Below are 117392 nucleotides of genomic sequence, written 5' to 3'. Positions count from 1 at the left end.
TTTAGATCTCATCCTTTAAAAGTATTGTGATGAGTTCCTTTTCTGGAGGGGGTAAAGCAGGACACAGGATGTCTGGAAAGCAACAAGTGAGGGATGAGGAGAGGGAGGCTGCTTAAAACCCAGGAGCAGGAAGATGAAGGCTTTTCCAATAGAGGGGCATGCAGCCAAAGGATGGGACTTCTGGTCTGCAGAGGAACAGCTTTGGGTGCCTGGGAGAAGGTGCCTCCTGCAGGACACAGACCAAGAGAGGCATCAGAGGCTGCAGCCTGAGCACTGCTCCTGATCAGCAGATGCAGGCTGCTGCCAGCTGCTCTGGGGTGGAGGCAGAAGGGGGGAAACAAGCTGGCTGGACCCTGGCCAAGGAGCAACAAAAGGCTTGTGTGCCATCCCCGCATCGTCCTGCCCCACCAGCCACCCAGCCCGCAGAGCACCATAGCAACCAGAGTCAAAATTGGGTCAGGACTGCCAGGGCAAAACCTGTTCTTTGGAATATAGGGCTGGCACTGAAAATGTTCATTCATGGGCTGTTTTGACAGAAAACATGCTATTTTGTGAAGCTGAAGAGGGGAGAGGAAACTATGCTTATGAGGAAATCAGCGCCCAAAGTGCTGTGAGTGCATGACTTGTTCTTTTTTTACTGGCACTGTACCTGGACAAGACACACTAGGACTAACTGAAGTGCCATTACACATCCTGAATTTCACTGAGGTTCCAGGCAATACCCACAGCGCCCTGAGTGCATCAGCCAGGCTGCTCCTGACCACCTGCCAGCACGGCCCAGAGGTGAGCAGAAGGGGAAGCAAGTCACTGGACAAATATATGTGATCTAGCTCTGGGACATACTTATGCCTTGGCCTTTCCTTGGAAAGCACAGCTCTTTCAGCTAAATGCATGACTCACAGCCAGCACCTGCCACTCCAGGTATTATGTGATGGTTTGCAGATGTTAATTAAAATTAGTCTGTCCATATTAGAAGAATTTCACAAATACTATGCATGCATAAGTGCAGGGGAGGGGGTGTGGAAGTGTGACAGTGAAAACAGTTTCTTTCAATTACTTGATCCCCACTGTACAGAAAAAAACCATTCATACTTTATCTGCAGAAATATTTCTGTAGTTTAAGAAAGATAATGAATTAACATACCAGAATCAAAGCATTCAAGCTGAAAAGCTAAATCTAGACCTAGTACAATCCTCACTGGGCCTGATTTTTCTAAAGTGCTGAGCACATTGTTTTACTAAAACAGGACCTGTTTGATTAGTACAAGATATTCATAGTCCTGACACATCTGAGCATCTCAGTGTGCCTGATTCATTTACCCTTACAACACGGACCCACTTCCAAATCCTCTTCTCCTTCATGAAGTAAAAACACAACTAGCAAAGTTTTATTAGTGAGCAATGGAGGCATGAAGGCTTCACCAGTGGTCCCAGGTCTACAGAGGAGCAGGACTGCATCCCAGCCTCCTTTTGCCACAGATGCCATCCAAAGCTTTGGAGCCATGAACTAAAACTTCCCAGATATCCTGTTTCAAAAAAGAAGCATCTCCCTTAAGAAACCTGAGAGACATTACTCAAGATTCTTTTGTCTGCAATGAACTAAATCCTGTCTTTTAACCCAACATCAAATTCACAAGCTGATATGATCAGCTTCACTGTTCTGCTTACTAATAATTTTAAGGTGTTGACCAACTACAATCAAATTTGATGAAGGCTCAGCCAAATTATGTTTCTTTAAGATGCAAGAAAATCCGAAGCCAGGAAATCAAAAAATACAAAACTTGTGCCCACAGAAAGAAACAGATAGGAACAATTTAATATTTCCAAAGGCAAGTAAGACATCCCTATGTGAGGGAGCATCCAGTTATACACCATCAGTATGAGAAAAGCTCAGATCAAAGCCAGTCCTGCCTTTTGCCTTGTCTAACATGTAGGGAACATGGGAGGAAGCAAACACCTTGAGAAGGAGCAATCCACAAAAGCCAGCAGGGCAGCGGGATTTTTGCAGTGACAGACTATCCGTGATACAGGACACCAATCCGAAATAACTTATTTCTCTAGCACAATTTATCTGGGACATTAATAGAATTACTCCAAGATGAAAGCAAGATCAGTAAATGATTCCTTATCATGAATTTCCATCAGTTGTTCAAAGCTTCCAAGGGTACTATAATGTCACATATAAAAGCCACGTCTTCATATAAAGCTACATATCATATAAAAGTCTTACAGCACTGCAACTGAAAAAAAAATATTAATTTTTTGTGTATTTTGAAAGTAGTTTCTATAACTAAAATGAGCTGGCTTATTTAAAACACACTGTAGCACTCAAAATCAGGTTTGCATTTTGCAGATACAGTGGCTCAGGTTGTGTGCACAGATTTGTAGTTCAAGAAGTCAGTGACTCCTGAGTGAGGGACTTCTTGTACTGTGAGCAGAATTTAACCCAACAGCAAATCTTAATGAAAGTATTTTTCTGATTTTATAAAGCAAGCTAAAATCCTAGAAAAATGTAGATAATCAGGACTTGATAAAAAGCTCACCCCCAGGTCTCCCTTCAGACCTGTGCTGTGCAGGAAAAAAACCCAGCAAACCCAGTTTTGGGATTGCTAACTTCTCAGGGTGGGCTCACATCAGGTCACCAGGCAGCCTCCTCACTACCTAGCAGGCATCTTCTGAACAAAAGAGTCACTTGAACTTAGCTGTGGTAAGAGACCAAAATGCCTCTTTGCTCACAGCTGTCCACAGATGTGCCAAAGGCCATCAGCAATTCCAGCTGCAAACTCACACCTCAAAACTGCTCATTCTGCTCTTCTGCCTTGTCCTTGGTTTCTGTGAAGTGGCCATGCAGGATTTTCTGCCTTTAAAGCCTCTTGGCTCAATGCACTGGGCTTTGAAGTGATCTCTGGCTCTTACTTCAAATGCTGCTGCCACTGCTAGATCAAACTCAGAAAAAGCACAGCGAAGTAATTTGTGTTACGGTCAAGTAAAAACATGAAGTGCCACATCACGTTCTTGGTATGCACAGCACGGTTTGGAACCCAGATCAGATGGCACAAGATCACCCCATTCTAGCCCTGCATTTGCCTTCTGCAGCTTACAGCTGAGACTTTCACACAGCCTGGCAGTTTGCCTTGCCTCAGCTCCCTCTTAAATTAGGCAGACATATTCCAGTGATGGATATCTGAAGGTCTCTTACAACCACATTGTGGTAAAAATAGATAAGGAAAAGAGAATTTCCTGTTCCAAGTAGAATTTACGTAAACCATTAATAATTTATTATTCAGTATTCACAAAAATTCTTTCAACTTAGAATGACCACTATTAAAATATGTTGTAACTTTGTTACTGAGGACACAGAAATGGAAAACAAAACAAAACAAAAAAGCAACAGACATGCCTAAACTTTTTAAAACCTATTCTTTTGGAAAGGTCAATCCATACTTCCTTTGGCTGTACAGGATGGAAAATGCTGCTGGCCGTGTTTTCCCTGTGGTATTCTTTTCCCTGGTAGTTCTAGTTCAATGCCATACAAGGAAGAAGGACAGCAAGAGGCCAAGAATGTCACCAGTTCAGTGCTGTCAAGATGAGTTCCACTTCCCCAAACACAGTAAAGTGAAGGCTTGGCAGTTAGGGGAGTGAGAATCATTCCTAGAGCTTCTATATTTCCAGTCCAAAATGGATCAAAATCTGGTCATGTATGTCAGTCACTCACTGGGCTTCTGGTGGGGCTGTGTCACAGTCTAACCCCAATAAGCAGGTAAACAGCACCTAGCCACAGTTCTTTTAACACCAAGTATTTAATTTCTGCTAGGTCTTCCCTAGCTTTTGCCAAGATTGATATTTGTTATCTCAGATGTGTTAGAACACAGCCTTAATACACATCACCTTAAACCTGAATGAAATCTTCAATAGTATCTTACTACAGACAAATGACGGGACTAGAAAACAAGTTGGAAATTCTTAAATGGGAAAACTGATGTGTAATTGAATCACCACAAGCTTTTTAAGAAAGAAAATAGTCGCTATCCCACATGCACTTCACCCTAGACTCCAATTACAGAAAGCCTTTTAAAGACAGGAAACACTTAAGAGTTTATATTCTCCTGCAGTGCTCTGTGCTGGGAAGGGAATTACAATCCAGAATAGTGTGATGAAAACCAGGTGGGCCTAAAAAGGTAGAATTTTTGTTCAAAATGCACGTGTTATCATCTGTTACTGGTTGACTCTAGCCTCAAGTATGGACTAAAAAAATTTAAAGGCACAAATTTCTGATTATTTTGTATCTAGGGTTCCAACACCAGTTAGTCTCTGAAATATTATAGACCAGTGGTTTACACCACAAATACTTCCCAGGAAAAAAAAAAAGTCCACACCACAAAAAAACCCTTACACATAAAAGGTCAAATAAATGAGTCATTTAAGAAAAAGGAGCCAGACACTGCAATTGACCCCAACTAAGCACATGCATCTAAAAAAAAATCAGTGAGAAGGAGATTCTCAAAGGAAATCCCAAAACAGCAACAAAAGAAATGCCAAATCAAGGCAGAGAAACAAATTAAATTCTCCCATCACATTGTCAGGCAATAAATATATAATTAAGGACACTGGTGTTTACAAAGACTGCAGCAAGGTCTTTTTTAGACATTCATTTTTCTTCCTAATGTTTCCCTTTCACTGCTAAATAATTTCATTCAGAGGACACTTGTTCAAATGTAGCTTTCACATCATAAATCTTTAAAAGTCTACAGTCTATTATATTTACTTTCTCTTCTCTACACAAAAAAAGGATTGATCAAAACATACCCTACAACACTATTTACACTTTAGTTGATTATTATATCTGATTTCTTTCTGAGCAACTAATGTTAAATTTCATTTGAACAGCTCATCCTTAAAAATGTATTTCCTAATTATAATTAGAAAGAATTTTCCCATGCAGGAATCCATGTGTATCCATATGCAACTTAGAAAGCCATGAAGGCAAGACATTCTTCTTTTCAGTATTTCTATTCTTTTATCATACTAGCACAAATCACAAACACCAAGAAAAAATATGACCTGAACATAGGAGTAAACAGTTCATTCCTGTTTCAGGGGAAAAAAAAAGGCAGCTAAAATATAACTCATTGAAATAGCAGTAGTGTTTTTAAATCACACAGCTGTGGTGGTAATGATGGGACTGCTTTCTGAAATGGAAACACAGACAACTGAATTGACCTGTTGTTCTCTGACTTACACTTATTTTAGAGGGTATTTGCAGAGTGCCACATTTCTCTTTTAGGGTTTTGGTTGGTTTTGGTTCTGTTAGCAAAAAAAGAAATGGATTTATATCTGAAAAAAGGCAGCAGATTCTAAAAGAAGATGTATGCCTATAGGACAGAAGTAGGTTTCCTTACTGCAAAGGAACAATAAATAAATAAATAAATAAATAAATAAATAAATAAATAAATAACATTTAATCATCTTCCCATTTTCTGAAAGCTGAAGGTTATCCCAGCTCAGCAGTGTTCCTACCCATTTGCTCTTGTCTGCTGTACATACAATATCATAAAACTTCTCTGTGATCCATATGATCATTTTATTTACACATCTGTAGCAGGATGCTCTGTCTGGGATGCAGTAAAGACTTGAGCAATGCATATTTTTCAAAGCTATCACTGGTGAACTGAGAGCAGGTGTCATGCTGCTTTTGGTGCTGAATTACACAAAACCAAATCTGACTCAACAACTCCAAAGTTAAACATCCTGATAGCGAGGGAAAGGTGTGGCAGATATTGTAAAGTATCTTTATCTAAAGATGCTGAGCTGACACAGCTGACTTCTCCATAACCATATGGAAACATAGGACTGACAGTGAACCCCTTTATACTATAAGAGTACCACTTATATATATATATTATAAAAGTGCCAAATGGCAGGGATTTCTAGCATACTCCTTCTTGGAGCATGTGTGAAGATTCCTACCTTGGGTGGGGACACCTCCTAAGGTGAGCTAAAGACGTTTGCCCACAATCATTGGTATGGGTGAGTAACATTGATCTCTACTCAATAATTGTTTCTTTTTTGATAACTTTAATATCATTGCTTTAATATAGTACATTATCATATACTATATTAGTAGTGTTAGCTTCTATAGCGTGTAGTAATTCTAGTTAAGATCTTTTTGTCTAAATATTTATCACCATAAATCATTCATTTTTATACATCTGGCTTGCCATCCTTAATTCTGCATGACAAAATTGTACAAAGGTTCAATCACATGTGTATAATTCCTTAGACTTAAACCGTTGACCAAGTCTGGGGCTAAGATTGGATCCAACCACACCCAGACTCTGAGGAGTTTAGAAAGACAGAGGTCATTCTGCACCTTGTAACTCAATGGGAAAGCTTCTTTAATAAGCTTTGAAGCTCCCACTCCACCCCCAACAACAACATATACTCCATTAGCAGTTTCTGAAAATTCAGAGCTATGGTTGCTGTCAACACTTTATTTTTCTACTTTTTTTTTTTTTTTAATTTAAAAGTGAAAAAAAAAAAAAAAAAACCAAGAAAGTCCCATACAACCCAGAAAGAGGTTTAAAAAATATCCAGGATTATTTTCAAGTCTCTTTTTCATATTGTTTCCTCATCTTTTCCCCAAAGAACAGAATATTTGGCAACATTTTAATTACACTGCCGATAAAAGTAGAAGTAGTAATCAGTAAAAAACAGCCCAGCAAAGTAACGGTCTGTTGAGCAGCTAGCAAAACCCTGCAAAAGAAAAATAAAGGAGGTTGATGGAGGAACTTCTTCCAGTTCAAATGCTATTTGTCTTTTGCCATGTTGCCATTTGAAAAGCTTACCGGCACGGCCACGCGGAAAGAGTACGCGCTGTCATACAGCGTAGCTACAGGGAGAGCCCAAACGTGCTGGCGTCCCTGGGGGGCAAATGAGAGACAGATTAGATAACCTCGTTCCATGGGAAACTGGAGAGAAGGACAGACTCTGGAAATATTTCATTGACAAATGCAGTGCAAGGTAATTATGATACCAAGACTTGATAACTACAGGCAAATGTATTTAAAGATCAAGTGCTGACTTTAAACCCTGCAAATGGGGTTTACTCTGATCAGCTCCACATGGAGGAGAACTGGCAAGCATCTGACTCCCAGTGACACTCAGCTGGCTCTGAATAATTGATTTCTTCACTCATTTTCTACACAAATTCCCCCAAAAATAGGGAGTGTTCCTGATATGCCAGGTGGCCGCAGAGCTTTAATTTGTAATACTAGCAAATGGCAGTTCTGCTGATTTTGGACAGCAGCTTTAGCAGTGCTCAGAAGACAGAAAATTTCCTCCATATATTCTAAAGATATGGGTAGTGTGTTCATGCAGTATTTCAGAAACAGACACCTGCAAGGTTTTATGGTATTTTTTATTAGAGTGTTCTGCCATGCAAAAGTGAAACACATTTTGTACCTGAAATGTTTATGCTACAATGAGTAAAACAAAATTCAGTCCTCACCTCTCCTTCACCTAATGATCCATGGTAACTTATATTTCTAGTGTCTCAACTCCTTCATCCTTCTCTCCTCACTTCACTTTCTGACACATCCTCTCTGCTGGATACAATATATTCAAATGACAAAACTTAAATGGGACTGGTGAGTCCAAGTGATTGCTGTTCTGCCTTTTGGTAGGGAAGAAGCCTTCCCATCCCTAGAAAAATCCTCTTAAAAGAAACCTCTTCAACTAGGCAGCATTTCTATTCTGAGTCACATCAAATCTGAAAGCTCACTGCTGCTGGAGGCTAGTTAGCTTTAGTCTTTTGATGTGGATTTCAGGTTGACACAGGAAATCTCTTTGACCAGTTTTGTCAGTAAGCTTCAAGGACATTTCTGCATTGTGAAACTCTCTATGTCTGACTTAATTTCCATTCTGTTGAAATTACAGCAGACAGGTCAAAACTTGGAAAATTTGGGCTTTCGGTTGCCTATGCCACTGTTACAGAGAAGCCTTAAACTTTTGGCAAAGACATTTTAAAAGTTGAGCAAAAAGTCAGCTGGAGGTATCTTAAGTGCTGCAATCTGACTAAGCACAAAAAACCAAAAAACAAGCAAACAAACAAAATCAATTAAAAACATGTTATATATGGGATCATATAGATCAGAATTCTGAAGACTCTTCTCCAGAAGAAATTGGAAATTACTTCCAAATTCAGAGATGTTTCTCCTACAATGTGTTCAGTAATGCTATTATCACTGCTTCTGCCTTTCCTACTGTTTCAGCCAGAATAAACATTTCTGAACAAACATTGACAAAAGGGGGCCTTGAAGGAGGCCTGTATGCCCAGGAAACCTGAAAAAAGTTTAAAGCCTTCATCAATTTACTGGAGGTGCTTCAAGATTTGCAAGACCTGGTCACTAAATATTTTTTATTAGGAAAAGCTAACTGTTTCACCAGCTTTTATCCCCATTGAGGCACTCCAGAGAATGACACGTAAACAATTTTGCTTTTAAAATGAAGAGTTTTCCCTAGAGGGATTTACTGGTAAACTCCTATTCATACAGAAATAAAGCAGAATACTGCCATTGTTACCAGCAAATTCTGGACTTTAAAACTGGAATTAATTACCCATAAGATAATAATGGAAGCCATAAAGTAGATGAGAGTTTGGAGGACTCTCCTAAAGCTCTGAGTGATAAGTTATTCCCATTTATCTCTGGAGTTATAATGAGTTGTAGTGGTGGCTTAGGCTGAAGCAGAATCAAAACTGCCCTTTCAGAGAATGATTGGATAGATTTTTATAAAAGTCAGCAGAAAACTAACTCCAACAAAAAGACTGCATCTCATTATGGCCATGCCAAAGCCAGCCATGACTGACAGACTCAAAGTACCAGCATTTGGATTTCTAGTACTTCAACAAAGCTCAGATTTTTGCAGCCATTTATTTAATAAAAATTATTCCCAAACCCCAGAGTATTGCTATTAAAGTCTTACCTGTGTGGTTTCTTGGAAATTCTTCCTACTATTTTGGCTGGAAGAATAATGGGAGCAATAATTTCCAAATGTGACTTTGCAGAGAAATATAATTAATGGTTCTGTCGTGCTTCAGGAAACAGAGAAAAATAAGGATAATGACTTTATTAAAAATAAAATCAGTTGCCCCCAAACCACAAACCAGTATTCAAAATACAGTCATACTTGGTGAAACTCTGAATATGATGTATTAATCCCTACATGGCAGGGCTATACTATTGGACTGTAATGGCTTACATTTAAAAGACAAATTTTCAGTGGCTGTAGAAAACAAGCAGACACTTCAGGGGTACTGCTATATTTAATCTTATCTGAAAAATGCAGATGTTCACAGGGATAACATTGAAGATCAAAAGACTGGACAAGTCCTTTGTTGCAGAGACAGAAGTCATGAACTGTTGTCAAGCAGATTGTTTGGCAGCTGTTCTGGCTATTGCTGGGCTTTCTCAGAATAAAACTCCAAAATAAATTACTTGCTCCCTCTGGGAGAACAAGGTGGAGGTAGGCTTTTGAGGAGAAAACACCTGCTGAAAGGAAAAAGTCTGCTGCTTTTCCCAGCTGTAAGTCACAATTTTATGCAGCACCAGAAGTTGCTGCACAAGAATCCCCTTTTTACAGGGCTTGGCACAACAGGCCCAAAGAAGGCACTCCCTGGAGTTACTCACGTTATGCTCCTAATAATGTTTCTCTACAACAAAAGAAAAATCCGATCCCTAGGCCAGAGACCACAATCCTGCCAATACACACACACACACGTCTGCCCAAATGCTTATTAGGTTTGAAGCTCAAGACTTCTGGATTTCAATACCTGCAACTTTGGGTGAAATTTTCCTTGAGCTGAGAATGGTATTGGGCTTATGTAACAGCAAGGAATCTACCCAAAAGGTCTACATAAACAATTAAGTTGTGCATAGATTTTTCCCACTCCTCTGAATAGGACAGATTTGTGTAACCATAGACATCAGGCAAGAATTTCTATCAAATGAAGAACAACTGTTGTCTTTTGCATGTATTCCCATACTTACTTTATTTCCAGTGAGATTTCTACATCCATGGGCGTGTATTTGTTAATAGGAATAACATAGCTGTAGTTTCCAGAGCTGAAAAAGGTTGTATTAATACACATGGGATTTTGAGATAGACAGTATCTTCACCAAAACATGGAAATTGCATTTAAATTTAAACAGAAAAAAACATTAAAAGGTATCAAAGACTACTGCATGCGAAAGGAAACAACTGTGAGCAGAAGCCAGCCAGGCAGCCAGGCCAAATAATGGTGTTTTATTCTACTATAGCAAAATAAAATAATTATTTTTATTATTTTATTAAATAATAAAATAATAACTATTAAAAAATCACCTACCTGCACTGCAGATTTTTACTACAATAACGGTTGTCAATGCTTTGCTGAGTTTGCAAAATCTGTATGGAACTGATTGTTGTATCAATCCCTAAAAATATTAAGAATAATAGTTTTTTCTTGATTATTTCAGAAATAATGGATAAGAGCATAGTAAAACTGCAGTTAGTCTACTGCCTTGATTGCCACTACAGGACCTGCTGCAGATCCAATTTAGCACTCAGTTAAAAGCCTCTGGTTGATTACCATCCTTCTGCCATTGGAGATAAGAACCTTGTTCAGTTTGCAAGGAAAAATATCCTGGGAATCTAACATTGCACCATTTTCTTTTGCACAGATGTTGAAGGCTACTTTGATGGCAGCCCAAGTAAAACTCAAATGTGTCAATATTCATTTTCATGTACTAAAAGCCATACCCATTTAAGTAACTACCAAATTGAAAAACCTCATCTTTGTTGAGAGGAATAATATGGAATGCAGCAAAACTTGTTTCTAATTCCCTGTGGGGAAAAACTACCCAACTTAAACGAAAATTATAGTTTCTTCATATAATGTTGCCTTGAACTTGCAAGAACTTTTGTTTTTGCATGAGTTTTGTAGTGTACTACAGATAGATGATGAGTACAGTCATGATAACGTTGTTTTTCCTTTAGGTAGACACCACGTGTCTGAGAGTGCTGTCCAAATCCTTCCTGAACTCTGGCAGCCTTGGTGTCATGACCACTTCTCTGGGGAGCTTGTTTCAGTGCCTGACCAACCTCAAGGCGAAGAATCTTTTCCTAATACCCAGCCTAAACCTCCCCTGACACAACTTCATGCTGCTCCCTCGAGTCCTATCACTCATCACCTGAGCAAAGAGATCAGCGTCTGCCCCTTCTCTTCCCCTCAAGATAAAACTGTGGGCCACCAGGAGGTGTCCCCTCAGCATCCTCTTCTCTAGGCTGAAGAAACCAGGGGATCTCAGCTGCCCCTCATCCAGCTTCCTCTGCAGACCCTTCACCGGTTCTTACACTGTGGTGCAGAAATCACGAGGAGGACTTGGTTCAGCAGGACCAAGCCCTCTACATCAGGCTGTGCACACTGGGTTTGTGTTTCTGTTCCTCTGTTCCACAGCAACCATTCCCTACTTTGCAGAGAAACTTGATGAGTATAGGATGATCTGTTCTCTGATCATTAAATCTCTGCATGGTAACAGATACTTAATTTTCAGCATGCAAAGATCTACAAGTGACAGAGGGAAACTGAGCAGGTTCATCTCAGAGAAGTAGCACAGGAGAACATTTGCCTATGGCACAGCAACTCATTACAACATGTAATATAGTGATGCCCCAGAGGATCTTATCTGAGGTGTGCACCCATGCAAAAAAACCAGAAGGGGAATGATTTTTTCCCAGATCATCCCCCTGGGGCACATCTAGACAACAAGCAGAACCTGAAGTCTATTCCTCACCTGCTTTAAGTGCATGGTCTAAATGTCTAAGTCTGGATGTTTTATCATCCAAATATTGCCTTTTCTTTAATCAAATATCTATTTTAAAAAACAAAAAAAAAACCAACAACCAAGCCTTAAAACAGAGGATCCACATAAACCAAAAAGACACAAGGCATAATCCTGCTCATACTGAATGAATGCCAGAGCATGCTGTTATAACATATGTAGTCAGCAGATACTCCTCTTTACATAAAAGAATCAATATTTTCAGGCCAGGCTGGCTCTGACAGCAGTGCACAGTCACTAAAAGGGGAACCTGAAATCAAGCCAAGCTTCCTGTGTCAAGGAACTTAATTTCATCTCCTCTGAAGGCAGTGTCAGGATCTGAAGGTAGGGATGGCCCCTTTGAGCAGCTGACATTTTAATCCCTTAGGTGAGATGAGGCAAACCCCAAACACTTCCTTCACACTGTATCATGAGTTTCCTGCACATGAATATCACATGATATTAAGCACAAGATTTTAGCTCCTGTCAAGGAAAATGCCACTTGTCATTTTATTGTATCTGAAGCCAAGCCTAAGAACTCTCTAGAGAGGGCAGTCAGAATGTGTATAAAAATCTAATGAAGATGTAAGAATAAACTGAAAATTACAGTGAATCACAGGTTTCCTGTTGTTCACAGAAACTAGACTCACAAGTGGTAATTCTCGATAATGATGAATTATAACTGAAACTTCCCTAAATTCCAGAAGCACAATTCAAAGCCTAAAAGTAGATCTTGAAAGTTATACAAGTAAATTTTTTTTTTTTCATTTATATGTAGGACTTACAGTCATTTCCAAGATCAGGTCTTCCACCAAGTTTTTTGATGGGATCTTTTTTGAGTAACAAGTCACCTTTGTTTCCTGTGAAAGGATGAATGTACAAACATCGCTCAAATTAACCTTGCACAATTGTAACCACAAAGTATGTTCATACCATACAAAACCAGAAGACATTTTGTTAATTATCTCTTGAATAAAAACATGCATAACCATGAGAGAGATCTTTAAAATATAAAGCACCTCCATTCAGAAGAAGATATACACAGTCAAAATAAGTTTGCAGATAACAAGAAACAAGTTCTTGAAATCTACAGAATATCAAAAGTATTTCCAAAACATAGCCTAATAGAAAAGACTTCATCACACACAGAGAACATCACCAATTTCTATAACAGAGAGTCGAGCTGAAAGTCAATATGCAGCCAGGCACTTCAGCACAAATCTGAACATAAAGCCACATCTTTCTTATTAGTGAGAAAATCATGTTAGGAATTATAGATATCTGATATGCAAATACAGGCTGGGGGAACAACTTAGAATTTTAAATGCGTGTTGTAAAAATATTGAGGACTGAGCCAGTACTTCAGAGAGAGGATGCATAGCCAAAATAAAAAAGCTAATACACGTCTCTAACAACATGATCCCCACGTTTACTGATGTCACCTCTGTAACTTCAAACATGGAACTATGCTGTGTAATATAAGCTGATGACTTCTTTTTTTAATTGTTATTCTATTAATTTGCTCAACACTTGCCTAGAAAAGTGAACTTTAAAGATCTTTTGAATTACCATCACATAGTACAACCTGGGGAAGGCAAATGGCCCTTCAAGCCCTTAGGAAATGGTCTAATGCTATTCCTGTGCTTCTACTCAAATTGCCAGCTAAGAATCCATTCAGAGACATTACCAGGAAACTGGCACTGAGGAAATCTGGATCTTGCCTAAACTAACGTGCTCCATTGAATGCCATTTCTAGATTAACACGTTTTCCAAAGGAAACTTTCTGATTTCAGAATGACTGTTTCATGAAAGGAAGCAGGGATCACAATGCATTATTACTGAGATTGAGGCAAGACTGCTGGATTGACTTTATTGTTTTCTTATTCATTCCAGATTTGGATTTCATTTCAGTATTGGGAAATAAGAAAATCCAGACTTTTCTCAAGCTAGTAGGTGACCAAGAGCGTGGAGCAGCATTAACAAATGGAATCCAAGGGCCCAGAAGCAATGTAATACAAAATCATCTTTGGATTTTAATCTGTCTTGTGTTTTTTATAAAACTCTCATACTGCTGCCAGCTATTCCTTGAATTCATTTGCTATTTACTAACTCATCATACAGATCTACAGTTTCTGCCAGATTTGGGGGTAACTGCTGCATTTAGTAGTCATCTGCTGTCCCATTTCATTATACAGTTCCACACAGCTAGTAAAATGGCTACTGAACACATGCAATCACTTACAGACATACACTCCTCTTGGGGCAGATCTAATAAGCCTGTTCATTCTCTCATTCCTCCCTTTAATTCACAAACTAATTGTCACATATTCATTTTCTCCTGATTTCTCTTAATAGTCCAGATATGCTAGCAAGGCATTAAACACTGTAATTTTGTATTTTCATTAGCAGAGAGCTATTCTGTAGAAAACCTATATCCCCTAGTGGAGGTAAAAGATTGCTCTATGTAGATAAAATAGTTCAGCTCATGCAAGTGTTGGTAGGAATATTTATAAAAACTTGGAATTAGTAAACACTTAAAACTGTGATTCTTTTGCAGGTGGTGGAAATTAAGCAATATCAGAATTTTGTACAAAAATCAAGACAAAGACAGATTTACTTCACTAAGATTTCAAGTATTTAAACCGAGTTGGTAACCAGCATAGAACCTTATTTTCACTTGGGTTTTTACTCATCATAGAATTACCATTTCATTGTTCTTTCAGATATTGCAATCTAAATTTTGAATAAAGGTGCCAGCTGGGAACACCAAGAGCTACCACAAAGCACCACAAAAACCTTCAATAAATTGTTAATAAAATTCCACTCTTTCACATATAGTAACACTGAGGGCTTTCTCAAAGGCCCATGTGGGCTGTGAAGATCAAATTCAATAACAAATATAGAACTACAAGCATGGCAGGAATGTAATGAGGAAAACCATCATTTTCAGATAAGATTAAGAAAAACTCATCCAATAAGTGTAGTATCTCTTTTTTCCCCTCTCACATACTCTATGGTTTTAATTCAAGTGAGTGGCAATATTCTGTAAGCAGCATGGGAAAAATCTGCTGATGGTTTCTCATCATGGTGGTACTTTACTATGAATCTGTTAACTGCCCTCTGAAAGCAATAAATGTGGATGCCTGAGGCTGACCAAAATCCAGCAGGAGCTCTCACCAACCTTTTATTGTGAGGGGAGAGACACTGGGGTGAAACAACAAGCAAGGACAGCCCTTGGTTATTGGTGACACTTAACATTAAGGGGAGAGCAGTGAGCACTAATGGCATGGAAGCAGAGAGCAGAAAAGGACCAAATGCTGAAGGGTATTCACATTCCTCAACTCCACTGAAATCAATGGAAGTTCAAAAGTCTAAATCCTCCACAGAAATCAATTAAAAGAAAATATGAGGGAAAAAGCTAGGTGACATAAAGATGCGCTGAGTTTTTGTTTAATCATTTTTCTCTTGTTTATGAATGCTTTTGCTTCTACTTGAACTTTCCAAACAGCCTTTTCATCAACAGCTCCTGGATGCAAAGGATTAGGAGCTACGATGTATGCAGTAATCTGCACCCACAGAATTCAAGTATTGCATGTAGAGCAGCAAAAGGTCTGTAATAACTCCTAAATTAGTATTTAATTTAATTGCAATTTCAAACAGCTCTACCTTTCCATGAATAGAACTAATCAGCTGATTCTAAAGCATCCACTTTTTATCATTATTATTCCCCATATTTAATGCTTAGCTTTTTTTCTGAAAACATTTTCCTTTTCATTTATCTTGGCTACAGCCACATTAAACAGCTTGTTGGTTTTCCTTCTGTTTGGATTTCATATTGACATTGTTACCTTCCATCTGGGGATATATTCAGGTTCATTAAACTTGTGCAGAACTGAAATCTTTCAGTAGCTTGTGTACTGTGCTGATTTTTCACTCTTGGATCCACTCTTAATGCTATTTGGAGCATAAAACCTTGAGAAGGTAATGTTTTGTGTTTATTCTTATCTTCTCTTTCCACCTAATATCAGAAGCAGCCAGCTGAGGATAGAAGGTTTTCATATTTCATTTTCATCTATTAACAGTTCCCTCATTTATAAATTAGATTAAGGTCTTCTTAATTAATCAACACTCTCAGGCTTCAGAGCAATCAGGTATGACCTCTTGTAAGCTGTATTGAGCCCTATCTGCCACAGGGCTTACTGCAGCATTGATCACAAGAATCACAAGGACCACTCACACACAGCTTGTCTGCAGAGTACAGAATGGCCAGGGGGTGAGTGCCACTGAAACAGCTCATGCTGAGACTGCCACAGCAATTGGCAATGCCTGCCCTGGCAGACATTTGTACTTCAGAGACTGAACTGCACCCATCCCCAGTTTCACTTCACTTTGTCGACTGCGCTGCAAGGATTGTTCCCAAGGCCAAGACAGGAAGGGTATGAATGCTGGTTTAGTGATATTAACACTTGCTTCCAGACACTGGATATGTTAAGGGCTGGGAGAGAGGAATACAGATTCCTACAAGTTATGCATATCTTTATGCATTAGCCCTTCCTTTTAAATATTATTAAAGTTGTAAACAACGCATCTTCTCAGACGCTACACACACAACATCTGGCAGACAGTATCAGTAAAATAATTAATTCCAGTAAAAGTATTTTATTTTATAGAGCTCTACCTTCAAATACTACTGTTCACAACCCCTGCCTTAACAATCAGAGTTTTAAGTGTAAGTTTTATGTTTTCAGGCAGTTGGCGTTCTGTCTCTGTCCATGGAAAAGATGTAGTACCACCACACTGTGACACAATTCAGTTTTTTGCATCTGTTAATTCTCTACTATCCCTAATCAACTCATATCCAACTGTAACCAAAGGTCAATTAAAGGAATTAGTGACTTCCCAGTTCATATCAAATAATTTACCAAGAACGGCCAGGAAAAACAGTGACAGCGGACAAGACATCTTAGGGCCCCAAATTCTTAAGGGTAACCAGACTTGATTTTTCAAACACATATTGACTGCAGTGATGATTAGTTCTATCAAGATTTTTTAAATCCTCTGGAATAAACTCTTTTGCAGAAAGCTGACTACTTTTAAAGATTCTTGCCCCTTTCCCCACATTTTCCATACAGTCTCTGCTCAAATTATAAGAATTACATTTTCAACTTACGTTTTTCCCTTGCATTATTTTTTTCATAACTTAGTGGTTTGACTTTTTGTTGATGAATTGGACAACAATAGACCTTGTCACAAGGTAAAATGTCACAGAAATTCACTTCAGGGATCCTGCTGATGGGCTGTGTGGTCTGAGAAACTGTGCTTTCACTCTGCAATGCTAAAAAAAAGCAAACAACAACAACAAAACCAAAATATAGTTTTCACAAATGCTGTGTACTGGCATTTTATAATAGCCAATTATGTGCATGCAGACCAGCAGAGACACAGTACCTGCTGTGGTAGTAGAGGGAGAGACTGGAACAGAACTTGAGGTACTGCTGATGAAGAAAAACAATTCATTAAGAAATGGACGTTAGAGTTGAGGACCAAAACAAATTGATCCACAGTCTTTTACTGATTCTACTAATTTGAATTCACTAATGATAATTTAACTACTTGCCTGTAAACTGGATGTTTTTCAAAACGGCTGTCATGAATGCTAAGTAAATATAGGCTCCATATTGCCAAAGCACTGTAGAAAGAGAATTGCTCTGTAGATTTACATCCATCTTTCATGCAGCACAATAGGAATAATACCTTGACAGCATTGTGTTGAAATGCAGTCATGCAAGTGTTAACTATCTGATCACTTTCCCTTTAGTGAGAAAAATTTCAGCTGAATTTAATGGGGTTTAGATCAGATATTTGTATACAGTATTGTATTCATATACTTGTATTCAACACAAAATACCACCACTTTCCAACCTAAACAGAATCACACCACCAGTTCAAAGTACTCAGGTCACAAAGAGATTGATTGTAAGCCACAAGTTTTTGGACTGGAGACAGAAAATGGCAATCTCAGAAGTCCAGAGCATACTTTCCTTTCCACAAGTCCAATGTCACAAGTTAAACTTCCAGTCACATAATTGCCCGCCACAGTGAGAACGAGTTCAGCTTCATTTCACACAACAGAATCACTCTGTACATCAGAAATTGTACTTAGGCACAGAATGATTGGATAAAACATGCAGAATTCAGTTTGCCATGTGTAGTACAAGCCACTGAGATAGACTCAGGGTGCACCATACATTATGACATGGAGAGAGATCAGGTGTGTGTCCATCTCATGAGTACCTTACTTTTATACAATGGATTCGACTTTACAATATTACCAAAGATATTAATTGTTAATTTCAATACACTGTGTTCTTCAAGGAGGACAGGAAAAGAAGAAGAAAATGTGCTATATTCTTTCAGATAAGTAGAAAGGGGAAGGGAGAAACAAGTCAAATTGTTGTTAATTAATTGTTACCATAGTGCCATAATAGCAATCAAAGCTATTATAGTCACCCGGAAAATCTTCACGGAGCAAGATTCTTTGGTCTTTGACAAACAAACCTAGGGTGAAAAAAGAGTTTGGTTAATTCAAGTGGCAACTACTAGTAGATTAAGAAATACTACACTAGGTTGACTTTACATCACCCTTGCTTCTTTCCTGATCACCTTTATCTACAGAGGAAAACTTCAGTAGTTAAAAAGGTCTGTAAGACTTTCAGTGCACTATGCATTGTTGATAGTTTGGGGGCACAAACATTGTAGAAGAAGAAAGGATAGATAAAAATAACAGCTCCCTGTCTTTTCTTCCTGCCATTTTTCATACTTTTGAAGTATTTCAAAATCAAATAAAGAACTCAGTAAGTGTCCAGAACTAAAAGCTCAGCGGCTTTCAGTATGTGCTCAGAACATGTTAAAGCTGGACTGGTACAAATACAGAAGAAAGGCACTTTCCATACAAGTAGGATAATCTTAGGTGATGGAGCATTTGACTGTCATTTTGGTACAAAGCATATTTGACCTATTATTTTCTCTTGCTCTTTGGCACTGGCAAAAGCAAAGTAGGCAAATGAGCATTGGTTCATATTAAAGAAGAGGGCTTGGCAGCCTAGGAAGACTGTCTTGAGAAAGGTCAATATATGTATTTCCTCACTCATATGATCCCTTTGAAAAGGGATATCCACTTCCTATACCCTGATACAGGCAAGAGACAGTGAAAGCAAATCACAGTGAATGATTCGGACAAGGATTTCATTTCACTCACCTTCCTGGATTTTAGTGGGACTGATTTTACTGATGGCAAGAGACTATTAGCTCGACTATACCTGCTATAAGAGACAAGATCTCTTTAACATTCAAATGCTTCAGCAAGTAATTAATGAAGAAAAGACATTTTTAGTGTGTTAATGTCACTTGCTTTTGCAATTTTAACATTTACAAAGGGAAAGGCAGAAGTGTCAGCAGATTCATTTTCAAGGATAAAGGTCTCCAGTTAACTCGTTCAGGTGAATGCTCTTAAATGCCTCACTTGATTTCGAAGAAAATTTGGGAAATGGCTTAGAAACAGGAAACTTTCATCACTTCCACTGAAGCACCAGAGAAGATTCTTTCTTGCAGAAGAAGCTCTGCAGATTTGCTTTAGAAACAATTTCCGAGTCCCAGAGCTGTAACTGGACATAATCTACTCTTTACTTTACGCAACAACAGCAATTACAAAAATTACTGCAATTTAACAGCCATTTCAAGCTGTTAATTTTGCCAGTGACTAAAAAATATTTGAGAAATTTGGGGTCTTTTGCACAGTTTAAATACTGGAAAATAGCTGAACTCTACTGTCAAGCAAAATCAGTTTTCACTTTTATCACTTTAACAACTTGTGTGACAACTGTTCGAGAACATCCCAGCCAGAGGTACCTGACTTTGCTCTCTTCACTGACTGTTGACTTTAAACTGTTGAGCCGTTTCAGCCTGGCCAGTTTCCTATTCCACTGTTCCAATTCTTCTATTCTGACTTCAAGATTGTTTGTTAGTTTACAAAGCTGCTTTACAGCACCAACATTCTCCATGAAGATCTGATCCTGAGAAGAAAACAATGACAAAAGTAGGTACATAGTATATTCATCGATCAGGTGTAACAAGCAGAAATGAGTGCAGAATTCACCTATATGAACAAAAGTTATCTCACCGCAGATGGGATGCACATATGACCATAAAACCCTTTTGCTAGACATTTAATTTGCAGTAAATTGAAAATGAGGACTTGCAGAAAAATTTGAAGCTAAAGGGCTTTTTACACCAAGAATTTAAACTGTATTTTACCTTCATACCGTGTTGAAAACTTAACACAGTTCCAACAGGTATCTACTACTTGATTCTCAGTGCTATAGCTGAACATAGATTTTAGAATCCCTTAGCAAAATGTACATCCAGCATCTCCCTACAGGCATTAGGTAGACTCAGACAAATCAGAGTTTCTATCTATGTTGTACACATAATATTAATCACACAGAGATAAGTGAGACAGATTAAAAACCAAACGAGATGTCAAGCTGTGAATGTATAATATTTTGCTCTCCCCTTCAGCCTCTCCAGTCTCTTACAGTAGTCTTGTAGGTTCTAATAACATGATCATCTCTGCAACTAAAACAGTTTAGATACCCTCCATTTACTCCTTCTGGATATTTTATCCAGGAAAAGCCTCCTATTCTCCTACCTCTGCTTATCATCTAGGTATCATTCTGCTGCTGGAGATGCCCTCAGTATAATCTTCCAGGTAGTATTTTATCCATTTCTGAGTCAAAATTGTTACTGATCCACTGCAGGAACGTGGTAGAAGAGTACTTTGTTACTGTGTGTAAAAGAATGGCTTTCTCATTCTAAAGTCCAACCAGTCTGGTGCCATTGGATGACGTTATTACTGTAGTTAATGTTGCTGTGTTCCAGTTTAGTCAAGTTATGCAGGAGACAAAAGCATTTTTGCTTTCACATTGTAAAAGCCATGCACACCTTTTTTTTTAAAGGTGACTGCATTCCACAAAACAAGACAGCATTTCATGCAACCAGAATCAGAGTAGACTATCAGTGGCAAGTCATAAGCTTCCCTATTGCCAGAATACCAAGAGCATTTAAACAAAAAGAGCCCATTTAAATAAAAAGTGACTTCAAAATAATCTCCTGTACCTAGAACTGTGAAATCACTTATATGGACACTTGTCCTTGTATCAATGATACATAGTAGCTGCCCTTTCCATTGTCTTCAAATCAACCATGAATTGCTTCAACTAGCTGAGAAAATTGCTCTTCTCACAAAATGAAGGAACAGTCTATTTGAGGGGGAAAAAACTGATCAGAGTTTTACTGTCCCTCTAGTGACAAAATACTGAGCACAGTGTGACTAAGAAGAAAAGATTCTGTCTCAAAAAACCAAATTGCATATAGTTGAGACATTTCTCTAGAAAGCAGCAGACGCTGGTTCAAATGCAATGTAATGAATTAGTTTTGCAGAGTTCAACAGCTCCAAACTGAAAAAGATGCAACACCAGCCAACATCCTACTTATCTGGATGTAAACATGGAATATCACATAACCAAGTTCAAAGTTCTGGAGCTGGGAGCTCCAGAAATTTAAATCAGATGTCCCTCCTGAACAAGGCATGTTCCAAATCTCTGAATTCAATATGCATCTTAAACTGTTAGATACAGATCCCTCCTGATCCTGTCACCCCAAAGGTCATGGAATTGACCTTCATATGCTCTGCCACAACTGTTAGGAGAAGGAGGAGAACACACAGATTTATCTGACCATATTAAAACACCAAAGTGCCTGTGAAGTAATCTCAGATCCAGATCTAGACAGGTAGCCAAGAAAATGATAAGGAGCAAACAAGCCGTCACTGTAACAATCCTGCTTGGACCACATACACAGCAGAATCACACCCTACAGGCATGAATAGGAAGTAGGCATTCTCTATTTGTAGGTCATATCCCTGGAAGACATCCTGGCAAGCAGAGACCCAAGGTACAGAGAAGAAAGGGAATATGATGGGCCCAAATGGCAGTGCTGTGAGGCACTCGAGATGGTATTTTCTGTGATATTTCAGCAAGGAAGAGATATGAATCAAAAGCTCAATTCTCCAACCTAAACTTCTGCCTGATGAAAAACCAGACTACCCCAAAGAAATTTTGGAGGCATTCAAAAATGTAAATGATGCTACAAGTGTCATACTGTATAATTGGAAAGCCTAAAGGGTAAAATTAACTTGGAGTCACCTACCACCACTGCTCTTCTACTAGTATAGAAATTAGCTACAGGCTGAAACCCTGACCAAATAGAGCAGATTTTCTAAAAGTCTCCTTTTCAACAGTATCTCCAGAAGTGCTCTTTCCACAGCTTTATTCAAGGTATCTAGTTCATACTTCTTTTATATGGAATACAACCCAGAAGATTAAATTTAAATTATTTCTAGCCTATCAAATGATGGCAGCTGACATGCAATATTTTTGTAGCTATTTTCTCCAAGTTTGGTGGTGTTTTCTATAGAATAATGAAAGAATGCATTATGGTAATGAATGCAGGATTATGTTCATTATATCATCCAGACAAGATAAAGTCACCTTTCTCTAAAACCTCCCTCTTCTCATTATCAGTTGCAAGTGGGAAAAACCTGGGAAGCGCGTGCACTTTGGCAAGCAGTGAACCAGCCCTCAGCAGAGGGGCTGCCTTGAGACAAGTGCTGTCTGCAGCCTTGTGTGACTGCACTCTGTGACTGACAGTCCCTTGCAGTTGCATTTCCACAGGAAAAGGAGGAGAAGAGAGCACAGGACAATACCTCAGCAGTGTTTCCAGCCTATGAGCATGGTAACTATTTTGTGTGGCATTTCATAGCATATGATTTTGAACCTAAGAAAAGCATTTCAGATTGCCAAAAAAAATCCCCATACACAGAGCTAGCACTTGGATTTGGTATGTAGAGGTTATACCAGGATTAGACTAAGGAAGTTTTTTATTTAACAAACTGAATGCTATCATTGCTAATTCTCTTGTGGAACACTTAATTAACTGAAACACTTAAGCACAAAATAATGTTTTGGAGTACTACTTGTTGAACCAATGCTATGAAACCATTATCCACTTCTATTCAGAAAAGTTAGGGCTTTTACTTTTTAACTGTATATGTAAATAGTATTCTAATCAGTTTTTAATATAGATACTTGTTGTTATTAAAAGATTCAGGCCTTTACTAAGAGCTGGTGGTTCAGTTTTTCTCAATGATTCATCACACACCATTTCTGTAATATATGTGGGGGGCTACAGTTTTTATGGGACATAGCATGTGTTCACAGCTCCCCAGATGAAAGAACAGTCTAAATACACATCCCCACTTTCTCCCTCAAGACCATACCTTGTCAACCATGAGGAAGTTTTCTATTTTTTCTCCATCATTACAAGCAACATCTCCAACTTCTCTAACAGCTTCAGGCAAAAGACTCTTCACTTCCTGGGCTATTATTCCTGTTCAGGAGGTCACAAAAACTAATGTCAGGAAACACACTGGCATACCTGCTGACCATTCTAAAAACTACAGGCAAAGCAAAAAAATTATCTAGAATTCCTCTGTGGTAAGAAAATCCACAATTTCAGGGATTTTCTCCATTCCACAAAAAAAAACCCAGAAGCCTTTAGAATTCTCATTTTTCTGCAGAAAGAACAAAAGTCTGCAAGCACATACTTCATTCTCATTAAACTTCTGGATAATAAACTTCCCATCTTTAAGAATTGAAACAGAAGTTATAAAATTACAAGCAATACCTAATTTTGGCATTTTTATGCCCCAAGAGATAAACAACAGTGTGAAATTGTGATAACTTAAAAAATGAGGATGAAATAGCAGGATATTAAAAGACTCTATGGCACAATAAATATCAGTAGATGTTAATGAAAAATGGGAACAGAGCTGAATTTATACCTGTTTCATGGGTATCTTTTATTCCCATAACAGATGCAAATTCAGGCTTGTAGTCATATTCCACCAGCCTCATTTGTGTTATTCTTCTCAGCTGCTCATTTGTGTCGACCTAGTTGGAAAAATACCAAGATATACATGTTGAAACATTAAGCATGGCATCTAGGACACCACTGAGAGAGCAACTAGCCTGACACAGTCATTTGGCCAATCATCACATAGAAGAATACTGACAATCTTCCCATTCCACTCTACCAGAGCACTAATTGTATTTGTGCTGCCAGTCACCCCTCTGTTTGACAACTCCCACAGAGAGCCTTCTCCAAAGCTGCAGGCGACGGTTCTCAGAGCACAATGGCACATCTGCCTTCTTTGGGCCAGCCTTTTAGCACAGCCAGGATACAGGAGCTGCTTCACGTGTGGGAACAGCGATCCCCACATGGCCTGAAGGCTGCCCTCACCTCCCGGATGTTCTGCTTGGCTCTGCTGTCAGAGGGGTGCATGACTCTGCCCATCACCGTGGCGTTCCCGCACACAACCAGCGCCTCGTCCGGCGCGTCTGTGTTGATTCCTACGCGGCCGTGGTAGGCGATCGTCTCTGGAGCAGGTCCTCGCTGCCACAGCACATCGCTGTCCGTCTCAAACTGCCCCGGGTTAGATGCCTGCAAGGACGTTTTTTGCTTAAAGATACAGCATAGCATAGATGCACCGTTGTTTATTCTATTAGAAATACAGGGGAAATGAAAAGCCAAATCTTAAATATTGAAATTGTATTCAAGAACTTTTTAACACACTAACAGGAAAAAACAGAGTGGAGTTATTTCTAAGGGTTTCTGCTCACGCTGCACTGGCCTCATGCTTTTTTCTCTTGAATTCTACTTTATTAGCACCTTAAGCTAAATTGACAATGTCCAAAGCTTTCCAAATTTTAACTTTGACATTATGCCATATTGTGATGGTGTTCGCAGGGGTCCCGAGATGAGGGAAGAGACAAGAATGTTGACTTCATGTTTCAGAAGGCTGATTTATTATTTTATGATATATATTATACTAAAACTATACTAAAAGAATAGAAGAAAAGATTTCATCAGAAGGCTGGCTAAGAATAGAAAAGGAATGAATAACAAAGGCTTGGCCTGACCAAGACACTCTGGACAGCTGGACAGTGATTGGCCATTCATTAGAAACAACTACATGAGAGCAATCCCAGATCCACCTGTTGCATTCCACAGCAGCAGATAATCATTGTTTACATTTTGTTCCTGAGGCCTCTCAGCTTCTCAGGAGGAAAAATCCTAAGGAAAGGATTTTTCATAAAACATGTCTGTGACACCATATAGTCATTCTTTATCGACCACTAGATTTTAGCTGAGACTGGAAATCAGAAAAGAGGAAGCAAGACAGAGATTAAACACATGTGATTCATAAAATCCTCTGTAATGTTTTGAAATTAACTCATATTGAAAATTTCATGTCAAGGAAACAGGGTCTTTCAAAGGCCATCAATAAAACAACAGAATGTGTACAACAAGAAAAGGCATTTTATTCCAATAGTTCATTTTGGGTTGTTTGTTGTTTTGGGGTTTTTCTTTTTAAATTTGAATTCAGGCCAAAACACAATCATGATAAAAAGAAGCCAGGCTTTCACAAGCCTTTGCCAGCTACAAGGCCTGGCACTGTGTATTCACCACTGTTTGTCACAATTAGAGCATGATCTGATAAGCCTGACAAGCACCACTCAGCTGGTGGCTTTGTTGTGTTGGAGTGTATAAAGGGACAGAAGATGAGCTGCTTTTCCTCACAGTGCACTTGCATGGCTTTGCCACTTTAAGGTAGCCAGTGGCTGATTTGCTTTACCCTGCCATTGAAGCCCTGTTAGACAGCTAAAAAATGTCTTTTTTTTTCCTTCTATCTTTCCTGTCGATATTTTCATCATTTCAGACCAGAGCATTTTGATAATTCTGACTTACTGCCTTCTTTTTCCTTTGTCTGAAATAGTGGCCAGGTTTGCAAAATCTCATTCCATTAATTCCTGTTCAAGAACTGTCTCACATGCGTTGAAGGAGCCCTCTTGATCAAAATTTCAAAAGAATCTAATATTTAAAATAGTGGGAAAATGTAAATTTCTAAATCTTACATTAAAATATATATCTTGTAAAGTAACAAGAATGAGACATTTGTGAGAATTCAACAGCTTCCCTAAATTATTAATGATATGATATCTGTAACACTGTCGGATCCAGAAAAAGAAATTCAGATGAAAACAGGACTGTGGAAATTAATGGAAAAATAAAGGAAAATAACTATCTATGCAGGAATGATGCAAACACACTGCTTCAGCATCCAGCTGAAGCACAAAAACCACAGCAGCAGCCAGGAGGATAAAACTTCTCAGCCGTGCAGAAAACTGCTGAACTCCACACATTGTTTCCAAGGTCTCTTCACAGTTCCACCCAGAAAGGAGCTGCAGGCCATAATGCCCCCTCAAAACTTAACTGTAACTACAGAAAGAGGGGTTATGGCACAAGAGGATGCTCAGATGAAAAAGGAGCTAGGACTGAAACCATCTGAAAGCCCCCATCTTCCTTTGGAAACCCCTGAGCAACACCCCACATGCTGGAGGTTTGCCCTTTTGCTCTCCCCAAACCCAAAGGCTAAACCAGACCATAGTCATAAGCCTGGGCAGATGATGGGCTGCCAGAAAGGATGCAAGCAATGGCCTGCACAAAACAATGCCAGCACTAAGAGCTTCTGACAGACTTTCTTTAGAAGCCTCTTCCTAACTCCACTTAATACATAGGTTTTGGTTTTGCTTGACTCCAAGCCAAAATGCCAAGCCTGCTCCTCTCCATAAGCCAAGGGCGGGGAAGAGTCCATGCAAACGAGAAGCAGCTCTCCAACTGACCCACATGAAAAAGTTCAGTGGACTGCAATCTTCCAGAGGCCCTCTCCATCTTTTGCAGGCCCACTACACAGCACCTTACATATTTCCCATCTTTCTAAGCCCAAAACTTAATATTCACCCTAGAAATAACTAGAACTTCAGACTATGCCCAGTTCAAACATTAGCCACCACCTACTGATGGCAAGAAAAAGGGGCCAGGACTGAAAGCTTTCAGCAGCCCCCACCTTCCCTTGGCAGCCTCTTTGCAATCCCATTCATTCTGGGACTCTGTGTTTTCTCTCTCCTAACCCAAATTCTCCATAGTTCTCGTTACCTAACAGATCTGGGGTTTTTCTCTTTTCTGAGTCTAACTGTAAGCTAAAGCTGAGTGCTAAAATAAACAAGTTCTGTGAAGCAGGCAACTGAAAAATAACAGTTAAGAGGAAAAGAGATTATTCTTCCTTTTGTTGATATGAAACCTGTATTACTACCATCAAATGGAGAGATGGAACACTCTGGAAACATACTGGAAAATCAAAGTTATAGGTCTTAAACTTCCTAGAGCTGCTTGACCTTCTTTCCTTAATTTTTTTTCCTTCTCATCTTCCTCAGAAACTGAAGACTAGCTAATGAAAGGTTTTACAAAATTCCTGGCAAGTGAAGTAAATTGTTTCACTAGAAATACAAAAAAAAGTCTGAAAAAATCAATATATTTTATATTGGAACTCATAACAAACTTTCTTTTAAAATCCTTCTATAGCTTTACTTATAACCTTTTTAATTTCTGATAATTAAAAGATAACATACTCATACAATATGCAACTGTAGATTTTTTCCTCAATCTTTTTTACTCAGTGGCAACTTTTATCCCCAAGAATCATGACCCCTCAATCTCCTGTGAATATCAAAACAGTAAATGCTTTTACATGAAAGCAATATAAATTTATACCTACCCTCACAATGATCTTTTCAGAGACATGTGCAGATAGTAAGTAGAACTGGTCCTGAGAGACAGCGTACAGTCCAACCACCAGCATGAAGTATCTAATTTAAAATTGATTTAATCAAGACAATAATTGAAGTAATTCTTTCTCACAGAAAAAAAAAAGTTTTAAGTACAGCTGTTATTATTGACAGGTAAAAAGACAGACAATGTTTTTTAAAAGTATTTCTTACAACATGAAAGAAAAAGCATTTCCTTCACTCTTAAGAAATATGTTCTTACAAACCCCACAACCACTACAAATTAGCAAAGAATACAATAATTTTAATTTACAAGTTTAAGTAATGAAGCTTCAAAGATGAAAGCCTTTCCTGCCTGAAGAAAATAGTCATTATTTGGGTTTTTTTGCTTCCTGATTTTGTCAGTCATTATTCTAGCTATGATTTCCTGAAACTATCTCTAACCATGAGGATGAAGTTTGGGGTGTTTTATTCTCATATCATCCTGTGACTGCAGAGAAAGAGGCTTTTAAGAACATACCAAGTATTACAGAAGTATTACAGAATTTGAAAAAAACCTTGAGATTTGATAGCAGAGATTTTTCACAAATACTGGCTCCTTTCTAAAGTAGACCTTCTCTTTTCTACTTCTAACACACAGGTCAACTAGCTATAGCAATACCTCTGATCAGGATTAGGTTTCCCCTTTTTTCTCATATTATTTGCTGTTGTTTCACTGAAATGCAGCCGTCCCAGTGTTACTTTAGTTATCTGGTCCCCTGGCAGATCAACTCTAAAACAGAAAAGAAAACAAGATCAAGGAAGTTAACATTTGGAGATCAGAAGAACAAACAGTGATTCTGCCAGTGAGTTAAAAGCTCAAGAATGGCAGAGCTCCAGAGAGATGCTGCATGAGTGTTTCTAGCAGAGGCACTCCCCCTTAAACAGCACTGTAAATGTATCTCATGCTCATATAGGACAGGAACATTCTGATATTTTTTAAGTTTGGAAATGCATCTGCTATACAGCTCTAAGCAGTGTAAAAGTGTTTCTAGCTTAACATAAATATTTTGGATAGCCATATTTAACACGCCTGTAAAGCTGTTGAAAATTTCCCTTAATGAAGTGTGACCAGGTATGTATCACTACTGTGATTCTAGGTGCGCAACCACAATGAAATCTGGATAAAAATCAGAAAACTGCCTTAGAGCTACTGTAAGATTTCAAGAAACAACTACTTCATATTTCAAACCAATCATACATATTGAAACAAAATGGAATAATTTTCTTGAAAATCTTACTTAACAGGATGAAAAGTTTTTTTGCTTCGATCTGATTGAGACTGTTCAATAGCAATTGTTTCATTTGGAGCTTCCATCTATAAAAGAAAAATAATTTTCAATATAAATATAAATATAAATATAAATATATGAAATAATATAAAATATTATAAAATAATAATATAAATAATTTACATAAATTATAAATTAAATACTATCATTAAATAAATAATTTAATAAATAATATAAAATAATATAAAAATAAAAGAATATAAAAATTTTTAACACATAAAAATTGAAATAGACATTAATAGGCAAATTGTGCCTAAAACACTGAAAATGCACTCATTTCTAATGGAATGACATAGAAATCAATAGAGGAACTGACTGCTGATCAACTGATAATTTACATCTAATCTGAAGGCCAAAGTCTTTCTGCAGATGTAATTCGAAAGAGAAAAAAAATGAAAGTAAGTGCATTACTTTACAAAAGAAAAAATGCTTTCTGAATCCAGACTGCTACTAGCTCATTCCATGCCCAAGCATAAGTGCAGATATTCAACGTGAGAACAGAACCTACATAAGGTTGTTACATGTTCTTGGACAAAAAATTACTAAGAAAAGCGTTTACTTCAATTATTTACCTCATTACATGGATAACTAATAATCTCAAAGAGGAGATACACTTGCCTTAATTCCATAAGCTTTCAAGTAAAACTTTTCTATTGGTTTCCTCCCCTGCTGAGTTTTGACATATTTTGGATGTCCAGTGACTCTAATATGAACTGTGACTTGGAAATGATTCTTCTTTTGGCACACAAAGGCATCATCTGCTGTTGAAAAATTAAATCCTTTATCTGTGACAATGTGATATCCTACAGCAGGTCTACAAAAACAAGGAGAAGGAATGGCAACTTTAAGTACTGACATACTTAAGTGATGTCTTGAGCTCCTTTTATACAAATGTGCGGCAAAAATCCATCTGATTTTTAGTGACAAACCTGGACTAAAAATACAGCGTTACAATCCCCAGTTCTGCAGTATTTTCTTAGACTGTCAAAGGCATAGTAATGAAAATACACATAAAATGTCTTCTAATTCTAGTCTGAAAACAAAATGTTTGGAAACCAGAGGTTGAGAGGATTGCATAATCCTCACTTTCAAATCTGATAAAAAGGAACTCTGAGCACCTAAGAGCACAAACCAGCCTTTTAGCGTATTCAATAATTCTTTATAACAGTGCTACAAACCACAGTCTGCAGCTAGTGCTCCAGACAACAGTGAGCTAATGAGCCAGCAAGACTCCCCACTTTGCTCACAAATTCCCACAGCAAGTGCTTCTGCAGAAGCTACTGGGATTCCAATGAGTCTTTCCTTAAGCTAACAGAAAAACTATCAGTACCAAACCTCCAGCCTGACTTTAAGTGGTCCATCCTGCTCTGGCTAAAGCAACTCTATTTTATTTCTTCAAAGGGCAATTTGTCATCCAAAGAAAAAGAGTATTGTGTGTCTGGGATTCACAGTAAACAAGGAAAGGTATCAAAAGCTCTATTAGAGACAGTGAACTCACCATCCCAACAATGTTTCCAGTCCTCTGACTTAAGTGATGGATAATTCTGAAATAACTACATGGCAAGGTTCTCTTATATAGACATTGGCTTTTCTTGTTAATGAAAGTTTGATAATGATAATCTTGTATGATGCTACTAAGAACCCCTCATTAACACAATTACTGAAGATGGATTTTCATCACTCTTCCATTATTATTTGGAAAAATAAAAATGTTCAGACTTCATAGGATATATACAGGCCTTATTATTGTTTTATAAATTATGAACAGAAGTTCCCTTTCAAACAACTATTGATTTCCTGGGACAGGGAATAAAGAGAAAACTACTTTGGAACTACTTTTCAACTACCTCAGAACTAATAAGTCATGAGTTACTTCATATTTAAAATTATAATGAAGATTCAACCATCTCCTCAAATCATCATTATTAAAGAAGTAAAACTTACTGAGTTTTTCCTACAATAGTTTTTTTTTTTTAATTTATGTATCTAGGAAATTAGTATATTTCATAGTAGGGAAAAGAGTAGGTTTTCATATTTAGGTGTCAGCAAGGTCATTAGCTGATTTATAATGCATTTTCTGACTATTTTCCTACACACAGGAAAGCAGCTTGAGAAGGAGACTACAAATGCCCACGTCTCCAAGTTGCAGTGTTTGGAACAATGGCTCCCAAAGAGCAATTTCATATTATAACTTTCTGAGTATGTCATTTATAGTAAATAAGAGCAAACATATATTTTGTTCTTAGTCCACAAAGAATGATGAGTCATACCAAGCAGTACAGCAAAATTTGGAATAACTTTCAGGTCAGATTGTAATAGATATCCCTGTCACACAAGCATCCCTACTAGAAATATGTTTCAAATTCCTTTTTCTATTCAGAATTTGTCTTCAGACATCTTTGGGACAGAGCACCACCAATATCAGATGAGGGCCAAGAATGTGTCAAGCAGACACAAGGAAGGGCAGAATTAACAGTAGAGTAACCTTTTCTAATGAATCTACCTCAGCTAACAGCATTTTTGTTGTGAAAATAAAATAACTAAAATGTTCAAGTACTCTATGAATAAAATGGAAAATAATAATTGACCTGAGAAATACCCCTCAAACGGGTGCAGCAATTTGAAGGCATGGGATCAATCCATCTATGCTAAGCAATGAGAGTGTTTTGAGGCCAACAGAATACAGGATCCCTACTCAGAAAATCTGTGCAACGTGCTGTATTTACAGTGCATCATGGAACAACAGCACTGCCATTGACCTCACTTAAAAGTAATACTGACTTCCTCTGCAAATACCACCTCAGTCCCCTCCCACAGTCATGGCAACAGAGCATGTATTGGGGTATTTTATTGCTCAGCATCACATAATCTTGGTTCACAAAGAAATGTGCCTGGAACCTTAATTTTTGTTGTATGGGAAGCAACAGCTAACTGGGTAGTGGCAGGAGAGCAATCTCCCACCATCAGTACACAGCTCTCATGTAGCCATTGACTGACAGGGCAACCAGGAGTTGGAAGCCTTCATTTAGAGTGAATGCTCATATCACAAATTCACAGCTGGAGGTTTCTGGGTCCAAAGAGTGTAAAGGTCTACTCTCTTGTCACGTCAATCACTACCTGATTGGGTTGTGTGGGGCATAGTAAGATGTACAATGCCCTATCCCCTCTGCAAACAGGGAACATCAGTGTCCAGCAGTGACACTGATATGCACCCAGATCCCATGAGACGTTTTGGCAGGTTGGGTGAGAGGAGCATTAAAATTTACTGTGCTATGCAAGTCCCGTGTAGACAGTGACAAACTTTTTGCACCAATCACGAAGAATTAGCCAGATGCTGTAGAAAAGGGTTAATTTGTTAAAAGGGTTCATATGCTAAGTATTAGAATGGAAAAATCAGGGATGTAAAGGGAATTTGGAATGACCTTTTCCACATCATGTGCCAAAAAAAAAAATTATTTACAGTTTGATTAACACAGCAAAAATCAAAATCTTTGACTGAACAGCTGCATATCACCCACATATCTATAATTATTAAGACTTAAGTTATATGAGCCCAGAAGCAATACTGGTAACTTCTAATGTTTTCCTTTAATATTTTAGACCACTAGAGGGAAAGGTGCCATATGCTTTGTAATTATTTGCCCCGATGCATTTGACAAAATAAACAAAAGTTACCAGGTATCTTAACTCACTTTTCTTTTGCCTCTAAATCCCTGAAGGGAAATCAGGAAAACTGGCAATTATTTCAACCAGTGTTTTTGAGTTCAATTTATCTGATACACCTGCAAGTTCATATTTCATCATACCTGTTGTACTTCCTTCTCTGTTCTTATTTCTGGTAAGAACAAGGGATGCCGATTGTATCATTTTTTCCTACAAAAACTACAACAGATAAAAAAGGGAAAAAAAAACCAGAAGAAACCAATTTTGTTTTCAAGTGCAAACATCAGTGCTTACAGTTTTTCAAAATTAGAGTCAAATAAGCTGTTCCACTGAGAAGTTTGATACGGTTGCCATGTAAGAGCTTGACAGCATTTTTCCAAAGCTGCATTCTGTCCATCACTGTCATATTCTTGCACTTCAGCAGCACAGTCCTTTACAGTTGCTGTAGAGAGATAGTGATAATTCTGTTATTTCTTTTGGGACTAGCAAAAAATCCTGCATAGACATTTTTACAAATATATTTACATCAATGCACATACATATAAATCACAAATGCATTGCATATCTATATAGATGTGATTTATATATAAATCACATGACCTTTATAACATTTGCAGTTATTCCATAAGATTGTGTTATATTCTCTTGCTCTAATAAATTTTTCAGCTTTCCTGATTTGCAAAACAAATGTTTGATTGACATGGCAAGTAGTACTTTCTATTTTTTATTCTCTCCAAAAGGATGAATAGTTTCCTTCGGGGGAAGGGGGAACGGGAAGAGAAGGAAAGCTAAGAATTCTAGTGCACATCTGCAACACTGCAAGAAGCAATTAAGCAAAATAATTGCATTTGTTTCCCATTCTCTCTACTACAAGTTTGAATTGAAGAATATACTACAGGAGGCACAGTTTTCCAATAGCAAGCACATTCACCACTGCATCTGGTCGATCTCCTTACTGCTTTCTGCCTCTACATTAGAGAATTCTTTGACAGACAGGGTCAGCCCCAATTCTCTGAGATATTATACATTTTATGAAGACAGAGGAGAATGTGATAAGAGAGACAGATAAATAGAGTACAGTAAGGACAGGAGAAAATCTGTAATTGAGCATATAACTAAAATCCATCCACAGCCAGCGACAGCACAGTAAAACAGCCTTCAGAATCACTTCAGGCCCAAGCTTCATTTGCAAATCCTCACTTCTGACATACAGCAGAGACAAGATAGATGGATGGATATAGATAGAGATAGATAGATAGATAGATAGATAGATAGATAGATAGATAGATAGATATAGAGACAGAGATAGATAGACAGATAGATAGATAGAGACAGAGATAGATAGATAGATAGATAGATAGATAGATAGATAGATAGATAGATAGAAGAACACCACAGTAAAGAAATTCACACCTCACTTCTAAATTACCCCCATGCCATTTTCACCCATATCTGTTCTTTTTCCAATGTATCTGTCAGTGAGATTTTATTAAGAATGACACCCAAAGAAAGCTTGTTTCAAAGCTAAATCTTTCAGTATTAAAAACAGCAAGAGCAATTTCAGATATAGAAGAGTCTGCTTGTCTTCTCTTTTCAGCAGTGGTTGAATTAAAGGACTAGTCACAATCAAGAAACACTGATTAAACAAAAGATATGAAAGAAAAAGCAACTTACTAGATCCAGTTGATACTCATTAAATGTGTTCTAAAAGATTGATTTAATCCTGACAAATAACTTACTCTGAAGAAATAACAAGCCACTCAGATTTTTCACTAACAGACATGGGTAAAATTCCTCAGGTAAACAGGTCATTACAAACTGTTCATTCAGAGAGAGCCTCACACTTCACAGAAGCTGATTCATTTCTGTACATGCCTGATAAGGTTTTTTGTATCAATTGGTATGAGCTTATTTTTTTTATCTTGATAAAACAATGAACCAAAGCAATATGGGGAAGGTGGTAAAGAGCATACAGCTTTTGCCAAGCTTGCTCATGCATATACTTTGTAGAAAACAAAACATGGAGTGGAGGAGACAATGGGAAATGGCAATCTCTTTGCTCATCCACCCCACTAATTCCCTGTTCAGACCCAAAATTGTTTCTTGGCCCAGTCAAGTTAGTTCCAAGCAAAGTAAACAAGAAATATTATAATTTCTGTGGTGGAGGTCCACATATGGAAAAGGGCAGAATATTCTACCCAGAAAAGCCTCCGGAAACATGAACCTCTAATGCTTTTCTCTCTTTGCAAAATAGAAATAAATCCTGGTTTTCCATAAAGGTAACTAGAAACTAAAGTTCCCTACAAACTGAGTAGTGGAGTACAGACCACCAATATCATTACCTTTTCTGAGCCAGCAGGAGCTGGGCTCCTCAAGTATTCACTTGTCTGTGGCATAAAACATTAAATTTCCTCTTCACACACTTGCTCACCTTGTCTGGAATCCTGAGACTGCACTGGAGAATCAATCCCATCTCCTAGTAATTGGGAGAGCTTCCTTTTTTTGCTTGATGCTGCAGAAATACTTTTGTAAAAACACATGTGTTGTGTTACTCCTTTATAAGTTTAAATATAGATATTACAGAATCATAACAAAAGAACACCTAGGTACCTCTTATCTCATTTTAGCTGCACTGCCATCCAAATTCTGATTTGCTGAGGGAGGAGACTGTTGGTGGGATTTTAAAGCTGAATTATCCAATTTTTTCCTTCCAAAATTTATTTTTTTTATTCCACATGAATAAAGAACTTAATTCCATTTAAAAATTCATACAGTGCATAAGTGGCAGGGGTTTAGTTTCCTGACATTTTCACTAGAATCACAGTTTTTGTCTTGAATAATTTTACTTTTTACCAGTTAATGCTAAAATACCAGAACATTTTAAATAATTGAGTATGCAGAACACATTGGTGGGTTAATATAGCAGATAGTATACAGTTACTGCTTCACTTGTTTGCATAGATATGACAATTCTTTTTCCCTTATGTTATTTGCTAGAACACTTAGAAGATCCTCATGCACAAATCTTTACAACAGGTATTGCAAAACACCTCAATATTTTTATAATCCATTTATGAAAACCCTGTTGGTTTCTCATTAGCTTTCTATTGTTTTAAAAATTGAAATGCAGTACTACTTCCAATCTAAACTTCAATCAAGGTATTTTAAAGAACCCTCAACCACAGGTGTCTCAAAAATGTCTAAACACTGCCATCCTGTGGAAAATCCTACACCCACAGGGATTTACAACCAGTCTTAAACTAGTTCTAGTGGTTTTTGCAGGTCTCACCCTTTGCATAAAAGCTTTGTCATTTACCCAGAAATCTGAGATGCATTAGGCTGGAAGTATGAATAATTAAAACCCAAACAGCTGGAGGATGTAGAATGATTCCATGGAGTCACAGCATTTTCTGTCTTCAGGCAGCAGCCTTGGGAGATGGTACAAGGATACCCCATGGCACTGGGGTCAGGGTAAGTCTCCATGAACCCACAGGGAAGCTTGCTGGGTGCCCCCACAGGCGGGCACGGCAGCGGAGGCTGCAGCCCACTGGGCCACACAGCATCACACCATGGGGCTGAGAGAAATAAACAGAGAAGAGCATAAGAACAAGGAAGAGGAGCTGGAGATCTTCCTACAGGCTTGGGAAAGGCCAAATTCATGGCACCTACTTTGTAGCTGTGGTGGGGAACACGGTTCTGAGCCAGAGTCGGGTGGGGAGTCTGGCAACTGGCTTTGCCTGGGGATAAAAAAGAGATTTTAATTTCTTCTGGAACAAGACACAGAGGACAACAACAACAAATGCCGAAAGCAAGTGGAGGGGGACCACCAGGCCACTGACAAGGGTCTTCAGGAAGCATTGTTCACCATGTTTGCTGCCCTTTCTCACAGGAGCAACGTCACCTACACTTCATCGGACCACCTCCTTTGGCCCTCTGCCCCTCTGCTGTGAAGGAAGACCCAATCCCCATCCCTTCTCAGCCAACACCCCCTTCACAACCTGCTCATTTCAATCCTCCTTCCCTTGGATGGTTCTTCAGTTACCCCCAGGTCAGTGACTCTCAACATACGGCCCTCACAAGGGATTTAAGCCCCATTCTCTCTAAACTAATGGTTAAGGATCTGTGGCATCTTCATCTCTCTCAAGGAAGGGAAAATCCTTTGCCATCTTGCTGCCTTGCAAAGGAGCTACAGAGGCTTCCTCTATTACATTAGGAATAGATGGAGGTTCAAGAAATGGATTCTCAATCCTTTCCTTTGAGTTGTCAGCTCAAACACTGCTCTGAAGCCTGACCTGAAACACAAGTCTTAAGGTGCATGTTAGGCTAAAAATGCTGCAGCAGAGGAAGGATGACAAAAATCTAATGAGAAACACCTCCTGTACCAAAGCTGAGTGTTCTCTCAGAAGATGAATAAAATAAAAATCCTTAAAGAGACATCCTCATCCTCAAAAGGCACACACACAGAGCAAATATTTTCAAGCATCAATGGAAAATTTTCACTCTATTGTTTCCACTGCAGATTTTATATTTCTGAGTTTGGATAGCATTAAAGAGAGCAGTTTCATTTTTGGTTACTGCCTATTACTTTTGACATGTGCTTGTGTGTTTTTCTTAATGGTATTGCTACTGGTCTTCTACCATGTTATGTCCACAACCCTGCATTTTGGGTTAGCTTCAACCACATGGCTCCCCTTTAAGAATCAATTTTAAAATTCCACATTAGTATATTCTTTAATTTCCTTCAAAATCGATTCTCTGGTGCTTTAAATACCGTGACTACAACACTCTAAACCTTGTTTTCAACTTTGAATAGTTAGTAAATATTTCATTTTAATTTTTTTTCCTGTGGGATATTTGATCCATATATACTAAACTCCAATTGTGCTTTGTAAAATTTTAAAAGATATGTACGTAAAAGTCTAAAACTTCCCCTCTGCACATTCAGTTCATATTCTGACTTCAAGTGTTGTCTTTGTACTTGATTTCTGATTTAATGTAGATTATATCAGTAAAATAGAGAGACAGACACTTTCTAGGAGAAAATATTTAGGAAGCAGAGAGGTAGTAGGGATATATCTCCAAGTTAGAATTTTACTGAAACTGATACTGGGCTTTTTGAAGGAAGAGAAAATAATCTGTAGTTTAAATGATTCTACATTACAAACATAGTATATCAATGAAATGCCTACTCAGCAAAGGACATGGCAACTCTTTTTCTCCTTTCACTGATAATGTGGAAGGTATTACTGTGGAAAAAGATGAAGAAATCACATCGTGCTTCACATGTAATGTGAGAGAGGAATAAATGTAATGCCGATGGCCTTTCTGATGCAAGATGATCTTTAATGGAAATTTCAAGGTACACCCAAGACCTTGGTGGTAACTGCACCTTTTTCATTGCACATGACATTATGGAGTTTTGCATTTTGTATGTATATATGGAGGCTTTTAATATTTTTCTCCTTTGAAGTATTTTGACATGTTCCTTTATGATATTCTGTTCTGTTTATGCACAAATTTTCTGCACTACAGACAAATGCTTAATAATTTGACCTGCACAGATCTAATGATTCAGTAAATGTTTTTAATCCCATGAATAACATAATAGAACTCTAGTGTAAGTGTAAAATCCTGTTCGGCTTCAAAAACATAATAGTTTTACAGATGGTTTTCTTGTATGTAAGTACTTTGTAGCAGTGTAACTATAATACCTAACTTACTTAAGCTACATAATAGCCATTTACATTTTGGATATACTTTATGTATAAAAGCAAAATAATAACATTTTTAAACTACAGGAGTTCCATAATGTTAATCTAAAACACATTTGTTCACTCTAAAAATAAAAGTTATGGATATTTACATACAATCTTCTCCTCATTCTTCTTTATTTTACAGTGTGGGCAAAGAGAATCAATTCATTATCCATGACTTAGAGCAGATAGGAGCCTATTTGGCCCACTTTAGGTAAACATGTGCTGCTGAGTCTGTCTAGAATGAAAACTTCCATGTTTAATTATTTTTAAAACATCCCTTCTTGCTCTGCTTCTTGGCAAGTTCAAGTGTCACCCTATTAATAGTATTTTGCCTTGAACAACAATCATTAGACAGTTGCCTAGATGAAAGATTTGGTGTTTAAGTCTTTGATAAATCTATACTACATAATTTTCCACCCCTGACCATAAGCCTTTGTACTATGTATCCTTTGATAGTTTTAAAGTTAGTCTCAAAAGAGACTGATGGACAGTTTCTGTTCTAAGTATTCTGCTTCCTTCAGACTGGGGGACTTCTGTCATTCTCTCAATTTATTATACAGTAGTCTCACTTTTATCACTTATTCTCTACATAAACAGTAAATTAGCACTTACAGGAACGTTAAAGTAACAGTTCTGCATTTAATTTCACAATTAGCTTGACGGTTGTGAATCAACTCAGATTTTATTATCCTTCATTCCATTGAACAAGAAGACTACCATATTTCCATTACTGGCTGTAGTTCATTTTTTCTACGTCCTTCTATGCAGCTTCAAGAAACAATGCCAACAGAGGCAAAATCCTCTTGAAACTCAGATTGCATCATGGCATAGATAAATTGTTTTTATCTACAAATAAAACAATTCAAGAGCTGTGGCTAAGGAGAGGAAGTACATTTTGCTATAATACTTACAAAGTTCCAAACTCTATGTCACTACTAATGAATTCTTCCAACAGGCTTGTATCCACCATGGGATTTTCCAAGGCTCCATGGACATCTTGCCCTAAGGTTAAAAGTAAAAAAGACAGAAATTCAGAGAGAATTGTCAGTGTTTTAGAATTAGTGATGCTGCCAACGGTCCTGCAAAAAGGAAAACCAAATTGGTCCTGTCTCATGTGTAACAAAAGGGTTAAGCTTCTGGTTTAGTCACTCTGGGAAAAAGGATGATGATAAATGCAGAGTAATTAACAATGTGCAGGGGCACTGCAGATGACAGTGCAGCACCAGGCCAACACCACTGAATGCATGGCATTAAGGCTTCAGGGAATTACTGAAGCAGGAGGATGAAGGATCCCAGTCCGCAACTGAGAAAAAGGGTTTTGAAGATAGTTTCCAACTCCTTCACGTTGAGGTCTAAACAGTTTTTTGGGTTGAAGCTCAGATATTTTCTTACACAGATCCACTTGGTGCCTTAGTACTCATAAGTACTGCAATGAATTTCTGATCTAAAACTCCATTTAAAAATCCACCATCTGAGTTCAAATAAAGCTCTTAAAATGTTTGATTGGTGGCTTCCTTTTATTGCAAATAACCCAGCCCACCAACATGTTAAATGTATTAGCGAATAGAAAACTTCAGTACTTTGTCCTGTGTTGCTTAGTAACTGAAGGCTATAAACAGATTTTATGATTATAAAGTTTCCGGAATTCATGACAACTTTTGTAGAAAGTCAACAGGCACTCATTAAAAAACCCAGCCAAGCAGTCCTACTCTGCAGGCTCCCCACCTCTTCAGCAAGCCTTCCATAAATACAGGTGTGGCCAGTCAGAATGCAAACAAGATAAGGGCCTTGACATTCCTGCTTGAGCTGCAAGTGCCTCTGTCCCCCTTCACACATGATACAATGGACCAGTCCACACAGCCAGAGATGAGGCTCAGCCCTAGAGTCTGACATCAACCATGTCCCCTCAGCAGGGGCAGCAGCAGGTGAGAGCACAAAAGGTTAATCTCTGCCTCTGAGCTAAGGAGTAGACACTGCCTTTGATGCATTTGCTGTCTTCTCACTGTAGTACCTTGCATAGGACACTTACCTTAATATATCTTCAGTTCCTTCTCTGATGTCTTTGTCTGATACTGTTCCTTCTTGATCCAGCGTTTAGAAAGGATATTCATGCAAGCAGAATCAAAAAATCCACCACCTTGCACAGGATTCCCTCAATACATAAATCCCCATTGCTAATAAACATTTCCCAAATTGCTTTGTGATCATAGATTAATCTAGGTATTGTTTACTTGTTGGTGCTGTAGCCTTAATTTTGACTGCCTTTCCCTGGGGCATAGCAATTTGGAGGTGTGCTACTGATAGACTCTCCCATCTCAATTTATTGATGATGTAAACAAAACTGTCCCATGCACACCAAGAAACAGATTCAACAGGTGCAGCCCACTAGCTTATCTCAGCAAAACTGGAACTCACAAATTCTGGAAGAAGCAGCAGATCACTTTGCAAAACTAGCTAGGGAGTGCAAAAGAGCTTGGGTTTCCTTAGCAGTCCTCCTCAAACCTGTTGGATTCTCATCCTTTCATTCTTCATGCCTGAATGTAGGGCCCCTCTACCTTGAATTACAAACCTTTCTCCTTTTACTAATGTAGCCCACAGGAAAATTCCTCTTCTCTCCCTCTCCTCCTTCTTTTAGCCCACCGTTCTTCCTGTTCAAACCACCAAACCCTCATGTAGAATGATATACTTTCATTACTAACTTGAGGCCAGAAGTCAAATACAAAATGTTTTTCCTGTACCATACAACCAAGAATCCTTTATTTTGACCAAGATCAGAGAAAGGCTCTTTTGGATCAAAGAATACAACTCTAAATCAAACATGGACAAGGCCTTTCAAGTGGACATCCCACAGTTCAGAGATTAGCTCTGTTGCTAAGTGATGATAACAGAAATATCTATCATTTCTGCTTAATGTCTCCACTTTGCATGAACAGCTAAATGGTGAGGAGGAGAATGAAAGAATAGGCAGTGCTGGGAGAGGAAGGAAGTACACCAGGAAGACAGGCCACCACTAATGAATGTTTGTGACGCAGGTACACGGAACAGTGGGCGCATTTTGCTGCCCTGTAGAACTCTGCTAATGTACTTTCCAGGTCAGTGGCATCATGTGCTTGGACTAGCATCTGTTTCAGCAGAGGAGGACCTCTTGGATCATATGCAAATTTATTTTAAATGGCGGCATCCATTTCACAGGCATTTGATCACAGTAAATACTTAACAGATATGGGCACCAAGAAAGACAGTCACTCACCTGGATGTTACATGCTTCTGAGAGCAGGGAGCTAACTATGTGTATGTGGCAGGACAAGCCCTGCAGTGAGGCCTCTGTGAAGCACAGAACCATGTGCCTGGCTAACAGCTGCTGGAGGATATGTGGAGTCAGCAGCCTCAATCATCAGCTTGGCTCTGCTTGCAGTTCAGTTTATGCTGCAATGTGCCCAGACGTCTCTGGAAGAGTCTGCACTGACTGACACATTCAACTTTGGTGTCACTGTGCAGAGGACTACCAGCTACCCAACAAACAGATGAAGATAAAAGGACAAGGCAGTGCCACGGCAGGGGGTTCACACACAGATGTTTGCAGAACACACAACTGCAGTCACAGTCTGCATATGATTATATATTTTTCTCATTTCTTCTTAACCTTGACAGTTCTGTTGTTTTGTCCCCAAGTCTAAAACCTGTCAGTACTACCACTGTCTTCTGTTTCCTGTCCATTCTCACCTAGCCTGTCCCTAATACCTGGCCACAGGCCCCCAAGGAGAAGAATGAACTTCTCCTATTAATTTCTCCTAACTTCTGCCTATTAATTTGGCAGTTACTCTTTGGCAGACATCCCCTTCTTCCCTCCACACGAGGCTCTCATCACCTGGCTCCTCAGCTTTACTCTATGGTCCTGTGACCAAGTCTCAATCCCTGAAAAACCTACCTTGATCAATTCTCTGAATGCTTTCATGTAGCCTTATGTATAGCTGCATTTAAATGGACTGCCTTCTTTTTAGTGGTATCTAAATGGAATGTGAGGGATGGGGGACAGAGAAATAATATTGACTAAAAATCAATACTAAACTAATAATTTCCTGACATTAGAAGAGGATGCCAGGAAGCTCCTAGCCAAGTCCAGCTATCCATAGTAAGATCAGTGTTAAAATATCGGCTACGTTACACATGAAACAACCCTTATATACAGCTCAAGGGGTAAAAACAGCACAGAGAACGTGGTCAGTGCTCAGTAATACTTGCTGAACAGACAAATTCAAGTTTGCTACAAAGCCTTGCAACTTGAGGGATATGTTTCTGCTTGAGAAGTAATAACTGATTTCTACCTTAAGACACTTTACCATGAAAATAAGTATTTTTTTACAAAAACAGGTTTTAGCACTTTATGAGCTCCACTATACAGGCTCAATGGTCCAGCTGAACCTCACTGACTTACACTAAGGGAAGTATTACTTATGGGGCTTATAGGCCCTTCTTTTATGGCAATGGACTCCAAGACTGGTTGCCATTTAAATTGTGTACAAAAGTCCAGCTCAATATGACCTGCTGTCATTGACACAAGCTGCAGAGCTACAGGGTTATAAGTATAAACCAGCTGCAGCCAGCCAGGAGGTATCACAGCCGAGGTTATTCAACAGAAAGACCTGTTACTCCAAATTGTAAGGAGACAGTTGGTGTTAAGATAGACTTTTTTCCCCCAAAGTAACATTTTCTATAGAAACAAATCTTACTATCAATATTTTATATTTTTCATTTCATCTTTTATTCCTGTTTCAAACTCTCATCCTTAAAATGGTATGTGGCACCCCTGAGGTTTTAGTGTTTTGTATTTTAAGGGCATGTTTCTTCAGTGGCTTCATTATTTACCACATAACTCTAATCTATGTTCCATGTTACCCATGCAGAAGTATGAGTATACGGAGAGGTGATGATTCCACTAAGGAAGAGATTTCTTTGGATCACAGACAAAACACATGCATTTCAGACACCTCAAAGTACCTTACAACAGAAAAGACCAAGTTCAACAGTAACTAGGCTGACCTTCTACCAGATCTCTCATTGATAACATGAGCAAGAACAGATTGTTCCGCCACACACAGGTAGAAGACCTAATCAGGAGCTCTGACATTCCCTTGACAAATAGGAACTTACTGACTGTAAAATGCAGAATGTTTTAATTATAAATATTCATTTCAACAAGAATAATAGGAAAAAAGCCTGCATCAAAGATGAGATCTCTAATGTGCAAGTGAATGAAACAGAAAAAAATTACACGTTCCCAGCAACACTAGACAAAAGCCATTTACTTGAATGAGAAAAAGCCACGGTCAAATCCCAGAGTCATATCTCATCTAAAAGGTCTGTCAACTATTCAAAGAAGCGATTGCCAGAAAAACAAACATTATCTCACTTTCCTTGAGAAAAAATCCTGTTTCAGACTGTCCCCTCACAATACTGCAGATGCAATTTAATCTTAGTAGTGAGTGTCAAAACAAATACAGACTGTAAGGAGCTAAAGCACAAGGCAGAGGGGACTCTTTTTGTTCATGAATTTCAAATAATTTTACCAAGCAGATCTATAGATTCATTAACTGCCAGCTGATGCATTTGTAAGCCAAAACTGAACCACTGAGGAACCACTTAGTAGCACCATTCTCCACTTGATATCACAAGATCCAGTTTTCCTTAGCCTTGAAAAATCATGTTCCAACACTGCTATGACTAATCACAGAGAGCACCAAATCAACACTAGTAATTTATGACTCTTGCTTCATGAGGTTTTGCATTGAGGTGTTACAAAGCTAGCCCACAAGCTGTAGTGCTAAGCTGCAGATGCCACTACTTAAAACTGGCTTTGTGCTCAGTAAACACAACCTCTGCTTGAAAAGAGGGCTAACCACCTCTTTACTTCAGCTTGCTCCCTTTTCGGACTTACCTATGGTTTATAAAAGCAAGAGAGCCTACTCCATGCTGAATTAATGATTGGCTCTTGCAGCCTTGACACATATCCATGTCCAGATAATGAAATTCAGCCATCTAACAGCATCACTGCATGCTGTATGGCCTTAGCAGACCTTTGTCACATTCTAATAGAACACAGCACAACCACATATTATGGAAGGGACATGACATCCCAAGATGTTTGTTTTTCACCAGGCTTCTCACCCTGGCACACACTACCAAAAGACCTTCTAAAAAGAGTTGAACTAATAATTATATAATTAAAAATAGTAATTCTCATTAAAGAGCTTATATAGCTAAAATCCCTGCCACACCTTCTACCATCAAAGTATCATTGTCACAAAAGTCAATAGAATCTAACCTATACTTCCCTAGAAAGTCCTGTTTTCCAAGAGGATTCCTAAAAAAATGTGCTTTTTTGTAATATAATTTGTATTCAACACAATTTTGATATTTAACTGGCATGCAATGGAGCAGTTGAAAAAATAAAAAAGGAAAAAAAAAGCCTGATAAAAACAAGCATTATGCTGCTAAAAGCAAAGCAAAAAAGAGTTTGTTAGCCTTTCAACTCTGTGACGTAAACTGACTTTAAGGAACGTGGTATGAATTTCCTACCATCTATAAACAACAAATTTGCTTGCTAGCAGCCCTAGGATTTTAATTTCTTGGCTAAAATATATTTCTTTGATCAATTTTTTCATGTCTTAGCTTGCAATTAAAATTTAAAAGTTACAGTTGCCACCTCTCACCCAGGCCAACAGAGGGGCAGGAAAAAGAATAACACAGAAAGCAAATCACAAGGGTAATTTTCCCAAGTAGGTAATTTGGTAGTTTCCCAAGTTACTTTGATATCAGTGAATACCTGCATTTGAAAACAAATACAACAAAAGCAGCTTAGAATAGAACAGTTTACGTATTAAAAACAAAAAGCAAGGTGCAAACTGGAGAAAGGGAGAGAAAAAATACTAAAAAAAGACAAAAGTAAAAAGCCTTTGAACACATTATCAGTGAGTCTGAAAATGCAGTTTTATTATGTAATCTATTAGGAAGTGAATTGTGTAGTAAGAGAAAATGATGAAACTAATTGGACCAGCTTGAATAGAAAATGTCTTGGAGAAAAAGGCAGGACAGATGACCCCAGCCAAAAGACAAAAATATCCAAGCTTAACTCCTCAGAAGGGTCCTGAGTATACTGACACAATTAACATTTTACCAGTTAGGTAAAATGTTATCAGGCCACTTTAGTTAGTGGAAAGAAAAGCCTCTTTACCTGACATGCTAAAACTGAGAAGGAAGTGAGATCTCTAACCACATGAAAATCACTAAGATTTCAGAGGTGTTACACTGCAATGAGTCCTCAGTCACTTCCCAGTTTTTCAAGACAATTACCTTGCCCGTACTGCAGGCTTTGCTAGGTGTGCCTTCCCTTTGGTATTCTGGCCAGAGCACAAAGAAAAAGGCACTGCAGCATATCTGTGCTATTTGTAATCATTCTGGTACTGCCTTCCACAATAACTTAGTGTAAACACAGCTTTGGGTTTCAGAGCATTTTTTCTTCCTCCTGTCTTCCTCAGTTACCCCCAAAACAATTACTGGTTTTGCTGACACAAAAATTGATAAGGCTTCTCTTGAAACTAGTCTTACCTTCAAAAAACTGCTGCAAGGCCTCATTTTCTCCCACCACATCCATGAAAAGCCAGTAGAAGTGTTTTGCTTTCCTACTACTTGAAGAGCTCCCACTGGGACAAATGTAGTCTCCTCCAGATGGTTATGAACATGCCAAGGAATACATCATGATTTTGTCAGAGATTTCAATGACTTTGCCTTGGCTGATTTCATTCCTCTGTAACTAGATTCAGGGTTATACTTAGGCTTTATGTAAAGGACCTAAACTACAAAAAAGAAGACTCTAACAAGGCTTTTGAGGCAAGATGATATGGGTTCTAGCCAGTCAGTAAGTCTAATGTTCTTGTTTTAAGGACCTTTGGTCCCAGTACTAATTACACATGCGCAAAAAATGCAGCAATAAAAATTACTTATCTTGTCTTTGTACTTTCGCACAGGTCATGCAATTAGTACTACCAATAAAAGCAATAGTAATCAAAAATGCAAGAGCAAAGCCATCACTGGTAGGGAAGTAGAACTTCTATGTTGTTACTATTATTAAAAAAACTAAACCACACATTAGCCAGTTTGTCTAAGGTAACACTGGAAAACACATGGGAAAGTAGAACATGGAACAAAACTCTTTTAAGGCTAGCAGCAAACTCTACTACACTTTCTCTTTAAACACTGATAACTGCCCATTCTGTCGCTACTAAGCAAACAGGAGAGAAATACTCAAGTGTTTTGAGTAGATATCAAAAAAGGCATTTGATTATGAACAGGAGTTCCAATGAAGTCTGACATTAAGACATTTTTGGAAGTAATTATATTCACTAGACAAGCAGTTGTCCAATTTTTAAAAGCCCCAGGCACTCACAGTGACACAGGTTTCTCATGATAAACAGCTCATATGAAAAATACAGAAAAGAATTTTGGATAAGGGACACGAAGACAGAAGTCAGTCAGCATTTACAAGATGTTGCGTCAGTCATTACTACTGAGATGCACTACATGGGGTACGGTACACCTTTGTACAAGAAAATCAGCTCAGCATAGTACATTTTAGATACTACCATGTATAGAAAGGACTCTTTTCTCTCTGCTTAAATGAACAACAGGATTTTGTTTTAAAGGATATTAAATCAGAATAGCATCAGCTACTGGCTACCATTCACCTACTGTTAGCTAATTATGGAAACCATTCTTTCATTATCTAAACTAAGGATTAACAAGCATTTAGGAAGCATTTATGAGCCTAACATAAAACATTAATACCAATAAACACAGCTTTTTTTCCAAGACTGAGTAAAGCCAGACTTCCTTAGCATTATTGATGGATAAACAATCCTTTAACAACTGCTAGTAGAATTATTCCAGGTTTCTACAACAGCAAGTAGTACCCAGTGATGGGAGTATTCCCTCAGTATTAAAATTGCCCAGGTTGGACCTACATACTCCATTATTAATAATATCTAGGTTCAGTTGTTTGTTTTTACCTTAGTGTTGAAGTGTCCGGTCAAAGCCAACACCTGGAAAGTGTTTTCACGTATATACAAGCAACACAAGCATGGTATTAAATTTCACTGCCCATTCTATTGACTCTTAGGAAGACGGAGAACATTGCAGCAAGACAATGACAAATAGTGTTGGTTTTGTTCAGCACCAAAGAGATCCACTGAGATGCTTCTTGTTAGGAAAAAAAAAAATGTATAAACTCCCCTTCTAGTCAGTTTACCTGTCAAAGTTTTAATCTTGTGTGCAACTGATAAATAGTTGTAAGGACTGAGATCCAATGCTTTTCCAAAAAGGCAAGTCTAGTTCATACCCACAACCATGCTCCTTGTAACATCATCAACCCTCTGCTTTCAGCTGAGACAATGCCCAGGAAAAAAATGACCACTTCAACTTCAAGTGCCAAAGAAACACTTCCAACAGAAAAAGCATCTCTTAAGAGGCCAGGATCCTTTTTGCGGGTTCTCTGACACCACTTTTTTCATATGCACAAATTGTAACATCATATGGAAAGGATCATAAGCATGTTAAAGAAATCACATAATGGAAATTTCTGAGCTTCAAGAACAACTATAGGGGAAATTATGTATAGGACATTGAAAACTGGAAATCCCAGAAGACAGGGGGGAAAAAAACTAATTTAAAGGAATGAAAAAATTCTAGTGAAAGAAAATTAGAGGGAAAGAGAAAGTTTTTAGCAGTCATATATGGGTCAAAATAGATTTCTAACCAAAAAGCAAAGAAGATAATTTTATTGTTCCTTCATATTTGAGAAGCACCCTTCCTTAAAGAGAAGATACTCGGGTTTATTGTGCTGTGACTCTTCACTATATGCATTTCTCTTCCTATATATATATTTTTTAAAATTACAAGTATAAGAAAGCAGCACTTCAAACAATTTCAAGTTCTCTCAGCTGTCTGTTAACTGTACATGTTAACATGGCATATATGCATAGAGAGCTACATAAGTGAACCTAAACACTATAATGAAGAAAACACCAGGCATTTATTTGCTCTTCATAAAATCAGTTTTATATTCTGGAGTGTCCTACAGGGGAGGTTCACATTCTGCATCACAAAGGACAGAAGACAGCAACTGTTTCAGATTAACACTTTAATCAGAAGGTTTGTTTTTAAATGTAAATTACAATCACTAATACACCTGCAAGTGCTTACCACATTTGTTCAACTAAGTATTATATGTACGCATATACAGCATAGGTCAGTTTAAAACAATCACAGTACTTCTTAGTGCCATCTGCAAATCGAGAAAGATCTTGGACCCACTTTGTGGAAATAAATATCAAGTGACAAAAAGAGGTTCAGCAATTTTAGTTATGTATATTCAATGAAGTTCATGCATGCTCAAGAGTAAAAAGTTTTAGAGCTCCTCCTTGTAATAGCCAAGTTTTGCTAGCGACATCTCTCGTCTCAGCTGCATAACTTCCCAGAACATCTGATCCACTAGAAAAGACAGAAATATCATTAAATATACCAAATTCACATTTTATTTCAACTGATGTATTCAGGCTGCCTTACTCTACATGAGTTTAGGGGAACTTCATAACAAACATCTGGTAAAACCAGCATTAGTATGTGTAAGGGCTAATTGTACTCAGTTATGACAAAATTTGTTCAAGCACAAATTCTAAACATTTTAAATGAGAGTCCTATAAAAATTCCTCAGATTTTAGATAGTTTTAAAATGGAGAACAGAACTATATCAATATTCTTGTCAGCTTTAATTAATTGCAGTTTCTTATTTAAGCTTCCCTGCCCCTTGACTCATTTTCTGTGAAACTAAATGACTACAAAAAGAAAAAAGTAAAGCTTGTTGAATAAGAATTGTTCCATCAAAGAATCTGCAATTTTGCCTTTTATAATCCTTATTGCTTCCTTTTTTCCTACAGTAATCTACTAGCAACAATAAATTGGGTAGGAAAGACCCTTTTTTCTTATTTCAGCTGTATCTTTCTAAATGTGATAAGCCTAATGCATAGCTTAAGCTTCTAGACACCACAGCAATACAAATCAAAATCAGGGGGTATATAATTATTCAAGACAAAATTTCCATGCAGTCAAGAGCCTGATGTAGAATGTCTACAAATATCATTAACCTGAACAACAAGCACAAGTTATATCCTACCATAGTTCAAGAACACTTTCGTATAAGTGACCTCTGTCTTAAAAATTATATGGTGCATTAGTAGAAATGCATGCAGTACATTATACAGACAATTATGATGAGTGCCTATATTCTTGTGAATGTATTGTTGAAATCCTCACATAAAGCTAGAAACACAAACTCTATATTCTAGTGGTAAAGATGACAACTGAGCTGAAACACCAAATTTATTTTTTTTTTAAGAACTTCTTGGGAAGAATAAATCAATCTGATAATGTTGAAAATATTTCATTATATGATGTAAAAAAACATTAATTAAGGGTTTTTTATCTTGGTAGTAAAGTAAATAATTTTTAGTTGAAACTTCACAAGTCCTTTTGGTCAAAGTAAAAGCCTTTTGACTACAAATCATATTAAAACTTAACACATTTTCAAGATCTTCAGTGATGCTAGTAAATCAGTAAAAATTAACACCATCTGAAAGTTTTATTATACATAATTAAGTATAGGAAAAAGCTGAATTTCTGGTGAATTCCATGACCCTTTAACACTGAAAATTAACAGCATTATTTTTCGTAATTAAGTCTATCTATCACCTCAGGAGTACTTCAGGATAGAAATATTTGGGTGTAGCTAAAATCCTGAGCTCTTGAAATTTGGAAACATCAGGAAGAGATGACTATAGGTGAGGTAGCAAAGGAGGGCTAATTCTAGCCAAATTCTTGATGAAGCAAATCCACAGAGACTTGAAAACTGGAATAATGAAATGCACAGACATCCATAAATATTACAATGTTAACTGGTTTACTTTACTTTCTACTTTACTTTCAAAAATGCAACTGAACTAAAAAAAAATTACATTTTCACAGTGAAAGCAAGTATTGTCATTTACTTTTGACATGGGGCTAATGACACTTTTTCCACTATCTGTGCTCAGTGTTTCTGGAAGCCTGAGTGATATGACCTGTTTCAAAAAAATTTGGACTGAAAGCTGTTTGGCAATATTCTTTGACCTGGACAGGAAATACAATTAAATCAACTGTGTGCAGTTTAAACACAGTCAAATAATCTTTTCCTTTTATAGTGATAAACAGGTAAAATGGTCTTGAAAATGAAGACAAAGCTATGCCTCCAATATGCAATATATTTTTACATTCCAGAATCAAGTAATTAGGGGTACTGCAAATATGTTTTCACAAACATCTTCTTTTATATGGACATATTAGAACCACATAGCCCAGCTAAGCAAATTTCTGAATTACTGTGCAGAAATAGTTTAAATAGGCAGTTTTTGGATATGATATTCTGACATGACCAAAGCAACCGACTGACAAAGGTAGGGAACACCCCCCAAACCACAGTCTGAAGCAATGGCAGCAAAAAACACATTTCTCTTTTGGAGTGGAGGGTGATCAAGCCTTACATCTATAACCAGAGCCCTAATCAAGATTTGACCACGCCACTGCAATAATCTCATTTCTCAGCTGCACTCTGATGAATGATTACAGGTTTTCAGTATATATAAAAGGTTATCTGTTTTCATTTTGCAATTTCACCCAAAATACTGCCTTTCTTGCCAGCTCCCCCTGAAAAAACAGTCTGACAAGAACAGCTGTCTCAACTGCCACTGCAAAAACCAGAAGACATACCAAAACACCAAGCTAAAGAAAAAATGGTCCAGATCAAACCAAACTGAAGTTTTTTGCATCCAAAATACCTCCCCATTCTGTGAGAGATTTGATTTTTGACTACTGTGTGGAAAAACTGTGACTAACTCCCCTAGTTAGATTTTGTTTTAATATTTCTTACTGTATAAGGGGTTTTTAAATTAATTGAAAATCAATGCATTATAATGCATTGTTTTAAAAAATAACTTTATTGGAGAGTGAAATATCAACATATTCTCAAAATTACAACAATGACTAACTGATAATCTGTAATGTCAGGTCACAGATAGCAACTTTGTTGCACAGAGAGCAACTTTTAGGAACAAGCATTTTGTAAATATCTCTTTATGTAGGTCAAATACATTTTTTTTATACTCACCATCTTGCTGCTTCAACAGTCCTTGCTGGATGTATCGAATATATGTAAAGAAGTTACACACAGAAGTGATCTAAACTCATAAAAATAATGGCGGTTAATGTAATTTTATATAGAGGCACAGAAAAAATAAATAACTACTACACAAAATTAAATAATAGCAAATCTACTTACCCTGTAACGACAGAAAGGAGAAATGTAGTAATAACTGCTTGAATCTCCTAATTTGATTCTATGCTTGCATGACTTACTTTGTCCACTGAGAGCACATTTCCTACAAATATAAAGGTCACATGATTCAATAAACCAATCTGACATGAATGTCTAAACACGCGCATGTGTTTATAGCGTTAACATAACTGCTTCATATTGGCACAGATAGATGAATGTCTACTTCATTTTGGAAGCTGCAATTATTACATTATGTTGTCAATTATTTTAGTTCCACAAGGCCTAATTTAATTTCAATACTGGTGCGTTATGAGGCTTTTTTTGAATTCTAAAACTTTCTTCAGCCCTGGGAATGCACTTCCATATTCACTAATTTAAATTGGCTTGACAACTCTGGCACAGTGGGATTTCTTTAATTAACTCTTGATATGTCAAAGATTTTTAAAAGTATCAGTGGATGCCAACATTTTAACAGATGTTTTTAAAGTTACGCTTGATATTGTATTTCATCCTAAAAAAAAAATCAGCCTCACAGAAGAGCAGTCAATTCTCTGAGATGCATTTCAAATCCAGTTTTGCATTTATGCCCAAACTGAAATCATATTTTACATTCAGAGTACAAAATCTTCTGGGACAAAGGAAAATGGGTTGTCTGGCAGTAATTCTATCTGTTACCATTACAAAAAGTGAGAGTAAAATAATCAAATTTACTTCTGGTGTATTGCAACTATGCAGTATTCAGGAAAGGTCATTAGTCACCACAAACTGTTCCCAAAAAAAAAACAAGTTAGGAAACCAATGAATTTTTAAACATGAGAAGAATTTGATTTATTCAGAATGTCTGTATTACAGCATCTCAGATGAATTGGGTTGTCATGGCAACCACAGTTTCATTAATTTTAAAAGCCGCTGGCTCTTCTTTCTCCCATTTCTACCTCATGAAACTGGGGAGTCTAAGAACAAGCTGCCTTTCAAAAACGAAACAAAAATTACTAAGCTTTTGTGCTTCTGAACAGTGGCTCATAGGCCCTTTCAAATAGCCTGCAGCTGGTCCACAAAACTATGTAAAACAGGAGAAAATTGAAGTGTGTATATGATTTTCCATAGCAATTTATGAGGACTGACAGCAGTTCATTGATACAAGAAATCCTAAAGTAGCTGAAGCAAGCTGGATCACAATTTCAGTTTAGCTTTTGTCAAAAGACAAACTTTCAATGCTAGGAAAATAAAATTCCTTTTTTCTTCTGGTTACATAATTGCCTTCTCTATGTGGTCTTCCATCACACCAGTTAAAGCTGAGGGCTCCTGCTGGTGACTCAGTTCTGTGCTGTACAGCACAACAGCTCAGCACTTTGTTCCCCTTGGGGACAATTATGTGAATCCTCTGGGGAAACCCAGCTGCCTTTTGTTAAGGCAGCACTCCCTACACACCATCACAGCTACCATTCAGTAACTTCTATACATTCAGAACCTTTCTGTACTACTATCACAGCTTTCTGTCCTCCACCCCTCACTATGCTATTTGGGCTGTTACCCACTATTTTACGCATCTTTTTACCCCCACACGGATGAACAACAAAATGCAAATGTACAATAAAATTACTTTTAAAACATTATTCTAGCTTTTGTTACTGTTTCTTTTCCGTTTGTCTATATTAAGTCACGCATTTAAGACAATAGTTTCAATTAAAAAAAACATTTTGCACCATATAAAAATAAAAACATGAAACTGCTGTGCTGATTCAGTGAAAACTACAACACCTGTTTTCCATTCAGTGCCAGTAATAACATATAAAGCAAAGCACAACTGCTGTCAAATTACACTTAAATACTGCAGATTCCTTACCTATTACTTATCTACAAGAGACAGCACAAAAGTTTTTGTTGGTAGAGAAGAGCTGGAAAAGTGAGAGAAGAATTTGCCTGACCTTTTGGTATATCTAAAAAAAACTAAATTACAACTTGTGCATTGTCATCCCAAAACATGAATCTCTATCTTGCCAAATATTTAAGGATTTTCTAAGTTCTGATTCAAAAGTTATCCTACACTGGAGAAAACAGATTAAAAATCTCCAGAAGTTTCTGAATGATGCAGTTGAGTCTCCTGTCTGGGTTAAGTATTTCATCACATCAAGATGTAGCAAAGTTGCTTGAACCACAATGACTTCAAATCCATTCGTCAGTTGTGTTTTGATGACACATGATTTGTTTCAGTGGTTTCTGACTGTCCAGATTCTCTACTGCTTTCATGGAACACAGATTACAGTGGCAGATCCTGGATAGGAATTCCCTACTCCCTGAGTAGCTCCACTACTGGTGTGGGCCCTTATGATAAGAGGCTGCTACAGCTCAAAGTGTGTGTTCTAGTGACAGAAGGAAGCTGTAAAAAATTTGAATGCTTGAACTTTGCAGACTAGAAGGGATCAAAGACTAAGTCATAAAACACACAAAACCAATTTTCATTTTATACAGCTTCTTTAAAGAGAAAATAAAGAACTCTGAGATGTGTCACTCGTAGTTTCTCTTCCACTCAAAAGAGAAAAAACTATTAAAAGGCAGTGGCAATAAGAAAGAAAAAATCTTAGAGTCAGATGAAAACATTTTTATGAAAGTTTTCTATTGTAAAATTGAGCTCTCTTAAATCAAATATTACAGAGTAAATTGTCAACTTGTCCAAAATACTTCCAACAGAAAGGTCAAGTTTTTCTCAAGATTTAGAAGGCTTCAGATTAATATCCAGACTGATCTTGCTTTCTTACTCCAACATCCACTAAGGTATCCTACAGTCCCTTTCCTTCTCCACATAATCAAAGCCTCAGTCCCTCCTACCCAACTTCAATGTTTGTATCAGTACTTGACAACAAGTCTTGCTTCACATTTCTCTAGGACCATTCCAGAATTTCTAAAATAATCTTCCTTCCTGTCATTCAAACATAGTTCCTACTTTAGGTTTCAGCTCTCATCTTCATTCCCACTTACATTCCTCCTGCTCAAATTCAGAAGATTAACTCTCTCTATATTTCTCAAATATTTCAGCTACCTTTGTCAGTGTCCTACCTATGTCCTGAATTTTTTAGGCCACAAATACTCCAGATGTCATAAACCTAGTCTGTACTATTGCAATACCTATTTCTTTCATGATGCTTTCCAGCTGAGAGCCCCCAGCTCAAAACCATCTGGTTTAAGTATCAGAATGCCCTTCTCCAAAGAGGTGAATGTTACTTTCAGGGTCAATGCATCAAAACAAGCAAAGTCAAGCACTCCCCCAAATGATGAGGTTTGTTCTATATTAGGGGTTGTTTTTAAATGTTTCATTTATTAGTTGCTTACTTTCCCACAAAATTTGTAACAACAATTTTGAAGTCCTAGATTTTACGGAAATTAAATTTAAGATACACAAATTTGACTGAGGTAATCAGTTGATAACAGTTTTCTCAAGTCAAGAGAACTCAAATGAGTCAAGAGTATGCCCCTATGTCAGCTCAACATACTTTGGTCCCCCACATTCAACTGCAGAAGCTTTCACAAATCGAACAGGTTGCAAGCCAACAGGTTCAATGCTCAGAGTGTTGTTTTCAACAGCTTCCAGAACAGCTGAGGCCAACTGCAAGAGAAATTTAGAAAGCAGTTAAAAACAGCTCTGCTTCATCCACTGCCTCAAAGCAGGGACATATTTCTTCTTCTGGAAAGTTAAGAACACAGCGAGGGGAGGAAAAAAAAAATCAACCCAGCAAACAAAAATTCTATTACAAATAAGATTTCACTTTTATCACAAGCAAGGGGTCCCATTTCCAGGCTCCTGTTTAAATTCTGCCCTACAAATAACCCTGCCTTCCCTGAGGCAACCTAACTTCCTTTACAGCCAGGAATGTAGTGAAGCATGTTTAAAACACTAACTGTATTTTCAGCCTTTCCTCACACAGCCAAATAGCACATGTATTTATATATGCTATGCTCTTGTCAGAGACTGAATATCACACAAACTTTATTTTAAAAAATTGGTCTGATTTTATTGTGCTCTATGAAAAATACAAAATTATGCTCCATACATTTTTATCTTAAATTAAACAAGCAAATGTTATGTCACTGTTTTCAGCTAAAGATAGCTCTAGCAAGGTGTTCAAACAAGACTAAACAATATATAGAAAAGCCAGTTGCAACTTTCAAACACTAAAAGTGCAACTTTGCTCAGGTTCTTTATGTTCACTCCTTATTAACAATTATAAGACTTGAAATGTGACCATTTTGCTTGATTGGACTGAACTTGGTTGGTCCAAGACCACTTTTTCAAGTAATAGCCATTACTTGATTTAAAGAAAGGTGCAATTTACATTACTAATGAAATAATTTTGTGCCAAGGTTCTTTCCTACTAAGTAATAAAGCTATTTTTTCTATTGTACTTTAATTATTTTAAGACCAAAATGTTACTATTAAAGTAGTTCATATGAAATACTCTGTCTGCTAAAAAGAGAACACTACACACACACACAAGGCTACTGAGAGTTAATCTAATACTTCAACCAGTCACATAACTGCACTTTCAATTATTCAAAAACACAATACATGTGTAATTAATTGTTTGGTTTAACTGCACACTAGCATCAATAGCCAAGTAAAACAGAAGTTGGTCACTACACACAGCATTTGGAAACAATACATGGTGTAACTGACAAGTGCTAGAAGCCTCATTCTTCCCTTAAAAGGCAATATAAATCTACAGTACTTATATTACCAATGAAGAACAAAATCCAAAATTAAGTTGCTGCAAAAGACAACAAGATGGCCTACTTACATATACTGCAGAAGCAATTTAATTCCCATAGTAACCAAGTAAATTTTTAGTGGGAGAGGTTCATATGAAGCTGCACACCAACTATAACAAACTGGTATACAATTGACTAAAGACTGCTTATGGCCAGCAAGTAACAGTAGATGAAAAGCATGAGAAAAGAACATAACACCTCCTGAAAACAACACATGAACATTATGAAGAAAATGTAGGGTTTTCTATGTGACATGTTTAATTTTATTGGAAAAGAATATCAATACTTAGGACTTTAAAATTTCTTGTTCTGATCTTAATAAAGATCTAAGAATATGCTCCCTTTTCCCTACTGATGGATACTACAAGTACAGCCTATAAATGGTGCTTCAAAACAAAAACTAAGTAAAGCAGTTGGATATGTAATCAGTTCCATGTTATTCCCAGGACAGGTGAAACTCCAGTCTTTCCTCTGTATGGGAGAGTGTGTGGGAATAACACAAGGAAAAAAGTCTCCTAATTTGATTTCTTAAAACCATATTTACCAATTGCCCCTGTTGAATCTTAAATCCCAAAGCCTAATTCTTGTAACTCAAACCACTCTTCAAGAAAAGGCCCAGATTACACTTGCAGTCTGCTTTGACTGATATGAGAGAAATCAGTCCACAAAATTAAATATATTGGTCTCTACTGCCTCCTGTATAAACAAGACACAGAATATGATTTTTACACTCTATTTGAAGTATCAGGAAGAAAACTTCCATCCATTCCAACAAAGATCAGATTCTAACAGACAGGAGTAACATTTGAAGAAGTAGACATAAAAAGTCCATATCTGGAATAGCATAAATGGAATAGAATGGAAGAAAAAAATGTCATTTCAATACTCCAGACCAAACTTTAGGATACACTGTAAATTGCCACACACTAATGAAACAAAAATGGTTAAACTTCATATTGAAAACAAGACAGTAGTCTTTTGGCTCCATGTAACATATTTAAGGGGAAGGTATCAGTGAGCACATTTAGACCATTTCCATTACCTCACTTTTGGAGAAAGTTAAACATGGAAAAATATCTTCCCGATAAATTTTGTCCAAGAAAGGACATGTTCTGTCCATAGTAGGCTCATCCTTCCAAGACCTGAAGTCATTGTACAGAGACAGGTCAGCCTAAAACACACAAAAATTCACATATTTTTGTAACATAATTATCACACTAGCATCTATCATTTGCAAACATCTACAGGTAAATAATAAGCATTAAAATGCTTTCTATTGTAATGTAAAAATGGAAAGAATGTAATGTGTAAATTGAAAGAATGCTAACATGGTTCAGCTATGAATAACTTCTTAAATCCACTTTCCTAAGCCTGTAAATTCAAACAAATCAAAACACACTATTTTCAATACACAGAGATAATGCATCTACTGGTTACCACTGCACACTACCACTACAAGCTAATGACCTTTCCGCCATTTCCTAAGCTTACAGATAGCTTTGAAATACTTAGGAAAAGCCAGAAAACAGTCTCCATCTTCATGCATCCTACTTAAAGTATTTTAGTTCACTCCATTTATGTAAGTTAAGAAAAAGCAGAGAAATTCAAAGAAAACAACTGCAATTCTAGACATCTTACATGTTCATGCTGCATCTGACTCCAATTTGCTGCTATCTAAACACTAGAAGAAAAAAGACTAACACACTGAATATCCTAAGAAAAGAAAACAGGAAGTCAATGTACAACTCAGTTAAAAGTACACCGTTATTCTTCACTTTTCCTCTTTATGCTAAAACTCTCTCCCTACACCTCCCTACAACAGAAAGGCAATGATGGTCACTGGGAATGATTTATGAGACTGTGCCCCTAACAGCTCCTCTGGGCAAAGAGGAAATGCTAAAATTATCTAATAAATCATGCTCAGAAGAACTATATTCTGTGTTAGGAAAAGTTAATTGTACCTGCTTTGAAAACACCTTGTTTTATCATCTCCAGGCTGAGATCGGTTAGCAGGATGGCACCTACCCAGTGTGGTGGTCCAGAGATGGGTACTAGGATGTTATTAAAAATCTGTTTGCATTATGGGGCAGTCTGTCCCACAGGCTTGCTACCCACTAACAGCTAGAGCACATCATCTGCTGTAGGGTTACTTGAGAAAAGACCTTTCATGGACTCTAAGCAGAGTGGGGGTGAGTGCTTCTGACATGTGCTCCTAACCCAATATATAAAACTCACTCCAGTCCCAAAGGGACATGCAGCACCATCCCCAGACTGGTTTTGACATGGTACTTCAGCACCTTCAGTCTGCTAAACTACAGCAGGCCTCTACTCCTAAAACTAAAACTATTGAAAGGATGTACAATGCAGGAGAAAGATAAGCCAGGATGTGAATTTAAAATTCTGTACAATTAAAGAAAAGACAAATAAGATAATGAAATGGGAAAATAGCATATACTAAAAGTTGATTTTTAATCCTATTTAAAAGAACAGTATGCTGCTTTGAACCAACCTCAGTCTCTTTTTCATTCCCCACGCATCAACCCTTCTGAGTTCTCAGCACTTTGCTATTCTTTTACAAATATGCTTTGGGGAGTTCTTTTCATCATTTTCAAGGGTTTTTGGTTAAGCTTTTTTCTTTTTCTTTTCCTTTTTTTTTCCTTGAAAAATAACTTACAAAAATTAGACTGGAAATTTTGTTTTCCATTAGAGCAACTTGAATTATGCTCAGGTACAATCAGAAACAACTATCTTAATTAAGCTAATCCATAAGTGTTCTGGTTGCTAAGCCACCAACTTCATTGTACAAGTGCAATTCAATAGGTGTAACTTGCTCACTAAAGGAACATTTCCCATAACTTAAACCCATCTCAGGTCCGGCTTTAAAATTAATACAATCAAGAAATACCAGCAGAAAAACATCCATTTTTTACTTGTACTCTAGAATTCTAAAAATTAAGATGCATTTATTATCAACTTGGTTATTTTCTATATTTACTCAATTTTACCTAAACCGACAGTTTATAAAGAAGCTGCCTTGAGAAAAATTGCTCAATGACCATAGCTTGATGATCTTCATTTTCAATCTACAATGTGTGGTACATGTGTATCTCCTCTCTGCCTTTACATATGCTTTCACTAGATCCCAGTTTTGATTACCTGAAATTAAATATTCAGTCAAATGTAATAACAATTCCAGTTAAAATTTTTATGCTTTCATTACAGCAACCACATACTAGGAAATATTTCTGGGATGCTGGTAGCTTTCTAGCTCCACTGTAATTTAGGGTGGACAGCCAAACACTCGTGACTCTGTCTACATTCCACAAAGAAATCTGAGGGCTGACCATATTTACACCCAGCACCATCCCACAACACAAAGCTCTAGGTGGTAGACTCTGCAAAAGGGTCCAAATCTATTGGCTCAGGGCCAATACACAGCCCTGAGCAGGGGTACTCTTGACCCCTCTTAGAAGTCAAGTCACTCAAAATCTGAAGAATAAGATGCAAAAAGTAACAACTCAGTGGCATGAACTAGGGTTTCAGACCCAAGCTCCGAGAAATGCAAAAAAATTTACCTTAGAGCAGCTACAAATAAAGCCAGTAAATAAAATGCCAAAGCACTAGATAATAGGAACAGCTAGGAAAGCATGTATCCCCTGCTTAAAACAATGTCCTAGCTAACATGCCAAAGGTATTCTTGCTTTTTTCACCCCATTCTGCATTCCATTAAATACTCAGAAGAGAAATAAAAATACTCTCAAGTCCAGTGGGTGGAAAACCAATGTACTTCTTAGTGATTCCCTGAGCCGTCACTGGAAGAAAAAGTCACCGGTTTGGGCAGCCTTGAAGTGTCTCCTTATGCAGCCAACAAAAACGTGAATTAACTAAAGAAAAGTTGGCTCTTTTGCAGCATGTCCTCCACAATCATCACCTTCTCTCTATGAGAAACTGAGGCAAAACAGATTTCTCTGGTCTCTCACTCTTGCCACCACTTTAAAATTCCATTGAGTCATGACGTTGGTGTGATGCTTAAAAAGTAATTAGATTCCATTCCAGTTCTCCCCTTTTCTGAAGGGCAACAAGCATTCAGTTTTAGTAAGGAAAAATCCTGGATACCACTGAAAGTGGGCAAGGCTGTAAATACTCTGATTTTTTTTGTAGTATGAAACATCAACGGGAAGATGCCTTAATTTTCTAGGTTTATAGTAAAATGGTGTCCAGTACAAATGCAATTAATGATGACTGGTAAAATTAAGTATAAAGATCCAGTCAGTATATTGCCCCTCTGACAACAGCCAGCAGCCACCGAGCTGGCTGAAGAGACATCTGAGAGGAAGGATAGTGATGCATATTCTTTTCCAGCCTCAAAATTTCTAGCAGTCTGTAGCTAAAGAAGCTTTCTAAGCCAAATGTCATATCTATCTTCTACATATCTTGAGAGGCTTCTTTTTAGTCACTTTCCATGACTTTATTTTGAATGTATTTTTTATCTTGCTTCCTCATGACAATGTTTCATTATGTACTGATTATCAATTATTTTCCTTTTAGCTTCGAGTTTTCATTAATTAATTGATAATTGTTCATCATTCATCTTCTCCATGTCACCTGAGATTGCAGAGATTTTTCTTCTACCTTAAGTATCTCTACACAGAAATCTTTCCATTAGGTTTGTCCACCTATGTTACACTTTGAGCTACTTTCAGTGTCCTTTCTGGGATGAATATATCATACCTGCATGTACAGAAACACATGTTTATAGAGCAGTACAATACTTCTTTTGTTATTTATTCCTTTCCTAAGAACTCCTAAGTCCCTGTAGGTCTTTGATTATCACTGAACACTGAGATGGGGTTTTCAGACAATGATCAACAAGGACACTAGGTTTTTTTCCAGCACAATGTAGCTCTCTCCAAGTTCATAACTACAAGCTTGCTATTTGCAGTTTTTTCCTAAATGCCTCCTTTCCCATTTATCGATTTTTGGATTTCATCTGCTGTTTTACTAACCACCCAGTAAAATAAGCTCCTTCTCAACACTTTGGTCAATTTTTGCTACCATTCCAAGAGCTCAAGTACCAGTCCCTTGCCACATTATTTCCCTAATTTCAGTGATATGAGTAGATTTAAAAAACAAGCTAACAAACCAAAGAAAAAAAAACAACCAAACAAAAAAATCCCAACCCACACACACAAAAAAAAACCCATAGGCCTCAGGATTCCAGTGACTCAGCACCTGTTCTCTAATAAATTGCTGATTTCTTCTTTTCTCTGGCCTCTTTCACCCACTACGGATCTATAAAATGACTCTTCTTCTTTTCTATGACAGTTTATATAATGCTTATAAAAGTTTATGAACTTTCAGTGATGGATTTCATGAAAAGGCCACCAGGAACCTATCATTTAGTTATATTCTTTGGTTTATTGTTTAGGGTTTTTTAATCACCACATGCAATTTCAATAATTGAAATCTTACCTCATCTTCCCTTAATGATTTAAAGGCAAATAAGACTTGGAAAAATCACCACCTATTGGTATGCAAGGAAAGTTCTTTCATTAATGAAAAATATCTCTAAGATAGTTAGCATTAAATGAAGATTTAAGATATATTCTATTTATTGTGAGTAAAACAAAACAATAAAGCCAGTTTATCAGCAAAAAGAGAATGATTCTTGTACCTTACCTCTTTACAGTCTTTTACAATTGGCTGCATCATGGTAAGGTCCTGATGACTGCCACCCATAGCACTGCTTGTACTCTTGTTTCTTGCATGGCCTTTCTTAAAAGGAGTTCTTCCACCAGACTGGAATTCCCTAGTTGGAGATGTTGGTGAAGTAGACAGTACTAGTGTTTTCAATGCTGCTACTTCAGCCTGGAGGACATCAATCTTCACAGGGCAGGGGGGAATAAAGTCATTAACAAACAAAAAATATATTAGTGTATAAATACTTTAAATCAATTAAAAACATCTCCAGCTATCTTGTTGCAAATCAAAACTAAATCTTCCAACAGTACTAACACGAGATGCCCAGGCAATTGCATATTGCAGCAGCATTGGCTTCCTAAGCACCTTGCTGGCTGACATGACACTGAAACACCTTGTTCATGGGTGTTCGCTAAGAATATGTCAAGCAACACAAAACAACTGAGTATATATTCTAAAAATGTATACAGGTAATCCTCTACCTATATCTTTATGATTCACACTTCAGATTTAAAACCATGTGAAAATAAAAAGCAGACAAGTTGGGAAAAAACTCACCTTTCCTTGTGCTTCTTTTAACTGTTTTTCTGCTGCAGCTTGTTTGACATTTGCTTCTTTAACCATTTTGTGTGCTTCCTATAAAAGACGTTTAGCTAGTGTAAATGCTTCACACAAATTTATGAAAAATCCAACAACTAATGACATAATTTTGCTTCATGAAGACTACTTGTGACTATTAAGACGTGCAATAGTCTGAAATGAAATAGCTACGTTAAAAAAAAACCCTACAAATCTATGATTTTGATTCATCATTGTCCATCTAAGGTTCTCCTTGGTCCTGAGCCCAAATTCAGAAATTCAGCAACTCCACCTACCCCACTCCAGCAGGAACAATACCTGTCATGAACACCAGGCTCCAGTCACGCTTCGGTGGCTGACAAGTTCCTTGACCCCCAAGAGAAAGACTCAACCGGTAGCAACAAAAGCAACATAGGCACAGTAGCACATTCAAAAGAACTTCTCCCTTGTTGTAGCCAGAATAATCAGTTTCAGACAACCGTAAATTTCAGCATGAAGGAACCAGTCAAACAACTATGAAGTCTAAATTCTTGCCATCAATAAAACAGACAAAACAACAGCATAAAAACACTTCATTATTTAATAAATATTTTTAAGTAGAATGGAAAAAGCACTAATAAAACAATCCAAGTAAAACAAGGCTAAGCCAATAAAGAAGGAAGCAAAAAAGGACTGAGGGTTTTTCCAACATCCTTTTACCTCATAACTCTAAGCCTTTTGTCTATATAATGTATTTGTTTAGGCTCTGATCCAGCAGTTTGTGCCTATGATCCAATTATGGTTCTCACATGGTACTTACTGAAGGCAACAAAAATGGAAATATCAGAGCCAGCAACCAAATTACTTGGGATAGGATCCTTTTCATATCTGTAAAGCGCCTAGCACATCTGGACACTATATAAATAAAACAAAAAAGTTCATACATTGTCATACCAAAAGATCTGGCTCCCACTAGCATACAACACAGCTGTATAGTATGGGTTTGTAAAATTCTCATAAATAACAAGACACATGCAAGAATGGGAACATACACATTTATACAATGTGTACAAATACATTTAACATTGACCATGCAGTTTCTGCTTAGTGATGCATCTTTGAAAGCAAAGCATGTTACTGTGCTATTACAGAGTAATAATGTAATATATGCACCCAGCTGTGCAAAACAAGTCTCAATCCTCCACTGGGATGCAACAATATAAACCCTAGCATATACATTTATATGGCTGCTGAAATTAGTGAGATTCAAAATTAAACATGAATTCAAGGGCTTCAGATCCCAGCGCAAAAAAACCAATAAACCTCACCACTGTGTCTTGTTAGAGCCTCTAAGTGAAATCAAATCACAAAAGAAACTTAGGGTAACATGCCTGTAACAGTCTGGACAATTCAAACTCAAACTATTATTACTAATAAACTGTATTTCAAACATATTTTTAACAAACTGACACACTGTTCTAAGCAATGCAATGTCATAAATAAAAAATGTCACCGATAATTTTCCTTTTATTCCTCCACAGTTAAAATACCTGCCTGATATTTTCCTCCCCCCAGCATACACAAGTATTTCTACTATAAAAAACCCTTCCACTCTTCTATTTGTTTTTTTACACAAAGGAACTGCTTAATATTTTAAGTAACCTTGCTCTACCAGGATGCACTTTGTAATTTGATTTTCGAATGTTTAATAGCGCTTTTATGCAACATCATAGGCTTAAACACTGCTTCTAAAACATATTTAATGTTGTATCTTTATGCATAGGCTGAAAGCCTATACTTATAATTTAGTAAATGTAAAATCATCCATGGATTATGAAATTTATTCTGGCAGTTAAAGATACCACAATTTAGGCCCAAAGCATTCCTATATATATTCCCAAGATAAAATGAGAATTGATCCTACTTCAAGTTACGGATTTAGCATTTTATTTCTGTGTAATACAATCTCACAATCTTTGCTGGTACTACTGCCTTTTCCTCAAATGCAAAGGTCCCAGTGAAAGTTCAGGCTTCTCACCTGGTAACCAGGTTTCACCCTGGTGCATCACTCAGCACTAATGTTTCTTTTGAAGCCTGTGGGTGTAGCATGCGGCCAGAGCCAAAATTCAGAAGCTGAAAGCATGGTTAAGTTATGTACTTGCTACCTCCATTCATCTGGAACTATGTTATTTTTTTATTTAGTCACCATGGCAACCCCAAATTTAGCTCTTATCTAGATAGCCTTGTTGTCAGACAGAGAAGCTGTCTCAAAATAGTTATGCCAAAAAATAAGCTGACTTATTTCCCTTATTTTCTTCATTTTGTGTCTAGGCAGATTGACAAGCTCAATACGGTGTCTTGCATCTAATTGAAAAGTCTGCTGCTTTCTCTTAAGCCTCTACTTCAACACACCCAAGTCTTCAGGACACAAATCCTTTTATGTGCTTATTGCAGAAAAATTCAGCATACAATATACTGGTTCTACATAAAACATCTGGCTCAGCTTCCCTTAAGTATATCACATCGAAGACTCCAACAAACCTCAAACAGACTAGCTGTAAGTTCTTCCAATTCCTGTCCAAGTTGATCTCGCACTTTAGAAAGCCTTTCACATTCTTCATCTTTTAACTTCAGCTCCTATGGAAAATTGAAAGTTATTTATTCTGACTTAGAGTAGTAATTTGGCCTTTTAAAGCTAATACTACAAGAGAGGGGGGGCAAAAAAATTAAAGCAAATAATCAGAGGAGCATAAAACCTTTGCTGCACAAAGCCTTTCAAAATAATCATCATAACACTAAAAGCAATTAAATTAATGCTATGCATGTATAGCTGTTTCTTCCTGCTGTACAGAATTATACCAGGGCAATCTAATGTATGCCTAAGCTAAACACCAACTACTCCAAAGTAAAAAAACCTTTTTTTTTCCCTGGAAGTATAAAAGGCTGTATTCACATAAAATATAGATCAAATTAATTATTGGGGCAGACAGAACACCAGCTCATCTACCCATTCCTTAAAATATGTTTAAAGTAATCCTTTAAAAAAAAAATTTAAAATTTATTAAAAAAATTAAAAAGCACTGTCTCAGGACAATCTGCAATTCTAAATGAATCTTAAAACATATTTTACTATAAATACTGTCTTCCAAATATCTCTTTTAAATGTTTCTAAAATTGTACTTTAATTATATCCTTGCCCTTGTTTATGCAGATTTATAAATAAAATTAAAGCAACTTAATGAAATTCAAAATGCTAGTGTCCACCCCATTAAAATTTGACTATCTGACCATACCCATTCTTACAGTAAGATTTTAACACAGATTTGGCACTATAATGGTGACATATACCCAATCTAATCCATACTGAGGATAAAGTGGGGTACTTTGCAGAGAAGTAGAAAAAGGCTGACAAGAAATTTGAAAGAAAGTTCTTCTCCCCTTCTGTACCTATTAAATGCAGGAACCTCTTGCAGAAAGAGAAAGATGAAGAGATAAAGTAAAAGAAAGAAAAGTTGCCAATTCTGACCTTTCAAACTCTTTTTGGCCCTAGCTCCCTTCTCATCCCCATCCATCTCCTCTTTTGCCACTTCTCCCTGCCAAGAAAGGTATTATACTGCCATCGTTCCTGAAATGCAAGACCAAAGACTGTCACTAGCAGGTTAAAGATTTCAAATACAATCTATCAATGATTTGTGAAAACCTCCACAAGCCAGTAAAAAATAGTTGCCTTCAGAAAACGGTGGGAGGCCAGTCACAAGAGACTCATAAAAAAAGGCCCAAATGGCAGCTTCTTTTGTGTTTTTGGAAGGTAGTTAGTATTTCCTCAAAAGTCTTCATGACTGAATGTTGCATACAACTATGTGGAAAACTGCATTTTGCTTTGTAGCATGCTGGTATTAGGTCTCGCTCTCAATTTCGGCAGTGAAATTGGCAATAGATTTTTATGTAAGGTGAAGGGTCCTGTTTGACTTCAGGACCTAGACTGGACAAGAATTTAGGGACTCTTCTAGAATCATTTAGTATCAAAGGCATTACACTATCCTTCCTTTATTTGGTTTTAACTTTGAAGATTTTAATTGATTTTTAGTCTTGTTTGTTTGTCGTTTGGATTTTTTTGTTTCAATATGCAACTATTTTGAGAGGTACCACTTAAATGATGGGCATTTTCCCAAATTTGGTATTTCTCAAATTCTATTCAAATCTTACTTGCTAGCTACTACTCTGCACACAGTGACCTCTCCTTCTCAAAAAAAAACCCCAAAAGGCAGCAGGAAAATAGCTACAGATGAGGCATGAGAAGGAGAAATTAATACAAAAACCTAAACACAAAAAAAAAAAAAAAGGAAAAATAAAGAGGCTAAAAAAAAAGCAGGGGGGGACAGAGGGGAATTTAATCATTTTGTGTTGGTTTAAAGTATTTCCCACATAAAGTATGGTTCTTAATCAGGAAAAAGAAGATTCTGATGCAAAATGCTTAAAGCTCAAAAAAGAGTTGAAACTTTTCCAATAAATGCAGAGGAAGCATCAACATTTCCTTTACCTTAGTTCCCTGATTTATAAGGACAATGCTATATACCTCTTAAAAGCAAATTGTATCAATATTCTGATCAAGAGTTGTCAAACTAACAATGCAAGTAAAACCACCCCAAATTCACCTATCACTACTGATACACTACTTACTTCAAACAGTTACATTTTGCCTGCCACTGGAAAGATTAGGAGATTAGATTAAAATTTAGGCAGATGAGTAAAATTTCTACTACGCATGGCTGCTTAGCTGGATTATCAAACACTACACAAGTTTCCAGGACATGATTCAGGAGAAGCATAATGTAAAATATTTTTGTCAAGCAAATTAAAGCTCAGGTTGTTTAGGCAGGGCAGAAATGAAGAGTGCCCAAAGCAAAAAACTTAGCAGTTATCAGAAACATTACTACTGCCTGTGACTTAAAGGCATTACTGGAGACTTCCCAGCCATACCCAATAAAGAAGCAGAAAAGACAACTCTGTGTGGTAGACTAACCATTCATGCTGCAGTCCTCTATGCATTACTGTTCTGAAAAAGTAACTACATGAAGATGAGGAACTATTATAAAGCACACTACAAACACACTTACAGAAGGCAAGAAAAAAATTAACTTGCATGGAAAAAAAAACCCTTACAGTTAAAAAAAAGCCTGTATCAAAGGGTCATATTGTTGTTTATTTCTTTGATTTTCTCTGACTACGGGGTGGGTATTTAAAAAGAACCGGAAGATAGGAATTGCAAATTACTACTTCAAAACCATTCTCACTTTACATTCTAGGAAGAAAATCACCCTACATCTACCTCAGCAATTTAACCAACTCAGAACTAGATGCATAATACTAAGGAAAGAACATTTTCTATAGATATCACCTAATTCTGAACTGTGGGATACTGCTGAACTCTGAAGTTGGCAAAGAAGTATTTATATTAAATGCACTCCTATTTGACTGGTCTTCACTCAGCACACAAGTTTAAAAAGCTACATAAAAATCAGTCCTTTGCAACCAGATTCACAAGGGGTGATCTGATGCGACAGAAGATCTAGAATCTCCTTTCAAACTTAGCAAAATTTCACAAACTACTGAATTATCTTATGGTGTGGGTGAAGATGTTTCGATTTTGCTTTCATGTAGTCTCCTTTCTACTGGTCTGAGAAAATTTCACTGCCTACAATGCACTGTGATGGCGTAAGAGGTGTGGAAACTTTCATCAAAGACAGCCAGGAACTGCTAGAGCACCTTCAGAGAACCAATACATCATTAACCATCACAAGCCTGTGGCCTTACAATTCAACTGGAAACTGATTTTAGAAAAGATTGAAAGCATACATTTCTAATGCACCCTCATTTTTACTGTTAACTTGTAAGAAAACAGGAGAAATTTTAAAATGCTGAATAGTACTGTATAGTACCACTGGAATTCCTGGGTAGTTAATGTGAAACTGTTTATTATTAATTCATGCAGAGTTTTAAAACATCATGCTTTACTCCAGATCTGAAGACATGAGATCAAACTGTAACACTCTGTTTGTTTCTGAGATGAAAAATGTATACAGAAATTGAAGCCTTTGAAAGAAAATTCTAAATTTGAGAATTAGGCTCCCAAACTATGTTGAAATTGACAGTACATTTTATACTACCACCTCTTCCAAAAGAATTAGTGTATCGTGGGAAAACAAGTCAATTTTACTCAACTAGAAAAATATAATTCATTCACATTTTACTACAGAAAGTCAAACATGGTTTTACTTGTTACTAAGTATACAGATCTTACTCCGAAAGACTATGGGAATCATGGAAACAGAACATATTGTTACCAGCACCTCTGGCAGACTGCTCTTTCCTCATCAAAGAGGGCTAAAACATCTGTTTCTTTGACAAGGAAATAGTTTTGGGTCAAATCACACAAAACTTCAAGAAAAACATGACTATGAAATGCTAAAGCTCAGAAACGACAGATAAGCTATCCAAAACATGCAGTATGCTGGTTAGGACTCCACTAAATTTTTATATCAAGAAATACGATGTATCAAATGTATATAGTGATGTATCAAAATACCATCACTATTCTCTGGGAGGCTATCTACATGTGGTTTACTTATGGTCAATAGCCACAGTGACAGAGCTCAATGCAAACGTGGCAAAGAAAACAAAAATGCATAGAAATGCATAGAGACATGAGGACATAAGGTCCCAGGCATTACAATCACTAAGTCTTTTAACACCTTCTCCATTTCCCTGATGCTGCTTTAGATGATCAGTGAAATAAGAAGGGTTCAGACATCTAAAGCAAACACTACTCATCTCCATTTTTAGAATACAGCTAGAAATTATGATTTCAGTGAAAAAATAAGCAAAAAATTATCTAAATGGTCTCAGAGATTGAAAAAAATCTGCCCTCTTAATTAAGGGAGCATTTTAAGGTAAACAAAAAATCATAAATGCCCCATTAGTACAGAATTCAGCACTGCTGTTAACTTCTGACCCAGCCTTCCCTCCCAATCTTATGACATGATCTGATGCTGCAACTGATCTAGATTGAAGTAGAAAGTGTATTTTTCTCTCATCAAGACACAAACTTTTGAAATACTTTTTTTTAACAATCTTGCCAGCAATGCCTTTCGTTTTAAGAAGTCTATAGTCTTAAGAAATCCAAGGCACACACAAAGCAGGAAAAAAAAATAATACTTATTCTATTACTGAATAATTTATTCAGGAACCATATTGAAATGTCTAACAAATACATGGCATAAATACATTATCTAATACAAAAAAAAAAACCTGACAGCACTTTAAGAAAAAAGTTGCGCTCCAAGCAAAGTGAAAAAAATCAGTGCATCCCTAAACTTTAAAGTTTCATTTTCCTTCCTAGTTCCCTTTCTGATCACAACTGCAACAAATTCAAAACAACCTTTAATGTATAGTACAATAGCACACAGTTTGAGAAGGAAATTAGGAACAAATGAAAAATGCAAAATAGCAAATTTGCATTTATTTTGTTCACTCTCTGTAGCCTGTAAAGCTTCCAGGCTCAATAAGTTTCAAGTGCAAATTGTAATTCTCAGTTTTCTCACTAGTAAACAGCACAGAGAATTACAGAGAATTTAAAGCCATTACACAAAAGACAACCAGTTATACAAAGACACTACGTATTCATTACATCCCTAGAGGGCTTGAACTGAGCTCTCATCAACAGAAGTGAGTGTGCTTGGAAACAGAAGTTTAACAATTGCATGACATATGAATATCACAGAGAGGATACAGCACTATGTGAACAGCCATGAGTTTTGGAGGAAAGATACCACAGATGAGTTAAGGATAGGAAAAAGTAGTCCTCATGCACAAAGAGAAAGTGGGTATAATGGAAGGAATAGGTTTATGGCTGTAGAACAGACCCCTGCCATGACTAAGCAATTCTGAAACAGTGCAAGTTTAGAAAGACAAGCAAAGCAAGTTACCTCTCCAGTATAACACCGGTAAGAATCACATGAGGGGTTGAGAATTAGCAAGAACTCAGTCATCAACAGTCTCAAGTTACTGCTGAATTGCTTCTGTCAAGACCACACAAAGAGCTTGAAAACATTTAACATGCAGTTACGTATGTCCTAGCAGCCTTCATGCCACTTCCTTAAGAACAGCTTTAACAAATTTTGGAGTGAAATAGGCAACATTTCCATCTTTAAGAGACAAAGTGGTATACACTGGAATAAGATTTTTAGATCATTTCAAGCTATCAACAGCAGATCCAAGCTGTGGTATCCAAGTACATGAGCTGTATTTTCATATACTGGAAAGAAGAGCTTTTCTAAAGTTTGGATGTTAATTTGTTCTTCTTTTCTAGGGTTCCAAGTTTAACTGCTAGGATTATATATTCACATGCAAGGTCCTCAAGTTTAGCTCAGGTTAATGTATTCTTTCAGTGGCCAAAAGCTAAGCAAACACACACATTAGCAAAGGAAGCCACTACTCAGCAATACAACAACAGAAAAAGCAATGTCTGAATCCACAGTTAAAGTTCCCTATGACAGTAATGATGACTGCATCCAACAAGATAAAGTAACAAACAGAGGGTAGCAAGTTCAAACACAAGATGAGCTTAAACCTAAACAAGAATGGAGTCACCTAGCGGAGGAGAAAGGGCACAGATACAAATAGCACAAAATCTACTCAAAAACTTAAGCACAGAGAAATGTTAAAATGATAAATAATGGTTTTGCATTTATATAGCACCATCCATCCAAACAAGACAAAGCGCTTTACAAATATTAATGAATTGAGACACAGTGTCTTCAAAGGTATCCATATTCAATTTGAAGTGTAGTGTAACAGTACTCTAAAGAACATCAGAGGCATTTTTACTGCTTCTTTCCTATGCAAGCATGCCCTTATAAAACACTTCTGTTTCTAAAGCATTTATAAATTCCATGACACATGCTACACTTTTAAAATCTAGAGGAAAGAAGACTCAAAAGGTATATAATCGGTGTCTATAAATACTTATTCAGTAACAACAGAATGACAGAAAATTACTCCTATTCTCAACTGTCAGAATGAAGGAAAGCCTACATTTCAAAAAGAGAGTGTGTTTAACTAGACATTGCAGCAAAAGCTTCCATGGTTAAGTAGCAACACTAGAAAAAAAACATTATCAAAGAATAATTCTAAGACATCAGCACTGCACTTAGAAAATTTTACATAAAATAATTACACCATAATAAATCTATAAGAAATGCACAGACTTCAAATGCACCTTCTGGCCTATCTATCATTCTGCAATATTAGAAACACTTTGAAGAGAGAAAAAGAGGGAGGAAACAAGACAACGAACCTTACCCTCTGAGCTTTTGCAAGTTCTTCTTTCAATCGCTCATAGCCCTTTTCTCTTACTTCCAGTACAGATGGGCTCCGTAAGTGAGATAAACTGTCTGTACTCAACCCAAAAATATCTTCATTTCCTTCAGCAACATCTGCTACTGTAGTACCCTGCAAAAGCTCTCTCTCCACGTTATTGCTCTCCTTCCTGGCATTACTGTGATTGAATGACCCACTCTGGGGTCCAGAGGTAGAACAAAGTACTGTGTCGGTAACATTGATGCTGTAAAGAGAGCAATATAATTTTTATTTATATAATACATTAAGAGTAAGTATTTTAGAAGTGGCAGTAGTGATGTTGAATATATAATTATGGACACAATTTAATATTGCAACATTGTAAATAATATTAAAACTGTATCTTTAATGAAGCAAATAGTTTATATGCAAAAAACATCAACAATTTAAATAAAAGACACTTGGCATTTACCTGATACCTGATACTTCTCCACAATTCAGTTGTCGGGGAGATGAATAAACAGGTTGTGTAGGAAGGTCAGAAACATTTAATGCATTGGGTTGGATTGGTGTGGACACAACAGAAGGATGTGGTCGGTAGATTACACTGGGTGAGGTAGTTTGTTCCTGAGTCCCGGGTTCATTTACTCCAAGAAGATCTGGTGTAGTAGGCGAAGCGAGGTTCACTTCATGAAAGCCTTCCAAGGGGTCACTGGCCATAATAAAAGCCTCATTATATGAATCCCTAAATGAAATGATCACATTATCAGAAAGTAAACAGGAAATACTTAAATATATCTGACAGCTATTTGAATTTTAAATACGTTCACTCAAATATGTTCAGAATACTTTGTGATAGAATAGAAACTGTGAACTACTTCAGCAAAAGTACAAACTACCACCAAAAATGTTTTTTCCCACCCATTGAACTGCTGAGTCCAGAAGATCTAACAGCAGACTCTGCATCTAAATGGGATGATGAAACCAAGAACATATTCTACATCATAAAACAACGTCATTCTTAATATAATCTAGAGCTGTTTCATATCAAAACAAACATATTTCACTCATGAAAGAGGGGCAGACCTGGGAATCGGTGAAGAAAAGAAAAATTTTTAAACCTAAAACTTCCACTTTTCATCTCAATGAAGCAAATAATCTAGGACAGAAATTAGTGAACCTTTAAATAAATTACAGTCCATAGTGGTTTTGGCTCAATTACTCATCTGATCTTTTAACAGTTAACTGAAATGCCAGACTTTGCTAATAAGATTTCTCATGAAGTATGACGGTGTATATTTAATACATCACATGATTAAGTGAACATGACAATTGTGAACAAGTATACCAAAAATATAGGTAAAAAGTACTATGAATTGGCAATTTCACTGACAATCTTTCAATTTATTTTTTAATTACATAAGGTTTTCATAAAATCAACAGAAAACACGTACAACACATGATTTTTACAAGTCCTACTTTTCAGCAATTTCTCAGAGATGACAAAAATCTCTGCATAATTCAAAACTCTATGTTGGAAGAAGTATGAAGAAATTTGTGAAGGAATTACTTAGCACTGATTATTCACTGCAAAAAAAACCACCTTTTCCACATTACATAAATACAGAAGAGAGAAAGTACTCAAAAAGTTACCTAATGTGCAAAAAAATCTAAACAAAATAATACATTGTATTTTACAGAGAAAGCTGCTTGGAGACTACACTTGAAAAGACAAAGCAGGAAGAAGATCTAGAAAGATGATGGTCATAACCATGAAGAGAGGATGCCATCAACTTACACGTACATCCACTTCATTAGCTACTTCACAAAACACACAGGAGACATCAAGAATGGAATCCCAAAATTACATCTGAAGTAATGTTTTAGTTAAATTAAGACTTTTTGGTCACCTTAAACTCAAAGAACACTACTCAAAACTGTTCTGCATCTCAAGGATTGTGGTGTGTATACACCAGTGTGAAACACAGAGCTTTGCCACATCAGCAGGTACATGTGGGTAAAATTCAACCCTTCAGACAGCAAGAATATGTTAATTGCTCCAAAAAAAAAAAAAAAAAAAAGAAATAAAGGAAAGGAAAAAAAAAAAAAACATTCACCCCCCTCTAAGAAATATAAGGGACAAAAAGGACATTACATGAACAAAGAAGAATGTTTTTGTTTCGGGTTCCTTTTCTGCAGAAGATTTTATGCAGAAATTTGTTTTATTTTGAACTATCAAGAGCAGTTGCACAAATATGATTTACACAGAAAAACACTTTGGGTTTTGAAGCTTTCCTATAACAGAGATTAAAAGCTTATTTTTAAGTTTAAGTAACTTTGGCAAATATTGCTTTTTGTTTTCCCTACAGTTCTTAACTATTAGAAGCCTTACAATTACATGCTCTACATGATGATAAAGCTGGTTAAGTAGGCAAATTAAAATTAAGGAACTGACACAGCAATAGGACATTTCTTCAAAGTTTAATTTCAAGAATGTTTTCAGCTCTACAATGCAATTATTACATAATTGTTTTACATTTAATAAGCAAAAATACTGTCATCTTTATAGTTCATCACACCAGCTGAAAAATATCCATGTCACAGATCTCAAAGTCAGGGTCACATCTACACAAACATTTCCCTTTCTTTGTTCCCACCACTGTCCTCTTCTTTGACCACCAAGCCAGCCATACCCAGCACCACTATACTGGCAACAATACCAACCTGCCACTTAAAATTCCTGACACTTTGGATTCCAGTCCTCACAACTAACAAAAGACAGGTTCTGAACATGGATGCAGAACGGCTGCCTGGATGCTTTGTCTATTCTTCAGCACCTATGAAAGTGCACCCAAATCCATACAACAGAAGCAGAAATTGAGACCCACCTGAGACCAAAACAGGAAGACACTTCGGCCACATACTCCCTGCTGTTGACTGCTTGCTATTTCAAGTTTGAAAGATGCTAGTCATTGCTAGTTACTCTTAAAATTCACAGTCTGCCTTGATATTCAGTAGAGATATCATGGAACTTCATATCACCAGTACCACTGGCTGAACTTTGCTATGCAAGGTTTTTTTCAAAAACCTAGTTTTTTAAAAAATGCTACTTAGCCTTTTCCAAGAATTAAAAAAAAAGGTCAAGAAAAGCTTATTTATTTGTCATTTATCTTACTATTTCTGTACAAATATTAGAGCTGTCTGTTTGGAGCAAATACTTTAAATACACAGAGTAAGCAACAGGTTAAAAGATGCACCATTCCATGTATCTGTGATAACAGACACAAATTCATCTACATTCTGAAGCCTAGAAGGACATGCTGGCTCACACAGAGAAAAAACAATTGAAAGCCTACTTATTATCTTTCAAATATTCAAATGCACTTCTAACTGTCCCTCTGGACCATCACATCAATTTACCCTGGCAAAATAATATGTACAGGGGATGGATGGGAGGAATCTATCCTACCTACATGGTCCCACTCCTCTGAGAAATGTTCCACTTAATTCTTCTCTACAGCTTTTCCACCTAATCTGCCTGTATCCTGCAGTATTTTTAACAGTAAAAAAAGAAAGAGCCCAAACCAAAAAGATTAGGATATTTACAAGACTATCACTCAGCTTATGCATTAAATATTGACCTCAGCCTAAACAGTAAATAAATCCATGCATAACTTCCTCAGCTATGCAAAAACAAGCTCTTTCTGATACAGAAAGTAAAAAAGCTTTAAAAGTTATAAAAGTTATTCCTGGAAGAGCTGAAAATAAAGTCCCTCAGCTATATTTTTCCCATAGCCTGTCAAATGGGCACTCATAAGCAAACCATCTGTGTAAAACACTTCCAGTCACAACTTTTTTCTTTCCTAAGATTACTTCTCACTAGGCAGAAGCTGGATACACCACACAGACAAGACAAAGGAGCCCATATTAAGTACCTCAGTTTCAAGACTCACCAACACCATTATGAAGACACGTTACACATTCATGAAACCAAACATACATGCAAAAAGCCACGTGGTTGTAAAACTAAAAGCTCTCCCTTGGGAAAGAACTCTTCAAAGTAGTGGTAACCAAAAGGAGAAGGATTAAAAATGCATATTTAATTTCAGTGTCATTAAAGATTAGAGGCTTCCTAAAGGCTTGCAGAAAGGATTCATGTTATTGACTAAGGCAGCAATGAACAGCCTTGCTGTGAAGGAACATGAAGCAAATGGTAAGCTGAGAGCTTCACCAGGAGCCAAGCTGACAGTGTGCAAAAACACCACACACTGTTGACACAGCACTCTTCAGTAGTAATTCTGCTACTGTGAACAAAAGCTCATATTCTGACATTTCAGGGCGGCACACATGTTAAATAATTATTTTCTTAGTACTTCTTCTACTACATTAATATAAGGTGAAAGCTTGGAATCACATTAGTGCCTACTAAATGTGATTATTTTTTTCTTAGTTGATACTATGCAATTAGCATCACATAAAAATGTCAAGTACTGTAATAAATCAGGATGAAACAATAAAATAATTCATTTCATTATGCTTTCATCTGGAAATAACGCAAATTTGGAGGGAGCTGACAAATGTCACTTTTTATTACCTCTTCGCTGCCACACCTGCACTGCTGACTAACCACAACTTCATGAGGAAACTATGCTCAAATCTGTTATTTTGTCTAATAGTAAACTAAAATGTACTACAAAGAAACCAGTTTAACAACACTTGGTTTAAAACTTCCTAAAACTTCTAAGAGAAATTGAGAACCACAAAAAATTTTAACAGCAGTCAAATCAAAATGCTTATACCTAATTTTTCTGTTATAACTCTAAGAGGGACTTAACTACTTGTCTCAATCAAAGCACTCAATAAGTTAATACTAAAAAGCTCCCTGAAAGCCAGTAATTTATTGAGGTTTGTTTCCTTTTGAAAACAAAATGTTGAAAACCACCTACCACAAACTCTGGAGTTTGTCTTCCACTGATTGCTTTTGAATACCAGACACTTTGAAGATAACAACTCAGAACTATTTCCAGACTGCTATAGTCCATTTAAAAGCAATGCCAACATCAAACATTTCACACATCTCATTTTCAGCTTTAATAGTAAAAGAGTACAATCTATCAGAATGGCTACCTGCTCGAGTGGGAAGAAAAAAAAATCCCTTAAGGAAGAAAGTTAACACCTCTAAACATTATCACCAAGAGCAAATTCTATTTAGTCTTTATCAAAAGAATGTGCCCATTAGCCACTGTGGTTTAACCTCCATGCAGCAGGCCTTTAATATGTAACTGAGTCTCAAAGACTTCATTTGTTAGACTCCAACATCTGCTTCAGCTGATTTGGGAGGGGTCTGGAAAGTGGATTTTTCCTCAAAACGGCTGCCATTAGCCCACCACTGGGCCTGCATTCTTCTCAGTCGGTTTAAGGAAAAAAAAATTTTGAAATATGTGGCATTACAGAGCCTGGAATGTAATATGTTTTAAACTCTAAAGAACTCAGTAGGGAATTAAGAATAGTGGATTAATGAACACCTTTTAAAGAAGCAGTTCAGTTAAGTACTGCTACTTCAAACCTATCAGATGCAAATAGGTGGTTTTAAATTTAAATTGCTGTAAGGCATATACAGGCAATAATTTCAAGTTCAAAACTAATTCAATTACATCTATCCAGTATAAGATATTCAAGAGATGTAGACACAGGACAAAATGTGGTTGATTTTCTTCCTAAACTGTTTTATATTTAAGGTTAGCCAGAGATTTCAAGCAAGTTTAAATACCATTATCAATGCCAGTTGACTGCATGAACACAATTCAAGATTTGGCATAGGAATTCCTTTAAGGTTTGCAAAAAATAATTCCCAGTGCTAAAATCTTGAAATTGTGATAGAAATTTCTTCTCCAGGAACCCAAAACAAAGTTGGTTTGTTTTTGGGTTTTTTTTTTTTTTTTGAGCCAGTAAGATATGAGAGAAAAGAAAACACTGGACTATTCCAGTCTTTACATATTCTACTTTTATTTTATTTTCAAGTGACCTCACACGATGTATTTACCAATAACTGATAAATTAGGCAAAACAGTAAATGGAAGGTAAGGTGTTAAGTTCAGCAAGTTCACAGAATTTAACAGCTAGCAGAAACACACTTGGTTTAACGTGAGAATATTTTTCTACTGCATTCCCTCTACTGTTGTCATAGAATACTATGATGTGAGTCTATTTTAATTCTCACTTTATGGATTGAAACCACTATTCTGCACTGTTTTAAAACAAACACAGTCTACTTGATAGCAGGATTTTATGAAGTTACAAAGACTTTTGTTGCGATGAACTGATGATAAAAAAAAAAATCTCTTTTAAGAACTTTTTTTTAGGCATATCTTCAACTAGAAAAATATAGGTACAGCAAGTGTCTCTCTTACAGAAACAAGCCACACACAAGATTCAATGACCTATATTTATGAAGTGCTTGTGAAACTTATAAATAAACATGGTTTAGAGTCTGGGAGATACTACACCTCTTACTAGAGTGAAAAGTCAGTGCTTTGCAAAGGCAAAGAATACTGCAGACTTTCATTGTAAACAAACATTCAAAGAATGCTGTTCTGTTAACAAAGACTCTCAAACCAAGTTAATTAAAATGAAAATATGATTTTCTTTGCAGTTCCTGTTCTTTTTAAAGGAGAGCCTTTTTCTGCCTTATCTTGGAAACAATTTCACAAGCCCATCTCAGGTTTAAACCTGATCACAATGACTGTAGTGTCATTCTTGCCAAGACTTGGACCTAAAGCTCCTCTCGTTTTCAGTTAACACTGAATATATTCAGCAAATAAACATAAACTTCAGTAAAATTACCATGAATTTCCTGACATTGTACCTGGAAATGCATTTAAAGAAATATTTTCCTAATTTATTAAAAAATGGTTAGTATATTAGTGCAAATAAAGTCTCTTAATACAAGTCTCGACAGGTTACAGTAATACAATATTTTACATGCCATATTAAAAAGGGTCTTAAAAATAAAAATCCAAAGTACATATCTCCTTTCTGAGAAAATCCATAAACCTAAGTGGAACAGTGAGTGACCATCTCATTTGGTATTTTACATGAATTTTTAAACCAAATCAATAACAGCTATGAAGAAAGCTGCAGTCTATAATCAAAATGCTTCTTGTGACTGTTCTGTTCTCCTATGGAAAAAAATCCCCCTTTTAAATATAGCACAACAAGATGGATATTCCAGTTGCAGCTGTGAGGTGCACTCCCATTTGTTATTTATTAAAAGCATAATGAGAACAGTAAATTATTTATCCTTCTTTGCTCACTAGGTAACATTAACCAAGCACAACGGATGAATGACTGCCAAGAGACAAATACAGAAGGCCCAACTTTAACCCTTCCAAAAACTCATTAAACAGATCTATGATAGAAACAACAATAAAAATATTAAAGCAACAAGATTTCAGGTTCTACCCTACAGTGATTAATACAAATATTTGAACAGATGGTAGCTGCCAATACATACTTCTAGCCTGAATAACCTTACATCTGCTTCAAAAGAGAAGCTGATAATTTCAGTCACAGCAAGTCTATACAAGATTAATTATTTTATCTATTTAGATAATTGTTTTTGAGACCTCCTAAGAACATGCTTTAAAAGGAACGCAGCAAACAAAGCGAATAACATAAAACTTAGTATATTATCTGCGAACAAAACAGACAACACTTTCAAACTCATGAAAACACTGTAGCTTTTTGTCAGCAAGATAAACTCTGACAGTATTATTAAGGCTTTGGTCACTCTGTTCTTCTAATTCCAAAGCCCTGTGACCCTCGGGGAATTACTGGAGCATCAGCACTCTGGCAGCACAAATTTCTGCATAGCTCATCGCTTGAAATCAACTTGTACCAAAATTTACTTTCTGAGCCTTACTATCAAAGATAACTACATTAGAAATTAAGGCAAAGTCAAATATGCTATTTAACTACTTCAGTTTACCAGACCAGTTATTGGCGACTTAAGGATGGCCCTCAACATTGCTTGACAGACCATAAAGCAACCACAAAAGCTACAGGCGAGCGCAGCCCCACTGTCCCAGCAGAACGCCACTCCGGTCCCTGCCCACGATGCTCTGGCACCGCTCGAGGGGCGCAAAATCTGCGAACCCCCCAAGGGGCCCTGCCCGGCCCTCCCCCGCTTCTCTCCCTGCCCCTTTCGGCGCTCTCCCCTGATCCGCACCTGCCGCCCCGCCGGCCGAGAGCTCCGTGAGCGGAGGCGAAGCGTTCTGCACTAGCTCAGCTTCTTCTCGCATCCCTCCTCTCCTCGTCTCGGCCACCGCCGCCGGGCCGCCCTTCCCCTCGGGCTCCGCACAGGCGCTACCTGGGGAGCACGGCAGCTGCTCCGACCCGCCGGCCCCGGGGATGCGATGGCTCTTTGTCCGCCGCCGCTGCCACTCCAGGGGCAGGTGCTCCGGGCACTTCCCGGGGTGATCCCCGACAACTACTTTTGCCCAGTTTTGCCTTCGACCGCGGCTAGACTCGGGGACAAGCGCATCCCTGCCGCCGACTGCCCCTTCCGCACCCACGCGAGCCCCGACGGATCCGGGGACGCCCTCCCGCCGCAGACGGGCACAGCGGCACGGCCCGGGCCGTCACCTGTTCCCACGTTCTTCCGGGCAGAGTCCCACAGCCGCCACAGCCAGCCCGCGCCCGGTCACGGCGCCCCGGCTAGGGGCAGCGCTCCCCCGCGGCGCCTGCTCCGCCCGCCTGGGCATAGGCTCCCGGAGACGCGTCAGCGGGCAGGTGCAGCAACACTAGGGGAGAGCCACAGCCCGGACAGCCACCCCACGCTCCCACTGGCGGAGCCGGGATTGGGGCCGGGGCCGCGCAGCCCCCGCCGCACGTACCTGCCGAGCCTCGAGAGAGGAGCGGCCGCCGCCGCCGCCGCGTCCCCTCAGCCGACCTGCGGGGCCGGGCCGCGCATGCGCGGCGCGGCGCAGCGCCCGCAGCGGGGCGGGGGGGCAGGTGTGCGCGCTCCCGCTGGCGCCCCCTAGCGGCGGGGCGGGGGTGACCGCCGTGAGGGGAGCGGGGCGGGGGCGAGGGAACGAAGGGCCCGGGGCCGGGGCCCGGGCTCCTCAGCGGGCCGGAGAGTTAAACGCCGGAACGCTGCTGCTCTCCGGGGACAGGCGAGCACCGGGCTGTCAGACCTGAGTGTTCCCTTGCCGCGAAAAACACAAGGAAGTTAATCATTCTGTGTTTAATGGTATGCAGTAACAAAGGCACGGAATTGCACAACTGAAATTGAGGAAATGAAAAATATGCCAGGTGGTTATCCAGCAGTTTTCATTCATGGGGCATGCACTGTTCCAAATCAGTTTCCAAGCCTCCCTAATGTATTTATAATTTCATAATTAAAGACTGAACTGTACAGACAAAATTTCTGAAATGAGGCCACATAGAGAGCTATAAGAGGCCTCACTTGCTAAGGAGAGGTGTTTTTCCAGCCCCAATAGTTTGATTAAGAGCAATTACTGCTATGTCTCATCTGGGCTTGCCTTAGGCCGTCCCCATTGCCACCCTGACATGAGCATGGTGCTTAGTGCACTTGAAGTCCTGGTTTGTGTGTCCTGTGTGTCCTGTGTCTTAAAGGTGATAGGCAAAATGCTATAACACTGCTATAAATAAGCATCCATTTCACCGCTGGTCTGATTACAGTGCCAGAAAATATCCTTCAAATGACAGCGCAATTAGCTGGACCATGTACTTTCCTTGCTGTTAGTGCAGCTGAACTGAATCGTGTGCTGCATGGTGAGGAACCTGAGCAAAAAACTAAGGTAAACAAGACCTTGTCCCATTCATCAGTTAAGGAATCTAGGCCGCATTCCAGTCAATAGTTGAAACTTTAATTATCTTGACAGCTTTCCACTGAATGTGGAAGAATCCTGTTTGGCCAGTCCTGCAGGACGTAGCCACAGACAAATAATGTTCTCTGTGGCACATTCCCCATGGCATCCACCAAGTAAAAAGTTCATTGAAAGCAAAAGAATATGACAAAGATGACGTCCAAAGGCAAATGTATCAATGCCATTCCTCACAAAGTAAAAATACAGTACCTATAAATACTATCTTCTCAATTATTTTCCAGTATGTAAATCTACATTAACTACAATGGGGCTCAGGCAGAAAAATGGCTACAGAAAGTCATCATCTAGAGCTTTTCTGGAAGCAATCTGAAAACCAAGAAACCAAAGTGCCAGAAGTGGAATATTCAAACAGCAGTATAACTTGAAGTTTGTTATAAAACCCCAAAAGAGCAGAGATGTTCAGTATAAGGACCTTGAACTTTAAATTATTTAATTTGCTAATATTGACATGAGATAGAGTCCAGGCAGTGCTATCAGAATACAGGTTTGACAAATTAGAAGATGCATCAGAAATTTATTAACAACATGATTGCAAAAGAGATGACAAGTGGAATCATAAGCTGAAAACAACCTATTAAGACATAGTAAACCAACAAGAGTCTATAATTAGGATCTGTAATCCTATAGTTCTTAATCCTGTACAATGACTGTGCTCGGCATGACAGTCTGCTGTCTTAACCAGATTGGACATCTTGCATTTCAAGAAATAAAAGCAGTACAGTTCCAAAGACATTTGACTGCTAAAATTAATCACCAACAGATTTATTTTGTCAAAGTACTCCTGTATTTTACTGTGTGTAATACTTTAAAGAGTCAGGCAGCAACAAAACACAGAAAGCGTAATTTACATGGTTAAAATTAAAAGCTAAAATAAATTGAATAAATAAATTGAATTAAATCCAGAGTCATAAATAAGAGAAGGAGTCTTTTGCCTGGGGCTGGGGGAAAAGAAAAAGATATTTTTAAAGAGTATTTTTATCCAGGCCTTTGCTCCTTCCTGAGCTGCACATCAGTGTCAGGGCAGAGTTACTCCTCCAGGCATCATGAACTGGAGCCAAGGTCGCAATGAGGGCACAGCCAAGAGCAGAGCCAGGTGGTGATAGCAGCAAGCTTTGCCATACACCAGTGACCATCATCCAAGGTGAGATGTCAAATCAAGTCCAGGATCCATTCAGGAAGTCTTATCAGGAAGAGCAGGACGCAGTACTGGAGACGTGTGTGACCTGTGTGCAGACCTACACCTGTAATGTAGGTCCGAGGCTCATCCAAGGAAAAATCATCCAAGACAGACTCACAGAAGACAGTCAAGTTTGGCTGTCTGTTTTGAGCTCCACAGTGTGGTCAAATGCCCCAGATCAGAAATTCCCATTCTCCAGCTAGATAGAACACTGAATAGGTATCTTGGCACAGACTTGTATACTGAAAACTGAGTCTTGACTTGTGTATCTTCTCTCCAGTCATACAGATGGAAGGTGTGATAAAAATCACTGCAAACAGTTCCTGCACTGCACAGTCCCCCTGAACTGCAGCTGTGTCTGTCAATGTCTTCTGTCACATTTGAACCATCTAAGAGACTGTATCTTCAAATGTGGTTGTTTCCTTTCCTAATAGTTACAGTCCACTCATCCTAAGAAACCTGTTTCAGGGAGGAGAATACAGAAAAGACAAAGGCCTTCTGTTTTGCAGAAGGTAGTCCCAGACCATGGCGGGGCTCTCTGTTGAAGGCAAGGATTGCTGCAGGACTTTAGAAAAAACAAGTGTGTAGTTTTTCTTTGATCTGAATTTAGTTAAAGTTTCTCATCTCCACGCAGAAGTGCAAATGCCAGCCAATGTAATTTTTTCCCCCTACAGGTTGGGAGGAGTTAAAGAAAGAGATGGTTGTTCTCTTTGTAGAAGATGTTTAAGTGTTTAGTAGGGGAGGATGTCCCAGCAATGTCATGGATAAATAAAGCAAATAAAATTTGAAATCTCACTTTCTACTTGCCTATGATACTTTTTACTTGTTTATTTAATTACTTTTTTAGTATTGAATGAACTGTACTTATTATCTCCCTTTTTGTCAAGATGTTACAAAACAAGAATCTCAAGAAAGCCAAAAGATAAATTTATTAATAGCAGTCATACATGCATTGAAACGCCATAGTACAGTGAAAAAAACCCCAAAGAATGATCCACTATAAACAAAAAAAGGTACAGAGACTGTAAGTCTTATCTATTCTAGAAATTCCACCCCCCCCCCACCCCACCCTTCCTTCTACTAGCTCAGCTGAACCAGTGCTAGCAGTACTGAGAACTGTAGCTCCCCAGGCAGGCATAGTTCTTCCGTGTTTAGTTAACCATTTTGAAAGCAAATCCAATTGGTACATTGGCATAAATAAGCTTCCAGCTGATTGGAGCCCTAAAATTTATCTCTATTCTGCCCTCCTCGTCCAATTAATAGAATGTTAAAACTGGTGAGGTCTGTGTTATTTTTCAAATCTACCCACTAAAAAAAGGCCCAGAATAACAGAAAATAAGCAGGATTGATATTAACTGCTCCTGAAGCTCTTTCTCAAAACTTCCAATGGTGAAAGATAGAACAGCCTCCCTAAGCAGTACATTCCAGTGCTGAACTAACTTTGGAGTTACAAGTATCTTCCAAAGTCTAACCTCATCTCCTGTGCTGCAGTGTAGAAGAGGTAGTGAGCTTATCTGTGTGAATACAGGAAGCAGAATTCAGGGCATTTGATAACATCACTTACACCCTCAATTTCATCAAAGAATAAACAATTATTTTAATCTTTCCTCAAAGGTGATGTTTTTTAGGCCTCCAATGTTTTTTATTGTTCTCTCTGGGTTTTTTCCTGTGGGTCTTTATCAGAACAGCGCTCAAGTCCAGACACAGCACTCCAGCTGGGGTCTCATGAGCACTGACTTTAAGATATCACACATTTGCTTATACATCCTACCAAAGATCCTTTGCTTTTTCTCTTATGGCAGCAGAATACTGCTTAACCAGTCCTTCTCCAGCTTGTGTATAACCTCACTTGTGAATTTTCTTCTATGTCCATTGATTCTTACTGAATTCTAATCTTGTTCTGAAAAAAAAAATGTTTAAGACCCTTCACATCTTGCAGATTTGATAAGTGCACTGTCTATTCCATCAGCCGAGTCATTAATTAAAATACTGCATGTTATCAGATCCAGAATGATCCTCTGAGCTGAGATGCTCCTCTTGAAAAATTGACCTTCTAAAATCATGGTTTGAGTGGGGTTTTCATATTCGTCTTGTATTGTTTTTACAGTAGTTTATGCTGGACAACATACCCCTCCCTTTCTTATGATATGTCACAGGAGGGAATTTCAAAAGCCTTAGCAAACTCCATCTGTATCACATATATTGATTCTTTCCTATTTGTCTTCAAATGATGTGCTCAAATCACGCAACAAATATGTTGCAGCATCAAAACCTCAAACTGCTTTATAGTCTTCACCTCTGCTACCAATGTTACCACCTCTGCTGTACATGCACTAAATTAATATAGAAACAAGAACTTAAAATGACATCTAAAAAGGAAATACTCATTAAAGCCCTGTTTCCATTAATTGAAAGTCAAGGCTTGAATACTAAAAAATATAAACTTGGCAAATAAATTCTTTTATACACTGTATATATGTATACACAACTGGCAGAACTCACGGACAAATATTAAAACAATGGCCCATTCTTTACTGATTTAAAAAAAAAACAAAACACTGTTACGGGAATACATAGAACACAGCCTGACCAAGGAATGTACAAATTAAAAAAAAATATAAAAATTCTTCATTAACTGTTAAAATGAGAAGGATTAAAAAGAAATTTCCCCTTCAAGCACATTAGATTACAATTGCCCACTTTGACCCTAAGACTGATTCTGCAAACAAGCTGCCCAACTAGACAGATTCTGCTGTTGAATATGAAATAATAATGCCTCTACATTTTTTGAAGGTGCTTATAAATGTAGCAATACTAAATAGAAGAAACATAACAACTGAAATGGGCTTACCAACTTATGTAAGGACTGACATGTGGCTTCGTTTATCTTTAGAAGCAAGCCAGGGACACATCCAGAGTGCAATTAAAAATAGTACAACGTGTTCATCCCTAGTTGGAAGATAGCAGAGATACCAAACCTGAACTCAGAAATCAGAAAATAAAAATACAAAATAGATTTTCACATGAAAGTTACCTTTCCAAAAATCCAAACAAACTTTATAGCCCAAAAAAACCTGTTGTTAAAACTCAAGAATTCTTTTACTTGATGAGACTCCAAAAACAGCTCCACAAATACTGAAAATAAAAGCAGTTAAAGGCACTAGGGAAGAATTCAGGAACCCTGTGTTTTATTCACAAGCCTGCTTTGGACCTTGGTACTTTCTCTGTGCCTTATTTTTTCCATCTCTAAATGAAATTAATGAAACTTCTTCCTCCTTCCCCATAACACATACTCATATGATAAATTTTAAATAATTTTTCAAGAGTCTTCATTCTTTCATATGAACTTGCTGTGGAAATGGAATATGTGGCTTTAATGAGCTGTTTTTTCTTTATTTTTGCTCAACAACACAGAGATTCAAAATCAGACTTCAGTCAAGCCTGCCAGTTATTGCTGAGTTGTGTTCTCTGAGGTGAAGCTGATCTTATGGAGAAGTTTCTACAGGTATGAACCATTTCCCTGTGTGACAGAAGTACCATTTTATTCACCTTCTGTTTAGAGTTACCTAGTTGATATACAGGCATCACTCCAATGGGCATAGGAATGTGTCCCAGTTTAGAGTGGCCTTTTCTTCTCCTTGTCTTCTTCTCTCTTCTCGAGCTCAGCACACTCATGATGCCAAGGCTCTGCAAGTTCAGTGCAGCAGAGAGGCATTTCTGAAAAGTAATCTGAGTTCTTTACTCAGTAGATGGTAAAAAATGCCTAAGTAGTATTGAAACCAGAGCAGTTTCAGTTGCACAAAAGAAAGGGATTACTGTTACACTTCCCAAAGTGACCTTAAAAGTGCTAGGCCTCCCAGGAGTCTAGTCTCCAGTATCATATACATCTCTGTTACCTTGATTGGAAATGTTCTCTCACACTCACCGTGGTAGGAAACATTTTCTGTCACCTCATTAAAATAGTCAAAGCATGGATTTACCCAGAGGAGAGTGAAGGATAAATTCCCCAGCTAGCACCATTCAATGCCTGTGCATGTTCTGGGCCAGGCACTGGCTCAGCAGCGGCACAGCAAGCAGAAGGTTTATTTCATCTGCTCTTGGCAAACTGGTTTAACCTCATGTCTGGGGGAACAAGGAGACTTTAAGTGCTCTTCAGGCAGTTTTTCTAAGTGAAAAGTTGCAGAGAGCAGAGAATGAAAGGATTTGTTGAAATTCAGGTGGAAATGATCAGACTTGCTGTCCATAATAAAAGGTTAGTTGTTTATCTCTGTTGGTTCACTAAACATGCTATTCTTCTTCCTGCATGCTACTTGATCTTTTTACACTCTTTCTGCTTTTCCCCTCTTAAGCAGTATCTAAAAAGTGAACAAATGAAGTTCTGAGGAACATGTGTGGCCTTGAACTATGCGAGAGAGGAAAGCCAGTTCACTTTAATACAGGACTGACAGGACCACCTGGCTGATGGAGTAAAGTCCTCAGTTTTATCCTTTTCATGTGTGTACTACTGCTGCTTTGAACACCAGAATGTATTATTAGGGTTCTTTGAAATAAAACTAGTTAAATAAGATAAAACTCATGTGAGTTGTTCCCTTTACAAGAAGAAATTAAATATGGTTAGCCATCTCAGTGTAATCCTTTTTTATCACAAACACCAATAATCCTATTCTCACAAATACAGCAACAACAACAATTCCAAATTCTTTTCAGACAGTAAGTAACACAAAAGAACTCACCTTTTCTAGACACATTTCCCTGGAAATGCTTTTCTGTTCTTAGTTGCTTTCTTGTTCTTGAAATCTCTTCTGTCTTATCTTTCCCTTTGTCTCTCATACAAACAGATACTCTGACAAATCTCTCTGCCCAAGAGACAGCTCAAGAAAATCCTCCATCCTTACAAGTCCCATTTGCATTTGGCAGTACCATGACTCTAAATTTTGGGTTTAGGTCCCCATTAATTTGAATAGAGGAAATGAAGGCTGTTCTTTTTCCAATCAGTTGCCACATGGTTTAATCACACCTCTAGCAATATTATATAGAGTGAATTGCTCCACAGTTTTGCATCACTCATCACTGCATGGTGTTATTATCTTAAATAGTGCACTAATCTGGATCATCATTCTTGTAAGTGGATTTTCATAAACACAAACTGAAATATAATCCTATGAAGAATTTCTCCAAATCAGCAAAGCTGTCCTTGTAAAATGGGAGAAACAGAATGGCTTAGTTGTACTGCTATGTGCATTGTCCATTTTTACATACTATTTTTATTATTTTTGTTGTTGTTATTATTGTATTTCCATGCGGGGAGCACGGGTCATCATTTGCTATTCTGAGATGTAACAGCCCTCACTGACAACGTAGGCCATTAAGCCATAAAGAGCATGAGTTTATGTGGCTTCCAGTGATACCTCAAAAATCTTGACTAAGAGCACAAAAATGCCTATTGTGCAAACAACAATGCATTATTAACTCTAATACGAATATTTGTGATGCAAAATAAACATTTAAATGGGAGAAAATATTTGTCTTTCTCTAATTTAACTCCCTTAGAAATGCAAGAGATATAAGTATTAAGGATGTATTACGAAGCACAGACTATCAACTATCAGTACTCTTCAATGTCCAGAACAATACAAAATTTTGTTAACTTCTTCATTAAAAAGAAATTACAGTTTTGCAGCATCAGCATGTAAAAAAAAAATTATTATGCAAATGGCTGTGCAATCAGCTGCATTTTTAGGTAAGTAAAGAAATTGTCTAATATCTAACATTTGATAATGTGCAAGTTTTAAAACCCTGGTTATATTGCAGAGTACACTGACACTTCAGAAAAGCCAATTCACAGAGCAAGATCAAGTACGTCTCCTTCTGTGATTGCCTTTTAACCATTTAGCTTTCATTTAAACTGTACTAGCATGTGTTAAATAACCTACTCAGATTGTTTCAGATGAACATGATATGGAGCACTTTGGAGGCATAAGTCATGAGAAAGCTCTCCCAGTCAATCCAGGCACTGGCTTTTGAATCCAGTTTCTGGACACCTTATTCCTGGATGCATTGTTGATCTCATCTTCTGTCTGATAAGTCCTATGGTGTGTCTGTGCCTTTTGCCAATAAAAGGATTGTTGAGGCTGATAAGAGTCACAGTAATAATATTTCTAATAGCAAACTCAGCACTGCTGCGTACCAAATGATGTTTATTTCATTACAAGGAAGTTGCAAAGCATAGTATTTTTGATTGCAGTTTTACAGTACTCAGAGAATTAATCTGTCATGACAGCAGGCTTTATCCTGCAGACAAATTCATTTGTAATCCTCTCAAGTATTCTACCATGTGACTTCAGGAGATAAAAGAGCCTCTTTAAAGTATATTTCCATAACCCACATTGAGTGATGCTAAGTACAGTGGTATCTCTCCCACTAGATTAACTTTTAATTATTGCAATTTCTCTCATGAAAGAGACTGTAAGATAGCATAGCAAGTCATTCTGTGGGCAGAGGACATTTTATGGTAATTTACTGATTTATTTAAGACAGGAATTCCAGCAGCAAGTGACAGAAAGTAGAAAAGTATAGCAAAACTCAATATATTCTCATTTGAGAAAATCTGACAGTGGGTTCTTTAATGCTGCTCTCTTCCCAACACTTAAATTATTCACTTCCTTTCAATAAGAAAATTCTTTCATGTTGTTCAGACCATATTTTAGCCTATTTTTTTATGGCATTTCTTTGGATATTGGCATTATGTGATGTTGTTACAGATACTGAAGTGCTTGCTTGACGCTTCACTAGCACATAATACTTATTAATGTCTCTTCCAGAAATCTTCCAGTATAAATGGGCTCAAAAATCAAGAGGAGAGAGAAATCGAAAGCATAAATATATCAAACAACTTTTATTTGATGGATTTCTATCTGTTACACTCAGCTGTCCTGTTAAACATCCATGGATGATACTAGCAGAAACCTGTCTAGTTACACAGTGCTAAAATGTTTTTGTCTCTTGTATGTGTTCAAAGCACATCAAGAGAAAATGAATGCAAAATATACCATCATCAGTGATCATTAGTAGAACTGCATATAGAAAGGATCTTCTGAAAACTATTTTTGTAGATGAAACTACATTTCCCTAGAGGGAAACTGAGGAAGACAGGTAAAAACATTGCCTATCTTTGGAAATATCCAACAAGGAAATAGGGACACCTTAGAGATAAAAAAAGGAATACTTCCTACAGAACCAGTCCCAATGGAGCTACACAGATGGAAACCTGTATTTTTTTCTGCCTCTGAAAACACAGGAGCTCTAAATCTCATGTCCTCTGCAAAACAGCTCAGAGCCAGTAGAGCAATCTCAGCCACTCCAATCTGCAGGAATACTGAAGAGCCGCCAGGAAAACCACCTGATACCCACTGACACATAGAGGTGCTATTATTTACCACGCAGTAAGACCAGCAAACTATTATGCTCAGCAAAGAAAAATGCTTTAGGTCTAAGTAATTATTTTCCCAATGACCTTAAAATATCCCTGTTGTTAAAAATTTTCCTTGCACAGGGCAGTCTCTGTAATAGGATCAGGCAGTATGTTTCTCCATGCCAAGTCACTGAATACTAAAATGATTTGTCATCTTTCGCCACAGGCCACTGCCTGACACACACATGCCACGGTCTAATATCTCGCCTGCTTTGACATCAAAGTGTCTGTCTTCAGCCATTAACAACAAGAAGAAAGGTAAACAATGGCAGAAACTTCAATTCTTTCTGGGAGAGTTTTAATTAAATAAAAGGCCTCAAATAGCTTAATGCAACTAAGGCAGGTGGGAAAATCTTTCATCATAAAATGAATTAAATCTATAAATCTTGCTTATTCTCTTCCCCTGCATTTTTTAAAATTTACTTTACAGTCACATTATTTCATTCTCTGCTGAAGTTTATGACAACATTATATGATATCTCCTGGGCTTTCACAGTCTATCACCTTCTACAGCTCACTCTTAATGCCATAGGTCATAAAAGACAGAGTTCATCTCATTTTACAAAGGGGAAAAGGGAAAGAAGTCCTATGTAAAACCTCCAGTTGCAGAAGAATTTTCACGTGCTGAAATATACAGTTGTGAATTGGTCCACTGAGGCTTTTCGTAGCAGCAACTCTGCCTGTTTTGAGGGATGAGTGATTTCTACAGCATGCCCCAGAGACCTGATTTCCCAAATCAAATCAGCAAAGCAGAAATGCAGCAAATGCTGTGCTCTAGGGTCAGACCAAGTTGCAGCTAGGGAACATTTTCAGGTTTGGTAGGGTTGTCTCTGGTCTTCCTATTTAGATGTAGTTAATCAGTGCTATTCATTGATGTATCTTCACAGGACCGTGTTAGAGACATATCACTTTTCAAGACAAGTCTCGGAACAAAATGCTCCCTTCTTGTCCATCCCATTTTGGAGGAAATAAAATGCAAAAAAACTGTATGTGACAGCCAAAACCATTGCAAGATTCTTCATTCAAATGAAAGAGGTCCTTCCGATGGCAAGTGGCGTTATAATTATAGACTAGAAAAGAGCAAGATCAGCAGCTGCTGCTGCTGCTGCTGCTTGCGTTTGTTCCCTGTGTAACTGACAGGACAGAGTACTTGGCAAAAACAGACTTCCAGAAGTGGAAAGACATTTTAACCCCTGTTCTTGTCAGTCCACTCCTCTTAGGGCTCAGCAGCAGCAACCCCTTGCTTCAGGTTAAGGGAAGAGCAAGGTGATTTTTGCAGATCTGAAGGGGACTTGGTTAAGGACGTCTGAGAAAGAGGAAGGGTCCAGGATTTGCCTTCAGGCTTGGACTGCTGAATCAAAATAGCAGGTCAGTGGATATAGCGTAAGCTTAATATGTTTTTCTAGTTGGCTTAACTCAAATATCTCTCACTCACTTTCTCTTCTATGCTGTAAACTAAAAAATACGGTGAAAAATGACAAGGGGTAAGTCTGCATAGAGGTACTATTTATTGATATGTTCTGTAAAGAGCCTTTCATGGTCAGTTAGGAAACAATGATGGCTGTTATTTTGTATCGTGGTTTCTCTCTGAATCCTAATGCATCCTGAAATTCTCAGCCAGGCAAAAATCCCATTTACAATTGGGTTCAATATTAACAGAGAGGACACATATTTTTAGCTGTTTATGCCTAAGGTCTTCTGATGATCTTCGCAAAAGTGGAATAATATACAACTCACATTTCAGTCTGTGCTTGAGAAAGTTTCAGAAAGGAAATAAACACTGAGTAAAAGAAAAAAAAACAGTATCATAGATATGAGTCAAGGTCTCTACAGGCATCAAACGGGCAGAACTTGTGTCATGTCCTCAAAACTCACAAATCCATACCAGTAAAATGCCTAGCCCTATATCTGCTGATGAATATAAGGGCAGCATGATAATTAGGAATGTTTTTCATTACACTGGTGCCTGTGGTATCTGATCTAATGTACTCTGTCCTTCTTCAGCCCTGGCCAAAAGAGCGCTCAGGAAGGAATGTGCTGGGGGGCATCGTTATGCTTTGCTCTTCCTGTCCATCTCAGTTTTAGCTTTTTAATTTCCTGTGGCCATAAGTAATGTAAGAAGGACTGTCTGCCAACATGCTGCCTATGAATCAAGGGCTTGGGACCACTGTGCAAGAGCCAGAGTCAGCACAAGGCTTTACACCAATACTTCCTGTTGCAAGGGGAGGCCATACCGAAATGGTCGTTGTTGCTCTCAGAGAAAAAAAAAAAATCACCAATGCAGATTTAAATTTGCGTTTGCTGTGCGGAGAAATCTAACCAGACAAACGCATAGCTGTCTTTAATAGCTTTGTATAGTCAAAACTGTTCTGTAATCACCTAATCTGACCTAATGTATGTTTTAAGACTCTGAATTATATCATCCTGAAGTCCCTATATGAACCCAATGATAAATGTAAAGGAAAGCAGTTGCTTAAAAGGAGGATAAAACAGAGCATACAATAGGCAAGGAAAGGCAAGGAAACCAAGGCACCAAAGCCTAAAATTTCTGTAACAGTCCCACTTTTCTTTGCCCCATTTCAGAGGCAGAAAGAATAAGCAGGGCCATCCACTGTCTTCCAAGAATTTCTATTCAGAGTCAAGGGCATTGAGTAAGGTGCTAAGAGATGGCTGGAATGTGATTAAATGAAATATACTCGCTACAAGCAGAGAAATTGCATTTGGTGGATAAAAATCTTCTCCCAGTCTAATGCACATGGAAATATTCTTAATCCTGATTCCTGCTATCACTACAGCTCTGTATTTGTGGCCAAAGCCAATCTACTAGGCCTTGCAAGACAGGATTTGCTTCAGGTCTGTAGAGAAGGTGGACCCACTTTTTCCAGCTTAGCTACTCACTAGTTTTTGGCACTTTCCACTTTCTGATAGCTGGGAGAAGGAATCCTTCCTGAACGTCCAATGCAGAAACCAAGTCATGTTTTTGACACTAATGGCTGCCTTTCTGTAGAGCTGCTGAAGCTCCAAGGGTGTTGCAAGCAATCTTTTATCCTCTGTGGCCCACAACAGATGCCCAGATACCAGGAAAGACCAGCAGGACCCCTCAGCCCCTGCCTGTCTCAGTTATGTGAATTCTTCCCAAAGGTCGTCTTCTGTCCTACAATTTGCCCTCACCTTAAAGATCCTAAACAAGAGGGTGAATATCCAGTCCCCTGTTCTGATATTTGGCTGCCCCCACAGTTAGCAGTTTATGATTTGTTTCATCCTGCATTTGTCTGACTTCATCCTCTCATTGTGGCCCTGCGTTGTGCTGAGGGTCTGGGTTCTTGCCAAGCTACACGCCCTCCCATTATCAGACATCTTTTCTAGATTCAAGTCCCTGCTGGAGATTTCCCACTGGAGATTCTCATTACAAACTGGATATTAATGGGGAGATAGAGACACACTTGTTGGTGGCATGGCTTAAACACATACTCCGCACATCAATGGGCAAGATCTAAATGCTCCTACAATAGTTCCAGGAAACACAGTACATTTTTAAGCTTTTTTTTTTGCCCCATTCCTCCCCTGTAGCCCAGCCACAGATTTCTTTCATTGTTCATAAAGCCCCACTTTTGCTGGAGAATGGACATCTTTGCTTCCATTTTCTTAAGCATTGCACCCTGACCACAAGATTTTTAGTAGACAGGACTGCATTTCCATGCATGCCAATCAGACAAGTCTGCTCTTGCACTGAACTTCTTGGAGTACGAAAATGACAACAAAAAATTTAAAGGTCTGTGCCAAGGCTCAGGAAAAGAAAAAGTATCATTTGGATCTAAAGACCTATTTTTTTTTTTTAAGAAAGAAAAAAAGCAACACAAAAAATAATCTTCAGACCCATGCTGGCAAATATCGAGCAATCATTCTGCAGAGGAAAAGAGACAGCCTGTCAGAAATACAAGGCTTATAGTGTCTTTTCCCTGCTGATTCCCTTAGTGACTAAAATAAAAACTGGCACATTTACAGGTGAATTTTAATGGCTTACATTAAGCTCTGCATCAGAGGCACAGCCAAGATGCACAAAATATTTGTCATCTGTTAACTAGAAATTCAAATTTTTCTCCCTCACCCCCCAATAAATTTGCTACAGTGGCATCACAAAAATATAGACAGGAATAATATTTGTGATACACGGTAAATTTCTTAAGATTTTATGCTTGTCTTAAATACTCTCTTTCTTGCATGCTGTATAAAACTGTTTTCATTCACATTTGGAGCTAGGATTTGTTTTGTAAGCATAAGAAAGTTCCTGCACCATCTCCCTGCGCTGGGTAAGCAAGTACCAAACCCAGCACAAAGTATTTACCTGTGTATTTTCAGTTGTACTTTAATTACACTGTGTCTCACACTACCTACCTGAGCAGCCCTAGGGCTTGTTTTGCATGGCCATGCAATGCTGAAGTATTGAGGAGTAAGTAGCTGCCAAGGAGAGAAATAACAGCATTCCCCAGCTGATTTCAGCTGCTGTCGTAACTGTTAATGAAAGAGGCAGTCTCCAAATATCATTTGTTTTTTCAATTATTATAATTACCGCATCCAACTAAAAATACTGACTGGGGATGTACATGCATTTGTGGAATTTAGCTTTACTTCTGTTTACCAAGAAGCTTAAAATTTTGAAAAAAATGTCTATTCTATTTCCTATTCTTTGCTTATACTAGAGTGGAGCAAACTGAGTGTAAACTGAGACTGCAGAGGTCTAATATGTCCGTGCCACTGCCACCCAGAAAGGTGGCCACATTCATTGCCGACTGCTGGATTTGGGTGGTCATTGACATAAAGCCCAAATACAGCCTTGCACCGGTCAATCTGCAGGTCTCAGCAGAGCTTGTAACTGCAAGATTTTTATTTTTCCCTCTCTGTGGATATATGAATACAAACACCATGTATTTGTGTACACGTATTTTATATCTTTAAATTTACATGTATATCCATGTATCTATCTATACAAGGGTACATTCAGGTTAGGATCCGCTGTCTAAAATGTTATTGGTGTCCTGCTTCTCTTCTACTGTTTCTAGGCCCAGCCTACCACGACGATGACAGTCACTTATTCCAGCAAAGTAGCAAATGCCACTTTCTTTGGATTTCACAGATTACTCCTAAGGTGGAAAGGCAGCATCTACAAATTGCTGTACAGAGAATTTATTGTTTTTGCTACTCTTTACACAGCGATAAGTGTATTATACAGGTACACTCTTTCCAATTCACATCTCATTAAATGTTATGCTGAAGTTTCAGACTTCCTAGAGTTAGGCTGATGAATGATGGGGGGAGGTTACTCTTTACTTATTGTCTTTTCCTTGGACATATTCCAATGTGCTTACCTTTCCATGTTTGCTTTAAGATTCCAGAGGAAATATGTAGAGTGTCAATACTGTTTATCATATTCCGCTGATTGTACTTTTAGCCTAGCATTGAGCTACCATCCTACTGAAGTTAGACTAAATAAAAACTCAGGGCAAGCTTAGATTATACAGCTTTTGTGTTCTGACATTGAGCTGTCAGTTGTGAGAGTGCCTCCCTGCTTTAGATCAAAGGTATAGACCTTTTGTTCTCCCTGCCACAGGGAGCTAGGGAGAACTCTGTCTTTGGTTGCCCGGTGGGAATTTAACAACACTGAGAGGTAATCATTTTGGAGTGAAGTTATAAAGCCAAGAAAAGCAAAGTTTTGCTTCAAGCTAGGAAGGCATGCAAACTTGATTTTTAAGCTTGCAAAGAACCAAGTAAAACTGCATGGAAGCCAGGCATGGTTATTATCTGTGTGTGACCCAGCACCTTGCAGGAGCATATTACAAGAAGAATCGCTTTTTTCCACCAAGGTGTGAATTAAACACCGTATGACAGATGCAATGCATCAATTAGTACAGTAAAACTTTTAATTGATGAAGTGCATTACATAGAAGTATCAAAATTATGGTTCAGTTCTTACCATGATCTCTAATTAGATCTCTGCGTTTTATCGGAAGCAAAATGAGCTTCAGTTTTTCTCTGATTAATCACTATTTTTTGTTCAGTAATCTATACCTGTCAAAAAAGAAAGACAATTATAGCATTAATATGTAAAGGAACACAAAAGTCTCACAGTTATTTAAATTAATCTAGTTTTATTGAAATGTCAGGCAATTAAAGACCATGGTAAATACACCACAGAAGGTTTTCTATATGTGCTCCAGTTTATTGCACAATTGTAAGCAAAACCCACCAAATATTTGTTATATGTTCCATTTATAAGAAATCAAAGAATAACTGTAATACTCACCTATACAAATAAAAAAAAATTATACTGAAGCTTGTTGTATTTCATCAGATACCTTTTCCTGTGGGTAAAAGCTACTGCCATGGCCCATTTGCTATCATTTGGTGAATTTTTCCTGATTGCAAAATACAGTTGTATTCTAATCTTTTGGAAAAGAAAAATTTCATAGGAGTAGGAATAAAAAAACTGTTGCAACAATGTAACATTTTCAAATCAGAGGAACTCTATTGGTAACCTTTTGCAATTCAAGCAGACCTGAGCATTTCCATTAAGTACCACTCTGGAAAAGGAGACTAAGCTCTACTTGCAGACTTAGAGCTTGCTGTCATCTTTGGTCTGTATGGGACAGCAAACTGATAGTCCAGACATATTGATCCAATTAGTAGTGCCATTCAAATTAGTCCTGAGAAAACTACAGAAACCAGGGAATAATCCTGTTGTTTCCTCCAGCTTCTTTAATACTTGTCAAAGCGTTCGGACCTTTACCTTTAAGAATTTGCTTGAAGGCATTAGCCAAAGTTGCTCTCCAGAGTACATATCTGATTATTTATACATGTTTGCACTTAGTAGCTAGTGCCAGAATATTATGGAAGGACAGATACATTTTATTTTTGCTGCAGATTTTTTCTTACAGGTAGCCAAAAACGGTTCTTTGAAAAATTATCAATTTACTGTGACAAATATGCTGAACAAATCCCAGTAACTTTTGTGCTTGGTAAGTACCAGTTAAATGTGAAATTATTCTCCAACTATGTCTCTGTTCAGGCATTTTGTGAATGTTGGTGCATGGAAGCATTTCAGAGCTGAAGGGCATGTGGGAGGTTAGAGGTTCTCAATAGTCATCTGCTTCCAACAGGCCTTCTCAAGTTCAAGTTGCTCTTGTCATATCAACGTTTCTGCTCATGTTTTTAATTCACTAACAAGAAAGGTTTCCATATAATTAGACCTTGCCCACTTACACTGATATCTTGTACCTGATGTCCCAATGAAATAAATTCACCCGAGTATGAGATACTCAGCTGGAATGTACTGTTACATTGCAATGTCCATTAAATAATTAGTATTTATTGCATCCTGGGTTTTGACATGCTTATTGCATTTATTCTGGGAAATGTAGCAGCTTAGTGATATGAACAACACTCTGCAAACTAAAATTAAAGTCACTGAAATCCTGATAGGCACTGGACTTTTTTTTCCTTCTAACCCTCAGGTTTCTATGTAACTTTGGTGGTGAATCGCTGGTGGAACCAGTTTGTGAACTTGCCTTGGCCAGATCGTCTGATGTTGCTCATCTCCAGCTGTGTGCAGGGCAGAGATGAGTATGGGCGCTTGTTAAGGAGGACTCTCATGCGTTATGTGAATTTAACATCTCTGCTGATCTTTCGCTCTGTCAGCACAGCTGTGTACAAAAGGTTCCCCACCATGGACCATGTGGTTGGAGCAGGTACTGCGCTTTGCCTCCCCAAAATTGCTTTACTTTCTCTCAGAGGTGGGGGCTCCTTCCCTCTCAGAGGGAGGGAAGGAGCCAGCCTCATTTTTTTTCTTTCCTGTGGCCCCATGTGTACCTCGTACTAACCCACCTCAAAGCAGTCACCTTTCTGTTAGTGACTTAGATGATACAACCTTCAGAGTGCATCTTTAATGTTCTTAAAGTCTTCAGCAACACTATAGAAATCAAATGAGTTTGACAGTCTTATGTGAATCTGCTTTCAGACCCCATGGAGGCAATAGGCCTGCCTCAAACACTCAGGCATAGGGAGCAGGTACAACATTCTCCAAAGCACAAAAAAACCCAAAGTTGCAATATAGTACGGTGCAGTAGGAATGGTGACTTGTAATATGGCATTGCCCCAATGTCTGGGATATAACTTAGTCTGGTGTATCAGAGACTGATCTCTGCAGGCACTTCACAAGTACAGCTTTATCTCAATTTTTATTTAAGTACAGTGCATTTTTAATAAATTGCACATTTTAAGTGTTGTGGCTTACTTAAAAAACTCAGCCCCAAGGGTCTTTTCTTTGTATTGAAAAACTTACTTTAAACTTAGTTTAAAGGATAACTAAACTAAGTATTAAACAAGTCTTTGTTTTCTGTTTCTTTCAATAGCACAGGGAGTGCAATGATGGTGAAGAGAGTTCAATTGTGTAACACTTTGATTGTCTATCAAGGACTGACTGCTCAGTATTTAAAGGCAAGGTGTGGCACTGTGCCTTCTGACTGGCATGGTCAGTGTCAGAGATAGAACAGCAGTGCTAAGATATGGGGATCTGTTCCAGATAGAAGTCATGTTTTCTGCTGAATGTCTTGAATTTCTTAAAATTATTCCTTTGGCAGAGATTAGTAAGCAAAGTTGTAGCAATTTAAAATATGCAGTGTAATATACATAGACACATTTCAAATATGTGTGAGAGGCTTTCGATATTAAAGAAAAAATGCCAGGCAGAATGCACCAATCTTACTGAAAGAAAAACCCCAAACCATTTATGTAGGATTCATTGAATTTTAAAGCTCTCTTCCTTGTGCTGTGCAACAAAACTCTTTACCTGAGCCTGTGAGAGGTCAAGGAAGCTTCTGTCACTATCCCCAGCAATCTGCTTCTATTATGCACTGGAAAATTACAACATTTCCAGGCAGCTAATCCAGCTCTGCCTCCCTATTGCTAAAGACAATCTGCTCCAAAGAGACAAAATGTCACAGCATTGTACCAAAATTGTAGACTGGAAAGCAAGTTTTGATTGTTGGTTTTTTTAACAGCGAAAAATCTTCTACTACAAGCTGCATATATAAGTACAGACAGTGTAGCCAGCTCTGGATTTCATTACTTTTTTTTCTAGGTTTTAATGCATATTGTGCTGCAGAGTTTTTATTGATGCAGTACTGAGCTTTTCAGGGTATGTTTTGCTCCTGTTAACATCCAGTGACTTAGACAATAGTCTGAAATCATCCCCTCCCTAGCTCCCTGTGGCATTGCTTATCAGACTGCATGGGAGGAAGGCAGCACAAATCTGATACAGCACAGTCATCATTGAAACAACTTAGAATGATTTTGCATTTTGCTGTCAAACTGTGAACTGCCATGACATAACTATTGCTACGCACTTCTCTTTTCAGCAAATGAACTGCTTAAATTCATAGATTTTAAATTTGAGAACAGTGCCACAATGATCTAGTCTGACTCATCCATAACACAAGGCACAAAAGCTTGCTAGCAGCATCCTTTATCATGCTGCAATTTCTGACTGAGCTGTAATACCTTCTAGGAATGTAATCAGCCCAGATTTAAAATTCAGGTGGGTATATTGGAGACTACACTGCATCCCAGGTGACCAGATGTTCACAACAGTAAACTTGGTGTTGAAGAGTGACATCTTGTTCTCAATCTGAACTTGCACAGTGCTATTTTCTATTCACTGGATTTTGTAATAGGTTTGGGTTCTTCTTTTTTTAATTAGAAGAAAACATATTTTTTCCCTCAATAGTTACCCGTTAACAGACTGCATAGAGGCTTGAATGAAACTCAGGAACTTCACCAGCTCTAGGCTCTTCCTATAGGCTACAGTCTTGAGTGCTGGACCTTCCTTCTGACTCTTTTTCATGTTTTAACACTCTCTGTGGAACTGTAGACAGTAGGTCCATGTGGATTCACTCCTTTATGATGCTGACTGCTGGTGCACGCATGCTGTAAGTGTCAAATGCCTAGCAGCTGTCCTGAGCAGAGCAAGGTGCTATGGGGAAGGTGGATGCTCAAGAATACAACTGTTAAAAAACAGAGTAAGGAGTGAGCAGCTGAGCAGAGAGCACCCCAAAAGAGCTGATGGGAAACACTGAAGAGAAACATGAGGTGTGAGCTCAGCAACATGAATATCTATGTTTGGCTGAAGACTGCAGTCCCAAATCCTCTACTGGAAGGAAGCACCTAAATTAACCCTTTCCTAATTAACACAGAAGTAGAAAATGAAACTTTTATCTACTTGATCATGTTCCTTCTTCTCTAACCACTAGTATTAAAAATATTTAATGTGAATAACCTGAACCAGTCTTGTCTCAAACCATTGGGTTTTGACAGGAGAACAGAATACTCCTTGAATCACTCATGGGAGAGCATGAGTGATTTTGTCCCAGCCAGGCTTGTGTTCTCATCAATAATTTTCCTGTAATATCTCTTTGGCTGACACTGTTCACATTAGTATCCTTTGATTGTTTATTGATTGCTCTCCATGTCACTCTTCTGATACTTTCACAAGGATTCAGTGCCTTGTCATTCCTTAGACCATCCTTTTCATGATCCTGGCACAATGTTTAAGAAATATTTCCCATTTTCTGGAACTACTTCGGCCTTCCAGTGCTTGTCAAAACCATTATTCTCATTAATAGAGTTTATTGGTTAATTCTTTGAATACTCCTAAATAAAAATACCATGACCATATTTAGAAACCACATAATTTTAATAAATGAAATTTTATAGCCTCTCTTATATTTAATGGAATATAAAGTGTTTCCTTACCACTGCAATAACAGTGAGCTATTCTGAACTGTATGTTGTTTGTATTGCCAGCAGTAAGAGCAATCCAGAATTAGTATTTTCTGCAATGAGAATACTAGGCAGTATTAATATTAATCAAAGAGAATATGTAATCAATATTAACACAAACACTTCAATGCCAATTTGAACTTTATAATTTAAAAAATCAGACTTTGTTGAGCTTTCTGAACAGAAGGTGCCCAATTTCAGTGGAAAGCTGAACTGATCCTTGCTGTTCTTTGTGACCCTTTCAGGCTGAGTCTTTCCAGAGCCTCCAAGTGACTTGCAACCAGTGTTTACTCCAGACTCAATTTTTTGTTTTTCTCTCTCTGTTTCAGCCTGACAGAAGCATCTTTTCCTGTCCTGTAATAAGCAGGGCTGGCTGGACAAAAACTAAAGGCAGCCTGAAAGACTTTTAGGAGTCAGGAGCCATGACTAGCAGGTTAATTTGTCTGGTTGCCTGATTATTTCTGTGAAGTTGTTTATGAGAAGTGGCTGCAAAATGCCCAGGGAACGTTTAAAAGCTTTATCTTATTCTGTTCTGAAATTCTATGGTATTGCACGAGTACTGTCTCTTGCTGCTGAATATTTCTTCTTCCACAGTGTTTTCTGTCCTGTCCTTGCCTTCCTTCTCAGTAGTTGCAGTATTTCCTACCTCCTGTGTAGGCTTGTTCCAACTGTACAATAGTGACATTTTCCTCAACAACAGAATATTTAAGATCACTGTGTTTAGCAAATCTCCTTTAATTTAATTCACATTTCTATGCAACTCAACTGAGTTTCTATATATTTATTTGTATGCTGTGTCATGTGTCTTTAGCAATGTTAGCCATAATGGCCATATACTTAGTTACTCATTGGAGTCTATTGTCTATTCCCTTACTGAATTTTCAACATTCAAACTTGTAATTGGTTGGCTGAACCCCCTATTTTTGGGCTGTCATGTTACTAACTTTGTCTTATTTCAGAGCTGATGTCAATACAACACATGATAGATGTCACTTACCTGAGCAAAAACTAAGATCTGCCAAACATGACAATTGCTCCAATACCAGAAAATACAGGATTTGGACAAAGGAAAATGTGAATTTTCTGAGGTTGTTTTTGTCAAAGCCTGGGTGGAAGGAGGACAGCAGAGCAGAGCTTTCTTCCCCAGAGGGGTAGAGGTGTTGCTCCAAAAGCCAGCTGCTCCCTTGCCAGTCCCAGGCAGAGATTGGCTCTGGTGCAGGATTCGTCACACACAGCCCTGGCTCCCTCATTATATGACCTTGGACTTGCTTGCAGCAGGGGGAAGCAGGGCTTCACAAGGCAGGAGAACTCTTCAGGAAACCTAATACCTTCCCTGCTCCCCAGTAAGGAAAATTGCCAGGGAGAGAGCATCTTCAGCTTGCAGCCCCACAGCACGTCACCTGGCCCAGTGTCCCCTTAGCAGCGGGATTTCTGTGCATGATTCCTTCTTCATCTCTTTGCATGCCTTCATAACCCCAAAGAAAACATCAAACAATCTGTCAAGGAAGTATTTCACTGGCAGAAGGCACACACTCTGTTGGGCTTTGTTTCATGCATGCACTTGTATCCTCTGTTGCTTGCTCACTGCTTTGCAGATATAACAAAAAATTATCAGAATCAGAAGGTCATGTAACTGCCCTTATGATATGTCAAAATGCTTCTGAAAGCCATCATTGATGAAAAATATTTATTTACTGATATGTCCAGTTCCTTATTTTTCTGAAAGCAGAATATGAAACTAGAGAGTAATTTGTACAATTCTTAGTATTCTATGAATCTGCCATCTGTCAGCAGTTAGATATAAAAACACAGTAATAGCAAATTATTGCCTATATTGGTAAAGAGGAATTTAGCATAGGTAATTAATGCAAAAAGAACTTTCAAGCAAGATCTGTCCTGGATTTTTTTTCCAAGAGGAGGTTACTAGTTAGAATTATAAGTTGTGTTTAACAGAGTTCTTTGCAAATAATACACAAACAGATAAAAAACATATTCCAAATGTATAGAATCAGTAGTACTGAAAGCATGGAATAAATGAAGGTTGTTTTGTTTTTTTGGGAAATAGGTTTTATGACAAAATATGAAAGAAAACTTTTTGATGATCTTAAGTCTCCCCACCTGAAGTACTGGGTCCCATTTGTCTGGTTTGGAAATCTGGCATCAAAGGCACGAAAGGAGGGAAGAATTCGAGACAGTGTGGATCTGCAGACACTGATGAATGTAAGTGGAAAAAGGAAATCTACAAAAAACTAATTGGAAATTGCTATGGTGCTTTTCACTTACATAATTGGTTTTATTTAGTATGTACAGATCTCCTGTGTCATCTAAATGACCTTACTCGGGATTTATCCTGCTTTTCTTTGTGTATCAATGCACACTTAAACACACAGCAGCATTCACTGGGATTCTTTTTAATATGACTAAGAAGGTATTGCAAGAAGCAAGAAATTGATGAGTAGAAAATTATTGTAACATCACTCTAAATTCATACTTGTCCCATTGCTAAAAATATGAGAAATTATAATAATTTGGCATTTTGAAGCTTTTATTATCAGCTTCAGAGAAGATAATCTCCCTAAATATTTCATTAAGTGGTAAAATATCCTTTTTATGATGCAATATATTCTCTTTCATGTATTTTATTCACTACACTGTGAATAAAATAGAAGCAGAAGATGAATTGTGAAGAAATACAAAGTATACTAAGCACTCCAACTCCATAAACAAAGTCAATATTCAAATGGGGTGCTAGGTGCAGTTTATAGTATCAATTTGTATGTACTATACTTTCTTTTCTCCCTGTCCTTTTATAAGTGCAAAAATGAACTGCAACAAAATATTTACAATTCAGAATTGTATCCCATGCAATTTTATTTTGTTGTGGTTTCTTACTGGTTAGTTTTTTGATTTGGTTTTTTTTTCCCTTTTAGGAGATGAATAAGTACCGATCTTGGTGTAGCCTTTTGTTTGGTTATGACTGGGTTGGAATTCCACTGGTCTATACCCAGGTACTGAGCTATTATCCTGTAGAAAGTTCATAACACAATTTCCATAAAAGGGGGATTGATACCAAACATTCATGGTATAAAACATTCATAGTCCCAACCTGAGTCTCTGAGATACTGAGCACTGGTTCACTTGCACAGGATCATGGACGCCTGGCTAACTATTTAATGCAGAGATGTTCTGAAGATCTTGCATAATTTGGAAGAGGGGAGGGAAGCACTGAAATGTTTTTCTGTTTCTTGAGTGTTCTTCCTGACCATAATTATTCCTGTGGCCTCTGTATTGGCAATGCCTCCTACAGATTTATAAATTATATGGCAAAAGGCAGACAAAGGCCTTTGGGTATGGGTTGCCTTATGCACAAGATTGTATTGGTTCATTATTTCAATGAAGTTCTGTTCCTTGCAGGTTGTTACTCTCGCAGTCTATACCTTTTTCTTTGCCTGCCTGATAGGGCGTCAATTTTTGGATACTGACCAAGGGTACCAGGGACATGACTTAGATATTTACATTCCAATCTTCACCCTGCTGCAGTTCTTCTTCTATGCAGGATGGCTCAAGGTAAGCTGGCTTTCTGGGCAGGTGATGGGGGAAGCCTCCCTGGGGGGCAGGTCAAGGTGCCAGATCTGTGACGCACGTGTAAAATCTCCAATGAATACTGAAGTTACACCAGAGGTGAATTCAGCCTGAAGTGTTCCGTGGTCATATGGAAATATCATGCAATGCATTTTTAATTGCAGCTGACAGACCGTATGGTAAGAAATGGTGGTGAGTTTGAAAGGGCCCATTTTAGTAGCACCAATGCTGCCACAACTCCCTAAGGGAGCCTTACTCCCACAAGGTCTAAGGACTTGAACTAAAAAGTGACAGAAAACAGATTAAAAAGACCCTTTCTCCCACTCCATTCTGCAGTGGGGAACTATGGCTGAAGACCTGGCATCAGCTGAAAGGGACTGAATGATACTTCCTTATGATCAAAGCTGGAAGTATCTGCTGTTAACCTCATCCTTAAAGGTCCCCAGTTCCAGAGGGCTATGAAAGAGTGACAGACAATATTGGCTAGAAGCCCATGGCATAAAAATGTTCATTAAGAAGAACAGTTGTAGAGGAATTGGATGCTGCCCATCAGCCTCTTGGTGACCGCCAGCTAACATTTCACAATCAATCTGATAGTTGAGTAATTAAGCCACATACTTCAAGGTGGTTCTCTCCTCTGAAACAGACTTGCTGGAAAAAAGTTTCATTGGGGTCCATGTACATTAGATTTCCTTTTGTGTTTATTCATCATGGATGGAAACACAGAGATAACTCTTCTCTTAGAATATACCTTGAGCATAGCTGGCTGTAGACACGCCTTCCCACAGCCAACTCTGAAGGGCAGAGTAGAGAAGGCAGCACACCGAGCTGGCAGATTGTGAGACAAAGTAAAGTGTGTGCAGGACAAGCTCCTCTAGGTTGTGCCCTAGGAAATGAGGGGGAAAAGGATTTTTGCTGCATAGGGACCAGCCTGGATGGGAGCGGGAGAGAGAGGAAGGGAGGCTGGTACAGTGAAGGTGACAACTTCTGGAGAAAAGTGAGGCTTTACCTGTAGGCAGCGTCTTCCCATTATACTAGAGGGTTAAAGACTGTAAGCTGTCCCTCCTGACTGCCCTGCTAGTGCCCCTGAGGGGAAATGGGTTTTCCTTCTTCAGCACCCAAGGATGTTTATAGCATCTCCTCCAACAGTTAGGCTCAGAGCTTCCAGCCAACTCCTGGATGTGGCAGGTATGAGATGCCATTGTAACTGAAAAATATTCTGCATAAGGAGATGAAAGAGAGGAGAAGAAGTTTTTGAAAGTTAATTAAATATCAGCAGAGTTTCCTCAGGCTGGGGGTTTGTCCAGCCTGAGGCACCTTCAGTGCCCCGAGTCAGGATATTTTTGTCTTGAAGGTTACAGCCAGTTTCCTGCTGAAAGTCTTGGACTTTGGCTGCCAGGCAGCAAAAAGGGCCCTGAGGTATTGACTTCCAGTAACTTGGCAATTCCTCAGAAATAATGGGCAAACTGAGCTCATTCCTTGGCCTCAAGCCTGGTCTGTTATACCTATAATAAAGGGCCAAAGTTTTCCATTACATGAGACACTCCTAAATCCCCATTTTCTTTACAGGGACAGATGAACTGTCCAAATACAGAGTTTAGTTGTCCTTCACTACATTCCTTTCTGGAGAATAAAGTCGTGTCTCACATGCCAGGACCAGGTTAGCCAAAAAAAAGCCACCACCACTATTTGCTCTGTTGCAATCCTCACTTTTTTAAGCTCATGTGATAGGTTTTATGGTGGACTTTTGCGTGATGGCTTACACAAAGCTGATCCATGTCTTCCCTAGAGAGCCAGAACACAGACTGTGTTCTGGTTCCTCCCTTTTGCAGCACTTTCATGGCTGAATCCAGAATTTAGTGCCATGTGAATGAGTGTGAGCAGAGGTGACCCCTGTTTCCTTTCATTGCTCCCACCTTACAGGTGTTTTTGTAGTGTTGATCTACTCAGCAGTTCTTTTGTTGTGTGCCAGTGCTGGCCTGGGAGGTGGTGGCCTCAGAGAGTCAGCAAGGGCTTTTCCACAGGTACAGCCTAGTGGCACACAGCAGAAATGTGCAGGGAGCAGCTGCCTTACAGCTATAAGTTATTTAGATCATAGCAGCCCATAGTGAGGTTAATGAACAGGAGTGTTTAATCATACAGCTGCTTTACACATATCCATATTAAACCAAGGACCTGACTGCTGCTCCTGTGCATGGACCTGGTGATCACAAGGAAGGCTTGGATGAGTTATCAAAAATATGATCAGCTTCAAAAACAGGGCTTAAAAAGATAAACAGAAGGAGAAAGGAATGGAGGGGAGAGGACATTTCATGTCAGTGTATGAAGAAAATAGGAAATAGAGAAGCAGTCTGAATTTCCTATTTTTTTTTTCTATTTAATCTTTTTTTTTCCCTCCATCAGCAGCTATGTGCTTACTCTCCATACTTTAGTGATCACAGGGCCGATCACAGGGGTAGGGGGCAGTCTCTGTGGGTTTTTTCACTGGATATGGGGAGCCAGAGAGGGTTCCTTTCCAGACTAGTTCCCAGACTAAGGTACACAAATGTGCCTGAGCTCACTGTTTGATTGTTTCCTCCACAGGATGAGCTTCTGCCCTGCAGTTTAACCACTTCAGGTACACAAACCCAAGCCAACAGGCTGAATTAAAGACAGGTTCTATCTCTGGGATTTGGCTAGCATGATGCAGAGTTGACTTGAGTCAAGTTTTTTTGTACGCTGCTTTTCCTCAAAGGCCTGGGAAGGTGTCCATTGGGATTAATGCTGATAAAGAAGTAGAGGCTGAGGGCTGAGGTGGAGAGATGAGCTCTACTCCCTCCAGCAGACTCCAGCTGCAAGGCATGACCCCATGGGCTGGTGGACTATTGCAGACAACAGAGCCTCTAGCTGCTAAACCATTCATTTAAATGAGCCAAAGACAACAGTAAGGAAAGGTAATGGCTATTGGATGTGACAATTATCTTGGCCCAGACATGTCTCAGTTCCCAGTAGGCCAGCACTGACAATTGTGATTGGCAGCACCAGCGAGGCACAGAGATATGAATCTATAGTGAAAGCAAGCTGTTCCTTTGCTAGGCTGGCAGAACAATCACACAGGAGCTCAAGCTATGATTGCAAGTGACAGGCAGGGAGAGAGAGAAAAATCCAATCCTACTTTCTCTGCAGCAGTAGTCCTGACATGGCATGCCAACCTCTCTTCACTGTCTCGTTTTCTTTCCAGGTCGCTGAACAACTCATTAATCCATTTGGAGAAGATGATGATGATTTTGAAACTAACTGGTGCATCGATAGAAATTTACAGGTTGCTTTTCTTATTTCTACTTCTAGCTTTACTCTACCACAGGTTATCATTACATCTAATACTATGTCTTAAATTGAGGAATAAATCAGGGCAACAAGTGCTAGCAAAATATATTTTTTCCCTGAAGGATCACCTGTGGCTGTGATCCACAGAGTTTATTTTCACAGGCTAATTCATCTTGATTTTGGTATTTGGCATTTACAATGCCTGACTAAACATGCAAACAGCTGACCTTAAATTATAAAACCACTCTATGCCTGGAAAAACACGTAATGTAGGTCAATCCTGAAAAATCCAAAATTCCTTCCCACATAGATAAGAACACATTTTGCTAATCTCAATGTCTCAAGATTAAAATATTGCATATGAACCTTCCTTTAAAAAGAAAGGCAGGAAAAATAATAAAAACACTCAGCAGGGCCCTGAACTAATAAGCAGGGCCAGCAGCATGACTCATGTTGGGATGCTGTCACCCACAGCAGTATCTGTGGTCAGGAGCCAGTGTCCCCAGTCACAGGGCCTGTGAGATGACAAGAGTACAGTTTTATTCCAGTTTCCCATGGTTCCCAAAGAGCCCTGGTTGTTGTGCTGTCAAGGAGCTCAGAGACATGAGGAGGTCCCACAGCACCTGCTGCTCCCCTTGCATAGAGCCAAGCACAGGGCTGGCTGAGCTGCTGTCAGACTCCACTCCAGGAAAGCAGAGCCCAGGAGTTAGGGGGAGCAAGGGCCAAATAAACCACCAAACTAAGCAAAGCAAACGGAGTAAGCCATGCAGGTATGTGCAAGAATGGGAAAGGACTTCCCATGGACAAAAATGCTCCCTGGCTTAGCACCATGTCAGGATACCCATGCCACTGTGCCTTAGAGCCTGTTGTGTAACATTTATTAGAAGGGTTTCCCGTACTTGATTTGGAATGTCTTAAAATGGCAATGAAGCCTATCAGAAGGATTCTTGACCTCTGGACACTTCAAGGAGCACATGTGTCATATTTTACACAGATTTTCCATAGCACATGAAGGATCACATCTAACTCATTATACGTGTGGGAAGGACTTCAATCTAGCACAAATATCTTTGCAGTACAGAAGATTCAAGTTATTATTAAATCTATTCTTTCATGAGTATAGGCAGATATAGGGGGTTTATTTTGTAATACTGGGTCTCTTCCTAATGCACAGGCCATCATACACAGCTTATGTCAAAGGGTTTCTGAAAGAAATGTTGACCCAGGGAGTATAAAGTAGACTATTTCATATACTCCACTATGTTGAAAGTGACATGATTTATGCAAAAAAAAATTTAAGGTTTCACTTCTGGCTGTGGATGAGATGCACATGAACTTGCCAAGGATGGAGAAAGATATTTACTGGAATGATACCTCTGCCCGCCCACCCTACACAAAAGCAGCTGCTGATTACTGTATTCCTTCCTTTCTTGGATCGACTATTGAAATGGGGTGAGTGGCACTAGGGTTCCTTAATGCCATCAGAAAGATCACCACCCCGACAGTCTGCATTGACTGGCAGACAGTCAGTGCAGGGATGCGGGCTCTGACGATACTTCCAGCAGAGAAGATGGAAATGGGGAATTAGGAGGGAGTGGACGGCTGGCGTTGGTGGGAGTACGTCTCCAGTGGTCCATGTGTTCATCCAGGTTGTGCACGCATCTCTTAAATTGTGTGGTCAATAAATAGAGCGTGTTTGCAGGGAGGGTTTGTTGACAGTCTCTGAACACATTTGTTGATAGTCTCTGAGCACAGGATGATATCTGAAGACAGTGACTGACTTATCTTAATGGCACTTTCTTTGCTACAGCTTCTTCATGCATCCCCAATCAGCAAAACAGCTATTCCTTTGTTCATTTAGTTAGCAGAAAACAGTTGAAATCAGTCCAGATTTTTGTGAAGATCAACAACAAATCATCTTAAATGTTGCATGACTTTTCATTGACTAATAATCCTGGCATGGAAGTTGAAATGGCCAGATTTTGTGAAGGTATGAAGATGATTTATTTGCAGAGAACAAAGAACAATGGTTACAAAGAATAGAGGGATATGGGATTGCCTCCTGTTGCCAGGATCTATATGAGGAATCAGTGACAGGCCAGTTAGCTTAGAAGCTGTTAGTTTAAATACTTGTGACATGCTGTGATACAGACAGATCAATAAGCGTAAATACCATCATGCCTGAGAAAATACCAGGCAAGTAGGTAGTCTCATCTGAAAACATTTTTAAAAACTTTTCAGAAGACGTTTTTTTAACTTTAAAAGTTATCTCAAGATATTTACAATTTTCCCATCATTTCCCACCTCTATCAAAATAAAATGTCTTTAATTTTTTGTTTAATTTGGCCTCAAAATTGTGGTTTTCTCAATTTTGTTCTTCTTATTTTTTCATTTTTGCATGCATTCTACTATAAAGGACAACGGTTTTATCACACACAGCCTTTTCAGAAGTTATTTCCTTCTGGAAAAAACTATAAAGTGGCATAAAGGAAAGTAAAGAAGGAAGTAAAAAAACTAAAGAAGAAAAATTCATAGAATAAAATTTATTTTTAGGTAATTTCTAGGGGGAAAAGAAGAAGCATCATTAAGTCTGCAAACCATTTTTTAATAAAAAAGTACTTCACACAAAAACTTAAGGAAGGATAAAAGGAGAAATAGCTCCCTGATAGCTCCTGTGCAATGCAAACAGCTCTGATGTGTTGACATTTTATTAATTATCTTCTCATGTGAACTGTTTCTCTGTTCATAGCTCTAAAAATTATGGATGGCTCTTACGCAAACTTCAAAAACAAGCTCTAAAAATTCTTCCAAGTCCAAAGCAGATTTATAAAACTTGAGTCCAAACCCAAAGTCTTCTCCAGTCACCTCAAGCTAACATTTGGAACAAGTTGCCTAAAGAGGTGGTAGGTGCCCCATTCCTGTAAACATTCAAGGCCAGGCTGGATGGGGCCATGAGCAACCTGATCTCGTTGAAGGTGTCCCTGCTCATCACAGGGAGGTTGGATTAGCTGCCTTTAAAGGTTCCTTCCAACATAAACTATTCTATGATCTTCACAAATGCTGGATGAAGTTCCTCTGTCCCTCCAGGTTAGGGTTGTCCCTAGGCCAGGTAACTGGGCCAGTTTGGCTTGCTCAGACTGCACTGTCAGTGATGTGCACTGACTTCACTGGCATGTGCAGCAATAGCTGTTCTCATGAAGCACCAAGGCTGTGCAGGAGAAGAGTACCAGGTACAGGTGAGACCTTCGACACACTGTAATGGCCCAGAAGTAAGTGAGATTTGGCCATCTGAGTAATTTCAACATTTTTTGAAACTGTTGTCCTCTGTTTCCCGCAGCAGCTTTTTCACTGCTGCTATTTTTGCCTGAAGGACTCTCCTGAAAAGTGACCGCAGCACTGAGTAGGGTTCCTTTCTCCCCTTTCCCTCACCCTGAGCACAAGCCTAACCATGTGGAGATGCCTCAGAAGGCTGCAGCTCAAATATGAAATGGTGCCAGATGCCTGGGTGGATGTCCTCCCAGCCTGGTCCCTAGGAGAAGAGACATCTGGATGTGGAGAGTTCTTTGTGGGATCTGGCTGATTCAAAGGCACAGACACTCTTTCCTGGCACCCTCATCCTTTTCTTCCTTCTCTTTAGGGACACGCTAGGGCCTTGGTTCCTCTGTCTTGGGTCCTATGTCTGAGACAGAGGGGTAAATGTGCATTGATGCTTCCTATATTTAAGTGACATGTACTACCTGGCTTTACTTGGCAGGCTGGCTGATACTGAATTTCTCTATGGGGAAGAGTGGCCTTGGGAAGAGGAGAAACACCAGAGACAGTATTCGGTTTTGAGAAGAGTCAAGAGGTTTCTCAGCGTCCATGAGAGTCCTTCGTACCCCACTCACCACCGCTACAGTCGGCAGACGAGTGAGAATTCGGTGTTCTTCCCAGCAGATGAAAAAGGACACATCAGACGGCTGCAGGAAATGCACACGAGAGGGAGGCACTCGACCTTAAGCTTCAAGAAGAAACATGAAGGAGTCACCAGAAGTAACAAACTTCATGGTAGCCGAGAGCTAGGACCCATAACAGAAACCTCAAGGAACGAGGCACAGTTTGGTGACAGTGACACCTCATCTGAGACAACCAGGCCGGTTCCTGAGGTCATCATTTCTGAAGCCCAGGAGATTGATTCTGATGTGCTGGACAAAGCAGACCCGCCAACAGAGCGCTCCGCAAGCATGCCAGAAGAGAAGCTCCAAAGGATCATAGCTGAGGCAAATGTGGCTCTTCTGAACCAACACTATTTCCCCCCAGAAATGACTCCATACCTCTCGAGTTCAGAGGTGCATCAGTCACTTCCTAGTGTGATAGGAGAGTCCAAACATGAGCCCCAGGTTAGTAACATAGCTGGTCTCATAACAGATCATGAGAGAAACCTCCAGCGATGGAGTTTACCGAGCTTCCACAGTCCTAGTACAGCATCAAATGCTGATGATGCACCATCTTCAACAGATTCTGAGACAACTTCACAGCAAAGGACATTCAGTGATGGAAAAGATGGTACTTCTGCTTGTGCTCCACAAGCATTTGAGATGCAGGACTGGGAAAACCTGGACAGTAAAGAAACAGCCATAGTAGAATTTTCTAATGAGGAGAGTGAAAGAAAACTTTGACCATTCTTCCTCTGGGTTTGACTGAACTTCTTGTCTTCTCTTGAACGTGGTTCTCACACAAATTTGCTGAAAGTGAGGAAGGGCAGACTCAGTACTCAGACAAGTCATGAAAAAGATCCAACAGAGGATTTGGGCACCTAAATAGGAGGCATTGTGGTGACATATTTTAAGCTACTTGGTCACTGGCTTGAAATCTGTGACCCTTTGGGAAATACATTTACAGAGAGTACAGGGAGCCTCAGGATGTGTATATAGCAGTGAGATGTGTAGATGTAAATAGAGGAAACACTAAGGTTATCAGAAGAGTGGGTATGGTTCTGTCTACTTTGAATATACATTGAACTCTGCTGCCTTTGTCTGCTCCATCAGCTTAAGGTCCATGACATCCCTGTAAGATCCACCAGCAGTTTTGGTTTCTACTCAGGTGGCTCAAAGGCAAAATGTGGGCTCAGTTCCTTTCTCAGCCTGGAGAGATTCAGCCCACAATCTCTCACTGCCTGGAGGAACACTTGAAAAATCAGGTCCCACATTTCTGTAGGTCAGTATTCTGCCCCACTCCTGATGAAGCCATGCCACTAAAGAATAGAAAAAATAAAAGGATTAAATGTTTAATTTCATTTTAAACAATGGAAGGTGCAAAATAGCTGATGAGCTGGTCATGGTATGTCTGAGCCTTGGAGCACATCCGTGGCATAGCCAGTGACAGTTTATTGTAAAATGAGGCTCCCAGGCGGCTTCCCTCGGGATGACAGGGCTGCAGCGCTCTCTCAAGAGGTGATGGAGCTGCAGGTGCAACTAAGCCTAGGGCTCCACTCTTGTGGAGATCCTCAGCTAGAAGTGCACAGGCTGTAGTTATCCCAGGCAGACAACAAAGCGACCCATGACTCCTACCAAAACTGGTCTCCCCTTCTAAACCTCTCCCCCATTCCCGTGCTAACCAGATGTACCACACACATTCTTAATTAACCCAAAACTGAGTCAGCATTAGGTGGCTCCTGCTACTCCAGGGATGACCAAGCCAGCTCCCTAAACCTGCTGACCTTGCCTTTCAGCTATCACTGCTGCAAAAGGAATCTCAAAGTGGGCCAGGAAGGCAGCCACAGCTCCTTGGGTTTAGCCCTCAGCCATGTTCACAAAAGTGCAGTCTGGAGCATGTTGCCAGCATTCTCCCATCAGTGAGCAGAGGACAGAAAAGGGAGACACAAGGTAGCTCAGGGACTGAAAGAACAGAGAGAGGGGGGACCAAAAGTTGTGAGCCTGCAACAACCAGAAAAAACAGTATGGACTGCATGCACAGCAAGTCCACCCAGCTCTCTTGCCCTGAAGGCTGCACTTCAAAAACAAACCAGCCTCTCTGCCACAGTAACTGGTAACACCAGTGGCTCCTGGGGGACTTTAGGACTCCCTGAACCTGGGAAGGGAATGAACAGACCTGCCTGCTCCTGCTCCTACGGCCAACAGCTTAGGTGAGGAACCCTTCTAGCTGGCATCACATACAACAGGACCCGATCTCATCTGGGTAGGCTTTGAACAAAAATCAACTGCCCTCCTCACTTGTATTTCTTCCAGCTTTATTTCAGCCTGGAAGTTGGCTCCTGCTGCTGCCTGTTAGGCATGGTCTGAGCAGAGCCATGCTCTCAAACCCTCCACAGACACTAGACAACAAAATGTTTGTTTGTCCCATCAGTTCAGGAAGCATTGGACACTTGGCCCAAGGAGGCACTGTTTAAACTCATATTATGTGAATTGCAGTTATGCAGGAAAGCCAAGCACAGATTTGCCAGGCACCTATGGAAGGACTTCTTCACACCATGAGATGAGGTGACACTGGTGTCTGACAGCAGCTTGTTGAAATTTCATCACAGTTTGGAGTCAGGCGTTCTGGTCCAACCTCACACCTGCCACTCCACAGCAAGCCTTCAGGCAATTCAGGTTGCTATGTTGAGGTTTGACCAACAAAATGAGAAACTCTGTGGGATGAAATTATACAGAAATAAACAGCGCCTTAGCCTAGCAGTCCAACTTTCTGAATGGCCCTTATGCAACTTGTGGAAGCATTCCCTTTTTCCTCCTGATTCCCTCTTTCTTGTAGCTGAAGCCACACTCTTCAATTCAATGTTTCTCAATCTTATTGCCTCTGCAAGTCTCAAGGAACTTAATTTAACAATGTGCTCAACTTAAATAAATGGCTAATTTTAAATACAAACAATACATAATAAGGACAGCCAGACAGCTCCAGTCACACAGCTAGAAACAAAGTAAAAGTAACTGCTGCTCTCCTCTATAGCACTTTTGTCAGGAGAGCAGTACAGGTTTCTGGGGAGTTTGGCCATGCTCCTCCCAGGCAGACGTATAAGAAGTGTTTTCAGCAGCTGAGAAGGAAGCCTGGCCCACAGTCCAGCTCTCTCCTCACAGGACATAAGCTTTAGGAGCTGTGCTTCAGGCTGTAAGGGAACTTAAGCCAGAAATCAGAGATGACTCTCAAGTGTCCACCACAAATCTGCACTGAGAGTCCTGTCCCACCATACCTGCTCCCTCTAATCCTTCACACAGCTTCCAGCAGGGCTTAAGGTATTGGACCAAAATGCTCTTTGTCCCCAACCCAGACATCAGCTTGTTTCATCCCAGCACTGCTAAGCATGAAAAGCCTTCCCAGCTTCTCATCACCGAGCTCTGCCCATCTTCTTTTCAGCCTGGCTGCTGCCTGGGAGGCACACGGCTGCTTTCCACCAGAACATCACACATCTAATCAGCAATGATTTTGCTGCCTCTCCCACTCGCTCTGCCAGCACTCCCTGGCCCTGCAACAGTGTTCATTATTTGATGGAGGCTAAGGGTGGCCACACAGCAGCCATTAGGTAGGTAAGAGCTTCATTAAGCCCCACAGAGGTGTCTATTACACACGTAGATGCATGCTAAATTAGGAATTATAGCTCTGAAGTCACACAGTGCAATCTGTAGTACACAACCAGCATTTCACACAGTGGGCCAGCTCCAGATTAGCTACACATTCTGTTCATTGCTTCTGAAGAAGCTAGTGCTGGGATGAGTTACCAGAAAAATTTCCTCTCGCCATTTAGCTGGTTATCTCACTTTGGCAAACATCAGTGTACTCTGATTTGTATTAAATTGTCCTTTGGGATTATGTGCTCTCATTCACACTTCTCTCAGTAAATTATTTGCCTTAGCATGGTAAATGGAGTATTTTAGCAAACCCAACAAGCTACAATCCATGTTCACAGGTATAAGCAATGTTGAATTATTGCATGAATAAAGGCACTTCGAGACAAACCATCGTCCTGATTTTACTGAACTCTCAAGAAGCAGTTCTAGCAAGGGTTGGACCTGTCATGCAAATGTCTACCAGGAACAGCAAGGCACAGAAGCTGGCCAAGTTGGACAAGGATAGAACAGGGCCAGGGTGGACAAATAGGTCAGAGCAGCAGTTTGCTCCCATCAGATGGTGTTAATCTTGAGCAAGTTCAGATATTTCAGAACAAAGAGAGGGCTAGTCCCTGTGTATGCTGCCTGACTTTCCACCTGTTTCTAGAATGTGTTCCCACTCTGTGCTGGAATTCACAGAGCCAAGATGTCAGTGCTGGGACTGGCTGGCTGTGGGGACATGGCCCAACACCCTGAAAATCTTCTGTTGTATATAACAGATCTCTAACTCTGACTGCAAACTCATATTTGAGGAGTATACATATTGTATGTATAATGAAAATGTACCAGAGTGTTAAGTATGCTGCATAGTAGAGAAAACAAAAACACCCTGCTGCTGTTAAATGAGGGATGGGACTTTATAGATGTTGGCTTGTCTTGGCTCATGACCAAACAAATGACATTTTCTAGACAAATAAGTTAGCTCATGGTCAATTCACTCTTTAAGAGTGACATGGACAAAGGGGAATCAAGGCAAGATTGGCCTGAAATACAGGGTAACTTCACACAGCTCAGTCTCATTGCACAAAGAGACAACTGGCAGCAGTGTCTCTATTGCTAGAGGTTGATAGCCTGGATGCCAAATGTGTAACACAATGTGGCTGCAAATAGAGAGCCATGGAAACAGGCACCAGGCAGAAAGATTATTTCATATTGGAAGGCAATATCAGTATTTAGAGATACCTGCAGGAAAACCATCCTGTTTTTGTAATACTTATTGAGTCTTACAACTGAAAACTTAAAATCTAAGGGGCTGTGATTGTGATACCACCAAGGCCAGCAATGGATATTGCCTTTGGTCTGTGCCA

At 38.5% G+C, this 117392-nt stretch overlaps 3 protein-coding genes across 9 annotated transcripts; 1 reads left to right on the top strand and 2 right to left on the bottom strand.

Moving 5' to 3' along the window:
• Positions 1 to 6666: 6666 nt before the first annotated feature.
• MYRFL (myelin regulatory factor like) lies at positions 6667 to 46062 on the bottom strand (the record flags this gene model as incomplete). Its single annotated transcript, XM_084205438.1, has 25 exons — positions 6667 to 6753; positions 6846 to 6920; positions 8983 to 9091; positions 10047 to 10121; positions 10385 to 10472; positions 12644 to 12718; positions 17029 to 17185; positions 17302 to 17353; positions 17476 to 17547; positions 18331 to 18416; positions 19117 to 19180; positions 19767 to 19930; positions 23254 to 23363; positions 23818 to 23926; positions 24276 to 24476; positions 27652 to 27742; positions 28323 to 28433; positions 28942 to 29018; positions 29611 to 29806; positions 32950 to 33097; positions 35087 to 35178; positions 35972 to 36230; positions 36325 to 36392; positions 39323 to 39413; positions 46017 to 46062. 25 exons carry the CDS (start codon positions 46060 to 46062, stop codon positions 6667 to 6669), a joined length of 2703 nt encoding a protein of 900 aa, XP_084061564.1.
• A 2554-nt stretch (positions 46063 to 48616) lies between these two features.
• RAB3IP (RAB3A interacting protein) lies at positions 48617 to 81167 on the bottom strand. Of its 5 annotated transcripts, XR_014616171.1 has the most exons (12): positions 74363 to 74461; positions 72680 to 72952; positions 72211 to 72472; positions 65392 to 65487; positions 62851 to 62928; positions 62272 to 62475; positions 57635 to 57763; positions 55320 to 55432; positions 51832 to 51931; positions 51661 to 51730; positions 50211 to 50367; positions 48860 to 48953 (listed from the first exon to the last, which is right to left on the bottom strand). XR_014616171.1 is itself a non-coding variant. In XM_084206227.1 (11 exons), coding segments are annotated over exons 1-11 (1410 nt in total). In that variant the 5' UTR covers positions 74365 to 74461; the 3' UTR covers positions 48617 to 48870. The 5 variants fall into 5 exon arrangements, 1 of the variants encoding a protein (XP_084062353.1); XM_084206227.1 differs by lacking the exon at positions 50211 to 50367 and having other exon boundaries at positions 48617 to 48953; XR_014616169.1 differs by lacking the exon at positions 74363 to 74461 and adding an exon at positions 81102 to 81167 and having other exon boundaries at positions 50211 to 51730.
• A 10827-nt stretch (positions 81168 to 91994) lies between these two features.
• BEST3 (bestrophin 3) lies at positions 91995 to 113148 on the top strand. Of its 3 annotated transcripts, XM_084206458.1 has the most exons (10): positions 91995 to 92134; positions 95827 to 95996; positions 97685 to 97779; positions 98275 to 98508; positions 103662 to 103816; positions 104527 to 104604; positions 105011 to 105163; positions 108399 to 108479; positions 109785 to 109936; positions 112239 to 113148. In XM_084206458.1, the coding sequence occupies exons 2-10, from the start codon at positions 95845 to 95847 to the stop codon at positions 113140 to 113142; spliced, it is 2004 nt and encodes a 667-aa protein (XP_084062584.1). In that variant the 5' UTR covers positions 91995 to 92134; positions 95827 to 95844; the 3' UTR covers positions 113143 to 113148. The 3 variants fall into 3 exon arrangements, with proteins under 3 accessions (XP_084062584.1, XP_084062585.1, XP_084062586.1); XM_084206459.1 differs by lacking the exon at positions 95827 to 95996 and having other exon boundaries at positions 97699 to 97779; XM_084206460.1 differs by lacking the exon at positions 109785 to 109936 and having other exon boundaries at positions 112239 to 112339.
• Positions 113149 to 117392: the final 4244 nt, after the last annotated feature.

The sequence above is a fragment of the Fringilla coelebs genome, assembly GCF_963513975.1.
Source record: "Fringilla coelebs genome assembly, chromosome: 5".
Classification (NCBI taxonomy): domain Eukaryota; kingdom Metazoa; phylum Chordata; class Aves; order Passeriformes; family Fringillidae; genus Fringilla; species Fringilla coelebs.
This window is presented reverse-complemented; position numbering and strand designations above follow the sequence as displayed.

What these genes read in the sequence shown, in the direction of transcription:
- BEST3 (XM_084206458.1), top strand. Translation starts at nt 95,845, where the DNA reads ATGACAGTCACTTATTCCAGCAAAGTAGCAAATGCCACTTTCTTTGGA. An exon ending in TTCCACTGGTCTATACCCAG is followed by an intron (nt 104,605 to 105,010) that starts GTACTGAGCTAT and finishes TGTTCCTTGCAG; the next exon opens with GTTGTTACTCTCGCAGTCTA. An exon ending in GGATCGACTATTGAAATGGG is followed by an intron (nt 109,937 to 112,238) that starts GTGAGTGGCACT and finishes TTTACTTGGCAG; the next exon opens with GCTGGCTGATACTGAATTTC.
- RAB3IP (XM_084206227.1), bottom strand. An exon ending in GGAGAAGTATCAGGTATCAG is followed by an intron (nt 72,473 to 72,679) that starts GTAAATGCCAAG and finishes CTCTCTTTACAG; the next exon opens with CATCAATGTTACCGACACAG. An exon ending in TAAAAGAAGCACAAGGAAAG is followed by an intron (nt 62,476 to 62,850) that starts GTGAGTTTTTTC and finishes TGCCCTGTGAAG; the next exon opens with ATTGATGTCCTCCAGGCTGA.